The 128689-nt window shown below is 47.7% G+C and overlaps 5 protein-coding genes across 12 annotated transcripts; 2 read left to right on the top strand and 3 right to left on the bottom strand.

Moving 5' to 3' along the window:
* Positions 1-7783: 7783 nt before the first annotated feature.
* On the bottom strand, positions 7784-76669 carry Pnkd (PNKD metallo-beta-lactamase domain containing). 3 transcript variants are annotated; one of them, XM_032901332.1, is made up of 10 exons: positions 76586-76669; positions 75688-75856; positions 13863-13978; positions 13618-13730; positions 12557-12615; positions 11967-12059; positions 11474-11637; positions 10843-10929; positions 9858-9973; positions 7784-9674 (listed from the first exon to the last, which is right to left on the bottom strand). In XM_032901332.1, exons 1-10 carry the CDS (start codon positions 76650-76652, stop codon positions 9501-9503), a joined length of 1158 nt encoding a protein of 385 aa, XP_032757223.1. In that variant the 5' UTR covers positions 76653-76669; the 3' UTR covers positions 7784-9500. The 3 variants fall into 3 exon arrangements, with proteins under 3 accessions (XP_032757223.1, XP_032757224.1, XP_032757225.1); XM_032901333.1 differs by lacking the exons at positions 75688-75856; positions 76586-76669 and adding an exon at positions 27383-27556; XM_032901334.1 differs by lacking the exons at positions 7784-9674; positions 9858-9973; positions 10843-10929; ... (3 more) ...; positions 13618-13730; positions 13863-13978 and adding an exon at positions 74212-74585.
* On the top strand, positions 56108-72934 carry Tmbim1 (transmembrane BAX inhibitor motif containing 1). Of its 3 annotated transcripts, none has more exons than XM_032901335.1 (12): positions 56108-56329; positions 64913-65154; positions 66270-66364; positions 66963-67027; positions 67144-67197; positions 67632-67682; positions 68438-68477; positions 68717-68754; positions 68900-68987; positions 70787-70882; positions 71719-71772; positions 72111-72934. In XM_032901335.1, exons 2-12 carry the CDS (start codon positions 64953-64955, stop codon positions 72255-72257), a joined length of 930 nt encoding a protein of 309 aa, XP_032757226.1. In that variant the 5' UTR covers positions 56108-56329; positions 64913-64952; the 3' UTR covers positions 72258-72934. The 3 variants fall into 3 exon arrangements, with proteins under 3 accessions (XP_032757226.1, XP_032757227.1, XP_032757228.1); XM_032901336.1 differs by lacking the exon at positions 56108-56329 and adding an exon at positions 56375-56818; XM_032901337.1 differs by lacking the exon at positions 56108-56329 and adding an exon at positions 65480-65554 and having other exon boundaries at positions 65062-65154.
* On the top strand, positions 76099-81885 carry Aamp (angio associated migratory cell protein). 2 transcript variants are annotated; one of them, XM_032901331.1, is made up of 11 exons: positions 76099-77220; positions 77682-77837; positions 78519-78638; positions 79180-79319; positions 79577-79721; positions 79928-80011; positions 80112-80227; positions 80316-80419; positions 80569-80659; positions 80808-80962; positions 81415-81885. In XM_032901331.1, the coding sequence occupies exons 1-11, from the start codon at positions 77100-77102 to the stop codon at positions 81488-81490; spliced, it is 1308 nt and encodes a 435-aa protein (XP_032757222.1). In that variant the 5' UTR covers positions 76099-77099; the 3' UTR covers positions 81491-81885. The 2 variants fall into 2 exon arrangements, with proteins under 2 accessions (XP_032757222.1, XP_032757221.1); XM_032901330.1 differs by having other exon boundaries at positions 77073-77220; positions 77679-77837.
* Positions 81886-82077: 192 nt separating this feature from the next.
* Positions 82078-84587, bottom strand: Gpbar1 (G protein-coupled bile acid receptor 1). The gene is made up of 2 exons (XM_032899579.1): positions 84323-84587; positions 82078-83137 (listed from the first exon to the last, which is right to left on the bottom strand). Exon 2 carries the CDS (start codon positions 83093-83095, stop codon positions 82106-82108), a length of 990 nt encoding a protein of 329 aa, XP_032755470.1. The 5' UTR covers positions 83096-83137; positions 84323-84587; the 3' UTR covers positions 82078-82105.
* An 8452-nt stretch (positions 84588-93039) lies between these two features.
* On the bottom strand, positions 93040-123238 carry Arpc2 (actin related protein 2/3 complex subunit 2). Of its 3 annotated transcripts, none has more exons than XM_032901326.1 (11): positions 123115-123238; positions 122827-122908; positions 113808-113842; positions 111663-111775; positions 108326-108371; positions 105781-105967; positions 104291-104384; positions 97976-98102; positions 96677-96777; positions 96082-96182; positions 93040-93466 (listed from the first exon to the last, which is right to left on the bottom strand). In XM_032901326.1, exons 2-11 carry the CDS (start codon positions 122898-122900, stop codon positions 93442-93444), a joined length of 903 nt encoding a protein of 300 aa, XP_032757217.1. In that variant the 5' UTR covers positions 122901-122908; positions 123115-123238; the 3' UTR covers positions 93040-93441. The 3 variants fall into 3 exon arrangements, with proteins under 3 accessions (XP_032757217.1, XP_032757220.1, XP_032757218.1); XM_032901329.1 differs by having other exon boundaries at positions 123174-123238; XM_032901327.1 differs by having other exon boundaries at positions 122827-123188.
* Between the last annotated feature and the right edge of the window lie 5451 nt (positions 123239-128689).

Below are 128689 nucleotides of genomic sequence, written 5' to 3'. Positions count from 1 at the left end.
TGGGGGGTGGGGTGAGGGGGAAGGGGGTAGGGGGTTGATATATAGCGCATGCCTTTAATCCCAGCACTTAGGAAGCAGAGGCAGGTAGATCTCAGTGAGTTCAAGGACAGCCTGGTCTACAGAGTGAGTTTCAGGACAGCCAGGGCTACATAGAAAAACAAACAAACAAACAAACAAACACCAACAAGGAAAGCACTGGCTGCTTTTCCAGAGGACCTGGGTTTGAATCCCAGTTCCCAGCATCCACAAGATGGCTCACAACTGTCTCCATCACTCATGACTCCTGGGCTGGAAAATCAGGAATTTAAAGCTAGACCTAGGCTCACACACAGAATTCACTTCAAGGTTGGACCATTATCTTTGTGAGCTATAGTCCCAATGTGGATAGTCTCCGATCTCCGACGTCTCAGGCTCCCATTCACTGCCTTTATGATGGTGGGAAAGCCACGTCCATTCAGTAGAAACTATTTCTAGTTCTAGGGTTCACCAAGGCTGTTGATCTTCTTTTCTACAAGCTATAGTTTTCAGCCAGTCAGGCAATGTGCAGACAGAGCAGCCTGGACTCTGCAGAGGGCTCTGTGGCTCATCTATGAGCGTGGATGCCTTGTCATCTTCCTGGGTGACTATCATCCTCGAGATCACTGGTATTGTAACCCTTCATAGGCAGAAGAGCATTCATACACGCAGGCATAATGATGACTGTGCTGAGGGGCATAGCGAAGTCTTTCTTTTCTTCTTCCTTTTTGGTTTTTCAAGACCGGGTTTCTCTATGTATCCCTGGGTATCTTGAAACTCACTCTGTAGACTAGGCTGGCCTTGAACTCACAGAGATCTGTCTGCCTCAGCCTCCTGAGTGCTGAGATTAAAGGTATGTGCTACTACTCTGGGATTTTTTTTTTTTTTCAAGATAAAAAAAGTTTTTACTATGTAGCTCAGGTGTTCTAGAACTTGTCCTATTATTATCCTGCCTCTGCCTTCTAAGTTTTGGGGTCACAGGTGTGTACTACCATGCTTGGCTGACGTGATTTATTATGTCATATGGAGGTAATAGATGGGTTTTATGGAGAAGAAAACTAAGGCAAAGAGAGGCTAACTGGCTTCCAAATGTCACATAGCTAATCCTTGACAGCCAAGACTTGCCCAGAGGCAGTCAGACTGAGTCTGCATCCAGGCAGCAGCTGGCTGGGATGGTGCTTGATTCTAACACTTGGGAGTCTGAGCAGGAAAATCAGAAGCCCAGGTCATCCTCAGCTACATACTGAGTTTGAGGCCAGTGGACTGCATTAGACTCTGTCTCAAAAATGAAAATAAAGCCAGGAAGTCATGGTGCACACCTTTAATCCCAACACTCAGAGGCAGAGACAGGGGGATTTCTTTGAGTGTGAGGCCAGTCTGGTCTACAAAGTGAGTTCCAGGACAGCTAGGGATACACAGGGAAGCCCTATCTTGAGGAAAAAAGAACTGAGCAACAAGGAAGCAATAGGTGGTAGATGAATGGGTGATAGGCGATACCGTGAATGGAAACTTCTGGTGTAACAGCACCTGAAGTGATTAAATATAGACTCGGAGAAGGAGTGATTGCATGACTCATACATTTGGTGTGTATTTGTGCTGTGGTCACTTGATCACCATTCAGTCACGTTGGAGTTGATGTTTTATCCAATTCAAACAGTTTAATATGATAGCCAGGATCTCCGAAAATTCTTGACATGAGCTAGCCTCAGACACTGAAGGGTTATCCCAGCTCACACCCATCCCAGTTAGGATGATGCTCCTCCATATTACATTTTATAATTTATTACATTTATTGTACTTATCTATGTAGGGGGAGGGGATGCAGGACACTGCATGTATCTGGAGCTCAGAGGACTTCCGGGAGTCAGTCCTCTCTTGTGCCACGTGAGTCCTGGGTTGTCAGACTTGGTGGCACGTGTCCTTACCAAAGGACATTCTGGTGGTCATTTTGTTTTCTTCAAGATGAGGTTTCTCTGTGTGGCCCTGGCTGTCACTAGCCATTTTTAAAATTACATTTTTAGCTAGGCATGGTGGTATACATCTTTAGGCCCAGTACTCGGGAGGCCAGCCTAGTCAACACAGGGACTGCCAGGGCCAGCCAGGGCTATAGTTGAAAATACTTCAAAAAAAAAAAAAAAAAAAAAAAAAAGGTTTAATTAAAAACTAAAAAATAGAGGTTGGGGATTTAGCTCAGTGGGAGAGGGCTTGCCTAGGAAGCCAAGGCCCTGGGTTCGGTCCCCGGCTCTGAAAAAAAAAACCAAAAAAAAAAAAAAAAAAAAAAACCTAAAATATAAAAAGGCAAAACCTATTGCTTTCATAATATAAATTTATGTTATGTTAAAAAAAAAATCTTGCGTTTTGGTCTGCTGAGTGCTGGGATTACAGGCATATGCCAACACACTTTCTTTTAAAGGCAGGGTGCCGTGTGTCTTAGGTTGAACAGGGATGCTTTATGTAGTTGTGGATCCTCCTGATTCATCTCCTAAATGCTGGGACTAGAAGTGTGGACCACCATGCTTGGCTCGTGAGATATTGGGGACTCGTGAATGTCAGGCGAGCTCTGTACTTCAGCTATACTTCTAGCCCCTACGTTACTTTGGTTATTAGAACAAAGTTAGAAGAAAAAGTAGTTGCTGTGAATATGGCTCAATGGTACAGATTTTTCTATGAGCCACGAGTCCCTAGGATGATCCCCACCACGTATTAAAAAAAAAACCACATAAATAAAGACCCACGGGGGCGTGGTTGTCCATGGCTGCAACCCCATCACTTTAAAACCATTTTAAGGTTTATTTATTTTGTTAACTTGCATATGGGTGTTCTGCTTGCGTGTGTATCTGTACACCATGCGCATGCCGTGTGCCGGAGGAGGCCAGGAGAGGGCACCAGATCTTCTGGAACTGGGGCTCCAGATGGTTGTGAGCCATGTGCTGCAAACTGAATTGAGTCCTCTGCCAGAGCGGCGGCTGCCTTTCAACACTGACCCGCCTCTCCGGCTCGCTTGGTTTGGCTTGCTTGTTATTTCGTGGTGGTCTGCCTTCTTCATCATTGTGAGGCACTCCCTGAGCCAGCGTGAACAAGATGACGAGCTGGATGCAAGCTGGGGGTGTCGAGTGGGACAGACAAGCTCTGGCTGCTGAGGTGGGCACCTAGTGAGGAGCGACACCCACTGACCTAGAGACAGCATCTGTGCTGAGCTCCAGTGTGAACATGTTCAGGGCTCACAGCTTCTTGTCTCAGTACCACTGTCGTCCCCCGCTGACGGATGACAAACCCGGTTCAGAAAGGTTAAGCTATTGCCTAGCAAGCGCAAGGCCCTGGGTTCGGTCCCCAGCTCCGGAAAAAAAAAAAAAAAAAAAAAAAAAGGTTAAGCCACCTGCCCATGAATGGGAAATTCGGACTCCAACCCGCCCGGTGCTCCAGAGACCTTGTTCTTTGGTTTTTTGTTTGAGACACAGCCTCAATCTATAGCCCTGTCTAGCTTGGAACTTGCTGTGTAGACAAGGCTGGCCTCAAAATCAGAGATACCCCTGCCTCTGCCCCCTAAGTGTTGGGATTGTGTGTTGGGGATTGGTTCTAATGCTTTGATTCAGTGGGGAATCTGCATGTCCAAACGCTAAAGGTCCCTGTCCCTAATTTTGACCCAACAATAAAGATGCCAGAAGGCTAATGACTGGGTAAAGGAAGGAGGGGGTGGAGGAGAAGCTGGGAGCGTGACCCTACATATGGTGCACAATATGGTAGGCAAGAACCCACTATTAAAAATAATTCAGGGGGTTGGGGATTTAGCTCAGTGGTTAGAGCGCTTGCCTAGGAAGTGCAAGGCCTTGGGTTCGGTCCCCAGCTCCGGAAAAAAAAAAAAAAAAAAAAAAAAAAAAGAACCAAAGAAAAAAATAATTCAGGGATTCTGGAATGGAATACACATGCAAATGATTTAAGTCTAGGAGGGGGGAGAACAGGTTTCTCAGCCAGCAGATCTGAGTCAAGTGGTTCCCACACAGGAAATTAGAACAAAGGAACAGAGCCACCAGGGAGAGCCTCAGCTCAGAGGTGCTGGGAGCCCCTGCTGTGCAAAGAGGCTGGCTGATTCCCTGACCAGGTGCCAGGAGGAAAGCAAGAGAAGCAGACAATAAAAGCTGCCTGCCCCCAGTTAGCAAATAAAGAATAGAAATTTATAATTTGATTTAATTGTTTTTAAGGATAGAAGAGTGTGTAATGGTAGTTGTTTAAATGTTCTTAAATATACTTTAAAGAAATTTAAAAGTCTAGCCAGGGCAAATTTTCAAGTGGGTCTGCATGCGATTTCTGGGATCACCTAGCCTGGCATGACAGCAATAGAGCCTGGAAAGAGGCTTATACAGTGCCTAGAAGGGAATTCAATTAAAGTTAAAGGTTGAGGTTTTCAATCCTTAAATTGAAAGCAGAAGCAAAAAGCAGAAGATGGCAAAGAAGCAGTGCTTCAGTGGTCAGTATTTGTTTAGATTGCTTTAATTAATATTTGCTTTAATTAATATTTGTTTAGATTGCTTTAACTGCTTTCATTACTTTAATTATTGAAATGTGTAAGGTTACGAGTTTGGTGGTTATATTAAAATTCCCCTGGGAGAGAGGTCATGCTCTCTATACGTTTAATGATTTCCAGTTATTGGACCAAGGACATCCTATTTTGGAAGAAAGGCTCTGCATTTGTGTTGACAGGAAAGGAGAAAAGGCTTTGGACCCCTTCCAGAGTGAAACGGATCAGATATGACAGGGAAGATCGTGAAAAATTAGAGAAAATCGAACAGGATTGTCTAATTTCTTGACACGGGAACAGCCTAAAAACTGCCTTAGACATAAAAACTGCCCCCCCTTCCTCTCTCTCTCTCCCTCTCTCTCTCTCTCTCTCTCTCCCTTTCTCCCTCTCTCTGCTTCTTTAATTTTTTTCAAGACAGGGTTTCTCTGTGTAGCACTGGCTGTCCTGAAACTCACCCTGTAGACGAGACTGGCCTTGAACTCAGAGAGATTCATCTGCCTCTGCCTCTGCCTCTGGAGTGCTGGGCTTAAAGGTGTGCCTGACTTCTTCCTCTTTCTTTTTTTTTAAGACATGGTTTTCCTATGTGGCTCTGGCTGGCTTGGAATTCATCATGTAGTTCAGGCTGGCCACAGGTATCCGCCTGCCCCTTCTCCAGTGCTCTGCCATGCCATGCTTTCTACCTGGTCTCCATGGTTTTGCAATGTGAGCAGAGCTTTAGATACCAAGATGGCTCCAGCCATCCACTCTTGTATGCACACGCACACACTGGCATACACATGACTTCTGTAATCCAGGAAAAGGAATGAACAAAAAACAAGCCATTATGCTGCTTACTTTTTTTTTCTTCAAGAAAATGTATTTATGTATGTGAATACACTGTAGCTGTCTTCAGACACACCAGAAGAGGGCATCAGATCCCATTACAGATGGTTGTGAGCCACCATGTGGTTACTGGGAACTGAACTCAGGACCTCTGGAAGAGCAGCCGGAGAGCTCTTAACTGCTGAGCCATCTCTCCAGCCCCTATGCTGGTTACTTTTGAGACTAGTCGTGTGTTATTCAAACGTCTTTGAGGTCAGTCTGTGTGTTCTATTTCCCTTCTAGAAGCATAGACCCAGAAACTAGATGCAGCCCTTTTCAGAGTGGCTGCATATACCTTTCCCATCCACGCTCCTCAGCAGCCTCCAGTGGGAGTTGGAGGAGGCTTACGCTTAGGCTCTTGGGCATCGTTTCTCATGTCAGGTCACCTGCTGTATGAGACTCCCCACCTTTCAGTTCAGTGTGATAATATCAGGACTGACAGAGCCCATCCTGTTATGGTCATATGACCCAAGGTGGTCCAACAGAATTCCATTCTTGGAACTGAAGGAGATTCTGCTAGGCTTGATGAACTGTTAGCTTGTGGCTGAAATTTCTAAACAGCATGTGTGTTGCCCTGCAAGGAGAAAGCCTGACAGGGGAGAAGCTAACACAGAAAGAAAGCAGAGCTGAAGATACCTCTGTGTGTGTGTGTGTGTGTGTGTGTGTGTGTGTGTGTGTGTGTGTGTGTGTGTGTGTGTGTGTGTGTGTGTGTGTGTGTGTGTGTGTGCATGTGTGTCTGTGTGGTGTGTGTGTGTGTGTGTGTGTGTGTGTGTGTGTGTGTGTGTGTAAAAACATCTTTTGGTATTCTTGTTGCTATTCATTTGTTGAGACAGAGTAGTCCATAGATACCTCCATGTAGCCAAAGTCAGTCTTTAATTCACCATGTAGCCCAGGCTGGCCTTGGACTCCTGCCCTCCTGCCTCAGTCTCAAATACTGGTGAGTGCCACCACAATGGTTCTGTTGTTTTCTGAGACAGGCTCTTGGGGTATAGTCCAGTTTGGCTTCAAGCCTGCAGTCTTCCTGCATCTGTCCCTTACCGAGATGCCCTGAACGTCTGGCTTTACCCACGTCTGGCTTCATCATGATGTGACTTGGAAAACTTAGGTTGCCTACCCAAGCCATGGAGATGCTCTGCCTCTAATAGCCTCTCTTAGAAACAAGACAGGGGAATTATTTGCCAAAGATATTGCCAAGCAGGACAGAGTTGGGACTGACCCCTGGGCGTCTAAGGTTGATAGCACCCCCTGTCCTATGAGCAAAACCTCATGATGTGATTGCCAGGGAAGCACTAGCTACAGATGTATGCTCACCTGTCGCTCAGAATGGACAGTGATGTTGGAGGATCCCCAAGGCTATGGACATGTCAACTATCAATGACAGCTCCTACCACTGAACATGCCCAAAGTGACCTGTGTGGTGCAGGGCCTGGGAAAGCAGTGAGCCAGACGCTTCACTGTGGCCCACCCTCAGGCCCAAGAGGGAGATTGATCTCTGCTTCGATGGGAAAACCATTCTTGCCTGGCCCAGTGTCGCACTGCAGAATACTGCCTCAGCTGGGGGTCACTGTACTTCTTGCTCTCTTATTTTAAGAAATATCTTCAACCACCTTCATGAACTAAAAACCAATCTTGCTCACCAAAAAGAAGGATCGACAAATAGATAGATTCAATGAGAGCCAAGCAAGGCAAGAAGAACAGGACTCCAGCTTGCTTTTACAGAGGCATTAAGACCAGCTTCAGCTGAAAGAAAGAAAGAAAGAAAGAAAGAGAGAGAGAGAGAGAGAGAGAGAGGAAGGAAGGAAGGAAGGAAGGAAGGAAGGAAGGAAGGAAGAAGAAAAATTCAGGAGGTGGTATGGCACATGCCTCGGGAGGCAGAGGCAGGAGAATCTGAATTTGAGGCCAGCCTGGTGCAGTTCCCGGACAGTCAGGGCTACATAGTGAAACTCTGTTTAGAAAGAAAGAGAGAAAGAAAGAAAAAGAAAGAAAGAAAGAAAGAAAGAAAGAAAGAAAGAAAGAAAGAAAGAAAGAAAGAAAGCAAGCAAGCAAGCAAGCAGAACAAAACAAAAGAGACAAGCCAGAGCCAAGGTTGTATTCCCGGAGTTCTCTTCATTGCTGGTATCCTGTGTGTCTCAAGCTGAGGGAAAGACCGAGGTGTCCACATGCAAACTCAGCACATGGGCTGTAGAAGGAATATGTGAAGGGCATTTTTTTTCCTGGGTTGTTCTGGAGCTCTTGGGGCTTGAACCCAGGGTCTTTCCTGATAGGCTGTTCAGAGCTCTTCCTACGTAGTTCCCTGAGTGATGGGACCCAGAATGGAGTCAGGAAACAGTGAGCAGATTCTCCGCTGTTGTTACCCATGGGGCAGCATAGAGAAGTCATTGAAAGATCAAACCTTGTTAAATCATTCATTCAACATTTATTGAGCGCCTACTGTGTGCCAGGCACCGTGCTAGGCGCAGAAATACAGAGATGCATAAGATACAGTCCATGCCCTTAAGGATTCACAGTCTAGAAGGGGAGACAAACATGTAAACAAGTAAAATACAGTGTGATAGGTGCCACGAGAGAAGCGTTTACACGGTGCAGAGGTAGCCCGGAAGAGAGGGGTGGAGGGTGCCTTCCTGGGGGAGGGAGGGGCCTGGGAGAGGCTAATAGGGGCTTGCCAGGCAGAGGAGGCGGGAGGAGCGGGAAGGCATTCCAGCTGAAGAAACCGCGTGAGCGAAAGGCACAAAGGCATGAAACCGCAAGTGTCTTGGGGGCCGGGAAGGCTAACTAGTCTGGTGGTATTGCTAGAGTGAGTTCCAAAGGCTGGGGCTGGAGAGGGCAGCCGAAGTCAGATGAAAGGGGAAACTGAGGGCAGGGGCGTCTCAGAGGAACTACAGAGGGCATCGCGCAGCCCAGTGGAAGGCTCTGACACGGAAAGATGTGGCTCCTGGCTAACCCAAGGTGTGCCTGCTGAACGACCATAGTGCTCCCGCGGCCACAAAGGGTCCCTGACCCGAGACCAGAGGACCAGCAGATCTGGAGGGGGGTGAGCAGTGGGGTATACCCAGGCCTGAGGTCCCGGAAGCTGCCGCTCACAGGAGCTTCCTGCTCCCAGACCTCTGCTTTCTGCACACTGCCAGCAAGGGGCCCCCGGGATCCTGTGGGAAATCACGTGGGAGTGAAGGTTTTTGGCAAACTGCAAATGAGTACCAGGGCTGAAAGAAAGGTCAGCCTCTAATGACTTAGAGAGGAAAAGGGCCGAGGATAAAGCAAGAGAGGTTAAATAAGACAGGAGGCAGGCAGGGATTCCCAAGACCAAGGGCCAAAAGGAGAAGCAGATCTCTGAGGCAGACCACAGTTCCCTCTCCCCTGGAGAGGCAGGCCCTATGACCCAGGGCAGGGGCAGAGGCCAGTGGCAGACCCAGAACAGATGTGCATGGTGTCCCAGCATCCTGACTCCCTGGCCTGAAGCAGAAGATTCCATGGCAATCAGGAACCTTTCTCTCTGGCCTTCAGGGCATCCACTGAGGCAGGGATTGGCCAGAGGCAGGCTTCCAGCCCTTGGGTGTTCTTAGGAATGGCTCTGCCTGGCAATGTCTTAGCAAGGTAGTTAGGGTGGAGTTTAGAGTCTCAGTCACCCAGAGTTTGGCTGCCCCTGTTGGTGACCACTTTCCCAGGCACCACACTTTAGATCATTTTGGGGGGGGTGACAATCCTGCATGGGGTAAGGTGGAAGACAGACTAGCCTGGTCTAGACTAGGCTCTGTTCTCCTGGGTTCTAGGGTGGCCTCTGGAGCAGGAGCCAACAGCAGCCTTCATGTTCTGGCTATTGGTCCACAAGTAGGGGAAGGGAGGCAGATCCTTGAAGGTGCAAAGTCTGGAGATTCCAGGCGCTTCCTTCCTTTTACCTTAAACACCATCTGTCCTTCGTGGGGTCTCTGAGCCTCCCACTGCTTCCTCCTCTAGGTCCCATTGCCCGGGCTCTGCCCTCTCTGGCCAGTCTGGAGGATTAGTGCTGCCTAGGGCACCAATGGTGGTGGTAGGATTAGTGATGAAGAGGGTGGCGAGGTGTGGGTGGTGGGTGTGCTCTCCCTGCAGAAGGGAGAGCCTGAACTGGGGCTATTCACTTGCTCTTATGCATGTCCTTCAGCCGGCGCAGCTCCTCCAGGAGCTGGGCCCGGGAGCAGCCATCATCACTGGTGGGGCCAGGCCCGGGCCCCAGAGCCTCCTGTAGTGCCAGGCAGTGGGTTCTCAGGAATGGGTTGTAGGCGCGCTCCTCTCCCAGGGTGGATGGGCACTGCAGAGCAAGAGGCATAGGGAACGTCACCAGTACAGAGGGATGTCTGCCCTGGCCCTAAACTCCTGCAGTAAGAGGCCAGAGCTCTAGAAAGAGCTTTCAGGCCCGGGCTGGGCAGTGGTAGGTACTGGCTGGATGAGGGCCAGGTTTCCCACCCCGACCCTCCCATCCCCCAGGCCTCACTGTGCTCTTGCGTTCCATCCGTTGCCTCTGTACCCACTGCATCTTCCTCTCACGAGCCATGTTCTCAGGCTCCACCACACCCGCAAAGCCCAGGTTCTCTTCTGCATATTCATGTCCTAGCAGAAACCACAGGGAGAGAGATGGATGGTGAGGTCACACAGCCTTCCCCAACACCGCAGGTGATTTCTGGCCACGAGCATTGTTGCTTGGGCAGTGTTTGGGGCTCATGGGGACAGTCACTAACTTTGGAGCTTTGGAGGCCATGGTTAGCCCCTTAGCTCTGCCCAGCTTCATCTATGACCTGGCACCACGTAAGCCACAGTTTTGTCATTTAGCAAATGGAGAAGACAGTAACACATCAGAAAAAAATAAGAGAAAGAAAAAAAGAATTTGGATGGTTAGGGGAGGGGAGGTGGATTTGGGGAGATTTGGGGTGTGTGCAGTGTGTGTGCGTGTGTGTGCATGTGTGTGTGTGTGTGTGTGTGTGTGTGTGTGTGTGTGTGTGTGTGTGTGTGTGTGTGTGTGCCCATATGTCACTGTGGTTTCCCCAATGCATAGAACAGATTACACAGATGAACGTGCGTTCTGGATTAAATAAGATATCTGTGAATATTCTGTATCAAATTCAGGCCAATCAGTACATGTGGACCAGATTTACTGTTTTCTCAGATAAGCAAATGCTACTTTCTGTTTGGGACTTTGACCATAATTATCTGAACTATTAAATATCTCTCTAGGACTCTGGGTCCTCAGGGGTTACAAGAGGCCAGGGGTAATAGGACAGTGGCATGAGAGGCACGGGTCACGCAGCCAGTATAGCGTTCCAGGAGGGAGGTCAATGTCTGCTCCTCCCACTGCTCCTGGACCGGCTGTGTCACCTTTGGGCCATGAACTGAGTTTGTCAGTCCCTAGGAGATCGAGAGCCTGGGAAGGCTCTGGCGCCAGGTAAAACATGGGGGAGGGAGGAGGAGGTGGGGCACCTCACCAGGCCACAGCAGGGTGTCATCGCCCAGGTCCAACACAGTGTCCAGTGAGCTCAGCATGGTCTCTGCTGTGCCTTCGAAGGTCCGTCCTGCATTGGGATCATGTGTCCAAGAAGGACACAGTATGGCATAAGGTATGCAAAGGTGGGGCTAAGAACCAGATCAGGCAGCTCTTCTACTCCCTCCTCATGGGAACTCGACCTGATTACTCTCTCTCTGCCATGTGGAAGGCAAGGCTGCCGAGTCTGCAGGCTAGGCTCCCGTGGTCCAGACTTGGTGAGTAGCCATGCTCCTTGGCTGCTCTCTGGGACTCGGCAATCTAGGACCGTAGTTCTCCCCACCCATGGCACTTGCTTCCCATGTCTCTTCTTTCCAGTCACCATCTTAGGGCAACAGGCCCCACTCAGTGGAAATTAGTGCCCCGTGGGGTCTTTGCCTACAGCTTCCTCCCCTCAGGTCCTTCCACTCTGAGGATCTTGAGAACATAAACAATCAGGGAACATGAGTGGAGGTGACTGCTACAGAGCTACTGAATGATGGAAAACACGCTTCCAAATGTGACACAGAGCGTGGCTACTCTGGCCTTCGTCTCTCCCTCTTGTCCCTACTCCCCTCTCTTTTGCAGAAACTCACCACAGCCAGAGAGGAAGAGCAGGTCCCCTGAGAAGAGGCAGGAGGGACCCTTGTAGGGCTCCCCATCCAGCAGGTAGACCAGATGGCCTTGGGTGTGGCCAGGGGTAGCCAGGGCTCGAATCTGAAGTCGTCCCACACTGACCACATCTTGATGACACAGGGGACTGGGGCACAAAACAACAGAGAAGAGAAGCATTCAGGCTTCTGTTGTGTTGGTCTCTGTCACCAAGCCAGGCTGGGTGCCTTATAGGAGGAGGACTTCTACAACAGGGAGAAGGCACAGGTGCCCAGGGGCTGAGATCACAGCCTTCCTCTTCTGACCATGGCTAAGTCATCTTGGGACAAACAGGGCCAGTGTTCTTATTCTTACATGGGTTCTGCTTAGCTGTCTAATGGCTAGGCAGGGTGTCACCAAAGATCCAACTGCCAACACCCCGGAGGACTGAAGGCAGGTAGCAGGTGATGCCCATTCATGTTTGGGTCAGGGACTTACTGGGTGAGGTAGGGGATACCATCCTGAGGGCTCCCATACACTCGACAATCCCTGTGCCGCCGGCTGAGGTCACGGTTTCCTCCACTGTGGTCCCTGTGGGATGGCAGAGATGAGGACACAGGGATTTCAAAGGGCAACCATACCTGAACTTCCTCCTTCCCCTGGCTTTTGTTCAAGCCCGGCCTAAGTCACTCCCCAACTTGCTATGCTCCTGTGACCAATTCTAACTGACCCTTCTGGACTCTCACTCAGCTCCAGTTGTCGTCCTCAAATTCCCCCAAGTGGATCTGACCACGCCCCCTCTGTACCCTGATCCACCGCTAACTAGCTAGATGCTCATTCTGTGGGTGCCTACTTCCTGCCTGAGAATGGAACACAACAATGCTGCCCATCTCTGAGCCTTCAACCTGCTGACGGCCATAAGCAACCCAGCCCCTGTCCCCTCTGCTGGTGCCTGAGTGATTTTAGGAGGAAGGCAGGCCCTGCCCATCCTGATATCCCCCCAGGTGGTTCCCTCTGAGCCCAGGCCTGCCCAACCTATGAAGTAACCATAGCCAGTAACCATAGCCCCACCATTCCCAGCCTCTTACCAGTGCTTGTGGGTACAGAGAATGGCAACCAAGTTAACTCTTTCCTTTTCAATGGAAGCCTGGGGGAGAGAAAACATACCGAGGGTGGGGGTAGTATACAGAGGGAGAGACACTCAAAGTCCAGCTAGCGCTGTGTGGAAAAGACGACTGGAGAGATGGAGGAAAGGCAGGAGATGGGCTAGGGAATGAGAAGCTGGCCAAGGAGACTTGTAAGAGCAGAGATCCAGCAGTGGGGGTGGGGCAGGGAGGAGAGGGGACATCAGGTGTCGACACAGATTCACTCACATTGAGAAATAACTTTGGGTTCTATTCCTAGTACCACCTAACACACACGCATGTGCACATGCACGCACACACAAACACACACACAGACACACAGACTTGTACACACATGGTGGGAGGGGGTATGAACGTGAAGGGAAAGGCAGAGAGGGCCAGGTATTGACAGAGGTCAGAGAGGAAAGATTGCTAGTGAGATGGCTCAGCAGGTAGATTCCATCACCCGAATCCCCATAAAACTGGAGAGAGAACCACAAGGCGTCCTCTGACTTCATGTGCATGCCATGACACACACGCCATACAAACATACATCATGCCCATATATATAATGGGGAAGCACTGGGGAGGAAGGGGCCTGATCAACAGATCAAGTTCTAGACCTGCTAAGGCTACTTCGTAAGACCCTGTCTGGGGTGGCGGGAGGGCAGAAGAGAAGACAAGCACTCCCCTAATAATAAAGAAATATAAAAATAAGAATGAAAAAAGATTGTACATCAGGGTAGAAAAGAGGGTAAGAGGCAAACTGGAAAATGCCAGGACCCAAGTCCAAGTCCTAGGGCCCACCGGTCCCCGGCTCTGTTCTTCTTTCCCCTGCATGCCTAGGACGCCCACTCTTCCCTGTGCTCTATGGGGGGTGGGTGCCGTTTCTATGTGAGAGATGGGTGCCCACCCATATGCAGTGCAGCCCATAGTCAGGGGAACCAGGACCAACCTCAGACTGGCAGGAGAAGCTGACAGTCCCCTGCAGTGACTCCCAGCACCCCTACTCCCGCTCCCCTCACCTGCACAGCCCTCGGGTCTGAGGGGTCCACAGCCACTGCCAGCCCAGCCTGGGTGTCGATGATGAGGTAGCTGTAGTTGTCCGAGAGGACAGGGATGGGAAGCACCTTCACTCCTGGGAGAGGCGGACAGAGAGGCTGGGGTGGTGTGGAAGCCACGGAAAGGGTAAGGGGGAGAAGAAGGGGAGTGCAGGGGGGCGAGCATAGGGAGCAAGGTGGGGTGCTGGCCAGGGGCAGCCAGGGCTTACCATTGAAGAGTCTGGGCTGAGTTTTGGAGTGGCCTTTGGGAAAGCGATTCCGAGCCCTCCGGAGCTGCTGTCGGTAGAAGAGGTACCCAAGCCAGGTCCGGGTGTACAGGCTGTACCTGCAGGGCAGACGGTACGGGGTAGGCTAATCCTCGTCCATGTCTGTAGGCCTTACATCTCTAGGATCACTTTCCCCAGACACACTTAGTCAAGCACTTTACCACCACCAGTTTTTTGTTTTGCTCGTTACTTAGATTCATGTAGCCCAGGCTACCCTCACACTCACCAGGTAGTCAAGGGTGACCATGTTCTCCAACCCTGCAGGCTCTCTACCTCTCAACTGCTGAGACTGCAGGTGTGGGTTACCATACCTGCTTCCTACGGTGCCAGGGGTGGCTCCCATGGCTTCATGCTCACTAAGCAAACACTACCAAACGGGCTACATCTCAACCCTGGCAATTACATTTTTAGCCATTTCAGGTGCTACTGCTGCTGCTGGTGGTCCAGAGACCAACTTTGGAAGCCACCGGAATAGAAGAAGCAACAGTCTGCGGCCCAAAGGTGGCAGACAGCAGGTTTGCGCAAACAAATAGAGAATTCTGTGGCTACTTAGCCAATAGAGGAGCAGCCAGAGGTGAGGCTGGAGGGCCTGACCCTTGCCCGACTGCCATCCCAGCTATATCTAGTTCAGGACGCCAGAGTTCTCCAAACAAAGCGTGAGCCCTGTGAGGCCATCGAGGGCCCAGTTCAGAAGGGCCCCTCGGGCTCAGCACGTCAACACCACTTCCTCGGATTCCTAATGACCTGATTTTGAAAGTCTTTAAAAAAATTTATGAGACAGATCTTGTCATATAATAAATTTATATTCTGAAGGTGATTCCTGTCTCAAACAAACAAACAAACAAACAAGGGCTGGAAATGTAGCTTAGTGGTAGAACTCTTACCCAGTATGTACGAGTACTGGGTTCAGTGTTCAGCACCACAAACAAGAAAGACTGGCATTGTGCAATATAAAAACGAATGGAAAAATTCTTATTATTTACATTTTCATTTCTCCTTTCTTTCTTCCTTTCTTCCTTTCTTTCCTCCTCCCTCCTCCTCCTCCCCTCCTTCCTTCTTCCTTCCTTTTCATTCCTTCCTCCTTCCTTTCCTTCCTTCCTTCCTTCCTTCCTTCCTTCCTTCCTTCCTTCCTTCCTTCCTCAGGGGGCCTTATTTTGTATCCTGGTCTGAACTTCATTTGTAGATCGTCACTATGTAGCTGTGAACTAACTGGCTGGCCCTGGTCCTCCCACATCTGCCCTCCAAATGCTGTAATCAGAGCGTCACTGTGCGTGGCTTTACTTTTCTGTATTTAGAATGACATTAAATAGCAAATTGAAAACACAAGTGGAAGGAGTGATGGAAGAATGGAAACACTTTGGATTTTATTGCTTTCCCTGCTCCCCCATTCCCCAGAGCTTGGCTGTATGGCCCAAGGTGTCCTCGAACTTAAGACCCTCTCGCCTCTGTCTCAGTGCTGCGGTGCAAGTGTACACAACCAAGCTGGCCTAATTATATTTGTACCCTGAATAATACTTTTTCCTGTTTGAACAAGTGGCTTTATTTTAACTAGTTAATTTAGTTACCTATTTATTTAGGTATCATTGTTTGCTTGGGACAGGTCCTTGCATAGCCCGGGCTATCCTCAAACTTGCTATGTTGCCAGTAACGACCTTGAATTCATGATCTTCCTGCCATCCACTCCCAAGTGCTGGGTCATGGTCTGTACCACCTCGCCTTGCATTACTGGGCAGGATAGATCATGTATCTAGCCCTTTGAGGATGGGAAGGAACAGGCTTGGGCCCTTGCTGTGCGTGAGACAGGCTGGGACAGGCACAGTGTGAGTGGGCACTGAGTACCTGGGATCTCTATCAAACCAGACAGAAAACGGACAGCATCCTAGGCTTGGGAAACTGAGAGTGCATGGAGGGCGGACCCTAAATCTCTCAGTGCGTATAAAGGACAGACTCTCCCCAGCCCTTTAAAGAAATACTAGATGCTTCATTTGCAAAGTTTGGACAAACCCGGGGGCAGGTCCTCAGAGTTAGGCAGTGAGGGTTCAGCGGTAGCCTAGCCAACTTCTGCCCATGCCCCTCCCAGCCCTGACAATTCTGGCATGCCAAGAGAAGCTCTGACTTCTGCATTTTATGTCCATTTTTTAAAAAAAAGATTTTTTTTTTTTTTGGAGCTGGGGACCGAACCCAGGGCCTTGTGTTTGCTAGGCAAGCGCTCTACCGCTGAGCTAAATCCCCAACCCCAAAAAAAGATATCTTCCTCCCTCCCTCCCTCCTTCCTTCCCCTCCCTTCCTTCCTTCCTGCCTTCCTTCCTTCCTTCCTTCCTTCCTTCCTTCCTTCCTTCCTTCCTGCCTTCCTTCCATGTATAGCTGTCCTCAGACACACCAGAAGAGGGCATCAGATCCCATTACAGATGGTTGTGAGCCACCATGTGGTTTCTGGGAACTGAACTCAGGACCTCTGGAAGAGCAGCCAGTGCTCTTAACCACTGAGCCATCTCTCCAGTCCCGATGTCCATTTTTTTTTTTTATAGGCACTATACTTTTGGTTTCTTTTGTAACTCAGCTTTAATCCTTTAGACTTTCACTTTTCCGGCCATATTCACTGATCTCTGGACTGGTCAGGTGCTGTGTGCACTGCACCAGACAGTCATTACTCCTGAAGCAGATCGTCTAGAGATGCGATGATAAACTAGGGACCTGTTGAAAGCAGAGGACAGGAAGGACAGAGCTGCCGTATCAAATGCAGTAGACCAGGCAACCGAGACAGCTCAGCCAGGAAAGGTGCTTGAGGCCAAGCCTGACTACTGATCCCCGACAGTGGAAGGTGGGAACTTCTGCAAGTTGTCCTCCGATCTCTACCCAAGCACTATAGCACATGTGTCCACACAGAGAATAAACAAAGATGTCATAGATAGAGTAGACCAGGAAAACAGCCCATCCTGTTCATAAAGGGTGGGCCAAGCAAAGTTACGGTGAGCAGCAAGGCCCTTGCCCAGCTTGCAAACACATATTCCGGTCCAGCGCAGCGGAGGAAAAAAAACCAATGCTAATCTCAGCTGTAACAATAGATATCTGACCATGGAGGAAGGCACAACCATAATTTATTCATGACAGAAACCTCAGGCAAACCCAGGTGGAGGAACCTTCTGTAAAACACCGGCCAGTGCTCAACATCAGACAGGCTGAGGAACTGTTTAGGCCTGGGGAAGGCTGAACAGTGCAGGATCCTTGATCAGAATCAGGATGAGAAAAGGCGTTAGTGCATAGGTGAGACAGCTGGCGACATCTGAATACGGTCTGATGGTGTTGACAGTCTCTCGAGGATATGAATTTGTTGCTGTTGAGAACTGTGCTGTAATCATGGGCTGGGCTAGGCGTACATGGAACTTTGATCTAAGACTGTATCAAATGGAAAAGTTAAACAATGAATACAATTACCCTCTCCTGTATAGAGCATCAGTCTGTCACCTCTCCTCTTCTCACTCAGAAAGTGCAGCAGTCATGGGTCCTGCAGTAGCAGGGCTCCTGTTGCCCTATGTCCTTGGCCTAACCGTGATGCCCTGACGGGACCACATAAAGGTTAGGTGGCACGAAGTAAGAGAACACATGGAAAGTACCCAGTCAGGACCGGATGTGGTAGAAGGGGTTTCGAGATCACCACTTCCTTTCCTAACTGTCAGATGCTGACACAGCAGCCGGGGCAAGATGGCCTACATCTGTGAGGAACTGAGACATGTGTTGTCTTCCTTGTCCAATGCTAATGTATGTGCTGTGGGTTCGTGACATTAACAAAAGGCAGGATCTGTGGGTGCAGGGGCCATGGACAGGAGGCCAGTCTCTTGGGCTCATTTTATTTGGAAAATATTTTCTGTGCTTGCTGGACACCATGGAGATAGCACAGAACAAAGCCAAAGGCTCCCTGTTGTGGCAAAAACGGGAACTCACATGCACTGAACTGGAGGACAATGAATCGTTAACTCCCGGCCAACGAGCTGGCTTGAGCCATTGGAAGGGAAGGGACCCGACTGCATGCCAAAGAACCGAGATCTGTCTGTCCTCTCAGAGAACCGAGATCTGTCTGTCCTCTCAGCCAGGAGACTGCAACAGGAGTCTCAGGCAATGGGAAACTGAGAGGTGGAGCGTGTGGTGAGGTGTTTTGGGTAGTAAAGAACCAATGTGCCGTGTTCTAAGAATTTTGCCAGGAGGCTTGTGGGTGGGGTGAGGGTGGGGCGAAGGGCCAGAGAACAGGAGACAGTGAGCGGGCAGGAAGAGACCACGGAGAGATCCAGGGAAAGAAGATGCTGGCAAAGCAGATAGCAGCAGTCTGGGTGGTACCCTGCAGGTTGGCAGCCCAAGGGGAAGGGAGCCTACAGTGTCAGGCCAATCAGGGTGGAGGAAGCAGGGCCTGGGCTGGAGGCGGGCTGATGTCCTGGTTGTGCTGGGACACTCTCCCCAGGCCTGGCACCCCCACCCCCACTGCCACCACAGTGATACTGCACGGCTCTGATGCTGAGCACAATTCCTTCCTGGGTACCACTAGTCGTCAGAGCGTCACAGTCACAGGGCCTATGAACGCCCCTCCTTTAGCCCTCTCTCTTTCAAAGGATCAACAACACAGAAATAGCTCTGTGCTCCCCCTGGCCTCTGCTCTGGTAGCTTTCTAGAAAGGAATGAAAAAAAAAAAAAAAAAAAAAAAAACCTTCTTCTCTTTTTCTTCCTCCTCTTCTTCCTTTCCTTGTCTCTCAGGCTTCTCTACTTACTGAGGTACTAACTATGCCATTCAGGGCTTAGGCCACTCTTATCTCCTAGGCTTTGCAGCCACTGATGATATCATCAGACAACTTCCCTCTGCTCCATCTGGGACACACAGCCATCCCAGCTCCCCAGACCTGGTGCCTATGGATTCCTTGGTGCCCTCATTGGGCAGTACCTGCCTGAGGCTAGCAGGCTCCCACCTGCCCCTTGTGTGACTTTCTTGGACTCCTGTTTCCCTCCTCCCTGCACTGGCATGGCATAGCAAGTGGCATTCAGGAAAGGCTAGCAGAGATTAGGAAAGGCTGGGGAGGGGCTAGGCATGTGCCTGGCACAGTGCCTGCCACAGTGCCTGGCAAGACGGGTCCCAGGCGAGGCCAGGCCTGGCAGGCCCAGCAAGCCTGATGGTGGTGGCTTGCTCAACTTAAGTTCTTTCCACCTTTGCACCCTCCTCTTGCCCTACTACCCCCACAGACCTGGACGAGCAGGGTGTTCTGCCAAGCAGGTCACCCAGATTCAATGGCATGGGTGGGGGTTGTGTCACAAGACATAGAATCCTAAAGCTGCTTGCCATGTAGGCTGCATCCAGGGCCAGAAGGGAGAGGGGGACAGAAGAGTGTGAGAAAAGGGAAGGAACGCTGGACAGTTGGCCACAAGGGGTCCATGGGGTCAGGGTGCTGGCTCCTCCCTGGAGCTCACGCCTCATCTTTAACAATTTCCAGTGCCATAGCTTTTCTTGCCTAAGCCTGAGGGCAAGCACTGAGTGAGCTCGGTGCTTCCCATGGATCATCTCAGCGCACCCCAAGTCTTCGACAGCTGTCACACCCTCATCATACAGATAGGAAACGGAGGCTGGACGTGTGGAGGGGGACCTTGCTTGGTCAGATCATACGACAGGGGCCAGTGGATAGAGAAATCTCCCTAGAATGTTGACTGGCAGCCCATTCAATGGCTAAAACCCTCCCCGATTCCTCTGGGGGCCTTTATGGAGGGAAATGATAGGTCAGGGTGATTACACAGAGCTGGGTCCATGGCCCAGGATCTGGCCTCAGGGACTTTGAGATCTGGTAATTGCTCTGTGTCTTCTACATGAACCAGTTTATGGCAAATGTTTTGCACTCAACTGTAGAGAGGACAGAGAGCCCTGGGGTGTCAGGATGGGACACCTGGCCCAGGGATTTCCAAAAGTAAGGCTCTATGATTCCTGGAGTGGGGTGTTAGCAGGCCAGTGATTGATTCATAGATGCCTTGGTAGCCAGAGGGAGAGGAGAATGTTGAAGGGGCAGGGACTGGAGGGGACACTGTGAAGACTCACTGTAAAAGCTGTGTCCCACAGCCAACGTGACTGGGATGCCATGTCTCCATGCAAAGGCTTGAGGATGCAACCCAGGGCCCGATGCATGAAAGGCAAGCAGTCAACCACTGAGCTACACCCCAGCCCACTGCCCCTGGCTTCTTCAGTTACTCCGAGGGATGCACAAAGGAGGAACTTACTCTGCAGCCTGTTCTCTCTTTTTTTTTTTTTTTTTTTTCAGAGCTGGGGACCGAACCCAGGGCCTTGCATTTGCTCTACCACTAGCTACCGCTCTACCACTGAGCTAAATCCCCAACCCATCCTGAACCTTTTTGTTCAACAATTCTAAACATCCATGTGATTAATAGGGTGACCCTGACAGCCACACTCTGCATGGGGTCCCCAGGCACAGCTGGCAAGTTGGGATCTAGGACAGCACTCACAGCGATATACCAGAACAAATACTAAGGTTGGGTGTCCAGTACACATTAAGATTTTGACCTCTTGGAACAGATGTCGTAGCCTTCAATACCAGCACTTGGGAAGCAGGGGCGGGTGCACCTCTATGGCCAGAAATACAGAGTGAGAACTTGTCTCAAAACAACAATAACCATAACACCAACCCCTCCCCCCCATGACAACAACAACAACAACAGAAGAAGAAAAAGAAGAGGAGGAGGAGCAGGAGGAAGAGGAGGAGGAGGGAGATGAGGAGGAGGGAGATGAGGAGGAGGAGGAGGAAGAAGAGGAGGAGGGAGAGGAGGAGGAGGAGGAAAGATTCTGACTTCTTCTAGCTCCCCCTACAGTCTGCAGTGCTAGAGTAGAACTAGGACAGCACATGCTTAGGCATGCACTCTCCTGCTAAGCTAAATCTTTCCCCAGTCTCGAAATCTGACTCAGCCTGGAAGAGCATTTCTACCCACCATAACCACATCAGAGAGAAAATAAAGTTTCATAATTGGTCCCCTGGGGCCCAGGTGGGAGACAGTGTGGGGCCGCTGCTGAACTACAGTCCTCCCCGAGCCCTTCCTGGGGCTTAGGGCTGGAAACAGAGCCAGCCTCCTAGTTTGGGCTCACAGTGCACCCATCATCCCTTGCCCCGCTGAGCCAGGGCGTGGCTTCTGTTATCTGAGGCCAGCCTAAGGTCAGGGAAGCCATGGGGACAGCTGACAGTAAGATGACATCCCCTCCCCCAGCCCCTCTTCTGGTGCACAGTAGAAAAGACACAATGCTGGTTCTTCTTCCCGCTCCTCTTCTCCAGGGCAGCCCTGAAGGAAGCTGGAAGGCTGTCAAGCCTGGGTCCTGTCTCAGGCCAGAATGGACAGAAGGGTGCAAGATAAAGGGCATTCTGTAGCCCCAGAACTTATGGCAGCCAGGGTCACCTCCCTTACCTCCTTCCCAGCTTAGGTGCTCCCTATACGTGGGCTCCCTGAGTACAATGAGACTTAAGACATTACTGTAACCCGAGGCAGGCTCAGGGTGGTAAGGCTGGTCCAGGGTGGAGAGGCTGGCCCAGGGTGTGAGGCTGGTGGTCACGATGGGTATTTGTGACCAAGACTCAGCTTGTCCAGGCTTGCATGTGACCAGTGATGGGACACACCTAATAACAAACTTGGAATGGCTGAGGTCTGAAAGTCTAGACCTGGAGGGCCAGCAGGTCACAGGGTTCTGTTGAGCAGGGCTGGCTTAAGGCCATGGGAACAGTCACTCCCTGATGTGTGCTTTCTTGGGGTACGGGGTGGGGGGGTGGGGGTGGGAACAAAAACCAAGCTAATGAGGCAGCTGAATGTGCCTGGAGATCACTTCCACATGCCCAGGAGAGGCCAGGGCATGCAAAGTCTGAGCCTCTCGTCTGGGTTTTCTCAGCCTTCCCAGTCTTTGCAGTCCTCTGCAGACCACAGCCATCTTTTGTAGGAGACCGTATGACCCCAGGAGTGCTCAGGCAAGGTGAGGAACACATTAGAAATGCAGCCTCTGCCAGAAGGCCACCTGCCTTGCCTACGCTCTTGGGTTCACTTCCATTGGTTCTCTCCTCTGTCACTCATTTTCAGCACAGGCCCTTTTGACAGAACCCTGCTCTCTGGGCAAGCCTGTGGGAGCCCAGCTGGGGATCCAGAGCTGCAGCAGCCTGAGCCCAGGAGAGGAGAACACACTGAACATTCTAAAAACTCTAAGGAGGATGACTCGGCCAGGCCCAAGGGAGGCAAAGGTGAATTTGGGCTAAGGAGGCTAAGCCAGCTTCATAGAGGACATGGCGCTTGGGGCAGGGCTGGGGACACTGCTGTGCTCAGGTGGGGTCGTCACAACATGGAGCAGGGCCTCTGGAACACAGTGAAATCTGGACAGGGATAGAAGGGTTGGGAGGAAGGACTGGCTGGCAGTGTTTGGCAAACGGTAAAGTAGTTCCTGCAGTTGAGGGGTGGGCAGGGCACAGAGAGCCAACTCTGCCTTTGAGAGAGAGAGGAGATACCAACAGAGGGATCTGAGAGAAGAGGTGACGTGTTTCTGGGTTTTTGGTTTTTGTTTTGTTTTTGTTGGTTTTTCAAGACAGTTTCTCTGTGTAGTCCTGGCTGTCCTAAAACTATGGACCAAGTTGGCCTTGAACTCAGAGATCTGCCTGCCTCTGCCTCTCCAGCCCTGGGATCAAAGGCATGAGCCACCACTGCCTAGCTGTTTCTTGATTTATTACATTTATGGTGTGTGTGCCTGCTCCTATGTGGAGTTCAGAGGACTTGTAGGAGTCATGACCTTCAGTCATCTGACTTGAAACCTTAGTTATCTATGTGGCTCCTGTGTCTGATTTAAATCAGCAATTCTAATTGGGATTGCTTAGGGATCCTGCCAGCTATGTCTCTGACAGCCCAGCTCACAATGCCCGGTCTTCATCGAGGCCACAAACAAGAGGATTTTTCCTCAAGGATCCCCATGTTAGGGCTTTTGCCATCCTGCACCTTGGGTCAGTGGACCCTATTGGCCCAGACAAGAGGTTTCCTCTTTCGGAAATGGTAAAAGTAAGGTTCATCTAGGACATCAATCTTATCACATGGCTGGAACAAGGGCCAAGAAAGATCTCCAGGGGTGCTGGAGAGATGGCTCAGTAGTTAAGGGCACTTTCTGCTTTCAACATAGCAGCTCAAGGCTGTCTGTAATTCCAGTTCCAGGGGGTCCGACACCCTCATACAGACATAAAGGCAGGCAAAACAACAGTGTACATAAAATAAAACAATTAAAAAAAAAAAAAAAAGAGTGTTTGCTGCTTGTCCAGAAGACTGGAGTTTAGTTCCTAGCACCCTTAGTAGGGGGACTCACAACCATCAAACCCCCAAACGAAAGTAAAAGATCTCTTGTGTATAAGAAACAGAGACTTGGCCAGCTAAGACTGGACATCAGCAGAGGCCAGCTACTGCCCACCTCGGGTAACCCTCAGTGCGGCAAGAATCCAGCCTCATGCTCTACCTGCCTGGAATTAACATGGATGCATATAACATCCATACACACGTGCATATAACATCCATACACACATGCGTACACATACATACCCTCCACAGAGCTCTGCTCTGCCAAGCCCTCTCTAATGCCCTGAGGAGGCAAAGGGACAAAAGGGAAACTGAGGCTGGAGCAGGGGACCCATATGAAATAGTCTTAGTCCCCTGATCACAGGCTCCTTGGAGCTTGCTGTGTCCTATCTCTGCCACAGTTTGGACCCCAGTTCACATCTGTTCACAAGGTCCTGTCTCCTACCTAACCGTCTACATAATGGCTGTCAAGTCTTGCAAATATTACAGAAGCAGCCTACTACAGGGCTGCACCCTTAGTCTAGGAGATCTTTCTCTTTTTAAAAAAGGTACTTTTGAAAATATTAAATTGCATGTGCGCGCGCGCGCACACACACACACACACACACACACACACACTTACACGGAAGACTAAAGTGCTATATTCCCTGCTGTGGGAGTTCAGACAGTTATTGCCTCATTCTGTAGGTCAGCAGTAGAGAACACTGGTCAGATCCTGTTCCCCAGTGTGACCACACAGTCCTGACCCAGGGCAGTGAGGTACTATAGAATGAGACACACACACACACACACACACACACACACACACACACACACACACACACACACACACACACGGCATTTCCCAGCCATGGCTGGATACACTTAGAAGACGGTTGTGAGAGAATTTAAGGAGGACATGCATCTCCCTCCTGCCCATCACAGGCTACCACACAAACAATGCTCTCCTTTCCTTTACATGTGGGTTCAAGAGTCCTACACAGCAGCCCCAAAAGGCAGACACTAACACCCCTTCCCATTCTGAAGGTACAAACGAACCAGGTTCAGAAAGAATATCTGCCCAAGGCCACATGGTCAATATGCAGCAGAGCCAGAATTCAAAGGTGACTTGCCCAGCCACGCTGTCTACTGCTTGCTGAGCTACTCTCTTCCCTGGTTCTCAGAGTCCCCAGTGCAAGTGCCTAATGTCAGCCCATGTCTGTTGGATCTACCCTCAGCTGAGCCTAGTTATTCTCATCCCCAGATAATAGTGGCTATTGACGAAAGCCTTTTGTGGAATTACCATGACTAATGATAACATGAACAGTTCCTGTCTGTGAATTGCTGAGGAATTCCATTACCTGCTTTCCAGCCCCAACAAAATGCTCTAACTGTGGTCCTCCTGGCCATACCTTCAGTTTATGGAGTAGGGATGGGCCCGTGTCCACCCTTCCTACACATTGACACATGTTTCCTGCTAGTATCCCGGCCCCACTCGGAAGGTTAGCAATGTCTCCCCTCAAGGGACTAGACTAATTGTTTCCAATCCCAGCACAGCAGGGTCTGGAAATCCTATTCCAGGCACACCCTTCTGCTCTGCAAATTTGGAAAGTTGATTCTATGGCAATCTGGAAATCTAGACAAAGGAAAGCCCTATGGAACAACTGAATTCTGTAAAAAACAAAATTTTGTTTTAGATTTATTATTTGTTTATGGGTGTTCTGCCTGCATGTGTATCCGTGCGGCATGGTTGTGTCTGGTGCCCTCAAAAGAGGTCAGAAGTGGATGTTAGAGGCCTTGGAACAGTAGTTATGGGCAGTTTTGAGCAGCTACCACGTGGGCTCTAGGAACTGAGCTTGAGTTCTCTGCAAGAGCAGCCAGTCCTCTAAACGGCTGAGCCCTCTCTCCAGCCCAGAACCACTGAGTTCTAACCGGCGTAGTACTGTGTGCCTGTAATCAAGCCTGGAGCTAAGGCAGGATGGCTGCAAGTTTGAGGCCAGCCTGGGATATAAAGGTCCTATCTCAACCCCAAATACTCCCCCTACCCCAAAAGAATTATATAAAGAAGCTCCATCAACAAATTAAACTTTGGGGTTGGGGATTTAGCTCAGTGGTCGAGCACTTGCATAGCAAGCGCAAGGCCCTGGGTTCTGTCCCCAGCTCCGAAAAAAAAAGAAAAGAAAAAAAAAAAAAAAAGAAAGAAATTAAACTTTAGGGTTTTGAAAAGCTCCCAAATCTCAAGTCTAGGAATAGTCAGACTCTTGTGGTTTTGATAATGCAATTATTGGTGTTCTGATCTTAGGAATTCTGATTCTAGTTCCTCATGGAAACTCCTGTTTTCCACTTCCTCTGATATTTGCATGACTTCAAGCTTACCAATTTTGGATGCTAAAAGTAGATTTAAAATCCCTTCTCTAAATAGAGCTACATGATTCCCAGGAATTTTGTGTTGTATGCACACATACATACACATCCATACACACATGCATACACATCCATACACACATGCATACACATGCATACACATCCATACACACATGCATACACATCCATACACACATGCATATAACATCCATACACACATGCATATAACATCCATACACACATGCGTACACATACATACACACAGGCATACACATACATACACACATGCATATAACATCCATACACACATGCATACACATCCATACACACATGCATACACATCCATACACACATGCATACACATCCATACACAAAGGCATATACACATGCATAAACATACACACACACACACATACACACACACACAGCCCCAAAATCTAGTGACTAGGGTGTGCAGATGAGTGGGAGCACATGTTTAGCATTACGTGGCTCTGGGTTCATTCTGCAGCACCAACCAACCAAGTTACAAACAAAATAAAACCTCACACCGGCTTCCAAAATCCAGATACAAAATACAGTGATAGCCACAAACGTTGGTGAGGTGTGGTGGTGTACACCTGTAATGACAGCACCTAGGAGACCGGAGGATCACAAATTCAAGACCAACCTGGGATACACTGTGAGACTGTCCTACCAAGCCAACCAGCTAAACAAACAAAAACTCTGCTACCTCATGACTCTAATACTAACAAAACAAAACAGAAAACCCACAAAGTAATGGCGACTTGGTCAGCGCATTATCTAGAATGTTTTTCAGTCCACTAAGCTTTTATATCTCTACTTTATAGAGACTGTAAATGGAGCACCAGGCCATTTGGAAAGTAGGGGGGGCAGGGGGGCCTGGGGAGGGAGGAAGGGTCAATTGCATGTGTCATCTCTAAAACTAAGGAAATTCCCTCTTAGGCCTTCCCAGGAATCTGGACACTGACCAAGATTCCAAGAGTCCCAGTCTTTACATCACTTTCCCTAGACTGTGGTCTGAGTCTTGCCCAACAGCCCCTCAGAAGCTTGTCTTCCGTTTTCCCCCCCTGCTTTTGAATGCAGAACAGTGATGATTATCACTCTTGCCAGGGGCAGAGAGAAGGAGAGTTGGCTGGAGGAAAGTCACAGGAGGTCCGTGGCTGGCAGTTGGGTCAAATTTCACAGCTGAGAGCTTTGGGTGCCAGCAGTAGGAGGTAAAAGGGACAGGGCTAGATTGACCTACAGAGTTGAACTATGCGAGGGACAGAACAACCCACCCAGAGGTTTGGAGTGTTGGATGATGTGCAGAAGCACAGGAGCATACAGAGTAAAGTTAGACATCTGGGGCACGCTTTTACCCTTGCACCTAAAACCGATCTGTTGACCTCTGCCCTGCGGCCGGGTAAGCTCTTCCCTGCACCAGTTCCCGCACTCCCAGCTTACTCAGCTCCATGGGCTCCAGCATCTTACTTGGCGTTCCCTTACCCTACCAACTCGTATCTGTGCCCCTAATTCTCTTTTCCTACCCACCCCATCCCAATTCTTCGGTCCTTCAATTCTTTGCTTTTTTAACTCAGAACGAACTCAAGGGCTTCTCCAGCCCGTTTCCCCACCCTTCTGCTCCAGTGGTTTAGAACCCCCTAGTCCAAGACATTCCAGCACACACACCCGCCCCATCCCCCGTATCCCTTTTGCTTGCATTCTCCCTCCCAGTGTGCCCGCCTTCCCGAGCCTGCACAGATCGGAGCCCGGGCACTAACCCGATTCGGAAGAGCAGCCGCTGGCTGCGCGTCATGAGGAGGCCGCGGAAACCCCGCCGTTCTTGGCAACTGCGGGGACCCAGAAGCAGCACGAAGGCGAAGAATAGCAGCCAGCAGCCCGAGACCCACAACCAAGGCGCGGGCCAGCTCTGCCAAGCCATGCTGGGGGCCGGGCCCAGGCCCGGGGGGCGGGGCGCGGCGTTGCTAGGCGACGACCCCGCCTCCCCCGGCCCCAAGTGCGGAGAGGCGGGGCTCTTAGCACCTGCGCGCTAGGGGGTGCGGGGACACTTGGCTCCGCCCACTACATCGCGTTCTAACCCGGCCCCTCGCCAACTGTGGCCTGGCGCGCGCTGCGAATCCCCAGCTTAAGAACGGACTGGCTCCTCCCCCTACTGATGGGTCTGGAGGCGGAGCTCGAGCAGGCTTAACCTCCTGCTAATCAGGGTCTGCATAGGCAAAGAGTCTTGGGAGAGGACAGGAGCTGAGCTCTCCTTCTTCCTGTGCAGAGGACTCTGGGAGAAGCCTTGGAGTGGTCCTCCTGAAAAGAAACCTTAGACTCCTAAACTTTATCAGCTAGAACGCACCCGGGAGTTCTTTGGATCTTCTGCTGTTCATTTTATTCATTCACTAAATTAAAAGGCATTGTGTCAGGTTTTCAGGTAGTCAAAAGACACAGAGGCCAGAAGTAGCTTAGCGGATAAACACTTGCTACCAAGTCTGCCACCGTGAGTCTGAAGCCTTGGACCCACTTGGTGGAAGGAGAAAACTACTCTCACAAGCTGTGGAGTACTATTAGTGCTTGAGACCCCACAAATATATTGTATCCAGGCTGGGCAGTAGTTTGATGGTGCAGCATGTACCAGAACATGGGCTTAATCCTCACCGGGGGTGGGGGGTGGGGTGTGAGGGTAGGGGTGGTGGTGAGGTGGTGGTGGGGTGGGGGGGGTGGTGGTGTTACATTCCTGAAGCCTAATCTGTAGAATACAGTAATGAGATTAAGTGGGTAAACAAATATAATTGCATATATATGCATATGTATATGTTATGTGCTCACAAACATAGAAGTGAAGAGAAACAGTGATACATATAAGGAAGAGAATAGGGGACTTGATACGGAACATAGTGGATCAAATTAGATGTCGAGGGCATGTGACATTTCACCCTGAAAAGAGACCACAATCCACAGAGACTTTATCAAGGTTATGCGGCCATAAGTGGCAGAACCAGGTCTAGCAGCCAGACATCCTCAGTTCCATGCCCAGTCTGATTTCCACATCCGTGTCTCCTAGCCCTATTGCTACTGCCTTCCTAATGAGTTCTAGAAGCTGTTCTGGTCAATGAGGTAGAGCTGGGTGTGGGAGCAAGTGTGGGGCAATGTCCAAATTGAGGCACAAAGGAGCCAGGGCTGGACTGTCTGCAGTCTGTCTTGCCTAGCCTTCTGCAGGAAGGGAAGGAAACTCTGCAAAGTCAAGCTCACCATCACTCCCACTGGGAGGCAGCCGGAGGGAAGCAGGTGAGGAAATGCTCTTGCTTTCCTCCCTGCTGTTGTGTTCAGCCTGAGAGCCCTAGATAGCCAGGCCCACATCTGCGCAGATAGAGGTTCATATGTACAAGTTTGTACATCGCCCTCCTTCACTCACACCCCACCAAGAAGCCAAGCATTGGGTTAAATTCTCCCTAAACTGCACTGCAATCCACCCAATCCTTGCTTTAATCTGTGAGCCCCAGGCACTCAGTTTCTCTTCTGTTGGGACATCTTGAAGGACATCCTATAGCCTGCGTCTGCCCTGTCTCTTCCCTAAAGTTTTACTGCTCAGTGCACAGGAAGGGCTGAAGCTGCCAAGGCCTGCGGGGCGAGAGGAAGACCAAAGAGCAAATTCACAGAAGGCATGACCAGAACAGGAGAGTTCATGTCTCTATCGCTGTACATGCAAGATTGAAGGACTGTAGGTCATGGTGAACATAGCCTGCCACAGGGAGGGCTCTGTGAAGCAGTATTATATGGAGAAATTAAAACACAGTCAGTAATCTGAAACAGGAAATGCAGGCTCAGGCATGGCCCTGTAGAAGACATAATTTAATCTTTAACTTCGGGCCAGCCCCACCATGAGCAGGTGCTTGCACGCACCCCTCCCTACTCATTTATAGATAATAAACTCAAGACACTGTTTATGAAATCCTTGGAGTCACAGCAGGGCTGGGGACAGAGAGTGAAGGGGAGTGTCTGTGCAAACCTGTGCAGGTTCAGGGAGCCAGCCTCTCCTACTCTGGTCTGTTCTGGAAGATAGTGTATGACTGCCTCACATCTGCTGTAGTTCTCCCCCTGTCCCACGAGAATCTGCTGTTCTAGCAAGCTAGATGCCATTCACTCCCTTCCTGCATTCTGCCCTGTAATACCTAACTACGCACAGCTTCTGGAACTTACCAATTGCTTTGCACTCCGGTGCCTTTGTATACGCTGTGTTCTGCCTGGAGTCTGTTCATTCTTTGTTCCATAGATTCAGATCTCATGTGCTCGCCTATGCAAGCACACACTTGTGCATTCAGTACCCTTTGGTAGGACACTGCTGAGCCCTTCCACTTGCTCACTGTATCAACATGCAGTTTCAGACTTCGCTATCCTTCAGAGTGGAGACTACAATTTAATGTATTCATCTTCAGCCTGCCAGTGCATGGCACGGTGCCACCTGCATATTAAATACTTACTAAATGTTCTTTGAAATGTCAAAGTCCCATCCACAGCCCACAGGGCCTCCGCTCCATAGCTGAGCCTATGTTTTCAACCTCCTCGAATGGCATTCTTCCACTTAGCACTTTGGATTGGTTGCTTGGTCCCTCCAAAGCACCAAGGCCATTGTCACCTTAGGCCCTACCAAGTTAATCTCTATTGTCAACTTGATGAGATCTAGACTGGCCTGGGAGGTGGGCCTCTTTGTCTGTGGGGGTTGTTTTCATCAGGCTAAGTGAGGTGAGATGCTGTCACCTCTCTGTGCTACTCATGCCAGCACCATTCCCTAGGCTGCAATCCTAACTGTATTAAAAGGAGACCTGGTTTTCGAGGACACCTGCTTCCTGACTGTGGATGAAACATGGCCGGCTGCTTGCAAGCTTCTGCTATCTTAACTTCCTTGCCGTGATGCAATGTACTCATCACCTGTGAGTAAAAGTGACACCCCTGCATGGTTTTGGGCCCAGGTAGAGATAGGCAGATCTCTGTGAGTCTGAGGCCAGCTTGGTTTGTGTAGTGAGTTCTAGGCCAGCCAGGGATACGAAGTTGAGACTTTGTCTCAAAACCAAAACAAAACCCATTTTCTCCCTTGAGTTGCTTTTCTTGGGGCATTTTATCACAGGAACAGGAAAAGAAACCGAAATAGCCCCTTTGCACATGCTGCTTCCTCTTGGAAGTTAAGAGGCAATCCACATCTTGGGCAGGGGAGTGGCTACATTCTGTCTACCTGGGTGGGGAGGATGCTATGGCATCTATAAGTAGATGCTTCAGGGCCTGTAATACCTAGGACAAACCACAACAAAGAACTGTATGCCCCAAGATGACTGTAACACAGAGGCTGAGAAGGGAGCATCTGCAAATGTAAACTCATTAAGGTGTAAGGGACAGAGAAAAATAGTTGGTCCTCCCAGAGGCCCCTGCTGGCCCCTCAACATTCTATTATATTACTTACAGTGGTTTCAATGAGAATGATCCCCAGAGGTCACGTTTGACTATATGGCCCATCGGTGGTACTGTTTGGGAAGGTTTAGAGGAGGTGTGTCACTGTGGATGGGCTCTGAAAATCCAAAAGCTCACATTGTGCCCAGTTAGTTCTCCCTCTCCTTCTCTGCCTTGTGGTTATTGTTTCAGCATGAAAGCTCTCAGCTATTGCTCCAGTCCCATGCCTGCTCGCTGGCTGCCATCTCCGCCATGACGGTCTGAAGTTATATGGTTCTGTAAGTCGTGGTGTCTCTTCACAGCAATAGGAGAGAAGCCAAGACAGGAGAAGGGAGCAGAAGAGTTTGGACTTCACTTTTTTTTTTTCTTTTCTATTTTTCAGAGCTGGGGACCGAACCCAGGGCCTTGTGTTTGCTAGGCAAACGCTCTACCACTGAGCTAAATCCCCAACCCCTGGACTTCACTTTTTATAACTGGACATTGTCTGTGATTCTCACCGGTCACTTTCTCCCACTGGAACATAAGCCCCATGGAGTTGGTGGGATGCACAATGCCTGGCCCTGAGACAGCATTAAGTGTTTGATGAATGAATGAGCGAATGATAGAAGGAAAGAATGGCAGACTAGAAATGTATTACTGTTGAGAAATGTGACTGTGAGAAGAATGGATCTCTCTTGTTCTGACCAGTGGGATCCGTCCCTGCAGGACAATTGTATGGAAGCCAAATAGGAGGGCAGAACAGTCCACATCAGGAAGGCTGCAGGAGAACTAGCTGTCTCTGAGCACTCACACACTCGAGGTCTTTGGCCACACAATCCTTCCTCCCTGGTGCAGCTCAGAAGCACTGCAGAGGCTAAAGTGTGTCGCTGTGATTCTCCAAGGAGAGACCCATTAATAATCTGAAGCACGATCCTGTGTGATGGTGCATGCCTGTAAGCTCAGCAATGGGAAGGCTGGGCAAGAGGTTCATGAGTTCAAGGCCAGCCTGGGCTGCACAGTGAGATGCTGTCTCAAAAGCAAACAAAAAATGCATGCCCCAAACAGCAACAGCAAATGGGCAGCGAAGCGTGGTAGAACACCCTGTAATCCCAGTACTAGTAAGTCTGAAGCAGGAGGATTGCTGTGAGTTCAAGGCTAGCCAAGTCTACATAGCAAGACCCTGTTTCAATAAACAAGCAAATGAGCAAGCAAACAAACTACAAAACAGGGATGGAGAGATGGCTCAGTGGTTGAGAGTACCGATGGCTCTTCAGAGAGCCAGACTTGGATTCCCAGCACCCACGCGGCAGCTCACGACTGTCTGTACCTCCAGTCCCAAAGAATCCAACACCTTCTTCTGGCCTTTGCAGACACTAGGTCTGAAAGTGGTACACAGACATAGATGCAGATAGAAAACTCACACACATAAAAACAACACGCACGCATGCACGCACGCACGGAAGGTTCCAGGTTCCAGGTTCCAGGTTCCAGGTTCCAGGGGTAGAGGTAGACGTTTTCATGCCTGTTCCTTACTGCAGCCTCCAGCCAAAGCTGTGCCCCTTGGAAGGACAGCCTGACGTCACCTTTGCTTTATGGTTCAGCTAGATGCCTGGTGCTCAGGTGACTTACAGGATAGCATTGGTGATGATGGTAACAATGATGATGTCAACAACGCCATGGAAGAGCTTCACTAGATGGAGCCATCTCAGTGTTAAAGAAGAGAGACATCAGCCTGGCATAGTGTGTAGCCCTTTAATCACAGCACTCATAGAAGCACTATGGAGTAAGTACCTGGGTAGCCAGGGCTGCACAGAAAATCCTGTTTCGAAACAGAACAGAACAAAACAAACAAACAAACAAACAAAAAGAATAGGGATATCTTATTGGACCAGGTGGCAAAGTCAATCTGGTTTAGAAACCTTGACCCAATGCAGTGGGTGGCTGGGACACTCTCGCCAGCCCCTTAGCTTCTCAGTCATCCAGAGATAACAGAGCCCACAATGACCTCCCTCTGAGCCTTTGTGTTGCATATTCTGAAAGTTTGGTTTGCTTGGAGGGATGTCCTTGCCTCATCTCACCTGCTTCGGTGTCTTGACTTAATCTGCTTCATGTTTTCCTGGCCAACCTCTGACCTGCCTTCTGCAGAGGAACCAACTGGTAGCTTCTGCCCTGTCACAGCTCTGGGCTTTGCAGGGCTGCACTCTTCCCCACCAGCACAAAGGTTTTGGCTTACCATTTTTCTTTTTACTGCTTCTTGGGCAAACTGGTGGTCCCAGATCCCAGCAGATCACCATGCTAATACTAACTTGGTATAGATACCTAATCGGCCTAGCATTCTTGTACTCCAGATCATAAAGAGGAGCCAGCATGTGTGTGTGTCTTTCCCACTGTATTAATGGTTTGCTCATTCTCAGTTGATCCCCTCCCAGCCCCGATGGCCCGGGAAGAGTTCAAGGCTGATACCAGCAAAAACTGGCTTGACTTGGAGGTCCAAGTGCCTGAGCCCAAACGTGCTCAGAATGAGGGAGGTGTGCAGAGGAAGATAAGCAGACAAGTGCAGATACTATGAGCCTCAAAACTGGGGCTAGCCACCTGACCTGAGGGGGAAGAACAAGATACCGGACATCTGACAGCCTTCACCCCCGTAATAGTTGTGACAGACCAAAAGCAACTTGGGGAGGGAAGGATGTATTTCATCTTGCCAACGAAGTGAGGGCAGCGACTCAAGGCAGGCATCTGAAGCAGGGCTGTGCAGGGGTGGCTTCCTGGCTTGCTCAGCTTTCTTATACCTCCCAGGGCCATTGGTACAGGGGTGGTGGTGCCACCTATAGGGGACTGGGCCTTCCCATGTCAGGCAATAATCAAGAAAATATCCTACAGATTTGCCTGTAATGGGGGCACTTTCTCATTTGAGGTCCCCTCTTCCTAGAGGACCCTAGCTGTGTCAAGCTGAGAAGACAAACAGAAACAAGCAACCACACTCTTTCTTCCTATAGAATCTGCTGGCTGTGGATTGGAGGATGACAGGTTTCCAGGATGTTAATCCACTCTCTTCTCTGATTGCTGGCTCTCTGATTAAGCACAGTTCTCAAGTGTCTATTCCTGTCTCCTCTCATGACATCCGCAGGTGGCAGGAAGTGTCAGGCTGCAGTGTTCCCATTATGGCCTCACCACTCAACAACTGTCATTCTGAACACCAGCCCCAACTTCATTTCCTTTGCCTTCAGCAAATGTCCTTCAAGAGCACAAGCTCTGCGGCTGCTCGGCCCTCTACGCTGTGATGGTTTCAAGAGACTCCTCAAAGGGAGTGCCATGACCCTCCTGCACATGTTTAAACAGTGGTACTCATAGCATCTGCTTTTCTCACCCGAAGAGCAAATTCAAGTAAAAGTTCCCCTCAAAAGTCGACTGCAGTGGTGCATGACATAATTGCAACACTCGGGAAGTTGAGGCACGAGGATCTCAAAGTTCAAGGCTCTGCCCTACGTAAAACAACAATAAAAAGTTCTCTCAAGACTACTCAGGTGGTAGTGCTGCATGCCTTTAATCTCAACCCTCAGGAGGCAGAGGCAGGCAAATCTCGGTGAGTTCGAGGCCAGGCTGGTCTACAGAGTGAGTTCCAGGACAGCCAGAGCTACACAGGGAAACCCTGCCTTGAAAAACCAGAAACAAACAAACGAAATCCCTGCAGGGCTAGGGATGTAGTTCAGTGGTAAAGCCTAGCACACACACAAAAAAAAAAAAAAAAAAAAAAAAAAAAAGCCTAGCACATACAAGGCCTTACCAACCCCTAGTCTGCATACATACGCGAATACATCAATCCATTCATTAATTAAAAATACAGCTTTGGAGATGGCTCAGCATGTGTACACACATACACATACACCTGTACAGACACATGAACGTACCGTCATACCACACACATACACAGAAAAGAAAAAGAAAGAAAAAATTCTACTGTCGTATTAGTTCAGGGGCATAGTTCAGTAGCAAGAGCACATGCTTAATACGAGGAAGGCCCTCGACTCTGACCCCAGAAACAAACAAAAGAAAAAAAAAGTAATTCTGCTCAATAGAATCTTCCCCAAAGATGTATAAAGGGACCTAAACTCACCTGGGAACAGACTATATATGAATTGCTAGACTCGGTCAATGCTAATTTCCTGGCTTTTGTACTATTTTTATAGAAAAATGTGGGCATTTTAGAAAACCCGATAACAAGTACAGGATCTCCTGTACTTTTTCAAAAATACTCTGCTGCTGGCTGAGGTGGTGCATGCCTTGGGGGAGAGAGGCAGGTAGATATCTGTGAGTTCAAGGCCAGCCTGATCTACAAAGCAAGTTCCAGGATAGCCAGGGCTGTTACATAGGAAAAACCCTGTCTCGAAAATAAAACAAAACAGACTCTGTAAACCTGAGATTATCTCCAAACAAAGTGTTTAAAAGAATAGAACTTATACAAATAGTACTGAGTTCACGTGTTGAAACTGATTAGCCTTTTTTCCTCCCTTTTTGGAACATGCACATGGCAGATTCTGTTGGCCAACTAATGGCTACTCTCTAACCACTCCACGGTTTTCCCTGTTGACTTCTTCTATTTTTTCCCATTCTCCTTTCCGCACTCAGCCTTTAGTTCCTCTCCAGCCCTGGTGGGTGGGTCTTGGTTAGACCCAGGAATGTGATGCAGTTCCTGCCGTGAGATAATAATAGCAAATATTTATATAGCACACATGTGCCAGGATTTTTTTTTTCAGTCCTTTAAATAGAAGAACCCTTGGCTCTCACACGACCCCATCAATCAAATACCGAGAGATCAGTTCAGTGGTTCTACGCCACAGGTCTGGTAAAAGGACAGGAGACCCTCCTGAGAACTTTTCGTTGTCCTTACAAGGGACTTAATGCAGCTGCAGTGTTCAGTGTTCCTGTCACACCCAGGGCCCTCAGCATCCTAGGAAGGCCTTCTGCCACTGAGACGCATCCCATTCCTACTGGCAGCCTTTTGTTGTGTGATTAGGCAGGCTCTGATGTAGTCCAGGCTGACCTCCTGAACTTGACTTACACTTGAGACTGACCCTGAACTTCTGATCTTCCTGCCTCCCCTTCCTGAGTGCTGGGACTGTGGGTGCTCACCACAGCCCAACTTCGCTTTCTCAAATGTCCCCTTCTTTCTATAAGGAAGCTGTGTTTACTGCTCTAGGGTGCTGGCATCTGTTTGTGCTGTCTGGTACTCCAGCAGCCATTTTGGTACTATCATGAAGCAGTTTAAACGAATATTACAGGGTGGTCAAGGTGGCTCAACTGCTAGAAGCACTTGCGGTGCCAGCCTGACAATCTGAATTCAATCTCAGGATCCCTCAGAGAAGAACTGACTCCCAAAAGTTGTCCTCTGATACATATGCACATTCAGGGTCACAAATACTCATCTACACTGCCATCACCACCACCCGTAATAATGGGGTCTTCCAGAGCACTGCAGAGGGCAGAGCATAAAGGAAGACCTCATGGGAGAGGGAGTGTGTTGGCTCACGCCTGCCATCCTAACTTTTGGGAAGATGAGGCAAAAGTGCTATGATTTATAGTCCAGCCTGGGCTACACAGACTGTCTTTAACAACCAACTAACCAAGCCTTGAAGTTTCTATCTAGGTTTTCCCCTCTGTCTTGTGTGTGTGTGTGTGTGTGTGTGTGTGTGTGTGTGTGTGTGTGTGTGTGTTTAGGTTAAAAGAAAAACCTTAAGTGTAATCCTCAGGAACACTTTGCACCTCCTTTGAGGCAGGGTCACCAAGGCAACTAGTTGCTGCCTTGACTTTCCCGGGAAAACGGACAGGAACCTGGAAATCTGGAACCTGGGCTAAAATGAAACAAATCCTTTTTCCCCTTTTTGTCAGGGCATTTTATCAGAGCAATGGAAAAGTAGGACAGAAATTTTGTTCATATGCCACTGTGTGTCATTTACTTTGTTTCTTAGACCTTTAATGTCTTCTGTGCCTATGATGTATCGTAATTACTTATAAAAACAGAAGTCTTTCCATCCATTCTCAGCTCCTCATCTGGGCATGCTCTGTCCTCTCCATTCCAGCAAGCTGTGTCCCTTGAAGGTCATGCCCACTTGTCACTGTTCAGTCCTTGTCCTTGAACCCCAAGGCAGCAACTATGACAGGCGAGCATGCTGATGTCCCCTTCTTTTTTTTTTTTTTTTTTTTTTTTTTCTTTTTTTTTGGAGCTGGGGACCAACCCAGGGCCTTGCGCTTGCTAGGCAAGCTGAATCCCCAACCCCACCGATGTCCCCTTCTTGTCCCACCCTGTCAGTCTGTTGAGGCGCTCCTCTCAGATGTCTGGCCAAGTGCCTCTGCCTCTCAAGTTTGGGATGAGATTACTGGTGTAGGCGCCATGCCTGGCTGACCCACTTCTGTCCTCGTGTCTCCAGACTCAGGTACTGCCTAGCATTCACTGCCCCAGAGAGATGTGCCCATAAACCCCCTCAAGAGTGGCCAGTCTCAGTGCCCACCCTCTTGCTGGTCACCTCCAAGTAGCTGCTCTGGGGGCTTTTCCACACTATGTGTCCAAAGCTGACCACACAAGTCTCACATCAGAAGCACCATTTGCCTCTTCGCTGTCCTTGTGATGCTTGATATTGACTTTCAGTTTAACAGGACCTAAAATTAATTAGGAGATGAAGCTCTGGGCAGGTTTGTGAGGGAGTTTCTCTACTAGGTGAAGAGAAGAGGGAAATGTCATCCCTTGAACTGGAGTACAAGGCAGAAAGAAAAGGAGAAAACAAGGACTGGACATGGCAGTACATGGAGTAGACTGGCCTAATGCTGCTTGTATTCTAATGCTGGACCTTCAAGACTGGTTACCCCAAAGATGAGAGAGTCCACATGTAAGACGCCGAGTGGCCCTGACCCCAGCTAATTGTGATTGGTAAATGAAGATGCCAACAGCCAATAGTTGGGCAGAAAAGACATAGGTGGGGTTGAGGTTTCAGGGGCTTGGACAAAGAGGACCATGAGGAGGGAAGAGAAGGAAGAAGCCACCATAGAGTAGAAGAAGAACATGCAGGAAAAGAGAAAGGAGAGCCGCCATGGATTATCCGAGCCATAAAAACATGACCCTCAGGGTGTCCAAGTAGAGATAAGAGCAGCCAAGATGAAACTAGAAAGTAGTGATTCAGGGCTATCACTAGGAAAGTGAGTCCTAACAGCATGGAGCATACACAGCTGCCTGGCTACTGTGCTGCCTAAGGCATAGTAATGTGTGTTTTCAGTCTGGGATCTCAATAACCAAAGGCAGGGAAGAAGCCCCGCACCAGGACTTTTAATATTTTTTTTACTACAAGTATATACCTTTAACCCCAACACTGAAAATATGAAGGCAAGTGAATCTGTGAGTTTGAGGCCAGCATGAGTCTACCCAGGAGGTTCCATGCAGCCAAATTTACATGATGAGATCCTGTTTGAGAGAGAGAGAGAGAGAGCGCTAAGAACTGGTGTTCATCTTTCTCTGCTTCCTGCTCCATTTATGCACACAGTGTGACCCCAGGCTCTTGCTGTCATACCTTCTCTGCCATGATGGACTGACTGTGTATCCTCAAACTGAGAGCCCAGACAAATCTTCCTTAAGTTACTGTTGTCAGATATTTTGTCACAGTTATGAAGAAATTAGCTAATTCTGTCCCCGTCTTGGGAAACGTCCTTCTTTTCTATTGCCATGAAGAGGCACCATGGCTAAGGCAACTTGTAGAAGAAAGAGCTCGCTGGGACCTACAGTTTCAGGAGCTTAGAACCTGTGACTGTCATGGTGGGGAACATGGCAGCAGGCAGGCAGGTATGATGATGAGGCACTGGCTGAGAGCTTACATCCTTGTCAGCAAGTAGGAGGCAAAGAAGAGACACTGGAAAGGACTGGGCTTTTGAAATTGCAAAGCCTGCCCCAGTGACACACCTCATCCAACAAGGCCACACCTCCTAATCCTTCTCAAACACTTCTCTCAACCAATAACCAAACATTCAAATATATGAGTCTATGCCCTGCCCCCACCCAAACCTCCAGCTCTCATTCAAACCACCACACACATCCTCCTGTTTGTCTCATGAGTGGGGTTTTTAAGGCTACACATTTTAGAGTCTTGGCTCCAAGACCTAGCTCTGCCATTGCTAACTGTGTCATCTCGGATAAGTATGTCACATCCCTGGACACACGGTCTCCTCATCTGCAGGTGACATGAGAAGAGAGTTTACCTGAAGGACTTCTGAGATTTGCCAGATGGTAGCTCACTCCTTCAGTCCCAGCGTTCTGGAGGCAAAGGCAGGCAAATCTTTAAGAGTTTGATGCGGGGTTGGGGATTTGGCTTTAGCACTTGCCCAGTGGTAAGGCCCTTGGTTGGTCCTCAGCTCGGAAAAAAAAAACAAACAAACAAACAAACAAAAAAACAAACTCAAAAAGAGGCTTGCCTAGCAAGTGCAAGGCCCTTGGGTTCGGTCCCCAGCTCCGGGGAAAAAAAAAGTTTGATGCCAGCCTGGTCTACAGAGTGAGTTCTGGGACAACCAAGGCTGCAAATAAACCCTGTCTCAAAAAACAAAAAACAAAAACAAAAACAAAAACAAAAAACAAAACAAAGTAAGACAAAAGGAAGACTTGAAAAGAAACAGAAACCTGAAACCTGGGTGTCCCCACATGCTGGGTAGTTTCCTTTTCCTGGGGATCTTGTAGTCTTTTTGGTGACTGAATTGTTATCCTTTCCCCACTCCTTGCTTTTGGCTTTGTTTTTATAGATTTTAATGTCTTTCACTGGGACCCTCACCACAGCATTCCCTCCTCCACTTGCATTTCCCTCTAGCTCTAGATCTTCCTAACCCATGAATCTAAATGCGCCCATCTCCTTTGGAAGATGCTATAGGGATCTTGTTCTCTGTGGAATTCAGCCCCCAGCATGCCCTGCCCACTCTTCTGGATCTCTGGAGGACTCCCCACTCTCTCTAGCTGAGGCCCCAGTGACACTGACTGTGGAGAAACAGCTTCCTCAGCTACCTCTGTACCTTTTTCTGCTTCTCTATGAAAGCAACTTTCCCTGCCTCATTATCCAACAAACTCCCAGCTCACCACCTCACACCCCTGGACAAACCTTCAATAGAATATGCTATGAGAAAACTAAAGACAGACATTCAGAGCGGTGTAGGACACTGAGGAATACTGAGCTCCTAAGAGCAGGAATTCTGGTCTGTTGATTGACAGCTGTACCCCAGTCTGGAGATAGCACCTGGCTCACAGAGGCCTGAGTCCATCTGTCAAATGGTTTAGGGACTAGTAGGCTAGTTCCTAGAAGAGGCTTCTTCTATCCTGACTCTAGGTGATGCTGCCTAGCTACATGCACTCCTCTGTCACAGTTCCCAGCAGATTGTGGGGGACACCTGGAGTTCTTTGTAGGGAAGGCAGGCACAAGGTTCGCTGGTTGGATTGCCTCTTCACTCTACTACTTACGTAATGCCTACTTTGGTGGCACTAAAATACTGTTTTTCTTTCTTTTAAAATTTGTTTCTATTTTTTTTTCGGAGCTGAGGACCGAACCCAGGGCCTTGCGCTTGCTAGGCAAGCGCTCTACCACTGAGCTAAATCCCCAACCCCATTGTTTCTATTTTGATATGTATAAGTGTTTGACTAATGTATGCATGTGTACTGGGTATGTGCCTGGTGCCTTTAGAAGTCAGAAGAAGGGGGGTTGGGGATTTAGCTCAGTGGTAGAGCGCTTGCCCTAGCAAACGCAAGGCCCTGGGTTCGGTCCCCAGCTCCGAAAAAAAAAAAAAAAAAAAAAAAAGAAGTCAGAAGAAGGTATCAGATCTGCTAGAACCGGAGTTACACACAGTTTCGAGTTGCTGTGCTAGGAACTGAGCCAGGGTCCGCTTCAAGAGCAATCTGTGCTCTTAAGCACTGAGACGTTTCTATAGCCCATGGTGACAATATAAAAAAAATTGTGTGTGCACATCTGTGTGTGTGTGTGTGTGTGTGTGTGTGTGCATGTGAGTGATGTGTGTGTGTGTGTGTGTGTGTGTGTGTGTGTGTGTGTGTGTCTGTATAAATGTGAGCATTCATTTGCACCTCCTGGGTATGGTCAGAGAACAACGTGAGGTGTTGGTCCTCACCATCTACCTTGTTTGAAATAAGGATTCTCTTGTGTTTGCTGCTGCTTACACCAACCTGAGAACGGTGACCTTCCATCTTCCCACAGGAACACTGCACCGAGTTTTTACCTGGGTTCTGGGGGTCTGAACTTACACCCTCAGGCCTGGAAGACAAGGCCTGACCCAGTGAGCCATTTCCCTAGGCATCAGACCCAGCTCATTGTACCATCATTGGGAAATCAACCTTTGGTCCTCATAGGCACTCAAACATGTGAGGAAAGAACATCAGGGTGCCACACTTCCATTCCTCATTGCACCACAGATCAGAATGTCACATCTGTCCCACTGCAGGCCCCTTCGTACCCATCCACCTCACGTAGTACAGAAGCCTCGCAGGGAGTCCACAAGCCTGAAGCCAGTATCTGTACAACTAAGCGCGCATCCCTTGGCTTAGCAACAGGGTCTCAAGCCAGTCTTCTAGTGCTGCCCCACAGGCTTCCTTCAGCCCGCCCATAGCCTGTGTCCTCTGGCCCACAGCTTCTGGAGAAATCATCTTTGTTTTATTTGAGATTCCCTCTCATGTAACTTCAAATCCTGTATGTAGCGAATGATGACCTTGAACCCCTGATCTTCCTGCCTCCCCTACCCAAGTCCTGGGGTCCCAGGAATGGCCACCTTGTCCATCTAAGAAATCCTTTAAAGTAAATTTCCTCAGGTCCCAGGTGCCTCCTGCTCAGCCCACCCATGGGATGTGCTATACTCCCGGGAGGAATTAAAACTAATTAAGGCCTCAGCTTCCAATCTGGGGAACCTAATAGACTGAAGCACGCGCAGCGCAGACCTCAGGGAAGCTGATGTGCCTCTCCCTCCAGTCCCACTGCAGCAGCTAAAAACAAATCGAGTCAGCCAAGGAGACTGCTCAGCCAGCAGCAGCATCTGCCTGGCACGGGAAGTCCCTGGTTTGGTCCCCAGCTCTGCAAAGCAAACAGCAAATGTGATTTCCTTTGGAAGGTGTTTCTGGTCACAAGTGTTTGGTCAGTATTTCATCTCCCTCTGGGGAAAGGACCACACCAGAGTCGGAAGTGAATAATTGTTTGAAAAGTGCTACTTTTACCGGGGTTTAGGATTTAGCTCAGTGGTAGAGCGCTTGCCTAGCAAGCACAAGGCCCTGGGTTTGGTCCCCAGCTCCGGAAAAAAAAGAAGAAAAAAAAAAAAAAGAAAAAGAAAAGTGCTACTTTTGTACTTGAGGTTATGTGAGCCTACCTCCCCGTAGGCAGGAGCAGTGCTGTGTGCGTCTGCACGCTTGTTTCCCGTACCCAACACCCCTTCCCTGGCCCCATCCCCCAGCACCTTGCTCGACAGTTGGAGTGTAATAACTGTTCAGTTGTGGGAAAGGAAAAACAAGAGTTTAGACTCCACTAAGCAGAAGGCCTGCACGAGATAGTTGTTATTCGTTGCCATGGCAACGGAGTAAGGAAAAAAGGTGGCATCCTTTTCTTTAGAGATGGGCAAGCCCAAGCTCAAATGAGCTAAATGACTTGCTCCACCACAGAGCCAGTAAGTAGAGTCTGGACGCAGCTCTGGTTTTACTAAACCTGAAATCTGGCCTCTGCAATCTCACTACACTCACCACATGGGTATCTGGAACCAAACCTGCACTATTTAATCACTCCAGCACCATCCGATACCTTGGTAAGTCACCTTGCCTCTGACCCTCTGACATGTTGGAATCAAGAGTCACCCTCAGCTACTTAACAAGTTTGAGGTCAGCCTGGATTTCATGAGTTCCTGATTCAAAATAAAAGCACCAAGGGGCTAAAGAGATGGTTCAGGGGTTAAAAGTACTTGCTATTCTTGAAGAGAGCCCAGGTTCGGGTCTTAGCGCCCACACGGTAGCTCACAATTACCCTAGTTCCAGGGGATTCAATGTCTTCTTTTGGCTTCTCTGAGTACCTGACACACACATGGTACACATTCATACATATGTGCAGGCAAAACATCATACACATAAAATTAATTAAAGAAATAAATCTAAATAAGTGAATAAAAACATCAAAGCAGCAAAACAACACAACCCCTAAATAAAAATTAAGACATAGCTGGAGCGCGAGGCGGGGGGGCGGGGAGACTGGGGGGGGGAAGGGCTGCATACATGGCTCTTAATGGCAGTGGGTTTGCTTTGAGTCATCAGATAGGGACTGGTTACTGCTGCTGCCTTTTGGCCTGTGACTCACTTAGCTACTGGACGCTTGCTCTCAGGCTCTAGCCTCTTAACCCATATTCACAGCTCAGAGTGGCTTTTTCCTGAGGTAGGCCCATGTTTATGCCCCCCCATTAAGGACCTCTCCCTAAGGGGACCCATGAGGTCCATAGACCTGGCCCTAGCCACCTGCCCAGTCTCCTCATGGTCAGGGCCTGACCTGACCTCCTTGAAGTCTCTGGAACATTCAGAGGTTGTCCAGCTTCTGGGCCATCTCCATCACCTACCCGCATCCTGTTCCCTCACTATAACCCTCAAGAACAGGGACTACGGGCTCACTTTCCTCCAAGCGTGAACACACACACACATGCACACTCACGCGCACACACTTCCCCTCCAGTCTCAGGCTACCTTTACACACTATATTATCATAGAGGCTTCCTCTGAGAAGCCTCTCTTGATGAGGAGGCCTCTTTACACATGCTCATTTTTCTTCACTTTCTTTCAAAATTAACTGTGTTGTGTTTACTTGTTTTTTGTTTTTTTTTTTTTTTTTGAGCTGAGGACCGAACCCAGGGCCTTGCGCTTGCTAGGCAAGCGCTCTACCCCTGAGCTAAATCCTCAACCCCCGTGTTTACTTGTTTTGAGACAGTGTTTCTTGGTGTAGCCTTGGCTGTCCTAGGACTTACTGAGTAGCTCAGATTTGACTTGAACCCAGAGATCCATCTGCTTCTGCCTCCAGAGTGTTGGCATTAAAGGTGTTTGTTACCACCACCCAGCTTCTTTTGTTTTTTTCTAGACAAGATTTCTTTGTGTGTAGCCCTGATGTCCTGGAACTAGTTCTGTAGACAAGGCTGGTCTCAAACTCCCAGAGATTTGCCCCCTGAGTGCTAGAATTAAAGGGGTATACTGCCCCACTAAAATTAACTTTTTATTATGGAGTTTTTTTCTTCTCTCTTTTTTTAAAATATTTTATTTATTTATTATATATAAGTACACTGTAGCTGTCTTCAGACACACCAGAAGAGGGCATCAGATCTCATTACAGATGGTTGTGAGCCACCATGTGGCTGCTGGGATTTGAACTCAGGACCTTGGGAAGAGCAGTCGGTGCTCTTAACCACTGAGCCATCTCTCCAACCCCTTTCTTCTCTTTAAAGACAGCTCACAGGTTGCAGAGATGGCTCAGCGGTTAAAAGCACTTGCTGCTCTTCCAAAAGTCCTGGATTCTATTCCCAGCACCCACATGACAGCTCACACCTGTTAGCAATTCCAGTTCCAGGAAATCTGACACCCTCACACAGACAGAAATGCAGGCAAAACACCAATGCATATAAAATAAAAATAAATAAGTTATTAAAAAAAAAAGACAGGACTCACTACGAGTAGCCCTGGCGGACCTAGAACTCAATCTGTAGATCAAACCGACTTCCAATATACAGAGATTCGCCTGACTCTGACTCCTGAGTGAGATGACAAATCTCTTAAGTTTAGACTCCATTTTAGAGAAACTAAACTTGAACTCAGGTAAACTAACAGGCTGGTACCTCATATTAGTTTCCAAGTTGCCCCCCAATAAAACCTGAGCCTATTTCCAGTCTCTAGGCTAATCCCCAACAAGACCAGTGTCTCCAGGTTATTCCCCCAACAAACCTTCACCCCAGGTTACAAGCCCAGCCCCTGCCTAACGACCACCAATGCAGAGAGGAGCAGAAGTTAAGTTTATGATGTGACTCCAGCACCAGCCACAGTGGCTCTCCAATTAGATGCTTGCACTCTCCCTGCTTGTTGCTTACTGTAAAGCCTTGTCCCACCACCAAAACTGTCCTGTGTGTTGATGATGAGCTGAGGGGCCCAGCTAGCTCGAATAGAATAAAGATCCTGCTGTGAGTTGCATCAGATCGGCTCCTGTGTATGTTTTTGGGGATCACTAACATTTCCCTGGCACAACAGGTGCACAGATTAAAGGTGTGTGCTACCATATCTAGTGGAGAGTTTATTTTGAAGACAGTATCTTACTGGAAGCTCAGGTCAATTTCAAACTTTCAGCAATCCCCCTACTCTACATTCCTGTGTTGGGCATCATTACGCCCTGCTATTATGTTGATTCTGCCCGATTCTTCTGAGGAAGCTGAGGCAGAAGGATTGCAAGTTCAAGGCCTATGTGGTCTACAGATGAGTTCAAGGCTACTCTGGGCAATTTAGTGAGAACTTATCTTAAAATAACACAAACACAGAAACAAACTAAAGCTAATCTTGTTTGTCAACATGACATACCCAGGAAGAAGGAACCGCCATTCTCATCCTCACTGGCATCTGCCCATTGTCAGATACCCACCTATGGGCATGTCTAAGGAGGATCTCTTAATTGCTACCTCAATGAGGTAGGGCCCAGCCCACTGTGGGCGGCACCATCCCTAGGCAGGTGGGTCTGAGCTATATAAGTGAGGTAGCTGACTGTTCTGAGGTATGGTCTTTCTGAGCATGAGGGCTAGTCAGTAAGCAGCATTCTTCACTGGTCCGCTTCAGTTCCTAGCCAGGTTCCTGCCTGGCTTCCCTTTCCTCCCCGAGTTGCTTTTGGCTGTGGTGTTTTAAACAAACAACTGAAAAAGCAGGGAAGAACTGAGCAAGCTTTTAGAAACCCACCTCCTACCTCCAATGCCTCAGCTGGGGTCAACAGATCAGGGTGATTTTCAAACATTTTGGGCCATGAATCTCAATAACATACATTTTACAGGCTATCCTCCCTTCACTCCAGCCAGCAGCTTTAATTAAAAAATTAATTAGTTTAAGCCAGACAAAATCCAGCCTTGAGTGGGGTGAGCATGAAATCCTGCTCTTAGCTGAGGAGCTACTGGCACCTGAGAACAGCTGAGCGAGGGAGACAGGGTCAGTTTTGCTTAAGAATGCATTCCTGAGAGGCTGGCCACACTCCAGCGGAACACCTCCCATGAATCAGAGAATGTGGACAGCAGCGCAAATTGAGCTTGATAGGACTTTTTTTTTTTTTTAAAGGAAACAAAGTTGTTTGGATTAAGGAAGTGGGGGTGAATCTGGGTGGAGTGGGATGGGTTAAAATAATAAAACATATGCTATGAAAGTCTCAAAGAAAGTGTGTGTGTGTGTGTGTGTGTGTGTGTGTGTGTGTGTGTGTGTGTGAGAGAGAGAGAGAGAGAGAGAGAGAGAGAGAGAGAGGGAGAGAGAAGGGAGGCAGGCAGGCAGGCAGGCAGGCAGGTGTCCATGTGCCTTTGTGAGTCAGTTCTCGCCTCTATCTACCCTGTGGTTCCCAGGGATCCAACTTTGCTTGAGGTTTGGCAGCAAGCCCTTTACCTGCTGAACCATGTTGGCGGCCCCTTGTGGCTTTTTTAACATGAATCTCCTCTCAGTATGATGCTTTGATCAAGCATGGATTGAAGGGGGGAATTAAAAGCATGGATTGAAAGAGGAAAATTACATTTTATGTGATAGATCTCATTACAGATGGTTGTGAGCCACCATGTGGTTGCTGGGAATTGAACTCATGACCTCTGGAAGAGTAGTCAGTGCTCTTAACCGCTGAGCCATCTCTCCAGCCCGAAAATTACATTTTAAACTTTGATCCACATAGTAGACATGCATAACACATAGACTGGAAATGAAGGTATACTGAGCAACTTTTCCCGATTTATTTAGTCTGTTTTAATTTTTATTTATTTTTATTAATTTTTTTTTTAGATTTATTATTTATTATATATAAGTGCACTGTAGCTGTTTTTCAGACACACCAGAAGAGGGCATCAGATCTCATTACAGATGGTTGTGAGCCACCATGTGGTTGCTGGGATTTGAACTCAGGACCTCTGGAAGAGCAGTCGGTGCTCTTAACCGCTGAGCCATCTCTCCAGCCCTAGTCTGTTTTATTATATTTGTCAATTCTGGCTGGGATCTTCTAATTGATTTTGGACATAGCATCATCGAAAGCACTGAGTTCTTCCAACTGTGTCCCTGCAAAATCGCTGGCGCCTACCTTCCTGTCAAGCATTGTTGGCCAGATCATGCCATCTAGTGGTCATGCCTGGAACTGATTGTCTTGCTCTTCCCTAGATGTCAATGGCTGGAGAGTGCTTGTGGGAAAGCGCAGAGTAGACCTAGGGGGACAGTGCTTGTAATCCTAGCACTTAGCAAGTGCAAGAAAGAGGATAAAGAATTCAAGGCTAGTTTAGGCCAGCCTGGGCTACATGTGAGCTGGTCTCAAAAATGAAAAAATGACTGGTTCAGGTTAGACTAAGTACCTTATAGCCTGAGGTAAAAGATGAACTATGACTTAAACATGCTGGCCCCCAGAGCTGTTCTGTATGGTAGCCACTAACCACTTATAACTACTGAGACTTGAAGTTTAGTTAGTGTAAAACCAAGTTTTGTTCCATTTTTATCTAATTACAGATCAAATTACTTTTTGTGGAATGAGGAAGAGATAGTGAGGTCATCATGGTATAGCTGCACAGCAGAACACTTGCATATGTGAGACCCTAGCTTCAATCACCGGCTTCAGGCCCTGCACTGGAGGACTCGTGCTAAGATCAACACATCACTGAGCCTGATGTGGTCACAGAATTGTCAGAGGCAGCCGGGAGCCAGTGGGTAGGAATTTGGTAAACACTAGGAACACAATCCAGGCCTGGTAAGGCGGGGCCTGTGGTAACCAACTACTGACCAGGTCAGGGTGTGAAGCAAGTGGATGGTGACTCTTCTCAGAGAGCGAATTTCTTAGATATATATGAAGAATGTTAAAGGATTGGGAGGCTGGGGTGGGGAGAAGCAAAAAGTGGAGAAGCTATCCACAGAATAGGAGCAGGGGATGGGTGGGCGGTGGGGTGGGAAAACCGATCCTGAATACTCCAAGCAGGCCTGATGGCTCAAGGGACCAAGATACAAGGTGGCATTGGGCAGAGTAAGGATCCATGTGACCCTGACCCCGCTGAGAATCCCGGCCTAGACATTCATACCAACAGGAACTGAAACCCAAGCTGAGACCAAGTTCACCTGTGTCACTGGGCAGGCTCCCTCCAGACCTGTAACAAGGGACTTTTCAACTCTGCCCCAAGCACCTGACAACTACTATTTTTAATCCTTACAAACACATTCTATTATTACCTTTCTTTACACAGACACAGCCACCAAGGCACAGAGTAGTTAAGGGCAGGCCCCAAGGTCCCACAGTCACCAGTGATTATAACTTGGAGTTGGCTAGTGACTGCCCTGGGGCCTCAGCTTACAGCTGCCTCTCAGGTCTGGAGGGAAACATCTCCCCAGGGGATTTGCACTTTTTTTCACAAGCACCTCAGATGATTCCGGAGGAGATGGACAGGGTACTCTGGTCCTGGTTGTGCTTTGGTGGATGCCGGACAGGTCCAGCTTCCTTATTCTACAACTCACTTCCATTTCTAATGGAGTCTGTTTACCCAGCACCACAGGACTGTTCTTAATGTCTTTTGTGTAAGTGGAATAACCTAAGGCCTCAGTAGCCAGAGGTGGAAAAGCAGAATGGTGAGATCAGATTCCTTTGTTGGTGTAAATGCAGAGGAGCCTAAACCCTGCAGGCCAAGGCTGGGAAACCCCTAACCTCCCACTCCTCACCCTCCATGCCCCACCCTGAGGAATTCTCCAGTCTTCCTAGTCCCTACTTTCTCTCTTCCTCATACTCTATCCTCCCACTACATGTAGCCCACACTGTTCTAGAACTTGCTATGTAGTCATGGATGACCTTGAATTATGGATTCTCCTGCCTCTCTGTGCTGGGGTTAGAGCCTAGGGCTTCTTGTGTGCTAGACCAGTGCTCTACCAACACAGCCACGCATCCTCAATGTTCCCTTCTGAGTTTCAGTAGCTCAGGCTGACTTTGAACATTTGATCCTTTTGTCTCAGCATCTCTACTAGGGATTGCCAGTGTGTGCAGCCCATTATTTCTTTAGGAAAGTGCTAAATAATGCTTATTGACAATAATGTTAACCTTTTGTGGTTCTATTATGAAGCTCTGGTTGTCCTGGAAAACTCAATACAGAGAACAGGTTGGCCTTGAACTCATAGAGATCTGCCTGTCTCTGCCTCCCAAGCATACACTAATGTTAATTTCTAACTTAAACATTATTATTATTATTATTATTATTATTATTATTATTATTATTATTATTATTATTTTGTCTTGTTTTCGAGACAAGATCTCACCACGTAGCCTTGGCTGACTTGGAATCTGTTAAGAAGACTAGGCTGGCCTTGAACTGATAGAGATCCACCTGTCTCTGCTCCTGGGTGTAAGGATTAAAGGCGTGCACCACTACACCCAACAAAATCCAATGTTTTATTAACTGAATTTTTCCTCTTTTCTGTTCAAGATGAAGTGACCTCTATTGATTGGTTTTGACATCAAATGCCTGTTGTTGTTCCTTGCTAGGATGCACAGTTCACCTAAACTGTCCCTGATGTCCAAACCCTATAACACTGCCTGGAATATAATAATTGCTCAATAAACATTTTTCTTTTTCCTTTCCTTCCCTCTTTTTTTGTCCTTTTCCTTTCTTTCCTTCTTCGCCTTCCCCTACCACCACAAGGTTTCTTTGTGTAGCTCCGCTGCTTGGAACTTGCTTTTCAGACCATGCTGGCCTCAAACTCAGATCTGCCTGCTCCTGCCAAGATTAAATTATTTTTCGTGAATAAAACACAAGGCTCATTTGTAGGAGGAAGAACCTGTGTCCTCCCCCCACCCCCATCTTCCCTCATCTTGTATCATTCACATTTGTCTTCCCTATCTCACCTAAGAGCTGCAGGGCACTTCTGGTCCTACAGGGGATGGGGCAGGGCCAGGCAGAGGAGCGGAATAGGACTCTGTCTCTAGTACAGGGAAAGTCCTCTGAAGAAGGGCACCTTCTGTGAGGAAGCTGATAGACACAGCAAAACCTCACAGGGGAGGAAAACTGCAGGAAAGCTGCCTAGGCAGTCGGAGCTGTGGATGGAATTTTGGGAGTCTGCAGCCAGGCTGGAGGGGAGCACAGCCTTGCAGACCCAGCTTCCCATTCCTTACTCACTGTTGCCAGGTTCCCTGGACCCTCCCATCATCCTTTTGACTTCCTCCCATTGAGGAAATAAACATCAGCCTGGTATCTCTCACTCTCCACCCTTTCCTGACTTGACTTTCTGTTCCAGTAGGATTATGGGATTGTCAGAGAAATGCCAGACACCCAAGTGAGTTTGAATTCTAGATAAACAATGAATATTATTTTTAGAGTAAGTATCCCAAAATGTTGTCTGAGAAGTGGGGGCATACTTATGCAAAACAGAATTATTTGTTACTTTGGAGTCTTTGTTTCTTTGTTTTGAGATTGTCTGCTGCATAGCCAGATCTTAGCTTTACCTGGCTATGTAGCATAGGATGACCCTGAACTCCTGGACTTTTCTACCCCTATTTGCTGGGATTACAGATGTGGGTCACCTACCTAACTCTCCATCAATGGCTTTTACCCAAGGGTCTTGCTTTTCCAAAGCTTGATGCCTTGCTGCAGGGCACGGACAAGGCCTCACCAGTTGGTTTCCTTACATAGTGGAGGCTAGTGCATATATTAGACAGGGTCTATCGATGTGTAGCCTTGGCTGTCCTGGAACTCTCTATGGAGATCAAGCTGGCCTTGAACTCAGAGAGAGATCCACCTGTCCCTGCCTCCTGAGTACTGGGATTAAAGGTGCTAACTGCCAAATCGTGCAGGCTGCAAAACTCACCTAGGATTCTATCCATGTAGGAAAAAGGAGACCAAGATTGAGCAACAGAGCTATGCTTTCTCTGGTGAGTTCTTTTTGAAGGAGAAACTTCTTAAAAGGAGGTCTATAGGCGGTGGGAACTGGGAGTACACTGAAGGGTTGGGTTGTCAGTAGAGATAGCCTAGGCCTCCTATGTAACTTCCATTTAAATTATGCCTTGCTATACAAATACACATACATACTGCATATGTGAGTGGTGTGTGTGCATGCACATTAGTCGATTTATTTTATTTTATTTTTTTTTTATTAACTTGAGTATTTCTTATGTACATTTCGAGTGTTATTCCCTTTCCGGGTTTCCGGGCAAACATCCCCTTCCCTCCCCCCCTTCCTTATGGGTGTTCCCCTCCCCACCCTCACCCCATTGCCGCCCTCCCCCCGATTTATTTTATTTTATTGTGTGTGATGGTATATGCTTGTGTGTGTTGGGGTGGGGTCCACTTACCTGATTGAGGATATCCAGTGTCTTCCTCTATTACTCTACACACACACACACACACACACACACACACACACACACACACACACACCACACACTCATTTTTTGAGACTTGTTTCATTGTTTTGGCCTGTCTCTGAGAGACCAAATCTTTTGGGTTCAGACTCCACCTTAGAGAACCTGACCTAAAGTTGAGCTCGAATTAACTATCAGGCTGGTACCTAGCACCAGTTTCCAATCAGGAGGAAAGCAGAAGTTAAGTGTATGGTTTGACTCCCAACACTAGCCAATTATGTAAAAGGCCATAATGGCCCCAAATCAGATATGACCAGGATAGATACCCGTTTCTTGCCTCTATAAATGCTTGTCTGAAAATGGGCTGGGGCCCCCTCCTGTGGCCCATGCCCTAGCTTGAATAAAGAGACCCTAATTCAACTGCGTAGGATTCAGCTCCTAGGTGGTCTAGCTAAGGTTTTTCCTGGCACATCTCCATAAGAACAATGGGACTCTAGGTGTGTGCTACTCCACCTGCTTTTCTATGGGGGCTGGTGACCTAAACTCAGGTTCCCATGCTTGCCCCAGAAGCATTTTACTGACTTAGCCCTTTGTTGTGTTTTTAAAGTTGACTCCAGTGTGGGAAAATGGCACAGTTGGTAGAGAGCTTGCTATACAAGCATGAGGGTCCTGGGGAGGTGCAGACAGGCCCTTGGGATGAGCTGGCTAGGCAGCCTAGCCTACCTGGCAAGTTCTTGCCTAACTGCTGCTCTTGGCAAGTGTGGGATGTGCCAGGAACTCCCACAGCTGCTCCTGAGTGCTCAGCCTTCCCCTGACTCCGTTTCTAGCTGTGCTTTCTTACTGTGTTCTGGGGGCTGGAGAGAGGGCCCAGCCATGAAGAGCACTGGCTGTTCTTCCAGAGGACCCAGCAACCACATGGTGGCTCACAACCATCTGTAATCTGATGCTCTGTAATGGAATCCAAAGAAGACAGTGACAGTGTAATTCATTAAACAAATAAATCTCATTGTGATCCCGGTCCATTCAAAGGTCAAAGTGAGCCTGACGTGGTAGGCACACACCTGTAATCCCAACATCCTGGCACTCGGGAGGATGGAGGACTCTGAGCCCTGTTAGCCAGAGAAGGTGTCATGTGGGAAGCAGTCACCCACACACCTGCAGGAACCCACACAAAATAAAGAAATGTGATTTAAGACAATTTACAAAGGGGGAAGTTGCTGTTCATGGTAATGTGTGACTTTAATTCCAGTACTTGGAAGGCAGAGGTGGTAGAGTCTGGTCTACCCAGTGAGTTCCAGGACAGCCAGAATTACATAGTGAGGTCATGTCTCAGAAGAAAACAAAAGAGGGAACAAAATTAAAAAAGGAAAGTGTCTGGCTGGAGAGATGACTCAGCAGTAAAGGACACTGGCTGCTTTTCCAGAGGTCCAAGTTCAATTCCCAGGAACCATGGCGGCTCAAAACCATCTGTAATGGGATCTGAGGCTCTCTTCTGGTGTGTCTGAGGGCAGCAACAGTGTACTCACATACATAAGAATTTAAAGGGGGGACCCAAGCTGTGGAAAGCACTTAGAGGTGATACTGATTTGCAGCTATTACTACAAGATAAGCAAGAGAGAAGTTAAACGTGGGAAACGCAGGTGTGCCCCTACTCAGCAGCCTTTGTGCTCAGCAGAAACTGGACTTTGGAACCACACAAACTCAAACAGCTGTTCCATAAAAAAATGGAACTGTTACTGACTTTTTTTTTTTTTTTTGAGATACATTCTCACTGTAGCCCTGGCTGGCCCATTACTTGCTATGTAGACCAGGCTGGCCAAAGATTTAAAAAGATCCACCTGCCTCTGCCGCCTGATTGCTGGAGTTAAGGGCGTACACCACCACACCTGGCTAACCAAACTTTAAAAAAAAAAAACAAAGCCTAACCCTTTCAAATCTCAAATCTCATTAATTTAATGTGTGCCGTGTGTGTGTGTGTGTGTGTGTGTGTGTGTGTGTGTGTGTGTGTGTGTGTGTGTTGTCATAAGACAACCTGCAGAGTCTATTCTCCCCTTCAGATACAAGGGATCAGGGATTGATCTCAGGTAGTGAGGATTGGTGACAAGTGCCTTTACCCACAGAGCCACCCTGCCAACTCCCTTGAGATTGATTCTCACCTGGAGGCGTGGGCTGCCCTCAGATACGTGCCACTCAGCTTGGCTTCTGCTGTTGCATTTTGTGGGAGCAATAAGGGGTAGGACAGCAGGAGCTAAGTCCCCCATCTAGCAACCTCAAAGTGTGCACCACCATGTGGAACTGAGACCACACCGTTTTGAAGTACAGAGATGTACCAAAAGATAAGGCCAAACAGGGAGCAAATACATGATGCTGGGCCCACAACCAGGCTGGCCTTAGCCTCTCAGTGTAGCTGAGAATAATCCCGATCCTTCTGCATCTACTTCTGAACAGAAGTTCCTAGAAAGGAATTGCATGTTCACCTGAGCTTTGAGCAGGCTGATGAAGAGACTAGAATCCCAGTGACTATATAGAGGGTGGAATGTTTGCTGGTCTAGAGCCTAACTATAATTTATCTTGGGTTATCTTCAGTCCCTAAGTGGCCATTTCTTGTCTACCTCTGTGTCTGACCTAACATTCAGTGACTAACAGATAAAACCCTTCTGCTAACCCAAAGGCTGATTATCATCAGATAGCCTCTGAGGCTTACAGCTGAGATATCCCCACTTTGTTATAATGGCCTACTTAGTTTTTCCAACAGTCCATTTGAAAAGTGCCTCAACTAACAATTTATTTTTTGGTTCTGCTAATATAAAACCCTTTTCAAACTTTGTGGTTGTGCACAGCTTTAATCCAAGAGGCAGAGGTAGGTATGTCTCTCTGTGATTCCAGGGTAGCCTAGTCTACATACTGAATTGCAGAGTTACGTGAGACCGTGAGACCCTTTAAACACAACCAAAACCAAATCAAACCACCCCTACGATGATTTGAATGTACTTGGCCCAGGAATGTATTAGGAGGTGTGGCCTTGTTAGAGGAAGTGTGTCACTGTGGGAGTGGGTTTAAGACCCTCCTCCTAGCTGCCTGGAAGCCAGTCTTCTAGTGACTTTCAGATGAATATGTAGAACTCTCAGCTCCTCCTGCACCACCCCTGCCTGGACACTGCCTTGATAATGGACTGAACCTCTGAACCTGTGAGCCAGCCCCAATTAAACGTTGTCCTTATAAGAGTTGCCTTGGTCATAGTGTCTGTTTACTGCAGTAAAACCTTAAGACAACTCCTGACCCCCCAAAACTTCACCAAATGATTACCATGTTGGAACACAGACTTTTGGATAACATAAATTGGTTTTCCTTGACCATGGCTACATATTTGACTCCTCTTAACCTCTTTGAGGTAAGTTATTTACTGTTAACATTCCTGGAATATCTGGCATTATGGGCTTACACCACTTCCACTGTGCAGAGCAGAGGATGGAACCAGGACTTCTTGCTTCCTAAGCCAGCATACTGCCTGCCGCCTTCAGTAAGATTTTTTTTTTAAGATTTATTTATTTATTATTTATATGAATACACTGTCACTGTCTAAAGACGCACCAGAAGAGGGCATCAGATCCCATTACAGATGGTTGTGAGCCACCATGTGGTTGCTGGGAATTGAACTCTCGACCTCTGGAAGAGCAGTCAGTGCTCTTAACCACTGAGCCATCTCTCCAGCCCCCAGTAAGATTATTTTTACTTCTCAGTGACACATAGTGAGCTGTTAGTGCAAATACACCAGGAGGCTTGCACAACATTGACATTCTCTGACCTAATGCATCCCTGTCATTAAGTGACACATGACTGATTCCAAGCAGAGCTCAGTCTCTGCCTCTGTTTGTATATTTGAAGTTTTCAACTTGAAAAAGGCAGTTAGTTTAAAAGCACAGAATTGTTATTCATTACAGATGTTTTTGTGACTTAAAAATGATTTTTTATGAAATAAAAAGTTTTAAGAATGAACTGATATAAACACAGCACAGTCATGTGATACAATATTGTGCTTCACTGAAACTATTCTTCTGTTGTTTGGTTTTGTTGTGATGGGGATGACACCCAGCTGGTTCTCTCACATGGAAGGCCAGAGATTTACCACTGTGCTACGCCCCTAAACCTAAAGTTGTGCTGAAGATCAGTTAGTGACTAAAAAGAAAAAGAAAAAGAAATCAGTGAAATCTGACTAAGTGAAACCAGGGTCAGTAACTGCAACACTTGGGTTGAGGCCGAGTGACAAAGTGCTGGAGACCAGCATGAGGTACATAGCGAGATCGCCCTTTTACTCAGAATATAAGCAAACAAATAAACAAATCAAAAAACAATAACACCTTTTAAGACAATAGAGTTTGCTCTAAAGGCCCTAGTGCAAATCGCTGGTATGTAGGCACTGACGACTCATAAGCAGTGCTTCCTACTGGGGTGGGTTCTGGGATTGGTGGAAAGGAGTTATTTTTTTTCCAGTGAGTTTGGGTTTTGTCCTCATCTGCGAGCCAGCGTTGCTTCCAGTAAATGTGAACCACTCACACCTGGCTTGTGGCTGGGGTCTGAAGTGGACCTCAGCGCTCTCTGGCGGCCTCGGGGGGCCGGCGGCTCCTCCCCACTGGCGGCGGAGAGAGACGGGGCGGGGCACGGAGCCCCAGCCCAGCCGAGCCCAGCCCAGTCCTCGCCATCGCCCGGAGGCCCAGGCAGTTCTCAGGGTCCGGAACAGCGCAGGCAAGTGAGGGGGCTGCGGCCGGCGGAGGTGGGAACCCGAGGCCGGCGGGGAATGGAAACGGCCTGGGGCAGCGCTGTGCCTGGGCGCCCGAACTTTTCTGGCATGCGCGGGCCGGCTCCAGTCGTGAACAGGAGCCAGAGTAGGATCCTTTCGTCCTGCCCGTTCTGGTCTTCACTTTACTTGGGCGCCTGGGCAGGGCATATGGTCGGGGCTTATGGCGCAACCGCATTCGGTGCGCACCCGCAAGCTGACCCGCATCTTGCTGGGTGCCCCAGTTAGTGGCTGAGTGGCTTGTTTGTCTGAGAACTTGTCCCCCACTCCGGGGCCCCAGAGTGGCCGTGCTGCAAGTGAGATGGAGGCTGTCATGGTCCTCAGCTGTTGGGGAGAGGGAGGGAGGGAGGCAGTCAGGGGCTTGGGACCCCACTCGGACTGTTCGAGCTTGTCCTGGCGTCTCCAGACCGCGCAAAGACAGGTGATGAGGATCTAAGGTGAGGGGGAAGGGGAGCCCTAGCGCAGTGAACCCAGTGGGCCAACCTGTAGGTCTAGAGAAGAGACAATTCCTATTCCTAGCCTGGCCTACTCCTTGTCCCTGTTCCTTTGATGACCTTTTTTTTTTTTTTTAAAGAGAGAGTTTCATTCAGTAGCTCAGTCAAGTCTTGAACTTGTTGCAATACTTCTGCCTCAGATTCTTAAGTGCTGGGACTATAACAGGTGAAAGCTGTAATTCCCCCCCCCCAACATCCCCCTCTACCCCCCTGCCCTCTTTAGGGCAGAGTAAAAATAAAAATGAAACAAGGAAATGGGAAAAAGAAAAACAGGCGGGGAGGACTGGGAGGAAACCAGAACAGGAGTAAGGAAAGGAAGGCTCTCTGCCAGGTAAAGCCTGAACTGTCTTTACCAGGTCCTGTCCCCTGAGGCCTCCTTCCCTAGTCACTCACTCCACTGTGGCCAATGGCTGGTGGTACCCATGGGGTTGGGGGTCAACTAAAAACACCAGATAAGTGGGGAGAACTGTCATGGAAGGTCTGTCAGGTGTCTGGTTCTCTGAGACTCTGAAATATTTATCTCAGTGGTGAGCTTTGGTTTCAAAGCTGGTGTCTTTGGCCTGGCCAGTGGTGGCAGGGCCAGCCAGGTGTTTCTTTGTGCTGCTTTGTCTGCCTCAAACAGGCCACCATACTTATCTCCTCCTCATTTGCCCATTCTTACCTCTCCAGTCATGGGGCCCTGGTCTTGGTTTATAGTTTCAAGGGGAAGTGAGACCTTGCTTCAAGGTCTCCTGATTTGCTGTCTGACTTCAGGGCTTCTCATGTAAAACTAAGCAGATCAGAGAGGTAATAACACATTAGTTGGCAAGCATTTGGAGAAGTTCATGAGCTAGGGTAATAGGCACCTAGGCTCAGCTTCCTCGTTAAGAATGGGGGATCCTCAGAGAGAAGCCATCTATAGCAGAGCACCTCCAAACCCAAGACCTCTCACCATGAGCCCTTAAGACAGAGTAGAAGCCCAGGATCGAGTGTGTGGTGGTGCACACCTTTCATGCCAGAGGCTGAGGCAAGAGTGGCCTGAGATACAGGGCAAGCACCTGCCTCACAAAACAGTAATAACACTGGGGCACTTCATTCTTTTCAGAAGACAAAGGCAAAAGGAGGACTGAAAGCCAGGCTGCAGACCTGAAGCTAGCCTGGCTGTAGAGTGACCATAGTTCAACAAGCCACAGTTGAAGGGACATACAATCTTCAGAGGGCCTTCAGTTCTCTTGGGGATGCTGAACAAGAGCAGACCTTGATCGAATCTTCCAGCCTTAACCTAAGACTTTGGGAGTCTAGGCCAAAATGGGACTTGTATCAAAGGAGGAATAGGAACAAGATGTAGAAGTCCACAGGCCTCTACTTGTCGTGGGCACAATGCATTGGTCATGGAAGGAGGTAAGATGTCTGTACGTAGGATGGCCAATGCACTTCCCAGGTGATGTTTAGGGATGCTACTTTCCTGGTTCTGTGCTGCCTAGATTTCCTCCAAGCCATGCTGTAAATCCTACCACAAAGGTTCCAGTAGCTGCTGGACCTAAGGGTGGGAGCAGACCCTCCAGGGGATCCTGGCACTCAGCTGATATGAGAACGAGGGCAAGTCTGCTCCTCCTATCCATGGGTTCTTATGGCCCTAGTCTTGAACTTGTCATCTTCCTGCTTGAGCCAGCCTAGTGCTAAGGTTACAGGTGTACATCACCAGGCCCTGTTCATACGTTTGTGGTTCTTTTTAAAACTTTTATTTACTTATTTGTGTGCGAGGGTGGGTGCATGCATGTGGAGGCCCAGAGGACAACTTGAGGGAGTGAGTCCTCTCCTTTCACTGTGTGGCTTCGAGGGATCCAACTTAGGTTGTCAGGCTTGGCAGCAAGTACCTTAACCTGCTGGTCCACTGCGATGTTTTTGCTTGGTTTTAGTACAACTGTTTTAAGGGACAGGTTGGTGGAAGCATAGGGTTTTAAGAGATGGGTAGAGACATGGGTTTTTCTTAGGGTTAGGTTCTTGTATAATAAATGGGTTGCCTGGGTCAGCATCACACAGGCTGTGAAGAGTGGGAGCATCTTAGGGGGAGAGAGTGAAAGTTAATGGTCACCCTCTTGCCATGTGCTTCGGCCTCTGTATATGCCTTGCACATTACTAGAGGCACCCAGTCAAGTGTGTAGATTCCCAGGTGCGTGTGCGTGGGGTGGGTATGAGATGGGGTGGGTATGTCATTCTGCTCTGAAGCTCTCTTATCCTGTTAGCCTGTTTATGCAGAATCAAACTGGCAGGGCTGCAGTGGATTTTGATCTTTCAGCCTAGAATATACCCATCTTACAGATGTAAAAATGAAGCCTGAAATTTGGAAGTGACCTACCCCAATTCATGTCTTGGGGTCAGTGTCAACACCAGCAGCAGTGCTGACTGTCATGGAACTTGCTCCCTGCTCCTACACTGGAGACTCAGGCAAAGATGGGAAAAGGAATCCCACTTTTATTGGAGGTGTGACTTCCGTGAGCATCAGAAGTACTTTAACTGCTTACTAATAACTGACCTTACAACTCTTAGGTGGCTCTCTCTTCCTTCCCCACCCCTCTGTGATTTTCCACTGCTGTTTGATTAATACTCCTGCTCTTCTGCTTGTCTCCCCTCCTAACCTGGAGATAACATAACTGGGGCGGGGCAGGGTGGGACGAGCCTTTGGGTCAAAAATAACAGCAGCTCTGATAATGGCTTCCTCTTTTTTTCTTTCTTTTAATTGTGAGACGGAGTCTCACTATGTAGGTCTGGCTGTCCAGAAACTCACTATGTAGACCAGGCTGGATTCCAACTCAAGAGATCTGTTTGTCTCTGCCTCCAAGGTACTAGGATTAAAGGCCTGAGCCATAACACCTGGCCTGCTTGCTTGCTCTTCCTTTTCTTTTATTTTTTAAAGATTTATTTATTTATTACATATAATGTACACTGTAGCTGTCTTCAGACACACCAGAAGAGGGCATCAGATCTCATTACAGATGGTTGCTGGGACTTGAACTCAGGACCTCTGGAAGAGCAGTCAGTGCTCTTAACTACTGAGCCATCTCTCCAGCCTTTATTTTTTTCCTTTCTTTTCCTTTTTCTCTCTCTTTTCTTTTCCTTTCCTTTCCTTTCCTCTCTCTCTCCCCCCTCCCTCTCTCCCTCCCTCCCTCCCTCCCTCTTTCTCCTCCCTCCCTCTCTCCCCTCTTTCTTTCTGTTTTTCTTTTCTTTTCTTTTCTTTTTTTTTTTTCAGAGCTGGGGACCGAACCCAGGGCCCTGTGCTTGCTAGGCAAGCGCTCTACCACTGAGCTAAATCCCCAACCCCCTCTTTCTGTTTTTCAAGACAGGGTTCCTCTATGTAGTGCTGGCTGTCATGGAACTTGCTTTGTAGACAAAGCTGGCCTCGAACTCAGAGATCTGTCTGCCTTTGGCTTCCGAGTGCTGGGATTAAAGGAGTACGCACCACCACCTGGCCTTCTTTCTTTATAAGCATACCAAGGCCACCCTAACTGGTGATGTGCCTGGGATCTTACAACCCCACAGTACAATTCTGTCCTCAAAGATAAGGGTGATGGAGACGCTGCTGGATTGGGCCTTCCCATATTCTCTAGGGCTTGGCTCTCTGCTTCTGTGGATCCAGAGTTAAGGACTCTTGAGGTAGGAGCTGAGGAGTGGCCTGGACTCTGGAGTAATGGGTTGGCAGGATAAGCAAGAAATAATGAGGGAACTGGAGAGGGTGCTGTATTCTGGTACCTGTGGCTCTTTTGCTGAGCTTTCAGGTACTGGGCCAGGCTGGGAAGGAAATTTCTAAATTCCTTAACACATACCCCTCCCCCAAGATAGCATCTCACTACCATCTCCTGGCTGGCCTGGAACTTGCTATGTAGAACACGCTGGCCTTGAACTCACAGAGGTCCCCCTGCCTCTGCTAGAATTAGAGGCATGAAGTTCCAAATTCTTGGCCAATAGGGCCTGTCCTGGGCTGGAACTCTTGGGTTTCCTGATTCTAGCTGACATCAATGTTTGGATCCCTCTACTTCACATCTGATCCTGAGGCCATAAGAGTACGGTGTGGATTCTGGGTTCCTGGTTGCTTCCTTCATTTCTCTGCCCAGTGGCTATGTGCTGGGATGGGAGGTGTTTTCTTGGGGTGAATGGAGGGAAGAGGCTAGGCATGGAGACCTGGCTATGGGGTGGGGCTTCCTGAGATGCACGCTGAGCAATTCTTTCCATTCTGGTCTGGGCATCGGTTTCTGGCATTCAGGTAGGCAAAGCTGCCTGGACTGCTCTTTTCGGTCCTTCCCTTCAGACACACCCTCTTGCTTGTAACCCCAGTAGCTCAGTCTTCTAGCTACAGATTCCAGACATTTTACATGCCACAGGAGAGCTGGAACCAGAGTCTAACCTCCTCAGCAGGCCAGGTACGGAGCCGGTCCCTGAGACAACCAGGGTGTAGTAGGGAACAGCCTCCCCAGATTCTACACTGAAAACCTTGGCCACCCACAAATCCTGCTGTCTGGGCCTAGTACACACTGCTGCCGCCACTGTGACCGAGTCAGGGAGAGCCTTGGGTTTTCTCTGATGTGTACGGATTATCTGAGAAAAAAGTACAAGTCGAGGCATGGAACTGCGAGGATGGGGCAGTCTGGACACTGATCACAAGCTGGTGTTTGCTCAGAGACACTGGATGCCTTCTCAACTTAGGGAAATGCTCACAGTTCTTTGTGGTCCCTGGAGCCTGTGAAGCCCTCACAGTCGGGTGCAGAAGACCTGACTCCGCCTTATCTGTACTCTGTCTCCAGGTCTCTTTTCTGCCCTTGTCCCTCTTCCTACTTCTTTCCTTCTCTAGTCCCCATGCCTCAGCCTGGCTAAAGAATGACTGACCACTTCCCTTAGGGCAATGCTAGCCCCAGACCTCAGCCCTAGTGGAAGCCTTGGTGGAAGGGTCCTCATGGAGGCCATGCAGGAGCTGGGGCCTGCTTAGAAGCCACATTGGGGGCTCTGGGTTCCAGAGGTTCTTGTTGGTCGGACAGGTATTGTCCATGCTGTGGCTCAGTGGTGAGTGAGGCAGAGGCTGGCAACTTTCTGGCTGGTACAAAACAAGGGTTTTACTCTCTTGCACCCAGGGTCAGACAGCCAGGATTGTGTTGTAGCCTAGGATCAACTTGTCTCAAGTGGGTGGGTGTCTAGAGTCTCACATTTTGAGTCTCCTTGTGCTGATGGATGGGATCGGAGTGCACTGTGGAGGGCTGAATTGTTAGGCATCCAATTCTGTGTAATCCTGCTATTACCACTGGAGGATCTGAGCCAAAGCCATGGGAAATGGCTGAGAAATTGGAAACAGATAGACTATCCAAATAAGGACTCAAAAAGGACATCAGAGTCAGCCTGGGGGTAAGCCTTGACTTCGTTATACCCTGGTGAGGTATCCCTGGCCAACTTTCTTCACTTCCCTAAATCTCGGTGTCTCTGTAATAGCAATGTTCCCCTGCTGGCATGCTCTACGGAGGTAGTGAAGTCACAGCTGAAAACAGAGTATCCCTGGCTAGGCTGGGCACTGTTCTAAGAGCTCAGGCCTCTCTTTCCTTTTCTTTTTAAATTAATTTATTTTTATTTTATGTGCATTGGTATTCTGCCTGCCTGTATGTCTGTGTGAGGGTGCCAGATCTCCTGGTGTAACTGGTATTACAGACAGTTGTGAGCTGCCATGTGAATGCTGGGACTTGAACCCAGGTCCTCTGGAAGAGCAGCCAGTGCTCTTAGCTGCTGAGCCATCTCTCCAGCCCGCTGTGTATATTCTCTCTTAATTTTTACGGTTCCTTGGGAGGCACTGTTAACTGGTGTTGAACGTCTTCCAGGTGAGGACCCTAATGCGTAGCATCGTCTCTGGCTCAAAAGGGCAGGCGGTGGAGAACTCAGAGAACTATGCTGGGATCAGGCAGGTTCACTAGCAAATTCCTCTGACTACCAGCATGACTGGGCAGGGACAGGGAGTACTGGAGGGAGGCCCATGAGTCAGCAGCTGAGCTACCCTAGACCCTGGAGCCCCATCCCAGGTAGTGAGTCACTGTGGCCTCTCACTTGGGAAGAGGGAGGGGCCCCTGCATGCTGAACAAAAGGCAGAGGCCCTGCGTGGTCAGTTTCCCAGGGTCACAGTCAGCTGTTAGAGCCATCATTGAGACCTGAGATCACTCAACTATCCCATTTCACACAAACCTTGTGAGAGTGAAGGGCCAGGTCATTGTGACATCATGGCTTGGGACTCTGACAACAGGGCTTTTCCTGGCAGTGCCTTTTAGGACTGTTTAACCATCAGCCTGCACCACCATCCCAATGGAGGATGTCAGATAGACCTAGATTACTGAAATAAGGGCTATAATGAAATGACAGGCACCTCTATACCAAAGGTAACCTGCTTTGTCCCTCTTCCCATCCACCAGGATGCCATCCTTTCTATGGACTCGGAAGGGGCTGTGGAGAGGGAGGGGGCAGGGTTTAGGAGAACAAGGCTTTTGCTCCAAAGGTTGGAGCAGGAAAGACCTGCTTCTTTTATCTTGCTTGTGATTGCTCTGTCCTTTTATAGACTCAGGACTCTCCAAACCAGTTCCAGTGGCTGATCTTAGACTCTCCACTCCGAGTGTCATTTACCCTGCTGCTTTGCCCCCCCCTCCCCCAGTGCCTGACTCCCATGCTTCCCTGCCCAGCTCACTTCTCACACCCTTACTGTCTAGAAGGGCTTTCTTTTCTCTGGGGAGATGAAGAACAGCTTTCCTCAGTGTGACCTTCTCAGAGACCTGGCCTGTTACTCGATCTTGACTGATTTCCCTCTGAATAAATCCTGTTGCCCTGAGAGGAGATGTGAACGTCCTCTATTTGATCTCTGAGCTGCACTGGGTGCCCTGGAAAGAGAAGCTGGGACTCTCCTCCTTCCAGCAGCAGCTCTGAAGGTGCGGCTGACCTGGATCTTCGAGTCTTTCCTGTAGAGCAGGGGTACCTCTGTCACAGGGTGACATGGGAAGGGGTGGTTTTAGGAAAGAAGTAAGGACACACTCCCTTAGCTTGTCTCCTAAGCCATATCTAGATGCGCCTGTCATTTCATTATGAGCCCACAGGCTGTGATGGACTTGGCAGAGGAGGCCTAGAAGACAGCAAAGAAGGAAGGACACATACTACCACCCCAAGGCCTCCATTCGGGGTGTGTTCCTAACCGCTGGCTCGAGGACTGTGGGAGCCACTTTACTGCGCTGGGCCTTGAGCTCACTTGAAGTGAATCTAGTGCCTGGAGCTTCCCAGCAAGCTGCCGGGCTCTCCTGTCAGAGGCATCCCATCCTGTGCTCTCACTTGTCAGCTTGCTTTCCTTGCCCCTCCTTGCCACTGCTGCTGGGAAGACTCCAGAGACCCCTTTCCATGGAGCTCTGGAGCACTGTTTACTCCCTGGCAGGACCCATGAAGGGAGCAGCAGGCACAGGCTGCCACATGCCTCTGTGATGGATGAGAACTGGAGAGTCCTGTCTCCTGCCTGCCCTGCCCCTCCCTCTGGGGCCTGGCAGTTCTGGCACAGTGGTGGGATTGTTTTCTTCCTCCTCTTTCCTGCCCAGCTTCTAGCTTGGCTCCACCCTGTATCTGGCCCTCATGCCAGCTGCTCCAGCCAGCTGCTATGGGGGCTGGGTTGACCCCATAGGGGTCCTAGCTGGCCAGCCCTGTGACTCACCAGGAAGCTCTTCTGGGGGCCATGTAGCTTCTTCCCTGGTTCTGCTGTCAAGCCAGCACTGCCAGGTTTCCTTAAAGGAGAACAGGGAGTTCCTGCCATTCTCTTCTGATGCTCAGCTGTGTGCTGGCTGGTCGGCTGACTAATCCCCACTCCTACTCTCCTGTGGCAGGGAAGGGGAGGCCCCAGATAAAGGCTACTGTGAGAGATGATAGAAGCCCAGGGCTGGCCCAGTGGGGTGGTGGCCTGTGGGCAGTGAGTGGCATGTGTAAGCTACAGACATAGCCTAGAAAGGAGCAAGGGTGGAGTGAGCAGCCAGGAACTCATGACTGATTGCTTGTTTCCTATTGCAGGTCCCAGAAGCTAGGGTTTCCCCTCAGCCCTTGAGTGGCCATGTCCAATCCCACTGCCCCACCTCCCTATGAGGACCACAACCCCCTGTACCCTGGCCGTCCACCTCCTGGGGGCTACGGACAGCCGTCTGTCCTGCCTGGTGGTTACCCTGCCTACCCCGCCTACCCTCAACCTGGTTACGGGCACCCTGCTGGCTACCCACAGCCGATTCCTCCTGTCCATCCAATGCCCATGAACTACGGTGAGTCATGGAGGGTGGCTGGGGGGGACAGGGTGGAGCTTGGGGCTGAGGAAGCCTTCATTCCCTTTGATACCCTTTCCTCTTCCTGTCCCACCTTCCCCTTAACCTGCTCTTCCCTCCAGTCACTTGCTGGCCTCTGTGCAGTAAGGAGACTGAGGCCTTAAGACATCCACCAGAGCTTATACCCAGAGACGGTAGCTGGGGAAGTAATGGCTGCTGAGTGGTTGCCTAAAGACCATTTCTGTTGTTCACCAAGGCTGTTGCCCCTGTGTGGGCACCATGTCTTCCTTAGGAACCCTAAGCACTCTTTTTTTTAATATCCTAGGGCTGACACATCTCCATCCTTTATATACAGTCTGATTTTTGCCAACAGCCAAAATGTCATGGTTGGTCTATCAAGGTGAGGTTAGACTATATAGTAAGCCTCTTCTCCTGGGGGTGGATTTTGCATTTCTTTTTGGTATGAGAGACTGAACTCAAGGTCATTACATGTTAAGCATATGCTCTGCCTATGAGCTGTACCTCAACTCCTTCTGGGTAGATTTTGGAAGTAGTTCCCAAAGAGGCATCCGTGGAATGTTGGTGGCTTGCAGTAGCCTCAGTGTCCCAGAGCCAGTGAGTGTATGGCCAGCTCTTACTGGACATGTATTCTGAGGCAGATCTTAAGATATCACAGGTGACCACTGCATATCGTGAAGCCTGCTGTAGACCATAGCCCGTGCCCTCCTGTACCTACTTTCTGTGTAGTCTTCCCCTCTTTTTCCTCTGGCCCTCTACTCCCAAGGCCACTGCTCTGCCAGGCAGTTCCACTCCCTAGATATCAGCTGCTTCCCTAGATGGTGATATCACTATCCTATCTCCAAATATGCAGGCTGGGCACAGAGCCTGCAGCAGATGCCTGCTGATGGAACAGCTCTTTCTCACCTAAGCCTAGCTGGGGTCCCTCCCAGGGTGCCTAGAGAACCTGACCTTGATAAGAGTGTGAGTTACAAGTGTGTCTTTTGGACGGAGGTACCTGAGCCTTGGTTTGAGACAGGGAGGCCAGGGCTGCTTTGAGATGGAGGCTATGTGTCCTAGGTCCCCAGTTGGTTTGATGTTATCTCCTCTGATCCTAGGCCATGACTATAGTGAGGAGGAGAGAGCAGGAAGTGACAGCTTTGGTCCTGGAGAATGGGATGACCGGAAAGTCCGACATACCTTCATCCAAAAGGTGAGAAATGGGCTGAGGCCTAGGGGAGGTCTAGGAGCAGGCACATATCCCACGTAAGTATTTTAGCTGCCTACCTCTACACCTTCCTCAAAGGGATCCCCCAGGATCCCCCAGAGGGCCAGGAAACAGCTGGAGTGGCAGAGGGGTCCCTTCCAGGCCAGACTGCAGCCACGGAAGATTCTCTAAGGACCCGAAAAGTGGAGCCTTCTAAATTACTGTTGTTTATCTTTTCAAGACTGGTTTTATTTTGAATTAAGGTGTGTGTGTGTGTGTGTGTGTGTGTGTGTGTGCGCGTGCGCGCGCGTGTGCCTGTGAACACATGTGAGCTCAGTATCCGAGGAATCCAGAAGAAAGCATCAGATCTCCTGGAGCTAGAGTTGGATATAGCTAATTATGAGCTGCCTGGTGCTGTTTCTGGGACCTGAACTCAGGTCCATGAGCAATATGTGTTCTTAAGCACTGAGCCTTTCAAGCTAAGAGGAGGCTGCTGTAGCACTAACATGATGGGGGTGAGGGAGGTGGGCAGAGGCCTTGGTGCTGGCTGTCCTTCGGGAAGAGGCTAGGATGAGATGTGAGCTGTCCCTGCCGTTTGCTCTAGGTGTACTGCATCATTTCTGTCCAGCTGCTCATCACTGTGGCCATCATTGCTGTCTTCACCTTTGTGTGAGTCTCTCCTTTTCCCAGCCTGGGTACCTGCTGGCTGCCCATGGAGGGGTGGCTGTCAGCTGGAGGCAGACAACCACTGTATGACTCCTTTCTCGGCATCCTCTGCTTCACAGGGAACCAGTCAGTGAATATGTGAGGAGCAATGTGGCGGTGTACTACGTGTCCTAGTGAGTACAGGGTGCTGCTGGGATGGGAGGGGACAGGAGGCAGCTGACCAGCTTTGTTTAGGGCAGAATTATGCCCTAGGAGAGAGGGCTGCCCAGAAACTGTACCAGTCTCCAGGCAGGGGCAGAACGACGACTTGAGGAGTAACATCAAGGAGTGCTGGGACAGGACAGGACCAGGCAGACATGTGGTGATGGAATGCAGATTTCATGGTGCTGCCCAGGCTCTCTCTGATCACCCTGCACTGCCTTCAGATCCAAACCTTGTTTCAGGCTTCTCAGCACTCTTGCTGAGACAATGTTGCCTTTGCTTCCTACAAAGAAAGAAGCTTGTCAAAAAGCCCAGGGTGCTGAATGCCGCTCCTATGGGGCTCAGAGCAGGCTGGGGGAGGGGAGGGGTGTTCTGGCCTATAGCTATGTCCTGTCTCTTCCTCCAGTGCTGTCTTCATTGTCACCTACCTGATCCTTGTCTGCTGCCAGGGACCCAGGTGAGTGTTGGAGACTCTGACAAGAGGAGGGTAGAAAGTAGGACAGAGACAAAGCATTATAAGAGGAAAAGGGTTTGCATAGCGGAGAGAGACCTACAAGGACTACCTATGAGGGACAGGAGGCAGTAATGTTACAGAGGAATATGTGATGTCCACCTGGCTATATCTCTTACAAGATATGTAAGAATCATATATACAAGATATGGACCATTTTGAGCATTAACAGAAAAGAAAATCAAAGGAGGTGGGAGTTGGGGAGCAAGATGCCTCAACAGGTAAAGGTACTTTCCACCACGCCTAGTGATCTGAGTTTGAGGTCCGAGACCTACATGTTGGAAGGAAAATGACTCCCACAAGCTATCCTCTGACCTCCACGTGTGCTGTGGTGCATATGTACACACACACACACACACACACACACACACACACACACACACACACACACACAAATAAAAAACACAAAAGGGAATTACTACATTCCTATCAGGAAGAACTCAAGGTTCAGAGAGATTTTGTGACTTTGTCACAGCTACACAGGGGACACGAGGGCTGTAAACAAGTCCTGGCCATGCTGGCTCCACAGGGAAGGACTGGGTCAGATTATCCTTGTGTAAATACCTGAGTACCCTCCCTAAGGAAAGGAAAGACTTATTTCTCTGGAGCTAAGGGCTTCCTTCTGCTAAGACTTGATGGACTCACGGCAGGTGAAGGTAACCAGGGTCTTTCTCTCTCCCCCTCTCCCTCTTCCTCTCCAGACGCCGATTCCCATGGAACATCATCCTGCTAACCATCTTTGTAAGTCTAGAAGGGAAATGGGAGACCTGCCCCTGGGAAGGGTTGGGGACACCCTTGTGGAAAGATGTCCTTGCCTGGCCTGCTCTTGCTTTCCTCTGTAGCTGTTCTTGCCAATTCAGTCACATCGACCCCCAGCTCTGGCAGGGCCATGGCAATCACAGTGTTGGGGCTGGAACTTAAGAGCCATACTCAATAGCCCATGCTATTCTTAACTGTTTACCTCATTCTCATTCCCTCAGACTTTGGCTTTGGGCTTTATGACAGGCGCTATTTCCAGGTATGTTCAGAGGTGATCCTCCACGCTCTTGGGGAGGGAATGTATGGAGGCCTGGGTGGATTATGGATGGGTACAATCCTGAACACAGGGAGTCTCTACTTATGGCTTATGCCTCTGGCCCATCTCAATGCTTCCTTTTCCCCAGTATGTATGAAACCAAAGCTGTCATCATTGCTATGATCATCACTGCCGTGGTATCCATTGCTGTCACCATCTTCTGCTTTCAGACTAAGGTGAGGATGGGGAAGGCTCTTCCCTGGCCACCCTGCCTTCTTTTTTTTTTTTTTTTTTTTATTACATATTTCTTTACTTACATTTCAAAGGTTACTCCCCTTCCCGGTTTCCTGTCCATAAGCTCCCATTCTCTCCCCTCCCCCTCCCCCATATGGGTGTTCCCCTTATACATCCCTCTTATTGCCCTTCCCCATATTTCCCTGCACTGGGGGGGGGGTCCAACCTTGGCAAGACCAAGGGCTTTCCCTTCCACTGGTGCCCCAACAAGTCTGTTCTCTGCTACATATGCAGTTGGAGCCCTGGGTCAGTCCATACATAGTCTTTTGTTAGTGGTTTAGTCCCTGGAAGCTCTGGTTGGTTGGCATTGTTGTTTTTATGGAGTTGCAAGATCCTTCAACTCTTTCAATACTTCCTCTAATTCCCCCCAAGGGGATCCTATTCTCAGTTTGGTGGTTTGCTGCTATCATTGACTTCTGTATTGGACATGCTTTGGATGTGTCTCTCAGGAGAGAGCTATATCCAGTCCCTTTCCGCATGCATTTTTTAGCTTCGTCAATCTTGTCTAGTTTTGGTGGCTGTATATATATATGGGCCACATGAGGGGCAGGCTCTGGATGGCCATTCCTTAAGTTGCTGCTCTAAACTTTGCTTCCATATCCCCTCCTATGAATATTTTCCCCCTTTTAAGAAGGAGTGGGAACATCTGCATTTTGGTCATCCTTCTCCTTGAGCTTCCTGTGGTCTGTAGATTGCATCATGGGTAATTTGAGCTTTTTGGCTAATATCCACTTATCAATGAGTGCATACCAAGTGTGTTTTTTTGTGATTGTATAACCTAACTCAGGATGATTTTTTTTTCCTTTTTTTTTTTTTAAGATTTATTTATTCTATATAAGTACATTGTAGCTGTCTTCAGACGCACCAGAAGAGGGCATCAGATCTCATTTCAGATGGTTGTGAGCCACCATGTGGTTGCTGGGAATTGAACTCAGGACCTCTGGAAGAGCAGTCAGTGCTCTTAACCACTGAGCCATCTCTCCAGCCCACTGAGCCATCTCTCCAGCCTGATATTTTCTAGTTCATTCCATTTGCCTATGACTTTCATGAAGTCACTGTTTTATAGCTGAGTAGTACTCCATTGTGTAGATGTACCACTTTTTCTGTATCCATTCCTCTGTTGAAGGGCATCTGGGTTCCTTCCAGCTTCTGGCTATTATAAATAAGGCTGCTATGAACACAGTGGAGCACGTGTCTTTGTTGTATGTTGGAGCATCTTTTGGGTATATGCCCAAGAGAGGTATAGCTGGGTCCTCAGGTAGTGTAATATTTAATTTTCTGAGGAACCTCCAGACTGATTTCCAGAGTGGTTGTACCAGTCTGCAATCCCACCAACAGAGGAGTGTTCCTCTTTCTCCACATCCTCGCCAGCATCTGCTGTCACCTGAGTTTTTGATCTTAGCCATTCTCACTGCCATCCTGCCTTTTTACACACACACACACACACACACACACACACACACACACACACACACACACACACACACACACACACACCTCTGGGTATTGGGTAGGCATGGGAGGGCCCAGACCCTTGCAGACCAGATTTCCTTAGCCTAATCTGCTCCCATGTCTTTACTTGCTGGGTTGCTTCCTGTATGGTATGGCTCCTTAGCATGTCACTGCTACTGCATGCCTCCAGGAGCAGCACTGAGACTCCCCAGCTGGGGCTCAGAGTCAGTCCTCTGGGATACTAAGGATGGCAGTTATCTGACAGGTGCCTTTTCTCCCTTTCTGCTAGGTGGACTTCACCTCATGTACAGGCCTCATCTGTGTGCTGGGAATAGTGTTGGCAGTAACCGGTGCTGTCACAAGCGTAGTGCTGTTTTTTGAATATGTGAGTGTCCTGACACAAGGGCAGGTAGAACCCAGGCAGTAGACTTCCTGTGGAGCAGGGGCGGGCTCTGGCTCACACAGCTCTCCACTGGCCAGTGTGGGCACCAACACAATACCATCCTTTTGGGTTAAGGTATAATAGATTTCTCTCAGAAAGGTAGGAAACCATAGCCCCTTAGGTCCTGGATAGCACCACTCAGTTCCTACAGGAAGTGGTAGTTAGCCAAGACCAGGTTCTGTGAGACAAACCAAGTGAGACAGGACCCACTCAAGCCTGGATGGAAGGGGCCCTAGGATTGGTTCTGGTGCCTTCTTTGCTTCCAGTCAGCTAAGCGCAGTGCATAGGGCTGGAGGGAAAGGATCAGGATAGAGGTGCTGCCCCCTCACCATGGCTGGTCCTGGCTGGTCCACAGGCACCTGGCAGTAATGTTGAGCAGGGTGGCAGGTTGCTGAAGGACTTCTCTAAACTGTCTCTAGGGTGGGCCGTAGGAGCCAGGGACATGGGCTACTGGGAGCTCACTGCCACAGGCTCTTCAAACAGCATGCACTGGGCTTGTCCCTCATAAACTCTACTCAGTTGCCTTGTTTCCAGGACTTAGAATAGCTTTCAGTTTGGCTGATGTTATGTGGACATTATGGGACAGCCATTGCTGTCTCTGGCAGATAACACATATTCTCAGTTCCTCCTAGGATCTAGAGGTAGGATGGGGGATCCTGGAGAGGTAGCTTCCTTACCTCCCTGCTCTGTAGTTGGAGTCCCAGGGCCAACTGGGTCTCAAGGGCCTGCTAGGGTCATGCTTTGCTTAGCTTCCTAATGCCAACTGTGCTATTTCACAGATTTACTGGCTCCACATGGTCTACGCAGGTCTGGGGGCCATCTGTTTCACCCTGGTAAGTCTGTCCCTCTTCTAGGACGGGAGCTGAGATGGTGGCCTTTAGGCAGCTTGGGAGGTGGGGAGGAGCCATAGACAATTATTTTCTTCCTTATTATGTTGGTGTTTTACAAGTTTCTGGCACCCCTACTGTGTTCTGTTCCTATTGCTGGCTGGGTGACAGCTGTGTGTCAGTCTTTGGTAGACAAGTGGACTGCTCAAGGGCAGACACCATGTATCACACTACTCCTCAATGACTCCCTTAGCGAGCTATATGGCTGGTCCAGGACATTGTGCTGGCAGGAAATGAACCCTGGACTCTGAGCTCCCAGTCACTCATGTCTGGTTTCCCTGCAGTTCCTGGCTTATGACACGCAGCTGGTCCTGGGGAACCGGAAGCATACCATCAGCCCAGAGGACTACATCACAGGCGCCCTGCAGATCTACACAGATATAGTCTACATCTTCACCTTTGTGCTCCAGCTTGTAGGAAATCGAGACTGAGACAGAGAGGGAGAGAGATGTCCCTTTCACTGGCCTGGGACTCACCTTGTCTCCCCTCAAGTAATCTGCTCAGTTTCCTCTCCGTCCTGGGGATGAGAGGGTCTCTGGCTGTGTTCTGTGAGAGCCATGAGTGCTGGGGTTACTGGCACCTCTTGCCCTTGGTGGGCTTGATAAGAACTAGACTGAAGGTGTTTCTCCTTCCCTTCACCCACAATGAGTATGCACCAAACTTTTCATGTGTGTGTGTGTGTGGAGGGGGAGTAGGGAGCCGGTGAACACAGGAGCTCTGAGGTGAAGAGGGTCCTCTCCCACCTCGGCCACAGGGTTCTAGGCTAGGAGCTGGAGCTGTTTCCCTCCTGGATCCAATAAAGCCAGATGCTTCACCTCTAGCTCCAGTGTTCATAGGCCACTTATGCTGTCTGAACTCTTTCGGCTTGGCATCTCTTAGCTTTAGAAGCTAGAAGAGATCTGTGCCCTGGGGTCTCTCTGTTCCAACCCCATCTTCCAGTAACATGTATCCATTATTTATCTGGGCTAGGGGAAAAGACAGTGAGCAAAGTTCATTCAGTATGGGGGGAGGGTAGCACAGAATGGTGTCCCCCTGACTGGCACCCATCTTGGCTACCATCCAGGTCCAAAGTGCTTGAGGCCTTCTGAGGCTTTTAAAATCTGACCTAGAAGGGTTGGGGATTTGGCTCAGTGGTAGAGCACTTGCCTAGCGAGCACAAGGCCCTGGGTTTGGTCCCCAGCTCTGAAAAAAGAAAAGGAAAAAAAAAATCTGACCTAGAGGGACCTCCTACTTTGCTTTGACACACAGAGGTGGAGGTCAGCAAGTAAGGTGGATTGTGGGATGAGTGGGGACAGGGAAAGTGCCTTGGGTGCCCCTCTGGTTTGAGAAACTGAAATGTACTCTGGTATGTAGCAACCTTCCTCCCTAACACAAGTTCAATCTGTTCTGTGTTCCTACTGGGAGATTTTAGACTAAAACCCCTCTTCAAGCCAGCCGCTGTTTCTCTGTAATCCAAGTGCCTCCAACTGGCACCATGGTGGGGATAGAAGCCAGTTTATCAGGTGGGGTAGAAACCTTATTAGCCCAAGGACATAGTTCAGAGCTATTCTGTCCAGTACTTGATTCTGAATCTATCACAAAGGGACGCAACTAGAAATACAATAAAGTTCTATGTTTGGCAGGAAGACCCTGAGTATCTGTGGCTTTCCTAACTGTAAGGTGGTGGCTTTGGCCAAGTGTCACTTCCTCTGATCTCAGGCTGGAAAACATTCTGTGGACCAAGCAGATTTTCTTGGACCAGTTCTTGGTGATGGCTGAGACAGGCTACTAAAATGACAAAAGTTGGCTAGGGAAAGGAGCTCACACCTGCAGTACTGGATCCAGAGAGGGTTCTTGACCACTGCTGGACCACTTCAACGTCATGAGGCCTCTGTAAAAGCTCCCTAGCTCTAACTTGCCCATGAAGCTCTGTCTTTATCATTTTTTCCCCAGACAGGAAAGGGGCTGGACCGTGGGTTTAGAATCTCTTGGAAACTAGTTTCTCTTACAGAGGAGGCCCAGAGAGGCTGACATAATTAGATGCACTTTTTAAAAATTTTTTTTCTTCCACACCCTGAGTGCTACATTTGATTTTTGAGGTAAGGCCTCTTTATTATTTTGCTCTGGCTGTCTTGGAACCCTGGCCTCAAACCCAGAGATCCACATGCCTCTGTTTCCTGAGATAAAAGATGTCTATGCCTGACTACTTTTAACTAATTTTAAGCTGGATGGCTAGCTACCCTCCTAACCAGTGACTCTTAAGACGTGGGTCTCCAGAGCCTGTTCCTAGGTTTGCTGTGGTTACTCCACCTTCCTGGGAAGACAAGTCTTCTGTGAGGGAACAGGGATGAGCAGCTAGTTCCACTTTGTCCTTCCCCTCCCCGGGGCTTACAAATTCAGCCTTGCTTCCCTTCCACGCCAGGACTTAATAACTTTATTTGCATTTGACTCCTACCATGTGGAAGAAGAGGTGGGTGCTGGCAGCGGCTTGGGCATCATGCGCCCTCTGGTGGGCCTCAGGAGCAATGAACACAGTTGGCTACACAACAGTCAATAAAGTCTAGCACAAGGTTGCAATGATCCTTACTCAGGTCTGTACTCCAGACCCAACTTCAGGGAACTGGGCTTGTTGGGGTGAAGCCCTGAACCTCTGGCTCTCATACTCGCCCGTGTTGGACACCCGCATGTTCTGACGAGCCTTCATCTGCTTCAAGCGGTCCTTGTCCACTTCCTGCTTGGTGAGGACGAAGAAGAGGATACCACAGGGGAAGCCGATGGCCCTAGGGATGGGGAGATGTGCACTGGGTTTGGGCAGGGACTGGGACTGAGCCAGAGGTGCTAGAAGAATTAGTCCAGCTTTGCCACTTGTACAAATGCCGTGGTGAGGCATATTACATCTACCTGTCCTTTGTGCTGAGTGCTGGAGGGAACCCACAAATCAGAGCCTCCTCCTGCTGCCTGCTTTGGACAACCATAATAGTTCTCTATTATATCCTGGCCAACTCCAAACTCCTAAGGCAGGGCACTAAAAGCCCACTGTGGTCCTACCTACCTCTTCATCTGTCCTCTTATGGCTGATATGAGCCTCTTGTGCTGAATGCTTCTGTGTGATAGCCTAAGCAGCCCAGGCTTGCTCTGAGTTAGCAAAGGACCTCTCTGCATATACTGTCTTGTGTCCCTTGCCAGACCCCTCTATTTTTCTTTACGGTGCTGCAAATCGAACTTAGGGCTTCAAAGATGTTAAGCATGTGCACAACCACTAAGGTACGTCAACCAACTCTCAAGCAGAGTAACTACTACTAAAAGAGGGCCTTGGCAAGCGCCAAAGAACAGGAAGCCACAAGAGCTGGTGACAATTGCAGCTGGGAGCCTCAGTTCCCTGCTTGGCAAGATGGAAGTGCAATGTTTACCTCAGAAAGCTTAAAACATTATATGGCACAGTACTGTCATACCTCAGACATTTGCTGGAAAAAATGTTAATTTCCCTTTCTTTTACTTTAGTGATTGATAATCAGTAATATGTATTAAAACCAGAATCAGAACCACAGAACTCACAGAAACGATTCTAGCTTCTATACAACACAATCTGACACTATTTTAATTACTGGGATTGGAATGTTACCCCTGCTCCCAAAGGGAAGGATGAATCCAATGACTCCAAATCAGATCGGCTCAATTTGCTCCAAAGAAAAGCCACTGTCCCCCAATTTTACATATTATTCCACCCTCACCTCAGCCCATTCTTCTGAGATTCCATCCCTTGAATCCAGCAATTTCCTTCCCTTGGATTCAGCTCTGCCCTTGCAACTTGGAGAAGTTTCTAGGTTCCAACACCTTTCAGTACACTCCCCACTGGTAGGCAAAGGGGCAGTTAAAACTCACCAGGCTAGTCCCACAGCTTTCATGGGGTTCTTGCCCCTCTTTCTGGGAATGTATTCTAGCTCAGGGGAGAGGGGCTCAGGCTCCTCCTTGCATTCTGGTGAGCTGTGGCTCTGCAGTGCTCTGGTCCTGTTCTGGGAAGCCTTGTTAGCTGTCGCTCCAGAGAGGATCCCTGTGAATAAAAGTACGGTAGGTCAGTATGGGGGATGAGGGAGGGTTAGAGGGGCTGAGATTTGAGGAAGGGGAGTGACTGCAGTTTGGAGTAATAAGTGCTGTGAAGAATCTAAAGAGAAATGGGAAAATCGCCATCGGGTGACACCTTTGGAAGCTACTTCCACGTCACTGCGGACTCCTCACCCTGGTGCCAAGGCAGTGAGCTTCGCTGCTGTTTTACTCAGAAGACAGGTTGGGAAGGACTGCAGAGGAACTCACCGGAGACATACGTATGAAGGAAATTCGGGGAACTGTTTTAAAACTGCAGCTTAGCTATCCTAAAGGATAACTAACTCCATCCCGTCGAAGAGGAAGCTGAAGCCCGGAGAGACGAGCTGCTTCGCACAAGGTCAAACCGCTAATTACTCAGTGCTAGAACTCAAACCTCCAGAAGCCTAGGGCTCTTTCCTCTGCACTGCGGTGAGTGTGAAACCCCTGGGACGCGGGAGTCGAAAGATGTCTCTGGTACTCTCTCTAGCAATAAGACCCTAGACATGCCGCGCGACCTAAACGCAGGGGTTAGACTGGATGACCTCTAGAGCATCTTTTCACCCCCAGACTCTCTTAAGATCTTAAAGAGAGATGTGGGCAGCAATTGGCAGCCTGACTTCCTGCTGTCGCGCTGGGTAGGATGTAAGGGAAACGGAATCTTTTAAAGCCCTGCCCTCCCCAGGGTCCCTCTCCTTACCCCGGAGGACGCGGGCATTTCTCGCCCCCCGGCCCTTCAGCGCCGTAGCAGCTACCACCGCCGCCATGTTCGGGTCCCACCCCCCTTCACTGCGCTCCCCGTCGGGAATTGTAGTTTGCGTAAGGGGCCTCCCCCGCGCCTTCCGTCCTGCCTACAGAGTCGAAACTACATTTCCCAGAAGTCCGCATAGCGGGCCCGGGAGAACTACTCCTCCCAGGAGACGCCGGAGGCGCGCACGCTCGCTTGTTTCCCTCCAGCCGGGGGCGGAGTCGTGTAGGGTGGAGCTTGGACTCTCCCGCCACGCCCCGGCCTGGTCATCCTAGTTCTGCCTTATGATTGGCGTCTCTGTTAGTCCACCTCTGTTGCTATTGGCCCGGATGCCGTCGCTCTTTCGTCTGGGAGTCACCTACGCCTACTTCCTCCCGGGAGGAGGGGCTCGAGTTCCGCGTCGTCGCGCAGAGCTGACTCTGGGAGGCGTTTGGGCCCAGAGAAGTGGATCGGTAGGTTTCGCCGCATGGAGTCCGAATCGGAGAGCGGAGCGGCCGCTGACACCCCGCCTCTGGAGACTCTGAGCTTTCACGGAGATGAAGAGATCATTGAGGTGGTAGAGCTGGATCCAGGCCCGCCGGACCCGGGTGAGAACTGACGCTCCTGAGGCCACGGGACAGGAGGCACTCACCCCTGGCCTCTGACCCCTGCTTCTCCCCAGTTCCCCCTCCCCCCATCCCTACCGGTCGTTCCTACCGACATTTCTCTCCCAGACCTCCTTCCCTACCCCCCACATTTAGTTTCTAGGCCTGGCTGGGTGGGGGTTCCCTGACGCCTCCCCTGGCCCTTCCCCTCACACACCCCCTTCCCATCATGCCCTCTGTCCTCTCTTCCTACACGGTCGCTGGCCAACACCGGGTCTTCAGACCTAGCCTCTCTCTCCCTCCCCGCCCCCCAAGTGCTCTCTTCCTGCTCGGTACGTGTGGGACAACACCTTAACCCTTGGCCACATGACCCACCCTAGCGTCACCTTTTTCATTCTTCAACCCTTACCCCATTCCTTCTCTATCTTTTCGAGCTCCATCTTTTAACGCTTCTCCCAAAGCAGATGATCTGGCCCAGGAGATGGAAGACGTGGACTTTGAGGAAGAGGAAGAAGAAGAAGAGGGCAATGACGAGGGCTGGGTCCTGGAACCCCAAGAAGGGGTGGTCGGTAGCATGGAGGGCCCCGATGACAGTGAGGTCACCTTTGCATTGCACTCAGGTAGGCCTTTGAAGGGATCACCTCAGATCAGTGCAGATGGGCCTTTGAGTATGGCCCATTGGCCCTAGGGAGGTTATTATGAGAGACAAAAGTGAAAGCCACCTACTTTGGCCTGCAGGATATTCAAAGGAAGGGCCAAAAAGGCACTGGAGTTAAGTGAGACCCCTGGGTTCAAATCGTACCTCTGCTGTTTAGCAGTCTGTTACCTTAGTTAGCTTTCTGAATCTTGGTGTTCTTTAAAAAAAAAAAAAAAAAAGTTATCTTGGATGAAAGTGAATGGAAGTAACCCAAGTGGAAATTAAAGGCAGTTTACACTCGAAAAGAAGCATTACCAATAACCTCAGATGCTAGCCTCGTGAAGCGCTCATAACTTAATTCCTACTCAGCCTGGTATGGCCTGTGCTGTCAGCTGTGACCATAGAGCCACCTCTTGGCTTGCACCTCAGAGTACAGACTAAGGGGAACAGAACAGCAGTGGGATATGCTCTGGAGGAGGACTTGGAGCTTTGTGGGCTTGGGAAAGATTTCTCTTAACAGTCTGATGCTCCAGACAAGAACTGGATGCAGGCTTCCCAGGAGAGAATAACTGTGGCTTTGGGGAAAGGGAATGTGTTTCCTGAAGGTTCTGAAAGGCCGAACTCTAGGTGAGAGCCCTTTCTTATGGACTGTGTCTTGGGACAGCATCTGTGTTTTGTGTGAGCCTGGACCCCAAAACCAACACCTTGGCAGTGACGGGGGGTGAAGACGACAAAGCCTTTGTGTGGAGGCTCAGCGACGGGGAGCTCCTCTTTGAGTGTGCAGGTGAGAGGCTGGGGTTGTTGTGTTCCTTTGGACATCTTGGCAGGTGACCCATGTGAACACCCAGCAGCTGTTTTCTAGCCTCTGTCTTGTACTGAGTCCAGGGACCTGCAATAGAAGTTTGGTAGGCATTCGGACAGGAAACGCTAATGGGCCAAGGGAGGCTGGCTAAGATTAGCACGGTGCTGGTGCAGGAGTAGGCAGAGGCCCAGAGAAAACAGGCTCTGGTTGCTTCATAGTGGGGCCAATAGTATCTGGTCTTGGAAACCTGGAGTGTCTGGTCCCTGGAGCTGCAGCAAGTTTGACCCCTTGTTTGCTGAGGTCCTCCTACCTTTTTTTTCTGCTTAATTGCTTTTAAAAGGTGACTAGCGCATGGGTCACGTGTCCCCATCATTTAGATATTTTTTTAATGTTCTTCTCCTACCACTTTTTCTTTTTTAAGGTTCTATAGTTGGGTTGGTCTTGGATGTAGCCAAGGCTAGCCTTGAATTTGTTACATCTCTTTGGCAAATTTGAGTCCAAAACTGCCTACTTCTCTTTGCAGGCCACAAAGACTCTGTGACATGTGCTGGTTTCAGTCATGATTCCACCCTAGTGGCCACAGGGGACATGAGTGGTCTTTTGAAAGTATGGCAGGTAGAGACCAAGGAAGAAGTCTGGTCCTTTGAAGCAGGAGACCTGGAGGTGAGACCCTTGGAGTGGGTCTCAACTCTGTGGGACCTTAAGTGAGAATGAGGGCTTCTGGGAGGGATGGTGGCAGGTATAGCCCTCTGTATACTGGAGAAGTTTGCCTTGAGCCACAGCACCCCTGGTCTAACAATGTATCTGTTTATCTGTAAAGTTCTTGCTGACCTTAGAAGGTCACACTTTGGATAAGGTTCATGGACTCTTAGGTAGGCTGGGTAGCAGGCCTTACTTGCTGATCCTCCCTCTCTGACCAGTGGATGGAGTGGCACCCTCGGGCCCCTGTTCTGTTGGCGGGCACAGCTGACGGCAACACTTGGATGTGGAAGGTACCAAATGGTGACTGTAAGACCTTCCAGGGCCCCAACTGCCCTGCAACCTGTGGCCGCGTCCTCCCTGATGGTGAGAGCAATCGCCTCTTCCTGGGGAGAGAGGTGGCTCCAGTGACTGGGGGTACTTTAGTCATCCCAGTCTCCTGCCCTACACTAGGTCTTGGTTGTGACTCCAGGGGGAATTTGGAGACCCCCTAGTCTATCCTTCCTGTTAATTCTTTTCTTGGTGTGTCTGAGTGTCCTTTGTCCTCTGGTTATCCATGCCTTGGTCCTTAGGAAAGAGAGCTGTGGTAGGGTATGAAGATGGTACCATCAGGATTTGGGACCTCAAGCAAGGAAACCCCATCCATGTACTGAAAGGTATGAGAGGTGGTGGTGGGGGTGTTTTCCTTGGCTTGGAGGGAGGAGCCTGAGAGCCAGGTACAGGAGTCGGAACCTTGGTAAACCTGCTCTGTTCTAGGGACTGAGGGTCATCAGGGCCCTCTGACCTGTGTTGCCACCAACCAGGATGGCAGCCTAATCCTGACTGGTTCCGTGGACTGTCAGGCCAAGCTGGTCAGTGCCACCACTGGCAAGGTAAGTAGCTTAGGCTTCTGTCTAAACCTTCTGCCCCTCCCTGTCCTTCTCTTTGCCCAGGTCTGTGAGCCTCTTCTCTTACCTATAGGTGGTGGGTGTGTTCAGACCTGAGACAGTCGCCTCCCAGCCCAGCCTGGGAGAGGGGGAGGAGAGTGAGTCCAACTCCGTGGAGTCCTTGGGCTTCTGCAGTGTGTGAGTGTGAGCAGAGCCTTGGCCTGGAGACCCAAGAAACAGAGGGAGGAGGTGGTTTTGAGGAGGGATCCACATATTGGGACCAGGGAGGAGGGAAGGTGTATGAATCTAGGACCTCAAGAGCCTTCTTTGTGTCACCTGCTTCCCAGCATGCCTCTGGCCGCTGTTGGCTATCTGGATGGAACCTTGGCCATCTATGACCTGTCTACACAGACACTCCGGCACCAATGTCAACACCAGGTATGATGTCTGGGCCTTTTTCCTACACATTGGGCTGCTGTGCTAGCTAAAGGGCAGCCTGTCCTCTGTGACCACTCTGAGAGTGGGGATGGGGTCTTCTCTCTCCTAACTTCTGCCTTACTCCGTTACTGTGTCACATTCCGGACAGTCGGGCATTGTTCAGCTGCTGTGGGAGGCTGGCACTGCTGTGGTGTACACCTGTAGCCTGGACGGTGTTGTACGTCTCTGGGATGCCCGGACTGGCCGCCTGCTTACTGACTACCGGGGCCACACTGCTGAGATCCTGGACTTTGCCCTCAGCAAGTAAGCATTGTGGGCTGGCAGCTCTAGAAAGTGGATCTAGCATGAGGTAGCACAGGTCCCTGGTGGAATGGGAAGGGATTCCTAAGGGAAATGAGACCCAATGCCTGGGTGCATCCTATGACAGAGGCATGTGGGCCACCTGTGCAGTGACAGACGGTCCTAGAATCCAACCCTGTCCCAGCCATTGTGGGGCATGAGGTTGAGAATGAGCCTGTCCTACTGGGTCTGCGCGCCTCCCGTGTTAGGGGTTTCCTTCACTGACTCTGCAGTTTGCGTGGGCATACTTGAATCAGCTCCCTGGCTTTGGGAGAAGGGCGTGAGAGCCAGGTGCAGACTCAGCCAGTGACCTATAATAGAGGTGATGCTGGAGCAGCTGCTTCGGGGCCCTGGGGAGTGGGCTGGCCCTGGGCCTCAGGTTCCTCCATCTTTTGACCCCTGTGTTCTGTCTACAGAGATGCTTCCCTGGTGGTGACCACCTCAGGAGACCACAAAGCAAAAGTATTTTGTGTCCAGAGACCTGACCGTTAACGGCTGCAGCCTCTGGCATGGTGTCTGGTGTTGAGGGGGGATAAAGGGACCCCTGCCCCCCCCAGCAGAGGTGTGGGTGCAGAGGGAAGAGGAGGGGAGAACATTGGACTGCTTTCCAACCCCTTCAGCTGACCTGCCTACTCCTTGTCCTTTTCTTCCCTGGAGACCCACCTTGCCAGGCCTGCCCTCCCCTGTCCAGCCCTGGGGCCTTTTAGGAGGCCATGTCTCTTTCACTTTGATTCGCTGGTGTGAGCCATGGGGTGCGTCTTTGTATGTTGGGGGTAGGTCTTTGAGGTTCCCGTTCTTTCCCTTCCCAAGTCTCTGGGAAAGGAAAGGAGGAAGAGAGACTAGTTACAGATTTTAAAAATGTAAATAAAATATACTTCCCGTTGGCAGTGTCTGTGTGCATTTTGTGTTGGCTGGACAGGAGGTAGCTGAGTCTATCTCTGGGTCCTTCTAGGGGAGTCCGGAGATGTGGAAGGAGATAACCTGCAGTGGCGGCCAGAGATTTATTTGGTCTGGGTGAGGTCTCATGGAGCAAGGGCTCCAAGCCAAAGAAGTGGGGCGCTATGAGATAGATGTGTGTCCTGGGACGCAGCAGTAGCTACTGTTTCCCTAATTCAAGTCCAAGTCAATGCTGCATTGGCTACTGGAGTGATAGGCAGTGCTGGGGCCTGGATTGTCCCTCTTGGGTCTTCCTCGAAGCACTTGTAGCCACCTTTGGGCAGCTGTCCTCCAGGGGGCCGTGTAGCGCTGATCACCCAGACCCATGGCCACAGGCACAACTGCAGCACTGGTGCTGCCCAATGAGATGAGAGATAACAGAGTTACAGGCCCTAGTGGTGGCCGCCGCTCATAGGCCAAGACTGACAGGAGCAATGTGGCCACGTAGGGCCCCCAACACAGCAAAAAGAGCAGCGTGGCTCCTGCCTGTGCCCTAGCCTGCCTCCAGGTGAGAGCCCTCGCTAGGGCTGAGGGTGCATCACGGCACACCGCCCGCTCCAGTCTGCGGATCTCCCGCAGCTGGCGGTGGGCAGTGGCCAACACGCGGACAGAGAGAAGGGCAGTGGCCCCCACAGCAGGCAGCAGGAGCCCGTAGACTTCGAGGTAGAGGTAGGGGGCTGGGAAGATAGCCTGGGAGCTGCAGTTGGCACCAGGACTCCAGTGGTTCCAGCCCAGAGCAGGCAGGCTGGCAAAGAGCAGGGAGCTGATCCAGGTGAGGAACAGGGCTAGCCGCACACTCCCATGGGGCCGGAGTGGCTGCAACACTGCCATGTAGCGTTCCCCATGCACCAGCAGCAGATTGGCAAGCAGGGAGAGGAAACAAAAGTTGGGGGCCAAGTGGAGAAGGAGGCAGGACCAGTACCCCCGATGGCTCCTGTTCCATAGCCCAGGCAGCGTGGGCAGTGCCAACCCTGTGAGTAGCCCAGCTAGTAGTAGGCTTAGAAAGAAGCAGCCAGCAGGTGGGCTGCGTAAGTGGCGGTCCAGGACAATGCCTAGGGCCAGGAGCAGGTTGGCGATGACGATGAGGCTTGCCAGGACCAGGGAAAGCTCCTGAACCCCTCTGGGAATGGCTGACAGCTCAGTGGTGTTGTGTGACATCATGGGTCTTGGCGCATGGAGGGTCCGGAGCTGCAGCCAGCATGCCTGGATGGAGAAGTGGCCAGAGTTAGGTTGGTCCTGCAGCCACTGCCCCGGTGGGGACAGCACATTAATCGTAGAGGCTGCGGACTCAGACTGTGAGCCATCCCTTGTTTTCTGACACAGATTTTCTCAGTTGCCAACTTAGAAAAACTACATAGGAAAATTTGGTTTCTCTTGGAAAATCACTTCTGGTGGTATCTTAGAAGAGGCTGTGCTTCAGGCGATAACTACAGTTCCCAACAGGCGGCTTCACCTATCTCAGTCATCCTATAGCCCCCGGGCAGCCATGTTTATGTCTGTTTAGACTGGAAGGCGACCTACCCAAAGCATTTGTCAGCCTTTGCCTGCCCACATCAGGGTGCCAAGAGAAGACAGTTGCTGGCCAGGCACTGGGTGAGAGGCTCCCAAAGGCCAGGTCTGGGAAGTCAGAGTGCCCTCACCCCCACTCTGTCTACACGTGGAGCCTGTTACAGATCAGTGAACAGCCTCCGGGTAGGACTTCCAGCCCATAAACTTGACTCATCCGCTCCACACTAGCAACAGGTCCTTCCTGTGAACTGGAGGGAAGGGTGGGGAGATGCTTGGTAAGGAATTGGGGGTGCTAAGGACAAAGAACCCCCTCACTTCTAAACACAGGCTGAAACCAGGAGATAAGGAAAAGCCTCCTGACTGACCCTAGCTTGCTTGTTTTTACTTGGCTGCCTGGTCTCAGCCCCGGGCCACAGTGGGAGGGGTCCTGGATCCTGTCAACAGGAGCATCTGCTGTTGCTAGGATCAAAGTCAATACGGAAGGATTCCACCCTCTGTCCTGGGACCAGCATCAGCTGTATGGTTACCTTAGGCTGCAAGATGCTCTCCTGATGCTTCCCCCTCCACTGGCCTCAATCGTCAGGCTCCCCCACAGCCTGCTGCTCAGGCCCAGCTTCCCATCTCCGGTAGCCCCCTTGTTTGTTCCCCTTCCTCTCCACACCATCCGCTTTTATTAAACTACCAAGACCTAGCTTGAACTAGAGCTCCCACCCTTTGGACCCTCATCAGTCTCCCTCAGAATAGCAAGAAAGGTAAAGACCAGTATCCAGGGGTCGTGCCCTGATGGCATGCAGACCATATATATCTCCTGAATGGCTTGAGCCAGTGCAGTGACCTCTTCAGGGTCAGGCCTGGAGAGGTTGATACGTAGCTACTCACATGGCTGTTAGGAACAGGTAGTGCTTGCTAGCTCTTCCTCTGAGGATCAAAGAGTCACAGCAGCCACTCTTGGAGGTCTTGGGGCCATGCCCGGTGTCCTGGTCAATGAGTGCATGGTGCTTCTATGCTGGGGACAGCAGGAACCAGGTTTGCCTGCTCAGACTCTGGCCTGGCCTGGGCTCCTGAAGGGATGGAGGAGTCCAGGCTGGAGGACCTCGCTCAGTCTTGGCTCCGCCTCTGGGGAGGGACGTGGCACATCCTGACTGCTTTTGCTGCGAGGGCTCCCCCATCCTGTGTAAGTGAACCCTTCCCTAGCAGTCAGCCACATCATGAAACCTGGGTGGTGTTTCCTTACCTCTCTGAGAACCCTCTTGCTGTGATTGCCAGCTTCACTGGGAAACACGCTCCAGCTAATGAATAATGTTTGTTACACAACACCCCCTCCCCCGCGCTAATAGAGCCGTTTTAGGTATCTTAAACCCTGAACGCGCCAGTCAGCAGCTCACAACCAGCTAGATACTAATGCTGGCACACCAAAGGAGAGTGTGCGCATAAGACGGAGGCAGGGTTGGGGGCCTGAGAATCTTCACTGACCCAGCCTTGTCTTCCTGAGTCTGGAGTCATCCTGAATACTTCTCAACTTCTCTTGTGAGACAGGGTCTCACGTTGCTTGGGCTGGCCCCAAACTCCTGTATAGTAGAGTGTCACCTTGAACTTCTGATCCTTTTTCCTCTACCTCCCGAGTTCTAGCTTTATGTTACAGAGTCTGGTGGTTCTCCCACACTGTGCCACATTACAGGCAGGATATAGAACTCATGGATTCACTCATGCTAGGTCAGCACTCTATCAACTGAACTATATCCCCGGTACTGAACAGTTTCTGAGTCAAGTTTTGGGATATGCATAAGGCATAGATGGATCTGATGTAGAGGTTCAAGCCTGTGGTTTCCATTTGGGAGCTGAGGCAGAGGGATCAGTGTGAGTTTGAGGCTGGCCTGGGTTACGGTGAGACTGTTTCAATACTGTCAATCCTCCCTAAGAGGAAAAGTCACCTGTTGGAGTTGCGGTGGGGATGTCAGCATGGGGGCCTGTGGATACCACAATGTTTGACAGTACCGAGGTTGGAATCAACTAAACAAATGGCTGGCTCTTCTGCTTCCATGGGGCACAGAGGCATACCCAGTGGTGGGCATGACAGGGCTGGCGATGGCCCCACTGCTTTAGCTGTGTGAATTTGGGCAAACTGTTTAAGTCCTCTCAATTCATTTTCTTTATCGGCAGAACGCCACTCAAAATCATACTTACCTAACCTGGGTTTGTGGTCCTAGCCTTTGGGTGCTGAGACGTGTAGGTTGCAGTAAGTTGCAGCCAGCTTCAGAAACGTAGTCAGACCTTGTTTCAAAGCAGCCAAAGAAGAGTCCCCTCCAGCAAAATACGTAGCATGAGCCAGATCAGCCCACACTCAGGAGTACTTGATTACTGTTAATGCGAACACTATTAGGATTTCTGTTCTCCACACCTCTCCCCTTCACACAAGCGCTCTGCCTTGAAAGGCAGATGGGGAGCCGAGGACATCCAAGGGACGGCAGGTTTGCTTTACAGGAAAACTGAGGAAAGAGAGGACATGTTCGCAGTGTGTTTGATTCCCACTCTATCAAGTGCTGCTTTAGGGCGAGGGGGGGAGGAGCCCAGCCAAACTTCCGAAGGACTGAGGCAGGCTGGGGCTGCGGTGGACTTGAGATGAGACCAGCCTCCTCACAGAGCAGCCTGAACGACTGGAGGTCTGAGGACTCTGGCACCGTTTGGCCTACAGCACACATTCCAGGGTCCTGGAGAGGTGGGGCTTCTGCTGGGAGACAAAGCAGAGCAGCCTGAGATCCATCCTCCAGGATGCCGGCACACAGTCTCAGTCCCACGCAGTGGCAGTGGGGCATGAGTCAGGCTCTGGGAGAGTTCAGCCTGAGGCTAGACTAAAATGGCGCAAGACCCCTTGGCTATAGGGGCTGCCAGGAATAAACAAGCCTGTCTTCTGTCCCCAGCCTCCTTCCCCAGAGATTCAGGATGTCTGTTTCTTCTCTGTTCTGTCTAAACACTGTGTGTGGTATGGCGTGTGACGGGGACAGCTCAGGCAGTGGGAGCTGCAGAGTCTGGGTCCTGTCCTGCACTCACTTCGGCTTCTCCATTACTAGCTAATCTGCTTCCTCTCTGTAACTGTCAAGCCCTGGGCCATGACAGTTTCTTTTGCTCTCTGGTGCAAGTTTTCAGACACTCCATCTGCTGCCTGTGGCCCTGACCTGATGTTTTCCTGGAAGAGAACATGTGCTGGGCTGGACAATCCAGACTATCCCAGAAGCCACCTGGATCTCCCTGGTCCACCTTCATATTTTATTTTCCTGATGCATTTGGGACTGGGTGGGTGTGCTTTGTGAGGTCTGAAAGCAGTTACTCTGGACCAGGGAGGCAAACTTCTGTATTCTTTTTTTTTTTTTTTTTTTAAGATTTATTTATTTTATGTATTTTTGTACACAGCTGCTGTCTTCAGACACACCAGAAGGAGGCATCAGATCTCATTACAGATGGTTGTGAGCCACCATGTGGTTGCTGGGAATTAAACTCAGGACCTAAGGAAGAGCAGTAAGTGCTCTTAACCGCTGAGCCACCTCTCCAGCCCCCAAACTTCCGTATTCTTAATTGCTTTCTTAGCTATGGCTTAGTATGCTCCACACCAATGAGACAGGGTCTTGGTATGAGCTAAATCCCCAACCCCATATCTGTGTCTTCTAATGGCCTGCCCAGGCTAACCTTGTACTCCAGATACTGTAACAGATGATCCTCCTGCCTCAGCCTCCCAAATGCTGGGATCACTGGTTTACACCACTACACCCAGTTGGCTTGCACTTACAGCTAATGTGGATATATCTTCTAGACACTGTAACAGACTGGCCAAGATTCAATTGCTGAGGCAGAAGAAATCCTGTCCTATCCTGTGTGAGACCCTTGAATCCTAAAAGGCTTTTTTCTTAAATCCCTAAGAGTTTTTATTTATTGTATGTATATGAGTACACTGTCACTATCTTCAGACATGCCAGAAGAGGGCATCAGATACCTTTATAGATGGTTGTGAGCCACCATGTGGTTGCTGGGACTTGAACTCAGGACCTCTGGAAGAGCAGCCAGTGCCCTTAACCACTGAGCCATCTCTCCAGCCTCCCCAGCAGTCTTAATACATGTTCTCTGTTTAGGTTTCAGGGAAGACTGAATAAGGGTGCATCAGGTGGACCCTATATAAAGGCAACCAAATGCCCTGCCACATATGAGCATCAACAAGCTTCTGATATATTAGGTTAGGGCTTTTTCCTTCCTCATCCAACACGCCCCCCTCCACTCCTTACTGTAATTTCGTAACCTTTCGGGCTAAGCATGTTCCATTCAGATTTAGAGATCCCTCTTCTCCTCCTCTGTCCAACAAAGGCAATGCAACCATCTTAGGTAAGGGAGTACAACCTTCAATGGCACGTGCACTCATGAACACATACCCACACACACAATCTAAAAACATTGTGAGAAAGAGAACTAAGCTTACGTGGCTAAATTCTAGATTGAGTGTAGCTCCGGGGTGAGGCTCTGGGATCCATCCCCAGTGCTGGGTGGGGGAGGAGCCTTACCCAAATAAATATGCTCTATGTAAGTATATATATCTGGGTTGGGGATTTAGCTCAGTGGTAGAGCGCTTGCCTAGGAAGCGCAAGGCCCTGGGTTCGGTCCCCAGCTCCGAAAAAAAAAAAGAACCAAAAAAAAAAAAAAAAGTATATATATCCGTGTCTATGTACCAGAGATGTATATGCTGTGTAACATGATTTATCTGCTCTGTCTCCATTGTTCCGAAGCAAGGTCTCACTCTGTGGGCCAGGAACACAAAGCAATTCGGCCTTGACATTCGGCCTTGACCTTGGAAGTGCTGGGATTACAAGTGTGACCACTATGTCCTATGCACCATGCATTCCCCCCATTTAGTAGTGTCAGTTATCCTGATGTCCCATCACGTCATCCTCCAAGCATGCATGCCCATCACACTCATTTGCTATCTTGTCCCCTGCTGTCATTTTTTTTCTTTTTTTTTTTTCCTTTTTTCGGAGCTGGGGACCGAACCCAGGGCCTTGCGCTTGCTAGGAAGCGCTCTACCACTGAGCTAAATCCCCAACCCCCTTTTTTCTTTTTTTAAGGATTCAATGAGTTCCTTTAGAGGTGTTTACAGGAGCATGAATTCTTTACCAGTGGCTAAATCGTTGAAGAAAATGTCTTCCTCCTCCCTTCAGCATGAATTTTTTGATGTTGACAACATATTGTGGAATGGAGAAACGGTTTGTTTACTATTATATTTAATGCCCTTATACTTTTTTTTTTTTTTTTTTAGATTTATCTTATTTATATGAGTACACTGTAGCTGTCTTCAGACACACCAGAAGAGGGTATGAGATCCCATTACAGATGGTTGTGAGCCACCGTGTGGCTGAACTCAGGACCTCTGGAAGCGCAACCAGTACTCTTTTCTTTTTTTTTCAGAGATGGGGACCGAACCCAGCGCCTTGGACTTGCTAGGCAAGCGCTCTACCACTGAGCTAAATCCCCAACCTGCAACCAGTACTCTTAACTGCTGAGCCATCGCTCCAGCCCTCTCCTATGATTTCTAATCAACCTGATTACCTGTAGTACTTCTTTTAGAAACCTAATTGTCTCAGAGAGACCCCCCCCCCAAAGTACAGCTTATTGATATTGCTTGCCTACCTGAACTAGATGGTAAGAAAGAAAAACCCTATTGGAGCTTTTTGTTAGTTTTTGAGACAGTGTTTGTTACGGCTGTTCTGGACCTTACTTGGTAGACAAGGCTGGCCTTGAATTCAAGAGAGCAGCCTGTTTACCACCCCCCCCAACCACACCCTACCCCCAAGTGCTGGGATTCACCATTACCTCGCTGGTTTTGTTGGGTTGTTTTGTTCTGGGTTTTTTTGTTTGTTTTTTGAGACATGGTTACATCATGCAGCCTCAGCTTGCCTGGAACTCAATTGTATCAAATAGGTTTGTTTTGAAATCACGGAAATCCACCTGCTTCTACCTCCCAGGGAGAACTGGAGTTTGTTTTTAAAAACTGTGTGTGCTCGTCCACCCCAGCATTTACTTCATCTCGGAATTGCTGAGCCTGTGAAAGGGCAGCGGTGCAGATCCAAAGCTGCCGGATCTCCATGACACAGGTCAACAACAGGGTAACGGGGAAGAATCCTGGTGAGGATCTAGTATTGATAGTGTGGCAGAAACCAGAGGCCTAGAACCAGATCAATGACTCATTGCAATGAACATTTGCAAGTAAAGATGTGTAGACAGAAGGATATACTGTAGGAGAGATACACTGTGGCACACTACAGTTTCCAAGATGAGATGTTTTTTATTCCTTTTTTTTTCTTTTGGGGCACAGGCTGTAAGGGCAGAGGGCGGTTATGAAGGGATGAGTGGGATTGGTGTGTCTGCTGTGAAACAAAGAATCAATAAAAAGTTAGGAAAAAGTTGTTGTGGTCAAGCTCTCTCTTTCTTCACTAGAAGTAAAACCCTAAGGCAGAAGTGAAGTAAAAAAGAATTCAAGACCTGGAAGATGGGGAAGAGCATCAGGAAACACTACAGTCGAGGCATGATGCTGCTGTTAGAACCACAGCCACAAGCAGCTTCGGGCACCTGAGTAAGGACAGATCTCCCAACGCTTTTGATGGAGGGAGGAGGTGCCCGTGAAATCCTACCCTTCCCTATGGATGGTTAATGGTTGCTGGAGAACATGGTATCCTTTTCTCTAATAATCTAAGCACTAGGAGACTACCCGGGAAGAAACAGGGCTCAGAAGGGAAAGGTAGGATACCAAAGGGCAGTGGGTGGTGAAAATAATCTTAGACAAAGCAAGCAAGTTGTCACTACTGCCAAGAATGCACACGGAGATCCAGCGTTCTCACCCTAAGGTCGGCACAAAGGCAAAGGCTGGGCAGGGTTGGGTAGAGCAGACCTGTCCTCCAAGCACCTGAAGACCAAGGCAGGAAGACTGCTGAGCTGGAGACCAGCCTGGGCTGTCAAAAAACAAAACAAAACAAAACAAAAAAAGATGGAACAAAAAAAGTTGGTCATGGTGGTGCATGCTTGTAGTTTTCTAGCACTTGAGAGGCAAAGGCCAGACTGGATTAGATAGCAGTCTAAAAAAATAATAATCTCACAAAAATCCACAAGGACAACTCTATCAAAACTACGTTCGAAACTCCCTTAAATCTCTCTCAAGATAACTTTATCGCCTCCCAAAAACTGGAGACCCTGCAGGTCCCTAGGACCCCATTCTAATGAATTCTGCCTAATGACATAAGGACATATTTTAAAATAACGACATATTTTAAATTTCTTGACGATGGGGTAAAATAGTTCCCTGTCCTGGTGCACATGTACAAAACCACTGATTGATTTCCAGTCAATGCTGTGTGTGATACTATATGGTAGTATTCCATTCTTAAAAGCCCTGGGTCCTGCTAAGACTGAACCCCCAGTGAACGTGATAGTTGGGGGGAGGGCGGTAATGGGGGGAGGATGGGGAGGGGAACACCCATATAGAAGGGGAGGGGGAAGGGTTAGGGGGATGTTGGCCCGGAAACTGGGAAAGGGAATAACACTTGAAATGTAAATAAGAAATACTCAAAATTAATAAAAAAAAAAAAAATTGAGATTTTTTAGAAAAAAAAAAAAAAAAACCTAAAAAAAAAATAAATAAATGTTGCTTTCAGAAAACTATGCAAGTGAGAAAAATGCACAGAAACATACACGGCACAAGGCTAAATAAAATGGGTTAAATGTGAAGAAAGCATATGGCCTTTATGTCATTATTCTACTGGTGTGGTAGACACTGTGCACAATCATTCAAGGTGTCGGCACTGGGAAGATGGCAGGACCTCACATTATCATCTCTAACATGCATGCAAACAAATGTTACCTCAAAATCAAAATTGTGGAAAATAAAAGGGCTTCCTGTATATAGTCAGGTAATTTCATAACTTACTGATTGTCAAACCAGTCTGCAACACACTGCCTGGAGTCAAAAGAAGAGCCTTCAGATCATCCTGGACTTGGCACCGTATCTTGCCCGGAGAGCACACTTTGCTAGGTATCCACTATCTACTCAGCGGGCATCTCCTACAGTGAGCTCTGTGGAGTACACAGATCTGTTGGAATGTGTGATAAGGAACTGTGCCGTCAGTCTGCATTAGCACTCTTGTGAGGCCCTACTGAAGCACGGTTTAGGAAATGCCCTTTATTATGGGAGAACAAGCAATTTTAATTCAAGTCTTACTCAGGCAGGTGCATCTGCGTTTGAGGGGAGCTGGACTACACAGAAACCCCACCCCCCCACCCCCTGTAGACAAAAAAGCATTTTATTGTTTTTTGAGATAGTACCTCACATGTAGCCCAGACTGGCTTCAAACTCAACTGTGCAGCTGAGGACAACCTTGAACTTCTGACCTCCTGCTAAGAGCAAAGGTATACACCACAGCAGATGAAGGAGAAGTGGTTAACGTCTGCTGCTTCTGCACAAGTCTGGGTTGGTTTTAGACCCACAGAGCAGCTCAAAATCACCTGCCACTCCACTCCAGAGGATCACACACACACATGCAAGACTTATACACACATAAATATTTAAGGTGTGTGCTATCAAACCAAGTTAGTTTATATGGTGCTGGTGATTGAACCTAGGGTTCATGAAAGGTTAGGTCAACATTATTGAAGTAGGAATTTGTTTGGAGACTCAGTTGTGTCATGTGGTGTTTTTCTGGAAGCTGTCTTGTGAGAGGATGTTTTGCTGAAGCAGACATGTAAGGGGTGTGTAATGTTTTGATGAAGCCAAGTGATGCTTGGAAAGAATGTAAATATAACCCCACAGACAGGTAGCTCTTGCAACGTTTGGTTGATCTTCGTTGATCTCCACTTGTCATGACTTCATTAGAGAGAAACTTGCCAAAATACTTGTTGTAGTATTCTGACTGCTTCTGAAGACTCGGGCCAACTCGACACAGCAGAGCCTCGAGGCGTCTTCTGGATCAGTCTGCTGCTACTGATTCCTGTTTGGTATTTGCCGACTGGACTGGACTGGACTGGACTGGACTGCTGCTACTGATGTTTGATGTACTATTTGATGTTTTAGACTGGGTTACAGACAAAGGTCCACATCCCCCTTGTCCATCTTTCCCCTCAACATTTGGTTTAAGAACCTTTATTAAAGTAGGTTTGAAAAATCTAAGCCTATACGTTATACCCCTGAAGTATATCCCCAGACACAGAATATTTTAACTTACCTGTCACGCTAAGGAAGTTTCCTAGCTATTCAGATGAGTCAGTGTTAGCAACCAAGCTTTACAATGTAGAAAGCATGTTTAAACAAACAAACAAACCTACAATCCCAGAATTCAGAAAGCTGAGGATTGAAGATTGCTGGAGTGTTTGAGGCCAACATGGGCTGCCAATAAAATGAACCCAAACAAGTCTCCCACTTCTTCCCTGACCACCCAGTTTACACACCTCCCTTCCTTCCTCTAGAGACGGGAGGCTCCAAACCACGTTGGCTTGCTGGTTCAAGGGCAGTACAGACCCACCCTTTCCTCCTCTCTTTTGGACTCACAGTCCAGAAAAATCAACTAATTCTCAAGTAAGATAGAAAGATTTTCTTTATTAATGACCCCAACCATATTTCTTTAGATACAGGAGTTTTGAACTCAAATACTTAGAAGAAAACAAGTTAAGATTGCATTACCTGCAACTCATTACCAGTAACATATTGCAAAGCAAACAGCTTGGAAAAGGAAGGGGAGTGAGGGAGGAAAAATAAAAGGGAATTAAGTTGATCAAGTGAGTTTTTAATTCTTAGGAACTATCAAGTCCTTGCAAGCACAGCTCGTTTCTGCAGCGTATTTGCCAAACTCGTACAAAATGGAACCCAAACGGAGAATCCCTTAAGAACCTGGAGAAGGTGCAACATGAAGGGCTACGATTATCCAGTAGCAAGCGGTCCAGCCTTCGGTCAACAGTGCTTCCTCCTCAGTTCCCAAGAGTTAGCGGGATGAAAAAGTCTTCCCCCTTCAAAAGCAGAGACAGAGCAAAGGCTTACTCCACATGTCCTTTCCTCCCATCCTATACTCTAGGCTTGGGGTGAGGGAAGGGAGAATCTTCTAGTAATGGTGCTAGAGACGCAGGTCTCAGTCGAGACCCAGCTTTCACAGAACGGGTTCACTACTACCTTTCTTCCAACTCAATACCAGGAGCCAAATCCATAAGCACACTGGATGTTCCCAGCAGATGAAAAAATTGTCTGCATTTTTTTTTAAGACAGTGTCTCACTCTGTGGCCCTGGATGGCCTAGAACTATGTATACTAGGCCTGCCTCTGCCTCCTGAGTGCCAGGACAAAGGCATGTGCTACCAACAACCACTTTTCTCTAGTTTTCAGATGGCTTAGATAGACCTGAATTTCAGCTCACTGAGGCTCCTTCTACCCAGTTGATCCCATTTAGCTAACAATTTCTTATCTTTCAAGAGGAGGTAGAAAGTTCAAGCCACCTTAAAAATTTCAAGCATTAGCTAGGTATGCTGGTATATGCTTTTAATCCCAGCACTTAGGACGTGAAGGCAGGCGCATCTCTGTAAGTTCCAGGATAGCCAGGGCTATATAGTGAGACTCTGGCAAAAACAAAACAAAACAAAAAACAAAAGAAACACCCAACCAAAAAAAACAAAACGAAAAAAAACCCCAACTTCAAAGGTTAAAGACATTCTGGTTGACATGTGGGAGGTACACTCTGGCTCACAGAGCACTTGCTTAGTTCTGGCTTCCTGAGCTGTGGTACCCTTTTCTACCCAGGAAATCCTCAGAGGGGTTACTAGACCTGCCAAGAGCCTACATACAGATGGTACTTACTCCAAGGGCATTCATTGGAAAAGTAGCCTAGAGTTGAGAACCAAGAACTGCGGGAAAGGAGAGCAGAGACAGCACTCCCTTGTGTCGTGCTTACCCAAATCAAACTTCCCCACAAGAAAAGCCGAGCACTGTGTTGTGCTGACTCCACAGGCAACTCCTAGTTTGGGCCCACACTCCTAACAGGCCCGATTTTACTTCACTGTCTATGCTTAGCAGAATTCCTCAGGCTCCTCCATCAGGACAGGAATCAACTCCTGCCTCTTTCTGTCCAATTTGGCAGCAACTGCCTGCTGGCCACAGACAGAGTGATAACAGGAGTTATCAGGGTGAAGGTAAGTAAGTGTTGCAAGCAGTCTCAGGGCTATCTTAACATCCCACTTTTCGACCTTTCTGTTCAATTCTGTTTTTCTTCGCTTGCTTTGCCTGTGTGTAAAGGCCAGGAGTCAGCAGTCAATCCCCCCCACCCTTTGAGACAGGGTCCTACTGGATGGCTTGGAACTTGCTGGTCTTGAAATCACTGAGACTAGCTGGGTGGTGATGATGTACACCTTTAAAGCCACTGTTTGGGAGGCAGAGGCAGGAGGATCTCTGAGGTCCAGGCCAGCCTGACCTACAAAGATTCCAAGACAGCCAGGGCTACACAGTGGCTTGACTATGCTTGGCCCGTGAGAAGTGGGACTATTAGGAGATGTGGCCTCATTGGAGGAAGTGGATCACTGTGGGGGTGGGTGTTGAAGCTCCTCCCAGTGTGGAAGAAATCAGTTACTCTGGCTGCAGTCAGATCAAGGTGCAGAACTCTCCTTCCCTCTGCCTGGACACAGCCATGCTTCCTGCCATGATGATATTGGACTGAACCGCTGAAACTGTAAGCCAGCCCCAATTAAACGTTTGCCTTTATAAGAGTTTCTTGGGTCACACTGTCTCTTCGCAGCAATGGACACTCTAAACCTTGTCTCAAAAACAACCAACCAAATCTTCCCGCTTCAGTCCCCAGAAGCCACAGAAGCTAGTTCTGTGGTTCTGACACACCACCCAGAGCAAGTCTTCTTTCCCTCCAGATCACACAGTGGTAGTCGACTGGTGGAGAGCACTTTTGTAAGACAGGAGGGGAGGGGGGAAGGGAAGAGCCTGCAGGCACCAGCAGACAAAGTCTAGAAGGGACAGACAGAACAAGTGCCTGCCTCCTCAGGCATGCCCTTCCTCACCCACCAGGTTTAAAGCTTTTGCACTTTTTAGATAAGCTATGCAGGTGCCACACCTTGATATGGCATTTGATGCAGTCTCTGAACAGAGACCAGATGAAACAGCAACCTTCAGGCTGTAGGTGGCATCACAGAAAGTCAGCAGACTTCCCCTCAGGCACAGATGCCTGATGTTCCTGGGACTGGAAACCCTCACCTACTACACTGTAACTCATCTGAGCTCTCAAACAGCAATGGAATCTAACTAGGTACAGTGGCCTCACACACAGGGGTGTGGGGAGAGCTAAAGGTGTTCTGAATGCCACCCACACTAGAGTCAACTCTCTAGGCCCCACACCACGTTGGCCATTTGCATATACAGAGCCACACTGCTTACTGCTTGGCTTGTCATCTTTCTCCCTGACAAAGGCAGCCTTTGCCCTGTATACCTTTCCTGCGGAGAGCAGACTAGAAGTGCATCCAGCCCTTCCTCTTGCACTCTGGCAGCTATACACACGGCCTGCAGGCCTCGCACACAGCACTCTTCAGTCCCGAGCTGCGGGTACCAGGGATGGGAAGGTGGTTCCTCGTACTTACGTGATTGTTTTCATTTCTTTTTTCTCGGCATCTGGGCGTGCACGGTTGAGCACCTTAAGGAAGTCGGATGTTTTTGCTCGCATTCGTGTATGAATATAGGCCTAAGAGCAAACACAGAAGAACTGAAGCAGGCTCATGTTCTAGAAAGAGTGTTCAATAGAGTAAGTCATGGGGTATGTTGGGGAGCTCCTGAGGGGAACAGGGTGGCTAAGCAGCAATACCTTAGCCCTCTGCTACAGGCAGGACGAGGGAGAGGGGAGAGAGGGAAAGAAGAGGGAAAGGGTAGTGAGGGTCAGAGTGTGCTAGTCAAGTGTTCTGCCACTGAGCTACACTTTTGGTCCATGAGATGGTTTCTGTTACTTTTTAAAGATTTTTTTTTTAAACTGTATATGCGTGCCTGTATGAATTTATGTATACCATGTATGTGTGTGTGTCCCTAGGGGTCAGAAGAAAGCATCAGGTTACTGAGAACTGATCTTGGGTCCACTGAAAGAGCAGTTACGTTCTCTGACTGTTGAGCGATCTCTTCAGCCCCATGGGGCAGTGTCTACTGAGAGTCAATCAATGACTCCGTAAGGACGCTGGTGCCTCTCACCTTAGAGCACTTAATGTGGTAGTGCAGATAGTCCCGGAACGTGTGGATCAGGTTGATGGTGTTGTCTCGAGCAGTGGCATTGGTGTGGCGAGGGAACAGCACTAAGGTGGGACAAAAAACAGGCATTGCAGTGGTGTGTGTGCTACCTCAGGCAACACAGTCAAGAGCGTGCCAATGAGCGCAGCAGTGGGGCACACGACACAGAAACCAAGTATGATTCTGGGCACTCAGTTCAAATCTGGATACCATACTGAGCTCTAGCTTTCAGATTTAGGAACAAAGTGCTGGTCCTGGGTCCTTGGTGCTAAAGCAGACTGTTACTGTCAGAAGAACTATGTTCTGAAGAAAACTCATTTGCTGATCATGACAACAACCCCAATGCAGGCCTGGCAGGATAAGCCGCTCTTCACCCACAGGCCTGCACATGCTATCCTGACGTGCAGTGGGGCAGACCTGCGTCTGCTCCTGTTCATACTGTTCTTGTCCCACTAACACCAAGAGCCCTGAGTCCTACCAACTGTGCTGCAATGAACAGCTGAGGAGAAAGGTACATCTCTGGTTCTCAGTCTACCTTGGTGTGTAGAAAAAGAGCAAAGTGAACATCAGACAAGGTAGAGCATTCTATTCAGGTTTACCAAGATTTAAGCACCATGGAAAAGAGATAAGGACAATGAAAGTGACATGACGTCAATCAACTGTAAGATGCACGTCAGTTCAAGAATCGCGTGGGATGCCCAGCTGTGGAACAGGCCTTTGATCCCAGCAACTGAGAGACAGAGGCAGGTGGATCTGAGTTTGAGCCCAGCCTGGTCTACATGGCCAGTCCTAGGATAGTCATGGCTAGAGACTCCTTGTCTCAAAAAGAAATAAGTAAATACTAAATCAATCAATCAATCAATCAATCAATCAATCAATCAAAACAAGCAAGAATGTGGGAGAAAACTGTTTTCACTAGCAACAAACAGCTGTAGCTCTTCAGCTGCCAGGCAATGCTGACCTGGCCCACCCCTAACTCCTGACATCACAAGTTACCCCTTTTTCTTATCACCTAAGAAAAACAGGAAATGATGACCGAAGCAAAATAGTACCTATCTTTGTCCCCCGTGACACCAGTCACAGCTCAGGAGAGGAATCACAAACATGCTGTGCTTGCTTTTGCCCTCTAAAAATGCTCCTTAAGACCGCCTAGATTTAGGCACCTCCACCCTGCTAATGAAATGAGGGTTGTTCTGTGCAGTTCTGTGCAGGGCCAGGTGTGTGGGCAAGCACTCTACCGCTGAACTACCTCTCCAGCCTCACCAAAGGTGATGTAGCCAATGTTGTCACCCACGGCAGCATCTGTGTCTTTCAGTTCTAGAGGAGGTTCCCTGTGGCTAAAAAGGACCTGGGGGGCTGTGTGGCTGGCTCTTCGTCCTTCTTTGAACTCCTGTGGAGATACAGCAAGGGAAACTTGTATGAGATGAGCAGCACTTTATCCACGCTACGTGTTAGGACCTTTGTAGTCCTTCTGACCAGCAGATAACTAAAAATGAACCGTTAAACCCCAGGTACAAGTGCCAGCTGCTTTCAGTGTACACCAGATTCAAAAAGACTAGAGAACACTGAACAAGCCAGATCTTCAGACTGATACAAAGTACAGCAACGCAACCCTTTCTCCTTTCTTATTTTGGACTAACATGGCAAAATCCAGCTGGATTTCAAGGCCAGGCTGGGCTATACACAGCAAGCAACACGCTCACCAGGGCAGAGTGGGAGACTGCAGCACAGAAGGAAACAGCCGCAGCACAGGTCTGGTGCCAGCAGACACAGCACTGCAGCTCACTGCTCTCGTGCACAGAGTGAAAAGGGGTTGTTCCTCATTTTTTAAAAGGAAATCTTTAAAGCTTCATGGTAATTAGGACCCAGACTTCAGCTGGAGTTTTTTAAAGTTCTATACCAACTGGCTCTTACCAACTGGCTGAGTTCCCAACACTCCCTTGGTTCTTACTTCTTTGCTTTTCCCCATGTCCTTCACCCACTGGCCTCCAGGCAGGGCTTTATGTAGCTGGGCTGATTTTAAACTCACTAAGAGATGGCCAAGCCACCATCACTCTCCAGTATGATGAGGACTTTTTGTTTTGTTTTTTTAGATTTTTATTTTATTTATATGAGCACACTGTAGCTACCTTCAGACACACCAGAAGAGAGCATCCGATCTCATTATAGATTGTTGTGAGCCACCATGTGGTTGTTGGGAATTGAACTCAGGACCTCAGGAAGAGCAGTCAGTGTTCTAAACTGCTGTGCAGCTCTCGAGTCCAGGACTTAAATATGGGTACTCTGAATGTATATGATAAGACCTTTTAATTCCTGATTATCTGGCCTCTACATCCTCAGTATACTAATCTTTTACTTTCAGTTTCATGAATGCCACACTTTTATTGGGTGCTGGGCCCTTGATGAAGCACTGTTGAACTATGAGATCTTTACCTGTTATTGTTTAGAATTTATCAATTAAAACTCTAAAGCAGGGCTGGAGAGATGGCTCTGTGGTTAAGAGCACTGACTGCTCTTCTAGAGGTCTTGAGTTCAAATCTCAGGAACCACACAATGGCTTACAACCATCTGCAATAGGATGTTCTAAAGTGTCTGAAGACAACTACAGTGTACTCACATGTAAATAAAATAAATAAATCTTTAAAAACAAAACAAAACAAACTCTAAAGCAAATTTAACCCTTTCCATTAGGGCTAAAGATGACAGAATGAAAGAAACTCAGTTGTCTTAGGAGGGTGGGGCAGGGGAATCAAGTTAGGCTAGCATGGATTACATATAAAGACCCTCCCCCAATTAAACAAACACACAGTAAGAAAATTCTAATTAGCCAGGAGCACATAGACGCATCATCTCAGAACTTGGAAGGGGACATACCTGATAGTTCAAGGCTAGTCCCAGCCTATAGGAGACTGTCTCAAACGAAACCAAACAACCCAAAATAATAAAAGAGCCCGTGTCCTAACAAAAGTATCATGCTTATCAAACTCTAAGAAAAAAAGACTAGGGTATTAAAAAAAACCAAAACAACAATCAAGAACCCAGGCCATTCTTTGTATCCTTTAATCCCCAGACTTTATGGATCCCCATACAAAACAGGAGTGACTGGAACATCCCTCTCCCAGGGTTCCCAGCAACGACAGCAGTAACGCCAAGCCTTGAACTCCCTGCCTAGGAACCCTGCCCTTTAAAGGGGGGAAAAAAAAAGACACAATCCAACAAATAGACTGACTAGTTCTCCTCAAACAGGGCAGCTGCATGACACTACGGCCAGTCTCAGGGTTAGGACACTAAGAACACACACGGCCAAGCAGCCATTTGACAGAAGTGTTGCTGTGACTGCTGCTGCTCACATACCACTTCTACAGTCAGCCTCTAACAGCCAGGGACAACTGGCTACTTAACGGGAGCTACCATTCACTACACTTCTGAACTTCACTACTCATTAGGGCACCTGGCTTCCCTGCCAGGCTGAGTTCCTTAGGCCAAAGCTCCAGCTTTATCCCTATTTCTTCTCTGTCCTTCAAAGAGTCTGTCTAGCACAGTCCTGCTGAGTAGGAGAAAGCATCCCTACCCCCTCGGTACAGAGCCACTGCAATGCGCAGGAAGGGGCAGGGACTAAGCTTCCATTTGTATTGCAAGTAGGAAGAACACTGCGTGGTGGTCTGAATGAAGATGGCCCCCACAGATTCATAGGGAGTGGCACCATTGGGAAGTATGGCCTAGTTTGAGTAGGTGTGGCTTAACTACTGGAGGAAGTGTATGATATAGGATGGGTGTTGAGGCCTGGTCTAGTCAGTGGTCACTCTGTCTTCCTGCTGCCTGTCAATCCAGATGCAGAACTCTTATCTCCTCTCTGTTTGCAAGCCACTTTGCTTCCCACCATGACAACAATGAATTAAACCTCTGAACTGTAAGCCAGCCCCAATTAAATGTTTATCTTTACAGCAATAGAAACTCTATTGCACACTGATTATCAAATCTCAAGCAAAATACAGATCATGTGTTATTTTGCTTCTTTTATACACTGCCTCTGAGATAGCACTGCCTGGCTGTTGGGTTATGGAGAAGGGAAGGACATAGTGTTAGCTTAGCTCCCTTCCCAACATACCTTTTTCCTTAAAGGAAAGATATTTGGAGACAGGGTATATGCTGTAAAGTCAACACTTGGGAAAAGATTAAGAATTCAAGATCACGGTGGTGCATGCCTTTAATCAAAGCACTCAGGAGGGAGGGGCAGGCAGATTCTCTGAGTTTGAGACTAGCCTGGTCTATGTATCAAGGTCCAGGACAGCCATGAATATACAGTAGGACCCTGTCTCAACCATATTGCCCACAAAGAACAAAACAAAATCAATAGAAAGCAAACAAACACACAGAAATCAAGATCATTCTTGGTTACAACAAGACTTGTCTCTCTTCTTCTCTACACCGCCCCACCCCAGAAGATTTAATCAACACTTTCTGCAGCAGGAAGTAGCCTTTAGCCAGCTTCATGTCATCTCTTCTTCCCTGCTTTCTCTTGAAACAGCAACAGCAATCAGCCCCTCCAAACAGATGCCGTCTTCATTATCTATTACACAGAAATCAGATTGCTTTTTTCTCCTCTCTGACAGGACATCTGCTCAATACCAAGACACTATTTTTTATAAAATTTCATTATATATGAGTACACTGTAGCTGTCTTCAGACACACCAGAAGAGGGCATCAGATCCTATTACAGATGGTTGTGAGCCACCATGTGGTTGCTGGGAATTGAACTCAGGTCCTCTGGAGTGCTTTTAACCACTGAGCCATTTCTCCAGCCCACTACTTCTTTTTAAAAAACATTTATTACATTTTATTTGCTCTGTGTGTGAGCATCTGTACTGTAGCACATGCATGGAGACCAGAGAATGACTTTAGGAAGATGGTTCTTTCATTCCACCATGTAGGACCTTGGGATGGAATGTAGGCCACTGTGTTTGGTGGCAAATGACTTTACCTGTCAAACCCATGGTACTATTTATTTCTTTTAGGAAAGTATAATTTATTCTGGAGATAAGCTATTTATGAAAAAGGAGCATCTTTTTCATCAGGGTGTAATTCAAGCAGGAGATAGTGACACACTCCAGAGCTCAGGAGACAAAGGCAGGAGGACCACAAGTTACTGGCCAGCCTAGGTTGCATATGAGACTGTCTAAGAAAACAGAAGTGCTCACATGAGTAGCACATACACTAAAACTGGAACATGCACTAGGATCAGCATGGTCCATGTGTAAAAATGACATGGAGATCCCACGCTTTTATTTTATTGGGCCAATGCAACAGAGTGTGTGTCTAAACACAAGCAGTTGCCAGATGTGGAGACAGACCCTCTAATTCCAGCACACGGGTGGTGGGGGAGCAGACTGCTCCAAATGTGAAAATAGCTAGGTAAACACTTGAGTTCTGGGATAGCCTGGGCTGCATGGTGAGAGGCTGCCTGTTTTAAGAAGATCAAAAAAGAAAAAAAGAAAAGAAAAAGAAAAGCAAAACAAACCTTTTTCTGGATTCAGGAAAAATCTTAGGTGATTAACTTGGTCATCATGGTCACTAAAGCAAATCACCCTAGCCTCTGACACGGAGAAGGTGGCCAAGAAGATGGGTCACATATCATGGAACAGTCATGGGCTAGACATACTGGCAGCACAAACAAAAAGCAAAAACAAAACCACTACAATAGGCTGCTTTCCGTTTTAGGTAACTGTCTCACCACATGAACGCTGAAGAGCCTTAAATCCATACTCTCCTCCACACACACAAAAGTGGGAAAAGACTGTAAAGAAGTTATACTATACATATATACACATACACTAAACCAGCCAAAATCTAAAATCTAAATTTGTATTTCATAGTTTGAATAATTAGTTGCTAGCCTACATTTAGCCCAATTTCCTAACTAATGTATTTAGTTCCCGCTAATTCTGCAGAATTATGAAATTCTGTTTAAGGGCTTACTGTTAAGAGTCAGCTATTTAGACTTCTGCTTTCTTCACGGAAACCTAAAACTATCAAATGCCAAGTGTCAACGCTCAAGCTTCTCTGCACAGGACTCCTAGAGTGTCTGACTAGTTAAGTCTCAGTACGAGGCCATTACTGAGGACAGCGTTTTGAAAAGTTCCCCTGCTAGGTAGGAGGCAGCTCAAACACAGCCGTATTGTGATGAGCACAACTGTCTTTCGAGTGTATGGGGGGAGAGGGAGGAGATTCTGCTTCAGAATTTTCTTCCTAAGGAAAATTGAGATAAGGTCTTACTCTATATAGCCTAGGCCATTTTGCAGTAATCCTCCTGCCTTGGGCCTCTAAGTGGTTGGATTAGAGGCTGGGCTATAAGCCCGGCTACTTCAGAATTAAAAAAAAAATAAAAATAAAAATAAAGCAGCATTCACCATTCTGCCAAGGATAGGTAAATGTATTAGAGCTTTAAAAAAACTAACCAATAAGCTCTCAATGTCCAAGAGCCAGTGCCTGGCCAGCAGACAAGACAACACACTCACAATGGGTCTAGAATATGCTAAGTCCCACTGTACCAAAATCTCAAGGACAAAATGTTCCTCTAAACCCCATGACTCTTCCCAGCAGGAGGCAATCTACAGTGACCCACTTAGCCGTGATGTGGCATGGCTCTCCTGTCAGTCAGGCTATACTCCATCTACTGTATGTTATCCCCTACTTTGGGATTCATTACTGACCATTCCGAAAAGGCACGGAACCTAAACCAAACCAGGAGTAGACCTTGCTACAAACTGAGCAAACACAAGACATAAGGAAATGAGACCACACTTGAGATCAAGGACTTTGCCATTGAAGGAAGGATAGTTACTACTCAGTCAAGATTAATTCACCCTCTTGCTTTGTCCTGCAAAAGGCCAGAACCATCAACAAGAAACAGACATCCATGTTTTGGTGGGGGGCTAGGCTGGTTGGTTTTTGTCAACTTGATACAAACCTAGACATATCAGGGAAGAGGGACCCTTGTGGCGGAACTGTCTTCCTTAGGTTGTGCTGTGGGCATGTCTGTGGGGCATTTTCCTGATTAATGATTGATTTGTAAGGACCCAGCTCTTCATGTAGGATGGCACTCCTGGGCTGGTGGTTCTGGATATGAGGAATGAGGCTGAGCAAGTAATGGGGAACAAGCCAGAGAGCAACACTTCTTCAGGGTTTCTGCTGCAGTTCCTGCTTCTAGGTTTTGAGCTATCAGGACTTCCTTCAGAGATGAACTATGACCTGGAAGTCTAAGGTGGAATAAATCCCTTTCTTCCACGTTGTCTTTGGCCACAGTGTTTTATCACAGCAACAAAGAAGCAAACTACGACAGGGTGGTACCTTACATCTTCCAGTTAACACTGACGAACTGTTGTCTTTTCTATTCCATGGCCTACAGGATACGTACACTGTTGTGTTCCTGTTACCATTTGCCCAGGCATTGCAGGCCAAACCTGGGACCCTGTGCATATCAGGTAAATGCTCTACCATTGAGTTTTGAGTCCATATACAAGCGTGTAAAGACTTAACTCCCTGCAGCACAATTTCCCCTCAAGATTTTTGCTCCGTACCTGCATGAACACCTTTCCAATGACCACATCGTCGTCATCCTTAAAAACTGTGCTGAAGACTACTGTGACTCTGTCTTTTTTAGATTCCACATACCTGAGGGCACAAAACTCAGGAATTAATAAGTACAGCACCAGAAGAACTGTTTTTAACCTCACTTGCAAGTAGAAGGGTAAAATCCCAATCTCTAATCAACAGAACAGAGGTGAACCAGAGACTAGCATTTGGAGTCAGGAAAGGCAGGGCAATAAAAGCATTAGCAAAGTTAGGTTTCTTTATTTTGTATGTATTAGGCATTTTAAGTTAGTGATTCTTAGAATGTCATTTATAAAAAAATCTCTTTATATATGCTAGGATCCATACATGTACGTATGAATTTATATAATTCATATATATAACTTAAGAGCTGCAGTAACAGTATCTATATTCAGCATCTGGTGCTCGATTATCTGGGATATTTTTAAAAATTTTTATGTTTTTTAATTAATTTATTTATTTATTATACATAAGTACACTGTAGCTGTCTTCAGACACACCAGAAGAGGGCATCAGATCTCATTACAGATGGTTGTGAGCCACCACGTGGTTGCTGGGAATCGAACTCAGGACTTCTGGAAGAACAGTGCTCTTAGCCACTGAGCCATCTCTCTAGCCCATGTGTTTATTTAATTTGGTGTGTATGGTATGCATGGGGTGTTTGGTCTGTCCATATACCTGTGCACATGTGCGCCTGATGCCCTGGAAGTGAGTTACAGATCGTTGTGAGTTGTCATGTGGGTTGAAAACTGAACTTGGATTCTCTGGAAAAGCAGTAAGGATTCTGAAGGGCTGAACTATCTCCCCTGCCCAAGGGAAACTCTTCAATAAGAGAATCAGAAAAGTAGTGCCTTGAGCCTGCAGATGGCTCAGTGGGTAAGAGCACTGGTTGCCTTTCCAGAAGACAAGAGTTTAATTCCCACTGTACAAGGCAGCCCAAAACCACAAAATACCAAAACACATAAAATAATAAGTAAACATAAAAAGTAAACACATTAAAAAAAATCATAAGGGCTGGAGAGATGGCTCAGTGGTTAAGAGCACCCCACTGCTCTTCCAGAGGTCATGAGTTCAATTCCCAACAACCACATGGTGGCTCACGACCATCTGTAAAGAGATCCGATGCCCTCTTCTGGTGTGTCTGAAGACAGCTACAGTGTACTTATGTATAATAATAAATAAATAAATCTTTAAAAAAAAAAGTAATTTAAAAAAAAATCATAAAATTAATTAGTTCCTTAAAGGAAAGCATAGGATTTTCTTTTCATCTTCTGTCAACTTTAGATGCTGAGAAGTGGTCTATTTTTTTCTTATCATTATATCCCAGATTAAGAAACTCTATAAGAATTCCAACAGGATCCATATACCAGAGTTTAAGGTCTGATTACACTCTATTTCTTTAAGTGCCTTGTGAGATAGCCACACTCAGGCTTGAGCAGCAAAAGTTCATACTTACATGGTCTCATCATCTCTATAATGGATAACTGCTCTGTTCTCTCCTTCTTTGCCCTCTTCTTGGAATTGGAAGTATTTCTCAAACACAGAGGCAAAACAATTTCGCTTCAACATGCCAGCCTGATGCACAATAGAATCCTTGGATGCAGGTAGATTTTCCAGGTCATATAGCAAAGACACATTGTATCCTTGTGGGAGGAAAAAAAAAATCCATCAGTTATATGAAAGCCAACCAACAAAAACCAAATCAAAACCATCTCTCCCAAGTAAGCATAGTGTAGAGGGAATTGTTCATCTCTACATACCTTATACTACAATATGTAAATATTTATAACTAGTTAATAAATCCCAAGCAGTATCAAAGATAAACAGTTACAAATAATATAATGGGAAGAAGTAACAATCTGGAACTCCAATGAGAACTTCAGTGTCCTGGAGACAGTTGGGAAAGAGGACTGTATGAAGCTGTACAAGTCTGTATTTTCTCCAACATTTAATACACATGGCCAGCAGGTGAAAGCTTTCTGGGAATAAAATATGACACACACACCCCACCATTGTAAACCCTCTGTGAGAGGAGGCAGGGTAGAAAATGTTTCTCACAGATGTACTTCCTCAATAGCATTTATCTGAAAATGTAAATTTCCAGTGTTTTCAGAATTCTACTTCATTTGACCCCCCAAGCCTTTCTTCAAAGAAGTCAGGACAGATAAGCTTATCTCCACTTAGAGAGAAAAGTACTTCAGAGAAGCAGGGACTTGTTAAATATAGCATAACATAGTTTACTCTGTTTTGAATTGAACAGAAGTGAGTCCAAATTCTGGCCTCAATGTATGACCTTGGAAAACTGTCCAACCTCTACAATGTCCTCATCTGTGGCAAAAGTGGGAAGGGGAGGTCCTAGGGTGGTGGTGGAGGAAAATGTAGTAGGTAGAAGGAAGCAGATGGCTGTGAACATCAAGCTAGGTACAAGTACAGTATTTAAGTAGGCATGTGGTTGCAGGACTACAATGCCAGCCAGCATTCAAGAGTCTGAGGTTGGTATCTTGAGTTCAAGGACAGCCTGGGCTACATACGAAAATATCTCTAAAATATCCAATAGAATTTATGGATAAGGTCACCAATAAATGGGGCAGAATAGGGACTAAGAATCATGTTTACTGACCACTCAGTGACCCTGCCTCCTTCTGTCCCATGAATGCCAGGAAAAGACTAATCAAGTCAGTAATGGTATACCAAAGTCTATACGTATTTTCTCAAGAATGCCTTTAAACTGCTGGGTATCATTAAAAAACAGTAAATGATGGGAATATAGTACCAGAACCATATGGTACTCATATTCCCAAATAATCAACTTCTATACTATTTATTATTAATAAGGTTCTTGGGCCTACTTCCCCTACCTACCTTTCTGAGAGCACACGATATTTCTATCTCCACTCTAAGTAAAGCTTTGCCCATTTTTGTTACATTAATATAAAAAATTTTAAACTAATCACTGGTTTTTGTTTTAACCTGAAGTTATAAAAGCCTGTAAGATGCCATATGGGTTCTAGGAATTGAACCTGGGTCCTTTGGAATAGCAATCAGTGCTCTCTAACTGCTAAAACATCTCTCCATCTCTTAACCTTGTATTTTTAGAACTAGGGGTTGCCAATTAGGCTACCCTAGCTACAAGCAAGCTCTGGGATTATCTGTGTGGTGTGGCAGCCCTGGTGCTATTTGTGTTCATGTTAATTCTGCTTCCTCAAGAGGAGGAGGAGTGGATCAGACTCAGGTGATTTCATGTGAACCTTCTCCCCATTCTACCTGGTCAAATAAAGGCTAGACCCTGTGATTGGGCAGTGGAAAGAAAAGGTGGGGCTGGAGGTTTTAGAGAGTGGGGAACGCAAGGGAAGAGGAGAGGAAGAAGATGGAGGAAGAGGAGGTAGAGGAGGTAGAAGGGCGATGGAATAGAACATGGCCAGGAGAAGTCATAAGTGGCAAGGGATCTCATAGCTGGGGAATAGTACAGTGGTAAACCTGCCTGATCTAGGTGTGCGTCTTATTAATACTGTGGCTGAGTTGTGTGCTTATTATTACTAAGGTTAGGGATTGATTCCAACACTTGTGATTTCCCCAGCACTGGGATTACAACTGTGCACTGTTTCTTAACTAGACGCTGCTGTTCAATCTTGGGCCTTCATGCTTTGGAGATAACTGCTTTGCAAACTGAGTTATCTCCCCAGTGCCAAGAGATTTTATGATTATGCTCAAAGAGCACTCGATCCGACAAAGGAGGCTCCTCTGGTTAAAGGATCTGAAGAATCATTCTTGGGCGTTAATATTAACTCACCTACCAATTCTTAACCCACTGTGTATCACACTGAAAAAAGTAGAACCTTTTAACAGCTACTCATTCAGAGGGAGCTGACTCAAGAACTGGGCTCCTGCAGATGTATTTTATAGAATCAAAGTTTAAACAGAATCCTCTAGCTACAAAAGGTGGGACACAAACAGGACATGGTGTTCTGCCATCAATCACAGCTGCTAGCACAACTACATACCTGACTCTGGGTTCACCAAGAAACTTCCGTATACTCTCTTTAGTAACTGGGGAGAGAGAGAAGAAAAGTTAATCCAAAATTTGTGATAATTTCATTATTTTATGAAACACACAGTACTTTGATAAATTTTTCCTAAACTAATCTGTTTAATTTTCAATTGGTGGGTGGCAAACTAGAGGGAAAAGTGAATTCATCTAGGTGACAAAACAGATCTCTCATAGAACTGGATTATAGTCCAAAGGTTAGTTCAGTGGCTGTCTCTCAAAGATCTGTTTTCTCTTTCAGATTCTACACTGCACTCTGTAGAGTAGAGGCAGGCAAGTTCAGGTAAGACAAAAGAGTACATAAACTAAACACAGGCTGAAGTCTCGCTCAGGAGAATGAAACGGTAAAGACTGATTTCCAGGCACTGACTTCCGTTAGTCGGTATGCTAAAACTGTGTGCTATAAAATAACTTGGCGCATAGCTGGCGTTGAACGCAAAGGGCAATGGATAACAACCTGAGTAAGCTAGTAATACCATTATTCTACACAACACTGTCTACCTACCTGGAACTTCCTCATCCGAAACACACACTCTGCTAACTATGTCCCAGCTTTGGAAGTAGAGCATAAACAAAAGCCTCATTACATTCAACGGCTGTCTAAAGGTGTATGAATGTTCTCATCTTATATGCAACAAACTCTCTAGGCAGCATTAAAATAAACAAAACTATGTTTTATGATCCATTTGAAAACCCTAAAAAAAAAAAAATTCATTAAAGGTTAATAAGGCCCTTCACTCCCAACCCACTCCTTTTCTTGGTGATGCCAGAGACCAAACTCAAATTCAGAGCCTTGTAGAAGCTTTTCACCATGGGGCTATGCACCCCAGAGAAGCCACTCTTAAATATTCTTTAGAATTATCTTAAGTAAAGGCCTCAAAATAGTTCAGTGAGTTACTTCCTAACATTTTTATACTCAATTCTCATCTACAGAATTCGGTAACAGTGTGAATTCATGATCACACTTGTTTACATAGAGAAAAAAAGCAGGCAATGCCCCAGGCAATTACTAGGCAGTGATTATGCCACAAAGTGAACTTTTACAGAAGAGGAACTTAGGAGAAGGGCTCAAGGTCACAGACCTTTGGCAGCACATGGAGTTTTGATCTTCAGGTGTTCCATACACCACTTCTCCTAAAAGTCTGGGGTATAACAGGAACATTGGCATGCCCCCTCTGAATATAATCCTACACAATTGATACTGAAGAAAGGGAGTATCAAACACAGGGAAGCCAAAGCCCCTCCAGTCTTACCAAGTGAATATTGTGAAATTTATAAAGTATTTAGAGCCACATTTATAATTCTTTTTATTCCTTTGTTCTTTAAAATATTTTTTATTAAATATCTGTTTATGTTACATATACGTTGATCCCATTAAAAATGGTTGTAAGCCACCATGTGGTTGCTGGGAATTGAACTCAGAACCTCTGGAAGATCAGACAGGGAGTGCTCTTAACTGCTGAGCCATCTGTCCAGCCCTAAATATTTAATTTTTTATTTATGATTATTATCATGTGTGTGGCTGCTGGTGCCAAGTGTGGAGGTCAGAAGACAACTTCTAGAAGTCAAGTTTTCTCCTTCCACCATGATTCTGGAGGCTGAAGTCAGGCCACCAGCTTTGCATGTCGAGTGCTTTCACCCACTGAGCCATTGAGGCCTTCTCTGTTTCTGCATCATAACCCTTGTACACTTCTCTGCTATTTTCCTGAGACCAGTCTCACTGTATAACCCACAGTGGCCTGGAGCTCATGATCCCCCTGCAAACCCTGCCCCGCCCCCACACTGGGCTCACGCTGTCTCCACAGCAGCACACTGTTCACTCACACTTCCAACCTTGACTCACCTTTACATCTGTGCCTCTTTTAATAGTTGGGAGAAGAGGAAGTCAGCCTACCTACTTATAACTATTAAACCTGCCTACGGAGCAGCAGAGCGTTCTGCTTTTAAAAAGGGCCTGTGAAACAATAACAAGCTTCCTGTGGTTATCACAGGCTGGTCACTGTTTAACCAACCTAGGGAGTCACTTACTCCACTCCCACACTGGGAATGTCGCTCCTTGCCCCACTTGGGCTCTTTGGCCTATGTGGGAGCTATGAAAACTGCAATGTGTTCCAGAGTTCCACTAGCAGACCAAGCACAGGATGGAATGAGTCTTTATAAATCCAAACCAGGTTGGGTCGCAAGCTGCAACAGACCAGCTTGCCTTCTGATAAAACTACCTCAAATTCCCTCCAGTTACTTCTCTCCCTTCAGCAAATCAAAAGCACCTGAACAAAAAAGGGCTCAGCTCCCTACAGATCTTAGAACTCTAAGTCTGATTTTAGAGCAAGACTTTACAAACTCTAGACCACATTCCTTAGTATGCAGCCTTTCAGAAATCTGAAGCTGTTCAAAAGCTACCGCTCTCAGAGAGAGAAATGGCTGCTTCTTCATGGAGCAGATTAAGAGAGCCTAGTTCGTTAAAACTGATTCAGAAACTGAGTCATACTTCCTGCTTTGAGACCCAACCACAATGTGCACACACTGGTGTAAAGCATTTTCTTTCTTCCATAAATGGCTCGCCCCAGAGCAACTGCAGTTCAACAGGAACCACACCTCCTCCTTTGGCTATCCAAAGCCAAGGCACCAGGCACCAGGCTGCACTTCCCTATGGTATAGTTATAAGGATAGGTGGAAAGGTCAGTTCGAAAGAAAAGTCACTTAAAAAGGTTGACAAAACAGTTACTTATGCTTCACTTTCAGAATGAAAACCAAGACTATGAAGTTTAATACAGCACAAATTCCAAGCCACCTTGATAAGATTCTAAATATGGAACAGAACATGTCTTATTGTTACCATAACTATTTTTGTACCAGTTAAGGAAATATTCTGTTATTTCTGGAGGACTAGCTGTTTTGTTTTCATTCTTTTGTAAAATCTGTCTAACCTAAATGATTTGAGAAGAATAAATTCCGAGCTGGGTATGGTACATGCCTATAATTCTAGCACTTGGAAGATGAAGGCAATCAGGAATTGGAGGCTTTCCATCAAGCCTGCGCTACCTGAGACCAAAAAAAAAAAAAAAAAGCTTCTAAACTTTGCTCAGGAAATACTGCTCCAAGATAAAACCAAGCAAGCAAAGAGCCAAAATCTTCTCTGGAAAACATTGTTATGGGGAATGGAATTTGGAACCCCCAGCTAGCTGTATAAAGCAGCCTGTTTGTAAGGGTGATGTAGCCCTCCTTGAAGGGCAGGGGGCCAACAAATGGTAAAGTAAACACAAGAGTTCCAAGGAAACCAATGTGGAACTTACCTCATCAGCTCCGTGTGCCTGAAGTTCCTTGTAGAATTTCAAAGAAATACTGACCATCACTTTTGTTTTGTCTCCATTAGGATTTGAAATATGATAAAGGACGCCATCAAAATCTGTGAAAAAAAGCAAGAAAGATTGCTCACTCTGGAAATGGGAGTAATCTCCCAGCACCTACCACAGGGCTGGCCATGAGGAGGCCTCTGATAAGAGAGATGCAAGTAAAATGATGTTTATTTTTAGTTCATGGGAAGCCAACTGAAAAACTGCTATGGAATTGCTCCATGGCCTCCTCTTTGGTCTCTCTTAAAATTACAAAGCTATTTTTAGTGTAACCATAGTTTATACTAAAGTAACAGTAAAAAAATTTCACTGTGATATGTTTCTAAGAGAAAGAAAGCTATAAACAACTCTACTTATGTAGCATTAACGCTGATCAGCACATGGAGCTTTGATCAAAATGTACTCACCCCACCTTAATTTATTACAAAGCAAATTCTAGACATCTGATCCATACATACATCAAGATGTATCTTTGGGAGACATAATATTACAAGGACATAACCATAATCAGTCATGCTCAAATTCAAACAAAAGATTCTACTTTAATATTAAATACCTGGTAAGCTATTCAACTATTACCAACTGTTTCAAAACAACAACAAAAAACCTCCACAAACACTGTTGTCTTAAATATATGAGTTAAGGAAGAGATGGCTCAGTAGTTAAGAGCACTGGCTCCTCTTCCTGAGGTCCTGAGTTCTATTCCCAGCAACCACATGGTGGCTCACAAACATCTGTAATGGGATCCGATGCCCTCTTCTGGTGTGTCTGAAGACAGCTACAGTGTATTTATATGTAAATAAATAAATAAATAAATAAATAAATAAATAAATCTTTATAAAAATATTTGAATTAAAATCTAACAAGATCGGGCTGGAGAGATGGCTCAGTGGTTAAGAGCACTGACTGCTCTTCCAGAGGTCCTGAGTTCAAATCCCAGCAACCACAGGGTGGCTCACAACCATCTGTAATGGGATTCAATGCCCTCTTCTGGTGTGTCTGAGGACAGTGTACTCACATACATAAAATAATAAATAAATAAGTCTTTTAAAATCTAACAAGATCAAGACAAGACAAATGATTATCTTTGAAGTCTCTTAATCTCTGGGCATCTCTTGAGGCTCCTTCTTCCTGCACTACAAAGTGACCTGGGCACTGCAGCACTACTGAAGCTAGGTGCTGAGGGCCAGAATGCAGAGAACTTGCATGGGAACCACGGCAATCATGCGGACTGGGCACTGATGGCAATGAGGATGCACAGATGGCACCCACCTTAGGAGCTACAAATCTTCTCAGATCGCCTGGTCAAGCACTTGCCTTTCTGGACACTTAGCTGTAAAATCTGAGCTCACATTTGACTCACATTCTTTTTTTTTTCTTTTGTTTTATGAAACACAGTTTCACCATGTGGCTCTAGCTAGCCTAGAACTCTCCAGGTAAACCAACCTGACCTCAAACTTACAGAGACCCACCTACTCTGCCTCCTGGGTTCTGGTACAAATGACTTGTATCCCCATACATGGCCAACAGGGAGTGGAAAGAAACACTGTTTCCCTGATCTGACAAACAAGCTACACCATCATCCACCCTGCCTCCCCCAAATGCTAGGCAAACTTAGATGATGGCTACTAGATTATAACTGTAGATTTCCAAAGTAGAAAGACAAACAGTTCTTTGTACAAAACAACCAAATTTCTAAGATATCGTGTCCCCACTCACTAAGATATGTAAGGTAGCTTTATATAGTTTCTGAACTTCAAAGTCAGTTAGCAATGTCATAAACACATAATTCTTCTCAAAGGCCTCAAGAAAGACTTGACAAAACCTTTTTCAGGGAAGCAGAGCTAGCTTAGTGGTTAAGAAAACTGGCTGTTCTTCCAGAAGACCCAGGTTCACTCCAAGTACATATATGGCAGCTCACAGCCATTTGCTGGCTCTAATTCCCGGAGATCTGATGCTTTCTTCTGGTCTCCTCAGGCATCGGGCACATACAAGGAGCACAGACAAAACACCCACACTAAAATTCTTTTTTTCTTCTTTTTTATCTCATCCCTCTCTTAAGGGGGATGAGATAAAGACACTTACCTGCAAATGTTACTTCTACAGCTTCTGGTTTGTTTCTGTAAAACAACAAAAGGCCCTTAGTAAGATAATTTTAGGGTAAGATGGCTTAGGGTGGGGACACTTGCTAGCCTGTCCTATTGCTCTCAGCCCTGAGTTGGATCCCCAGGTTCCCTAGGGCCGAAAAGAGAGCGGACTCTTTCAGGTTGTACTCTCAGGCCCACAAATATACACAAACAGATCACATGTAAATAGGGGAAAATAATTGTACTGTTGCTTGGTTTTAGGAGAATTTTGAAGGGGTCCTGAATTTTACTGAAATTTAAAGCATCCTATTTAAATGCAAGCTAACAGATGAAGGGAACACACATTTATTCCTTCTTGGACCTGAACCTGTTAAAGGTGGAAGACAAGACAAAGAACACCTACCTGTAGCTGTGGTAATGCCTCCCTGCCCCTGCCCCTCCCCCACTGCCTATTACTATAATGCCTGTGGAAGTAACATGTCAGACAGAAAAATGGCTAAGTATAATCATGTAGAATGATTTTGTTTTGTTTAAGGTGAAAGGATGATTTAAGCCATGTACAGCACAGTAAGCTCTGTTCCCTCCCACACATCGTGTTTAGGCTTTTGTATATACCTCCCCTTTACATCATCAGAGCACCTGCCACTTTCCACCAAGCCTGCTGTGGTTCTACCTCATGTTATACAGACGTAAATCACAAACCAACACTGGAAAAAAAAAAATCACTGAGCACAGGCAAAGCACATGTTTTCCCGTCTTTTTCACCAGGCTTATGCTCTGGGTCAAGTAAGATTTCTTACCCCCTTTCCTCATCTTCTCATTTATAAAATGGGAGAATGCAAATGACCTCATCACTCTTGTAGAACTGCTACGGACAAAATGTAAGACAGGCCTAGAAGACCTTCTGATATGCAACAGCTACTATATGTTTTACTCAAGTAACCCCTAGTAAAAAGCTGTTACACCCTTCTCTTCAATGCCACAAGACTCTACTGCCTCTAGCAGCTTGCTAGCAGTTAATTCAAATGATCCTGGTTTGTTTCACATTTAGCAGACAAGATACACACTTCCACATTTTACCCCATTGCTCGAGACCACTTAAGTAGGAATCTTTTTTAAAAATACACTTTATTTATACACAAAGGCATGTACACATACATGTGAAGAGGCCATCTGATCTGGAACTGGAGTTATGAGCAGTTGGGAGCTACCTTGTAGGTGCTGGGAACTGAACTTATTTCCTCTGTTAGAGCAGATCGTGCTTTCAACTGCTCATCTCGCCAACCTTTGAGTACGAAAGGAACTGAGAGGAGCTCCAACTCTGCTGGGTAAAAGTGGAATAGCTAATGTAGTTTATGAACTTTAAAAGCTGATACTGAGGCTAAATGATATCCCTTAAATAAATTAGCTTTTATTAAATATATGTTAGAGAAAAAAAAACCACTTATAGGAAACATCCAAGTTTACCCTGCTTTTTCAAAGCCACCCACACATAATAACACAAGGCAAGTTCATGCCCATAGTCCCAGCATTTGGGACGCAGAGGCAGTTACAGGGTGTTTGGAGCTACACAGGAGACCCTGTCTCAAGAAAACAACAAGAGATGTGGCTAGATGATATTTTATCACTTGGGAGGTGGACACAGGAGTATCAGAGTTCTGTCATCCTTGGTTCAATGTTGAGTTAGAGGCAGATCCTGTCTCAACAGACAAAGGAGAAAGGGTAAATTGCTCCTGAGCTTTTCACTTTCAAATGTACCCAACAAACAAAAGGCAACGAATAACAATAAAACTTTAAAAACCAAGAGTATACATAACCTTTAAAAGACCATTAAGTAAAATACTAACAGGGCACCACAGGTAGAGGAAGTATGCAAACAAACCCTACTAGACCTGACAGGCTGTCCTAGTTAAGGACCATACTAACTGACTTAACTAGGGTGGGTGGAGGGATATTAGGGGTGTTCTTTTCCCCCAACCCTTAGGTTTGACCTCAACCAGGAGAGTCCCCCACCTTTCAATTGTACCAACAGACTTGAGAAAAATTAACATTAAGAACCTTCAGCTCCGAAAAAAAGAACCAAAAAAAAAAAAGAAGAACCTTAATGTTCTAAGTCATAAACACTTAAGGTTTGGGTCTCTTTCTAGCAAGAAAGCACCCCAAGCACTGATCTCCACTGGGAAACACTACTAAGATCCTTTCTAAGTGGCTGGCTGTATGACTTGGGAATATCAAACCACCGCCATTAATATTTTAGTGCATTCTCACAACGCTGCACAAAGGGTCTGGAGGAGAAAGGCTGTTAAGGTACTGGGCTAAAGAGCAGGAGAGCACATTTAGGAGCTGGAGATTTGAAAGCTGTGCCCAACAAGGAGAACGCTAAGTGTAAAACACTTTAACAGTCATTGCTGAGTCCCAAGGACACTCCTAACAGTGTGTGGCTGTCTGTCTGCCTGTGGTGAGAGGAAGAGAGGGAGGGGAAAGGGGAGGAAGAAGAGAGGGAGAGAGAGAGGGAAGGGGGAGGGGGAGGGGGAGAGGGAGAGGGCCCACACATGTTAGTTCTACTTTTCAAGACAAGCTTCCCCTGACTGTCCTGGAATTCAGAGATCTGCCTGCCTCTGCCTCCATCATTACTCTATTTTAATTAATTTACTTTTGAGACAAGAATCTTACGTAGCCTAGGCTGCCTGAAACCTATTATGTAGCTGAGGCTTGTTTTAAGCTATGAATGACCCTTCTGCCTCCACCTCCTGCATGCTGGGTTGCGGGGACACACTAAATAGATAGCCTGCTCTGGTTTATGGTTTTAAAAAAAGAAAAAAAAAATCACAGTAATAGAAGGGTCCATTTAAATGACTAAAAAGATGAAGCATTTACTGTATTACCATCTGCTCAAGCTTCAGATTCAAGAAGCCCCGAGAGTAAAGGCACTGCTACCAAGCCTAAGGACTCAAGTTCAATCCCTGCCTCTGCCTTCCAAGTGCTGGGGATTAAGGCGTGCCCCACCCCCAAACAGAGCTTTATTTTCATTTTTGAGACAGAGTCTAATGCAGTCCACTGGCCTCAAGCTCAGTATGTAGCTGAGGATGACCTGGGCTTTTGATTTTCCTGCTCAGACCGCCCAAGTGCTAGAATCACAACCAAGTACCATCCCAGCCAGCTGCTGCCTGGATGCAGACTCAGTCTGACTGTCTCTGGGTTAAGTCTTGGCTGTCAAGGATTAGCTATGTGACATTTGGAAGCCAGTTAGCCTCTCTTTGCCTTAGTTTTCTTCTCCATAAAACCCAGCTATTACCTCCATATGACATAATAAATCACGTCAGCCAAGCATGGTAGTGCACACCTGTGACCCCAAAACTTGGAAGGCAGAGGCAGGATAATGACAGGACAAGTTCTAGACAGAGTTTCCTCTGTCCTGGCTGTCTTGGAACTCTGTAGACAAGGTTGGCCTTGAACTCAGATCAGCTTGCCTCAGCCACCCAAGTGCTGGGATGACAGACATGAGATACCACATCTGACTTTTAAGAGATATTCTTAAAATCTCTTAAAAGGAGGCTGGAGAAATGGTGCTAGCATTAGCTGCCCTTGTAGAAGACCTGAGTTCCTAGCATCCACATGGCAGCTCACACTGTCTGTAACTCTAGTTCCCGGGGAACAGATATCTTTTTGTGACTTCTACAGGCACTGGGCTTGTATGTAGTACACATACATACATACATGTGGGCAAGCAAACACTCAAAAACACATAAAATATACCTCTTAGGAAAAATGTTTTGATGATTTATGTGTGTGTGTGTGTGTGTGTGTGTACACATGTAGTGGCCAGAAGAGGCATCCTGTCCTTTAGATCTGGAGCTAACGGTGGTCGTGAGCTACCTGGAGTAGGTTCGGAACTGAACTCTGAGAGAACAGCAAGTGCTGTTAGACTGATGAGCCATCTCTTTTGCACTTAAATACTTTCTTAAAATTGGGTGTGGCAGCCCTGTACCTTTCTGGTTTTTTTTTGTTTTTTGTTTTTTTTTTTCCGGGGCTGGGGACCGAACCCAGGACCTTGCGCTTCCTAGGTAAGCGCTCTACCACTGAGCCAAATCCCCAACCCCTGTACCTTTCTGAAGATGCTTCTAGAATGTCAATAGTAAAGTCTACCAGCAACTCTATCACCTCATTGTTTTGGTGAGGTCTTTGGAGTTTTTACTTCTAAATACATCCTGGAAATAATTCTCTACTGGGGCACTTGTGACCTTTTCTGATTATCCCTTCTACATCCTGAATTAGAGAAATTGTTCTGTTGTGCTCACTGAAGATTTTTGATTACTTTCTTAAAAGTCCTCTACAAAGTTCCAATCCTTCTTTCTGAGGAAAGGCCCCTCCCCCACAAATCATTAAGCAAAAGATGGCTTTTTTTTTTTTTTTTTTTTTTTGGCTAAACCACCTCTCAAAAGACAGAGAACAAGAAAATAAAAACTGACATACACACTCTTAGAAAAGTGGTAACAAGCTGGGTGTGGCAGGGTATACAGGAAGTTGAGACAGAAGGAGCACTATGAGTTTGAAGCCAGTCTGGGTTACACAGTTCCAAGGCAGTTTGGCCTACAGTGTGAGACCCTGTCTCAGAACAATGCCAAAGTGGAGAAGAACACAAGCTGGGCAAGCATGAGGGAGGGTCTGAGTTAGAATCCCCAGGACCCACAGAAAAGCCTGTAATTCAGTGCTAGAAAGACTGGGACAGGAGGATGACTGGGGTTTGGTAACTGCCAGACTAATTCCAAGTCCAGTAAGAGAGTCAGTTTCCAAGGAGTGAGACAGAGAGATACAGTAGTATGTTCAACATTTCTTCTCTGGCCTCTGCATCTGTGTCTCTCCCCTCCACCCCCCTTCACAAAAAAGGTAAGCTTTTAAAGAAATCAAGAATCTTTTAATCTGGCTGCATTTATTCCTGCAAGATATTTACTGAGTAGAAACACACACACACACACACACACACACACACACACACACACACACACACACACACACAGGTTCTGAGAAAACAAAAATGGTTCAAATAATAGTCCTAGCCTGCAGTTTAGCTTTAGAAACTCCTTCCCCAAAGACAATGCAAAGAGGCCAGAGGACAGGTAACAACGTGTCAATTACAACTCCCTGTAAAAAGATCAACTAGATCTTAATAGTCGTCAGTCAGTGCATCCCACTACATCCATAGGCTTAAACAATGTCCTAATTCTGAATCTCTTCAAGCCAGTCTGTCTCTCTGAGGACATATGTGGCATATTTGGGAATGAGAACAAGGTATCTACAAGATTTAATGTATTCCTTTCTGAAATGTTTCCTCCCACAGTCCTCGCCCACCCCACTCGGCACTGCTTGCTTACTGAGCTCTCCCCCTCACAGAACCACGGCTCCCACAATATGCACAGGCTGTGGTTAAGAGCCAGACGGCACTTAAAATCAACAGCAGCTCGCATCTAACAGCTTTCCTCAGTTCTGAACTGTGTAACTGCAAAGTGGACAGGCCTTGCTTCTGAGGATAAAGGATTCTTGGTGTGTATGTAGTAACAACAACAACAACAACAAAATCAATTAAATTTCCAGATTACTTCTGTTTGAATTGTGGTCTAGGCAAGAATTCCTAAGTGAAAAGGCAGTGCTGTTGATAAGAGATAAGACTTAAGCAGGGCATTATTGACAGTGTTGGGTGTAGCTTTGAATTAGTCATAGTGTGGAGACTGTCATCTGACAGGAGTTGCTTTACTGCATCCCTTTCTGAAGAAGACACTAGACAGATCTAGTAAGTCACTTCTCAAGAGTATGGCAGGCAAAAAGTAGGAAGCTTCGTTAAAATTGCCTTTAAATTACAAATGATTGTGGCCAAACGTATGCTTAAAAAGTTTATTTTACAGAAGTCAAACCCCAAATACAAGTTTAAACTTTCGGTCTGATATTATAGGCAAAAAGATCCAGTAAGATAACCCAAAGGATGATTAAAAATAAAAAAGATAAAGTAAAACAATGAAAAGGAAAGCCAATGCAACGTCATTCTGGAGTACGCACTACTTTGAAGAACACCTCATGAGAGCTGGGACACAGTGCAGGGGGAGTGCTTGCCTACCTTGTGCAAAACCCTAAGTACTCAAACACCCTCCCAAAGGAAACTACCTCACATCCAGCACAACTGTCTACAGTAACAGGCACTAACCCCAAGTGGCCACGGAGCCTAGAAATCTAACACAGCTAGTGCAACTCAGGAAATAATTCTAGTTTTACTTCATCTTTTTATTTAAATTTAATGGGCCACATATAGTGAGTGGCTATGGTACAGACATTGCAGAGCGGAAAGAATCATCCTGGCAAAGGCTACCACGAAAAGAATTTCCCTATTAATCTGTTCTGAGAAGTGCAGAGAGCAGTGTGGAGCTGAGCTCTCCCAGGTTTCTACCCTGCACAGCCTTTCACTCTGCACAGTCTCTCTGGGCTACTCCTTTTCTTTAAGCTCTCTATCCTCTCCCAACAGAGCTTGTCCATCAGTTCCTCCCTGACTTTGCTAACAGGTTGTCTTCGAAAGGCTCCCTGTTCTTTCAACTGCTGCCTGGCATTGAGCTCTGATGAGACCCATCATTGCTTTCGATGGGCACACTCATCCTTGCAGAGAGCAGTGGTGTAGGCGTGGCCTCGGTAACCACTTCAGTGCTGCCTCATCTTGACAGGCAGACCTGGAGCACACTTGCTTAGAGGTTGGCTTTTCTTTTCTTTTGAGACAGAGTCTTCACTAAATATCCCTGGCTGGCCTGGAACCTGTGTTGGCCCTGCTGCCAGGGTTATAGGAGTGCTAGGGTTATGGGAGAGTGCCACCACACCCTGCAGAAACAGGCAATCTCAGGAAACCCCAGCCCTCCACAGTCTCTTCTCTAAGATTCTCAAAGTTTTTTTAAACACAATGTTTTGAGCACATTTGTTAAGCCACATATCCCAAGGATGAGCTAGAATAAGACAAAACATACTACCGCCTCAGACATTAAACCTGGCTACAGTGAGCATCCTTATCCAAAAAAACAAAACAAAACAAAAAACAAACCAGAAATTCTAACTTATGCCCTCCAAATTTAAAACTCTATTTTAATCTTTCTGAAAGAGGAGGCTCTTTATTTGCAACAAGGTAGGCCAGGATGGCCTAAGCACTGAGATTACAAGCACATCACACCTAGTTTGGCCTGGCCTTTTTTTTTTTTTTTTAAAAATACAAGGTCTCACTAGGGCCTGGAACTTTTGCTGCTCCTGTCTCGCTCATATGAGCCCCTGAAAGCTGGGGTTACAGTTGAATGTGCCTGGACTACAGGCATACATCACCAACCACAGAACTTTAAGGAGAGTTTTCTAAAAGAAAAAGGGCTACATAAGGTTCTGAATAGTGGGTCACATTTTAGAATCAAGTTATTAATAAATAAATAACTATGAAAGTCCTCCTCCATTTAAAGGCATGCCTCCACTTGAACACACGCAGCCATTTATCTTGTAGATCCGCTTATAACCACCACCCAGGACTCATTCTTTGCTAGTCAAGACTTGAGAATGTATGTATTAAGATCAGTTGTGAAAATGCAGAAGTTATCTTAACTTCCTCATTTGTGCCACACTAATTTAAAAAAAAAAAAAAAAAAAGCACACACCCCATCACCTACAATAAGCCCCCGTGTCGACTAACTCCAAAACTCAAAATGCAAACAAGGTGAATAAGAGCGAGTGAATAAGCAGCATGAGCTCAACTGCACTCAGGGCAGGAAACTATGTTCACTGAACGGACCAATTCAAGGACTGTCCTATTTTGTTTGCAGATAAAACGTGGAGCCTTACAAAAGAGACAGAACAGGCAATGTATTCCATGTAAGTAGTGGGTTCATGCTTTCAGTGTCAGTGAACCACACGTTCATTATAAATGCTTAGAATTAAAGAGAATGAATGAATCCCCCCTTCCAATCCTCTCCTTTCTGTGGATCTGCAAGCACTTTCCTATTTCCAGTTCCCCGTTCACAGAAACAGTCTGTACTTACCTCCTAACTGTGAAACCAAAATGTGAAGCCCCATCCTCACCAATGAGGAAATGAGGCAAAGGAGTGGCCACAGGCCACCATAAATTAGAACCTAAAACCTCTGCTCAGGTTTTAAATACATTAGGGAGGCAAAGCAGCTTTAAGGGAGGAGTTTGCTTTTTTGTGTTTGACAGAGAAGGGTTGAAATACGTCCCATATATTAAGATGCTGATGTTAATAAATAATTATCTTAAGAACTTTATAGATTCTGGGAGAGGCAGCTATTAACCCAGCGGGCATTACTAGAAATCAAAGATCAGGTGTCTTGGATAAGAATTTAAGACACCCAACCAATCAACCTTGTCTTGAGAGCTAAAGAGAGTGGATGGAGAACTGTTGGCTTTGCCTAAGAGATATATAACAAAATGGCTAAGTGTATCTCGCAGTAGGTTAGAGGGTTTTTTTCCCTCCTAGAAGCCTGGGTCTGCTTTCAACCTTGCCTCCTGCTTCTCCTGGGGGAGAGATGGGGGTGGGGAAGCAGAATGCCGGTGGCGATCTGGGCCTGTATGTTCTTCCCACCTCATCCTGGGAATTCCTAAAAACTCCATTCAATCCAGCTTCCCCAAAAGGGTCTTTCTGGGTTCAGAACAATGACGGTAAATATAGAGGAAAGTGGGGCCCTCTCTTTCCCCCTTAGGACAGTAGGCTCCCGGACGTGACTTCTGGCCTCGGCTGCCCTCACGTCCCACAGGTCGTCTGTTCTCTGGCACGCCTTGCTCCTGCCCTCTCGCTGCTTCCGCATCCCTGTCTCAGCCTCTCCCCACGCATCTTAGGCCTTCGGCTTACCGCGCCCCGTGGCTTCCCACGTCCATCCTGCTAAGGAAACCCTGAAGCCGCGCCAGGTTCCCGACCTCTTCCCTCTAGGGCTGGGGAGCTGGACGCCACCCGGGATTTTGGTAGGGTCAACTCGGCCTCCTCCCGGTGTGCACTTACCCGGCGGCCGCGTTCTCGAACTTGAGCGCGAGCGTCTCCTCGATGATGCGGTTGTTCACCTCCAGCAGGATCATGGCGGCGGCTGCCCCGAGCAGGGGAAGGAGAAACAAGGGCGGTGAGGGTGGGCAAGCGAGGGTAGGACTGAGGGAGCGGCCCCGCTGCCCCTGACGAGGGGGGCTGGGTGCGGTAGGTGAGGGGAGAAGGGGACGGGGAGCGGGGTGGGGAGAGGCGGACACACGCGCTGGCCCGGCACGCGCTGCCCGTAGAGGCAGCCACCACCCGACCGACCTGGCCCCCGAAGCTTCAACCCGCCTGCCGAGCCGCCGCCGCCTCCGCCGCCGCCTTACCGACGATCCCGGTCCCCGCCCAGCCCCCGGCTCCAGCCGGCCACTTCCGCTCTCACACCCACTTCCGCTCGCCGCCCGGACGCGCGGCCCCGCGGCGCCATTTCCGCTTCGACCTCGAGCGTGCACACGCCCGCAAGCGCGTCCCGGTAAGGAGGCAAGCAGAGGGCATGCGTGCGCATGCGCGGCACGCCGCCCCGCCTCTCCTGACCAGTTGAGTCCAACGCTCACCTGTCGTTCCCTGTTGTCCTTACTACAATCCACCTGCGCCTTTCCCGAATATTCCAGAGGCCCGATTCCACCCTTCCGGTATTATTTCTGAAACCCCTTAAGAAGCTTGTTTTGGGGGAATTTCTTGCTTCTAACTTGTGGGTGCTCTTTACTTAGGGCTACCCTGCAGCACCTTCGTGCCTTTCTTCGCCAGCGACTGTTTAGTGGGCATCGTGTAATGCAATATGACGACTTACCCTCCTAAAGCTTATGGTCTGATAAAGGAGACACAATAAATTCTCATTGAACTACACATTGTTACTGGACAATAAAGGAAAGGAATGAGTAGTCAAGAAAGTTAACAGGAATCCAGATGGGCCTTCCGGGATTCCTATAATACCTTCATTTCTTTGCTTAAGTGCACCTCAGGTGATCCTCATGGTCCAGTAACTCTGTTAGAGTTAGAATTTATCACTGTGCTCCACTGTCCTTTCTGCGTGGGACATGTTTCCATTTTCTCTCTTCCAGGAACAATTTTAATTAAGCCCCTTCTCTATGCAATGAACTTTTTTTTTTTTTTTTTTTGTTTGATAGTGGGAATATTTGTTTTAAGTTTGCAGGTAGGGGCTGGAGTGATGACTCAGAGTTACGTGCACTGACTGCTCTTCCAGAGGTCCTGAGTTCGATTCCCACAACCACATGGTGGCTCACAACCATCTATAATGGAATCCCCTGCCCTCTTCTGGGGTGTCTGAAGACAGCTACAGTGTACTCGTATAAAATAAACAAATCTTAGGGGTTGGGGATTTAGCTCAGTGGTAGAGCGCTTGCTTAGCAAACGCAAGGCCCTGTGTTCGGTCCCCCCAGCTCCGAAAAAAAGAAAAAAAAAAAAGAATGTGCAGGTAACTTAGTGGTTAATATTTGCTGCTCTTTAAGAGGACTTGGATTTGATTTACCAGAACCTACATGAAGGTTCACAACCATCCATAACCACGGTCTTACAGAATCTGATGCCTTCTGACTTCCAAGAGCATCAGGCAAGAACAGGGTGCACATACATACATGCAAACAAAACATTCATATACATCAAACAATTTTAATAAAAAGAACAAAATCTAGTTCTATCATCCTCTTTGTGTGTGTGTGTGTGACTACAACATAAGCCACTGTGACTAAAAACATTTTTTTAAAAAGTTGGATGATGGACCTTGACACTTGCAGGCAATCTAAGTTTGGGTCTGGTTGGTAGCACTTGCCTAGCAGGCATAAACCCTGGGTCAGAGGACAATTCTGGGGAGTCCAACACATGAGAATTTAACTTAGGGTCATGGGTTTTTTTTTTTTTTTTTTTTTTTTTTTTTTTTCGAGCTGGGGACCAACCCAGGGCCTTGCGCTTCCTAGGCAAGCGCTCTACCACTGAGCTAAATCCCCAATCCCAGGTCATCAGGTTTAACAGCAGATAGAACTTGCTGAGCCACCTCCTGGCCCTGTTTGTTTCAGATTTTTGAAAGAGGGACTTGCTGTATAGCTCTGGCTAACCTTGAACTTGTGTTGATGCCCCCAAGGGCTGGGATTCCACGTTCATACCAATATGGCTTTCTTACTTCATTTTAGGTGTCTTTAAAAATCTTTTGTGCTGCTTGTGATGAGGCTCACTTTTAATCCTCGCACTCAGGAGGTGAAGGCAGGCAGGTCTCTGTGTGCTCTAGGCCGGTCTGTTCTACACTTCAAGTTCCAAGCCAGCCACAGCTGCATGGTGAGACCTTGTCTTTCGTCTCAAAGCAAATGAACAAGTATTTAGAGTGGAAAGAAGAAAAAAATTCAACTTTATTTCTAAGATTTACTATTATTGGAGATTGTATGCGTGCATCATGATGGTGGAGTGGAGGCAGGAGGGCAGCTTTTGGAAATGGCTTATCTTCTTCCACTGTGGAATCCTGGGATGAAACTCAGGTTTGCTTAGGAAGTACTTTACCTACCGAGCCGTCTCTCAAACCCCAAGGCACCAGTTTTAAGGGTCTGTGTCTGCCAAGCAATAGATTAGAGTCCTACTAGCCTTGCTAAAGATGACACCTATGACGTAAGTGTCTAATCTTACCTGAGCTATTTTTTTTTCAAGAAGTTGATAGCAGCATTGTCTTTCTCAAACTGAGACCATAGGTCCCCCACCTCCACCCTCAGGCATAGGCAGGTGTCTGCTAGCTGACTTGCTGCCCACAGAGGGACAAGACTGTACCTTCAGAAGGTATTATGGACGCAGTCTGAAGAACAATAAGGTTCTTCAATTTTAACAGCCTTTCAATGAAAGAACAGCCTACTGGTTCTTACTTGCCTTTTCTTGCTTTAGTCACCTTAGCTCAATCCTTAGACCACTTCTTTATTCCATAAATATTCCTAAGATCCCTCTTCTGAACTCCATACTGTCCCTGCCCAAGGGACACGGTCTCAAAAAACAAACAAAAATCCCCAGACAGTATGAAGTTTAATTTTCCAATGTTTTGCTTTTAACATTTATTGTACTATATTGTAGTACTGTTTTTTGTTTGTTTGTTTTTTGGATTTCAGGTCTCTTCTTTCTTTTTTGGGTTGGTTATTATCGAACTACTTCCATTTACATGTCTTTCATTAAGTGTCCTGTGAAGGGCTGAGTATTTACATAACCCTGCTTGTACAATGCCCTGGATTTGATGCCCAGCATCCCAATGAAACCCGGGGTTTTGGCAAAATGCTTGTAATCCAAGCACTTGGGAGGTATAAGGCATGAAAAGTTCAAGATCACCCTGAGTAACATAGGCCAGTATAGTCTATAAGAGACTTTGTCACAAACAAACACAACAAATGAGGGTGAGGACTGGGGAATGACAGGACACATACTTGTGATTCCAGCACTCCAGAGGTAGAGGTTAGAGGATCAAGAGTCGAAGGTTATCTTCGGTTCCACAATAAATTTGGGCTGCAGGAAACTGTCTCGAAAAGCAAGACCAGAAGAATCCTAGAATAGCATGTTTGTTTGTTTTTTGTTCTTCTTGAGAAGTGCAGGATTAATGGGCTTCACTGTACCGTGCTCTGATAATGCCCTCCACATTGAGAGCCAGCATGGGGCATTGAGAGTCACCAGGAGACTATCTGACCCTTAGAAATTTGATTGCAAATACTGAATGGTTTGCTAAAGATGAGAGAATGTTTTGAGCCCCAGCAGCCTTGTGCCTCCCACCGCCTTCTCCTGGGGTATGGTGTATACGAATAATATAATCTCCAGTGGTGGAAATGGAGGAAGGGGGTAGGTGTGGAATAGATGGCTGGGGCAGAGCCTACACACTGCCGGGAGACCAAGAATTCTAAAGGCTTTGAACACAGACGTTTAGTCAGCCCTCCCACATCCTTTGTCTTGGCTTTGGTCTATTTAAACTTATGATTAAGGAAACAAACACCCAGCTTTCTTGAAATTTAACATTCATAAGCTTGTTTCAGGTCTTTCCAAAAATGAAATACAGGGGACTGAAGAAGTGGCTCAGAGATTAAGCTGTTCTTCCGGAGGATCCAGGTTCAATTCCTAGCACCCACATGGTGGCTCACAACCATCTGTAACTGCAGTTCCGGGGACCTGACATTCTCACATACGTGCAGGCAAAATACAAATGAACATAAAATAAAAAATAGATTACAAAGCAAAGCAGGAAATACAGTTGAGGTGTTCTATCAGCCCCATCTAAATAGATTCCTTTCTCTGCTTCTTCCTAGAAAATCTTTGAAAATATAACTGTGACCCTGCATTTGACATGTACTTTTCCCAATTGTGCTTCAAATCTGTGCAGGTGCCTGGAACAGTAGATTCTAACTTTAATTTTTTTAAAATCTATTTTTAATGATGGTTCTTGAATTCTTTAACCTCTCTTTTAGCCTACCACCTACCAGAGGTAGTGGGAAAGAAAGGATACTGAGGGGGTGGATGCTGGGAGGGAAGTAGACCTATTTAGAAAGGTTCTTTGGAGTAACTCCCGTCTGTGTTATCTGGAAATCAGCAGTTCTGTTCATATGAGAGCAGCGGCAGCTTGATCTACTTGCAAACACTTCAAGGATACACCAGTGGTCTAGTTCTGTAGAGTTGGGTTAGGAATAGTGGTGGCATGACCTAGCAGAGACAGGCAGGCCTCAGCCTCCACTCAAGTCAGCAGAAGGGACCTGGAGGAATGCCAGGAGAAGTTCTCAGCTGTGCCTTGCACAATGAAGCGAAGATCAGCAAAGAATTGAGACCAACAAGCACTGCACAGCTAGCAGTATAAGCAAGTCTAGCTCTGTCTCCATCACTCTCCATCAGGGCCTTTTTACATCCTCCAATCATCTTGTGTGTCTGTCTCAGCTGACATCACTCTGCTAATCGGCCTGAGTCCGAGGAAGCAGCAAGAAACTGCAGACTTCACCACAAGTGCGTTTCTTTCTATGAAGTCCTGACAAATGCAGCTCATTTATGCAATGTAAGGCAGATCAATACACGAAGTGTCATTAGTGAAGAGTCCTTCACCATGTGTCCTTTCATGTGCTTACCTTAGCAGAACATCCCCTCTCCTGTGTCAGCTTCAGCTAAACATTCCTTCATGAGTCTGTCTTAGTTTTTCACCTGTGTGCACTTTAGGAAAATACTTCTTCACTTGTCTGCCCCAGCAAAACACCATCCAACACAACTGATTCTCCAAAGAACCCTTAAATTTCCACTTTAGTATACGATGCTGGGCGTGTTGATAATGTTGATAGAGACTTGCAATCCTAGCATCTGGACAGTGAAGGCAGGAAAATTAAGAGTTCAAGGCCTTGTTTCAGCTCTGTGTCTAGTTCTAGGTCATCCTGGGCTATGAGACAGTTTAAAAAAAGAAGAAGGAGGAGGAGGAGGAGGAGGAGGAGGAGGAGGAGGAGGAGGAGGAGAACAACAACAACAACAACAACAACGACAACAACAAAAAGCAAAACAAAAGACCCAACTCTCTTCAAAGTGAAAAAAAGCTTTTATTAATTGTACCGTATTATATATCCTACCTGAAAATAGTTTCTTTTAAACATTTTTATTTAAACATTTTTTAAAAGATTTATTCATTTTTTATATATAAGTACACTGTAGCTGTCATCAGATACACCAGAAGAGGGCATCGGGTCTCTTTACAGATGGTTGTGAGCCACCATGTGGTTGCTGGGAATTGAACTCAGGACCTCTGGAAGAGCAGCTGGGGCTCTTAACCGCTGAGCTATCTCTCCAGCCCCTTATTTAAACATTTTTATATTTGTTATTATTCTTTTTTTGTATATTTGTGTTTTCC

The sequence above is a fragment of the Rattus rattus genome, chromosome 4, assembly GCF_011064425.1.
Source record: "Rattus rattus isolate New Zealand chromosome 4, Rrattus_CSIRO_v1, whole genome shotgun sequence".
Lineage (NCBI taxonomy): Eukaryota > Metazoa > Chordata > Mammalia > Rodentia > Muridae > Rattus > Rattus rattus.
This window is presented reverse-complemented; position numbering and strand designations above follow the sequence as displayed.

What these genes read in the sequence shown, in the direction of transcription:
- Gpbar1 (XM_032899579.1), bottom strand. Translation starts at nt 83,095, where the DNA reads ATGATGTCACACAACACCACTGAGCTGTCAGCCATTCCCAGAGGGGTT.
- Tmbim1 (XM_032901335.1), top strand. Translation starts at nt 64,953, where the DNA reads ATGTCCAATCCCACTGCCCCACCTCCCTATGAGGACCACAACCCCCTG. An exon ending in TCATCCTGCTAACCATCTTT is followed by an intron (nt 68,478 to 68,716) that starts GTAAGTCTAGAA and finishes TCATTCCCTCAG; the next exon opens with ACTTTGGCTTTGGGCTTTAT. An exon ending in ATGACAGGCGCTATTTCCAG is followed by an intron (nt 68,755 to 68,899) that starts GTATGTTCAGAG and finishes CCTTTTCCCCAG; the next exon opens with TATGTATGAAACCAAAGCTG.
- Pnkd (XM_032901332.1), bottom strand. Translation starts at nt 76,652, where the DNA reads ATGGCGGCGGTGGTAGCTGCTACGGCGCTGAAGGGCCGGGGGGCGAGA. An exon ending in AAAGCTGTGGGACTAGCCTG is followed by an intron (nt 13,979 to 75,687) that starts GTGAGTTTTAAC and finishes TCTGCCCTGCAG; the next exon opens with GTACAGCCTGTACACCCGGA. An exon ending in GGTATCCCCTACCTCACCCA is followed by an intron (nt 11,638 to 11,966) that starts GTAAGTCCCTGA and finishes TTTGTGCCCCAG; the next exon opens with TCCCCTGTGTCATCAAGATG.
- Aamp (XM_032901330.1), top strand. Translation starts at nt 77,100, where the DNA reads ATGGAGTCCGAATCGGAGAGCGGAGCGGCCGCTGACACCCCGCCTCTG. An exon ending in TCCAGGCCCGCCGGACCCGG is followed by an intron (nt 77,221 to 77,678) that starts GTGAGAACTGAC and finishes CTTCTCCCAAAG; the next exon opens with CAGATGATCTGGCCCAGGAG. An exon ending in CCCCATCCATGTACTGAAAG is followed by an intron (nt 80,012 to 80,111) that starts GTATGAGAGGTG and finishes GCTCTGTTCTAG; the next exon opens with GGACTGAGGGTCATCAGGGC.
- Arpc2 (XM_032901326.1), bottom strand. Translation starts at nt 122,900, where the DNA reads ATGATCCTGCTGGAGGTGAACAACCGCATCATCGAGGAGACGCTCGCG. An exon ending in AGGCACACGGAGCTGATGAG is followed by an intron (nt 108,372 to 111,662) that starts GTAAGTTCCACA and finishes CTCTCTCCCCAG; the next exon opens with TTACTAAAGAGAGTATACGG. An exon ending in AAAGAAATGAAAACAATCAC is followed by an intron (nt 93,467 to 96,081) that starts GTAAGTACGAGG and finishes CTGCTTTTGAAG; the next exon opens with GGGGAAGACTTTTTCATCCC.